The sequence below is a fragment of the Medicago sativa genome, chromosome 3 (genome assembly GCF_051527215.1).
Source record: "Medicago sativa cultivar Bolivia chromosome 3, Bolivia_mono, whole genome shotgun sequence".
Classification (NCBI taxonomy): Eukaryota; Viridiplantae; Streptophyta; class Magnoliopsida; order Fabales; family Fabaceae; genus Medicago; species Medicago sativa.
In genome coordinates, this window is record NC_140751.1 from 50,810,003 (window position 1) to 50,948,565 (window position 138,563).

A 138,563-nucleotide genomic window follows, 5' to 3' on the forward strand; every position below is an offset into this window, starting at 1 on the left:
AACTAAGTGAAAGGGATCTTTTCAGTGAGCCATACTCAATTTTGATCAAATTAAATTTTTGGTATTTTATCATATTTTTAGAACTCCAAGCTACTAACTCAGGCAGCCTAAACAAGATTAATAAGATCATGCATCTTAACTAATCTTTACAATTTTAATTTTACTTTTCATATTTAATTTTGATTTAAAATTAATTTGGGAGAAATTTAGGATCATAAGCTGGAACACACCCAAGATTGACAGGATATTACATCTAAGTCAATCTCCTCCACTATCTTTTTAAATTATTTTAAGGTCTTAAGCTCACAAAACTATGTCTTAACAAATCATTTTAGTAAAAAACAAACCCAAAAGTGCAAGAATAGTTATGAATTAGGGTGGAGGCCTACATAATGATCTTTTAAATTAACAACTCTGACATTTTTTTATAAACTAAAAGTATATTAAAATAAAGAAGGAAAAAAGTTTAGGGACATAGACCTAATTCATTAAATTAACAACTGCATGAATGAATTTAATTTATCTAAGGCTTTAATTTACCTTTAAAGTGATCAACTACAATTGTATAGTTTGCATGGAATTGGAAAAAGGAGGACATATTTTTCCTCACCAATTAATCTTTCATCTAACCTCGTCCCATTTTATTATTATTGTGAGTGATCTTGTGACCCTTGGTTTAACTATTCTAGTGATCATTTATTTATTATTTAAAAACTCACTAAGAATTATTTTTATTAGGTTAGTTAGATATAATGATTTTTTATATTAACAACCCAAACATTTTTGTTATAAACTAAAAGTATGGTAAAATAAAAAAGAAAAAAAGTTTAGGGACACATACCTAATTCATTAAATTAACAACTCCATAAATGAAATTTTTTATCTAAGGGTTTTTTTTGGGGTCAAGACCAAGGCTTTAATCTTTCCTCTAACCTGGTCCCATTTTATTATTATTGTGAATGATATTGTGACCATAGAATTATCTTAATTGCTTTTAATGATCAATAGCTAGGATTGTATGTGTTGTATGAAAATGGAAAAATGAGAGAAATATATGGTCTCATACCAGTGTGTCTTAAATAGTTTAATTTCTTTCTTTTGCTGGTTTGAAGTTGCTTGACATGCCCAATTGTTTTGAAAGAGCAAAGTATTATAGGTGACTTTTTTAATATATATATATATATATATATATATATATATATATATATATATATATATATATATATATATATATATATATAAAATTTGTGATTAGGTTTAACCATGTGGGGGTTAAAATAGAAAAGTAATTATAGATGGTTGAGGAGGGCATATTTATTAATTAATTAAATATGTTTGTGACTTTAGATCAACTCCCTCCCGCCCACTTATTCGATCCCTAGTCCCTACCTTGAATTGGTTATTTTCAAATATGAGCGAAAGACCAGTGATGTGTGCTCGATATAATCAATATAGTCCAATGCGATCTGTATACATATTTTGGTATCAAAAGTCCCATGAATTTTTTTTTAAAGAAAAAATTCCCTTTGATTATATTTTGTAAAGTTTTTTTTTTAAGGATATATTTTGTAAAGTAAACAATGTAGTTTAGAGGTTTCCCTAAAAAAAAATGTAGTTTAGAGGTTAAAGTGGTTAATTTTAATACATGATTCAAAAATCAACCGTTAATGTTACATTTATAAGCATGATAAATCATATTGATATTTTTTATTCATTTAATTATCTCACATGACAATGACAACAAAAAAAAAATCAACGGCAGTTAACTATAGCTCGCTTCAAAAGAGAAAATTAAGCATCGAACGGTAGTTAACACCCGTTGGGAGGAAAAGTGTCATTTCAATTTGTTTTTTAGCAACTTCTTTTGTGGGAAAGACAATCATCTCAATATAATCAATAGTCCAATGCGATCAGTTTACATATTTCGGTATCAAAAGTCCCTTGATGTTTTTTTGAAGGAAAAACTCCCTTGATTATAATTTGTAAAGTAAACAATGTAGTTTAGAGGTTAAAGTAATTAATTTTAATACATGATTAAAAAATCAATTGTTAATGTTACATTTATATGCATGATAAATCAGGTTGAAAAAAAAAATCATTTAATTTTCCCTTAAAATTAAGGGGATGTTTGAGTTCACTTTTGTGAGAAATAAAAATAATTCTTGAAATGTAAAATTAGGTTTAATATGTCTTGCACATTATGCATATGTCACTAAGATTCCAATCCAACGGGAACACACGTTGCGTGTAATAACAAACATGCATCTGGGATATACTTTAGTATAAATACCATATATAACATATAATGTTTCTTTTTATTTCCATTGGTTTAGACTTCACTGTTGAGTATAGATTGACATGCTCACTGGTGGATTTTCTTATTTGTCACTGCTTTTGTTCTTTCATTCTTCTTCTTGCTCCATAACAGAGTGACATATTCGATCTCAATCCCAACTAATTTTTTATCACAATCATCTGTTTTGTCAAGAAGATCATCACATTTGTCTCCCATAACTCTTTTCTTAAAGTATTATGATTTTACAATTTTGATATCCGAAAAATTTAGCCAAATTTTCCTGATAATTTATTTAATTCTGAAAGTTTCTACGCACCAGAAATATTTTGTAGGGGTGAAGTCAGATAACAAAGGTGTAAAATTGAAATTTTTTATGGTTTGTAAGAGTGAACATATAAATATAGGAGTATACGATCAAGTTTTCTAATATTTTAGGTTTTACAATATAGATTGCAAAATACAATTTTTTGGATCATCTACACTTCAAATTAGCAAAGGAGACGGTGTAAAATGTAAGAAATAGAGTGTGACTTAGACTTACAAACTAAATGTCCTTTATTAAAACAAAGTGGCTGATATATAGCATTTACAAATATCATTAACTACAAACTATAAATCAGCTCATGATAAATAACAAAAACAATAGTAATTTAAAAGCAACAAATTCCTAAAAATGTTCATCAAATGTTCACATCATCATGCTTCTCATTGTTGCGACCTTATTACTTATCTTGCAAAGGGTGTGAATCTTTGTGGTTTAGAATTGGGGGAATTTTAGGTGATTTCCTCATATCCGCCAATGATGATTTACATGTTTATAATATACATATCTAGTGCAAGGTACTTATAACCCAGCAAAGATGAACAATAGTTGTTGCACTGAGGAAGCCACCACTCTCCATTGCATGTTTACAGCTAGGGGTGTGCAAATTGAAAACCAGATCAAAACCAAAACCAATATTTGGTTTTGGTTTGGTTCTTGAAACCACTTCTCCAAAAACCAGTTTTTAAGTACAACCAGTTCGGATATGGTTCAGAACCAGTTTAGAACCGGTTTGAAACCAGTTTGTTGTAAAAACCAGTTATTTGAACTAAACCAGTTTTTTTTATTCAAAATCCGGTTTTAACCCAATTTCCAAAAAAAAAAAACTAGTTTTCCATTTATTTATTTATTTTTGCAAATGCTTTCCTTCAATAACATATATCTACTTCAAACCCTTATTTTTTCTAAATGCTATTTTCAGCTTATTTCTAAAAGCTCTTATATGAAAACACCTTATGAAAACTTTATAAGAAATTAAGAAAAATAGATGACAACTACTGATCATATCCACTATTAGTATTTTAAGAAATTAATGGAAGAAACTTTTATAAAAGCTTGAAAATTTTACGTGAGTATCTCATGATGATGATGATGATGATAGATGCATTTTTGTTTATGTTTTGTAGCTTTGCTTAGACACCTACAGCAGACAAAAATTTCACTGGTGGTTCATTACTTGCAAAAACTTATTGAATTCTCAATACTAATCAAAATTACAACACACAGTATAGAAAAATTGAACAATTACAAAGAAACCGAAAAGGCAGTAAACAAACAATACACAATACATCATAAAACTGAGAAAACAACAATCGAATCATGACATGGATTCCAAATTCATGAAGAAAACACATCATACAGAATCAAAATCCTCAAAATAACACAAACCCAATTGAAACAAAAGTCAAAAGATTCAATTTTTAGCTATAAATTTCAAGCGGGTCATTAACGAAGAAGAACAAGGCAACAAAATTCAAAAGGATAGAGATGAGAGAGATAGAGAGAGAGAGTTGAGAAAGAGAGTGTGTGTGCCATGAGAGAGAGATCGAGTTCTTGTGATGGAGAATTTGGGAAAAGAAGATCGCGATTTTGTGAATTGAAAATGGAAATCCGATAATGGTTAAAATCCGGATCCGAATTTTAATAGGTTTGGATATCCAACCCGTTTAAAATGGGTTGGTTGGTAACCATTTAAAAAAATCCGGATATTTTAAAGTGGATCTGGATATGGTTATGGGTTTGGGCCTCAAACTGGTTGTTATGCACACCCCTATTTACAGCATGCCGCCACCCGCTACGCTAGTGTTTGTGAAATAATAAGGGGGCGTTTGTTTGACGGTTTAAAATTTCATTCCTGGCAATAACCTTTCCTGGGAAATAATAATGGGCATCTTATTCCTGGGTATTTTTGAAAAATTGTGTTTGGTAAATAATTGTCAGATTCATGGGAATTTTTTGTGATAGTGGGTATATGGGTAGTTATTTCAATTTTTCTTTTATTCCCAGCCACTTTCTTTGGGAATAAAATCATGGGTAAGTGAAAGTTATTTTTTTCCTAGGAATTCTTTATTCCCGAGAGTTATTTTTTTAACTTTGTAACAAACATAGGAATCTATAATTCCAACCTCCACGTTCCTGGGAATAATTTTTTAAACCAGGAAACAAACACCCCGTAAGGATGTGAAGACAAGTTTTCAATGGAGCAATAATTGTCATAAACGTGTTTCCACCACCAATCTCCTTTATTTTTAATAATTGTAACGAATCTGCAGCTATATATATTCAATCTACAATTTCATATCATAACACAACTCAATCGAATTAAAAAAATACTTTTTTATTTATTAAAAAAATACTTTTTAAAAAAAATTTAATTAAAAAAAAATACTTTTTTAAAAAAAATTAATTAAAAAAATAAATAAAAAATAAAAAAATTACACATGTGGCGCCACGTCAGCATTGACTTGGTCAAAATTGGCCTAGGGGCCAAAAGTGCAAAGGGGGCAAAACATAGGGGGCCAAAATCGAATTATTTTAATTAGGGGGCCAAAATCGCAACTTCTTGAAACATAGGGGGTCAAAACTGCTATTAAACATTTTTTAAATTAACAACTCATAGACATCTTGTCAAAAAGAAAACTCATAGACATTTTTTTATAAACTAAAAATATATTAAAATAAAGAAGAAGAAAAAATTTAAGAGACATAGACCTAATTCATTAAATTAACAACTGCATAAATGAATTTTTTTTTTTTTATCTAAAGCTTTAATTTACCTTTAAAGTGATCAATTACAATTGTATGGTTTGCATGGAATTTGAAAAGGGAGGAAATATTTATCCGCACCAATTAATCTTTCTTCTAGCCTGGTCCCATGTTATTATTATTGTGAGTGATCTTGTGACCACAGGTTTGTATGTGTTGTATGAAAATGGAAAAAGGAGAGAAATGTGTGGTTTCATACCAGTGTGCCTTAAATAGTGTAAATTCTTTCTTTTGCTCGTTAAAAGTTGCTTGACATGTCCAATTGCTTTGTAAGGTTGTTCCACAAAAATATTTGTTCATTGAATATATCCATAATTTTGTTCGGACAGTAAGTAGAATTTGTTCATGTTTTGTTTTCAAGGGTAGTAGGACGTTTTTCTTTAATATAATTTGTGATTGGGTTTTACCATGTGGGGATCAAAATAGCAAAGTAATTATGGGTAGTTGAGGACCACATATTTCTTCTACTTATATATATAAGAAAGGAAATGTCCATTGAATTTACCAATTTGCCCCTATGAGGGGCATTTTGGTAATTCAATTATTGGAGGGTTTTTTTTTTTTTTAAGGTTTGACCTATGAATTTCCATTTTTGCCCCTAACCAATTTTTTTAATTATTTTCTTATTTTTATATTTTTAATAACATTTAATTATTTTCCAATTTTTATATTTTTAACTATTTTTTCAATTTTTCCTCCCAAATTCAATTGCTTCTACATTGCCGTTGTGGGAGATTAAGGTATCGTTTGACCCGACTTTTTTTTCAAACTTCTCTACATTTTTAAGGAGAAGTTAGGCCGAATACAATATCAATTAAGTACTTACTAAAAAAAGTACTTTTTTTGAACGCATAAAATTGAATGGAATGAGCTTTGACCAAAAGCTGTTGAATGTTACTTTAAAAAACTACTTCTCGACAATTTATTTCACAAGCACCTCTTTTCAACTCACGCCGGAAACTTTTTCTTTATTTTTTAATATTATATTTCAATATGTTTTTTTCTTCCATTTAACTTTATTTTTTTTTAACCGTTCCATTAATTTTTTAAGGAGATTCCATTTAATTTTATTACCTTTTTTCAAAGGAATTTTATTATCTTTTTATCACTTATATATTTAATTTCAATATCGTTTAATCATCACAATGTCACAAATATTTTTATTCACGCTGTCATTTAATGATCCCAAATATTTTTATCTCCTTTCTTCAACCTCGTGAATATATACACACATTAACGTTTAGAGTAATATTTTATGTCCGTCTGTCTGTTTTTTTGTTACGCTAATGCATATAATTTTTTTAGTGTTGCTTGGTTGAGTGCTACCTCACCAATTTTTTTAAATATTTTCCAATTTTTATATTTTTAAAAACTTTTAACTATTTTACAATTTTTTTATTTTTAACTATTTAAAACTAAGTTGATGGTTCATGGTTTTTAAGGTTTATATTTTGACATATTACAATGATTCACAATTATCCGTCATTTTACCATCTATCCTTTCAATGTAATCTTCCAGACTGAATATTACTAAGCATATGTGAAGAGACTGAATATTGCTCTGTTGATATTACTTTTTTGACGTCAAAGAGATTTTTTATTTTTTAACGGTCAAAATATTAATAACAAGTTCCTACACAAGACGCTAAAGAGTTTAATGTGTTTCTTTCGTTCATTTTGTGTCATATAAATATTGGTGTTAATCCCTTTTTGGTAACTCTATGACAGTAGCGCTCACTTTTATAATTTTAACTATTATGTAATTTATGATGTTTTCCTGCTCTTGATAAAGCTTTCATAAATATTTTGATAAAGTTTCTTAATTTTTGTGCAATATTCATTAATTTGTTCATTTTTCCTTCGGAACAATTTTTTTACAAAATACGTTACTGAACCCCATGCCTTAAACCATGCATCACAAATATTTGGATTATGCGAACTTCATTCTCAAATTTACTAAGAATGGTAATATTCCGTAATTTGAACATCTCTCCTTTAAAACAAGTTTTTAAAAGTGTGTATAATTCACATGAAAGGACTCGATACTAAATTGCAGTTAATATCTGCCTTTGCTGTAGATAATGTGAAATGATTTATATACGTTGAAACTGAAAGGCAAAATGATATAAATCAAGTAGAGAGGCATTCAACTATCTGTCTGATTCAGAAGTTTGTTCACCTGAAAGGAATGGATACTAAATTACAATTACTATCTACCTTTGTTGTAGATCATGTGAAAGGATTTATATACATGGTACTAAATTGCTTATTTTTCACTACATCCAGGCGGCGATGCAGCGGCCCTTGCTCATTTGACACTGTACTCGAGCCATACAGCGCGTTGCTTCCGGGCAACGACCTAGCATTCACACTATTTCGTATTTGGTCCATGTCATAGAGATTCGACAAAGTTTTACGTTGGCTGTCGAGGCCTAACACAACCCTCTCCATTTTACCCGGGCTTGGGACCGGCCTTGGCAGGATTGCTCTACCAACAAATTAACAATAATTTCCTAAAAAAAAAAAAAACTAATTAACGATAGAAAGCATAAAATTTTCTCCAATACTCCAACAATTATATCTCTACTCCTAAAAACAATAAAAGTTACCAATTATACATCCCGACATAGAAATGCAAGAAAAGAAAAGATTAAACTAATTCATCAATAATCATCTTATATCAGTTCCTTTTCATTCTACAAAATGTAAAGTATAATTAACTTGAGATCGATGTATATAATATCAAGTTGTATATGAAATTAATAAAAATAAAGTCAGACAACTTTGCGTTATAGTCCTATTATTGGCACTGGTTAGAATGGCCCTTTCAAAAATCATCACAAGCACACAAAAATAAACTTCATTACATGCTTACCTCAGCAAGCAAAATGTTGCAGGAGTTGAATGTTCTATATACAACAGAGTCTGCAGTTGTATGCAAGAAAGATAAACCTCTAGCAGCCCCTATCATTATCTTCAGCCTTATTTCCCAAGGCAGTGGTTGCGGCCTGGAAAACAACACACAATTCATTAATATAGATATGCATAAACACCATTTTCTTATACATATTGATTAATTAATTCATTAATTAATGGCGTACTTCTAAAGAGGTGGTTTTTCATGCTACCCTTTCGCATGAATTCATAAACCAACATGTATTCATCATCCTCTTTGCAGTAGCCAAGTAGTTTAAGCAGATTTGGATGATCGTATTTTCCTAGAAAGTCCACTTCACTCTGCACCCAAACCTATATTGTTATAAAACCAAACAAAATTTTCATTCAAACTAAAGCTAAAACTTTCTTTTACATTCAAATTAAACTTATTAGTTTAGAGAAAAATTATATATTTTTCTTGTATGATTACATGTATATATTGAGCATTTACCAGACTACTATTTATAAAGAACACTACTACATTGTGGACAGTGTGGCGGAGTCAGACAAAAAAGTTTGGAGTGACCGCTATCAAAATAAACTAAAATATATAAATAATATTGCATACAACAAATTTAAGTTGTAATAAATTTCGGCCTTCCTCTTGAAAAACGAATTGATTTTTCAACTCTTCATATTAACTATTATGTTGCAAAGAAACAAATTTATCAATTTCAACCGATTTTAATTTCAATTTAACAATGAACATGAATTAATGGTTGAAATTGACAAAAGAAGCAATATATTAAATTCCAGGATATTAAAACAATTATTTATTTTTAAATGGGGATGCCAAGGCTTCCCCGTGCCCCCCCCTCCCCAACCACCACCGAGTGATACGATCATTAACCCTAGATCCTTTGAAATTGTCATTTTTGATCCATCCTTTGTAGACCCTCCCAAAGCCACCTCCACTGATTACCATATCTGTACTGAAATTTCTTGGACCGATCTCAACTCTTGCAATGTGAAATTTTTTGGACTCACAATTTGTCCACCACATGCTATGCTTCTATCATCTACTGCTTCATTTCTCTCATCTTCCACACCACCATTTTTCTGAATCTTGAAGTGATAGTTTACCAAACAGTTACCCATATTCTGATGATGATGATGATAACAACAACAACAACAACAATCTTACTGAAGATGGATTGGAGAGTTGAGAGGGATTTTGTGTCTGAACGTTGAACCTAAATTTTGTATAAGATAGTGGCTTTTGTATATTCAAACTCTATCTAAGCGTGTAAACTAAATCCTTTCTTTCAAAAAAAGTAAACTAAATCCTATAATTTAGTAAGAAGTTACCAGGAGCCTGATTGAATTATAACTAGAAATGATATTTGAACATTAATTTTGAGACAACTTTCTTTTTCATATTCACGATATTTTATTTCTCTATTGTTTTGATTTTCATGCGAATATACATTTTTTCTTTATAAATTATGATTGTCTCATAAATTATCAACTAAATAGCTGTTCAAATAACACTCCTCCTATAACTAAGGGTTGTCCCTTATGGCCCGTAGGTAACTTTGGGTTGTCCCCACTTTATTTTGTTTCTCTACTCATTCACATCGCATGAATGCAGAGGATGGTTAAGTCATTGACTCATTTATGCTTTCATTATTTAGCTTAGGGTTCTATTTTTATGTAACTTTTTTTTCACATGTTTTTCTATGTTAAGGTATTTATAGTAAAGTATATCACAAATTCATGCTTGGTGCGTGCGATCCCATTTGAATTGGAATCAACGTGTGTTCTCATTTAAATCTTAGTGACAGCTGTATAATGTACAAGACTTATTTACTCAAAAAAAAAGGTACAAGACTTATATTAAAACTAATTTTACATTTCTAGAATTATTTTGATCCCTCATAAAAGTGAACTCAAACATCCCCTTAATTTTAAGAGAAAATTAAATAAAATATTTTTCAACATGATTTATCATGCTTATAAATGTAACATTAACGGTTGATTTTTTAATCATGTATTAAAATTAATTACTTTAACCTCTAAGCTACATTGTTTACTTTACAAATTATAATCAAGGGACTTTTTTGTTAAAAAAATAATAATAATCAAGGGACTTTTGATACCAAAATATGTATACAGCACATAGGTATCGATTAAGTGGGAGGGACAATACAATGCTTCAATTGATCTAGAGTCACAAACATTTAATTAATCAAGAAATATGTCCTCCTCAGCCACCCATAATTACTTTGCTCTTTTGACCCCACTTGGTTAAACCTAATAACAAATTATATATATATATATATATATATATATATATATATATATATATATATATATATATGGGTCTTGTTAACGAGTGCCCACGGGGCACTCTTTAAGCATGCTAAATTAGAAAGTTATTCTTTAAAAAAGTCAAACAGTTCAATCTCCAATGTATTAAATACACAAGTTTTCATAAAAAGTATATATATATATATATATATATATATATATATATATATATATATATATATATATATAAGTTTATGCTAACAAGTGTCTTAGAGCACTCACATCCATGCCACTCTACATGGGTGGTATAAATGGGTCTCACGTAATACTTTATATTACTTCACACTTTCCAATTATTTAAACCATTCAATTACATTTTCTACGTATTCATACCACTCTTACAAAACTTACGGTAGGTTCCACTAATCTTACAATATATATCAAATTATATTTTGCGTTAATATATAAAATGTATAATAATTATATATAAAATGCATCTCACATTATACTCAAAATGAATTAAAATATCCAAAATAAATAAATAAAATCAATTGAAAAATAAATAAAAAATTGAAAATAAAATCAATATGTGAATAACGGCTAGTTTCCACTATATTATATTTTGGGCTTAAATATGATTTTCGTCCCTGTAATATAAGCGCGTTTTGATTTTCGTCCCTGTCAAAAAAAAAAGTTTGAATTACGTCCCTGTAAAAAAAAATTTGTTTGAAAATGGTCCCTGGGCCCACTGTTCAGCTGAGTTGGCAAGGGTTTGGCCACGTGGCAGTTGTTGACTGTGCAACTTTTGCCACGTGGCGTGCCACATAATTAAAAAATAAAAAGTAAAAATAAAATTCTGAAAATAATTTATTTAAATTTAAAAAAATCTGAAAATAAATTTAAAAATCATAAAAAATCTAAAAATAATAAAAAAAATTCCGAAAAATCCCAAAATAAATTTAAAAATCATAAAAATTTTTGAAAAAAATCTGAAAATTATAAAAATTTTCCGAAAAATCTGAAAATAAATTTAAAAATCATAAAAATATTTCGAAAAATAATTTTTTAATTTGAAAATTATATATTAAATTTTTTTCGAAAAATATAATTTCAGAAAAATATAATATATATTCTGAAATTAATATATTATATTCAGTTTTTTCGAAAAATTTCAGAATATATATATTAATTACAGAAAAAAATCAGAAAATATATTTCATAATTTCAGAAAAAATTTATTTTAATATTTCAGAAAATAAAAATTTATGAAAAAATTTATTTTAATATTTTAGAAAAAAAATTTATTTTAATATTTCGGAAAAAAAATTATAATTTTTAAAAAATTTTTTGAAAATTTAAAAAAATTTCGAAAATTTATAATTTATTTTTTTCGGAATTTTTAATTTTTAAAAATTTTCGGAAAAAAATTAATTCTTAGCTACAACATTCTTCGAAAATTTTCACATTTTTTTAAATTTTTCGGAATTTTTTTTCACATTCTTCGAAAATTAATTTTCGAAATTTTCAAAAATTTAAAAATCTGAAAAATCCCGAAAATTTTCAATTTTTTTTTAAAAATTATAAATTTTTGAAATTTTTTAAAATTTTTAAGTTTTCGAAATTAAAAATTATAAATTTTTGAAATCTTTTCATGATTTTTAAATTTATTTTCAGATTTTTTGGAAAATTTTTATAATTTTCATATTTTTTCGGAAATTTTTTATGATTTTTAAATTTATTTTCAGTTTTTTCGGAAATTTTTTATAATTTTCAGAATTTTTTCGGTAATTTTTTATGACTTTTAAAATTATTTTCATATTTTTTAATTTTAAAAACAATTTTCAGAATTTTTAAAATATTTTTTAAAATTTAATATTATGTGGCACGCCACGTCAGTGCCACGTGGCAAATGCCATGCCACATCAGCGCTACAGTGGGCCCAGGGACCATTTTCAAACAAAAAAAATTTTACAGGGACGTAATTCAAACTTTTTTTTTTACAGGGACGAAAATCAAAACACGCCTATATTACAGGGACGAAATTCATATTTAAGCCTATATTTTGTGATAATAATGCATGTCGCATATTTTTGATAAGCCAAGAACAAATGACATAAAAAAGAGTAGCGTCCAACTAAGTTGGTGCCCTACTCTAATCTATTGTCAATTGCTCATATATATTATTAAAAAAAGGAAAAAATTACATAAAAACTGGGGGGACATGAAACCTGACCCAGTCGACAACCCAACGGGCAAAACATAAAATAAAAATTAAAAAATCCACAAAGTGGATTCAACCCTAAACAAATCTAACAAACCATTAATAGCAAGCGGGTCTAAAGTTTGGCGAATGAAACGAACAAAGCCTCTGATAGTGAGAGTGGAGTGGATTCGTCCGCCAACACGGAAATTAGCGAATCCACGCGCACCAACCGTTTACTGCGATGATTAACCATTTCTGGCCCACAACAAGCGATCATACAAACACAATCTAGGCAAGCACGAACAAGCACCAACATGAACCTTTAAGGATGGTAGTGAGCGCTACCGTCAACACGATAACAATCCCCTAAACCAACTACCAACTGTGACAAAGTACAGAAAGTTTAAAAAGCCATTTCGGGCTATACAATCCAAATTCAAGTCACGGTTGAATCAACCTGTTCAAAACAAGCTAACCCACCACTGAGAATGATGACTAAAATAAGATTATTCCACATCCCTTGGGGCGAGATTGTGCATCTTCCTCAAATAATGCCATATTTAGACAAACTGACATACCTTGAGTGGAATGGGTATCCCTTGAAGTCTCTTCCACAACCTTTTTGTGCTGAGCTGTTGATTCATATTTGTTTACCGCACAGCAACATTGAACATCTTTGGTGTAGGTGCGTGTGTGTAACAAACACCAAATGAGTCACCAAACATCTGCTGCCGCCATTAAGGAGACAGTACTATACCAGATCCTAAACAAGATCTGATCAAAAACCATAACCCATCCAAGTTGTGTCTCAACAAAACGTGAAACAGCAAACCCAGTTTTCATAACAACCAACGACCACCTCCTTAAGACCGGTGAAGCCATGTCGCCGCCGCGACAGTCCGAACGCCCGCAGTAACAAAGTGACGTTAAAGATGGTGGTTGAACCCACCAACATGTTTCAGAAACCACGCGCAAGATTACCGGAAAGCCGCCGGCAGATCTGGCGTTAAGAGGTGGTGCGGAGGCGAGGAGGCACTCATCACACCACCACTCACAACCCCCTACATCTTTGCAAGCGATTTCAACCGAAAAGGTCTCTATTTAGCCTTTCTACAAATGTAACCAAGTGCATGTCGCATATACATATATAATTTACATAATAATGTCAAATAATTCCAAAATACATAATACATAATAATTAAATCCAACGAACATCCCTAAAAAATTAAATAAGTTAAACATACATAATAATATCAAATAAGTTAAACATATATAATAATATCAATTAAGTCCATATTCATCTCTAATCACGCCACACAAAAATTCATAATCTTGTAGTTGTCTTGGATTCATATTTGATGTATCTTTTATGAGTATTTCTAAATCATTGATCTTCAATCTTTCCCTATCATTTTCAACTCTTCGCAACTCGGCATCAACCTTGTACTTGCAAAAAAGTACGGTAAGGAATGCTAGGATTCTAGGGTTTGGACTGATGATTAGATGCCTCGAGAATGATCTCAAGAGTAGTATTTATAGCCTGCTATGGGCTTGGGTTTCGGTTGCTTGGCTCCCAAGCAACGGGGGTATTTATGTATTTTGGGCGGTTTCTGGAAGCTTCTGGAAGCTAAGGAGGGCGGCATCCTTAGGAGGACGCGCCTGGGCCTTGGCAGCCTTTCTGGAGGGCGTCTGAGCCCTTCTAGAGGGCGTTTAAGCCCTTTAGGAATATTATGACGGTTCACAGCCCCCCAAGCACGAGTCTTGGAACAAGGCGAAGTGATGAATCTATAAGGTTGGTCGTATAGGATGCTTTTAGAGTGTTCTAGATGTTTCTAGAAGCCTTTAGAGGTGGCGCCCTTAAGGGGTCTTGCCTAAGGCCGTTTTTGGCCCTTTTGGAGGGCGTTTGAGCTCTTAATTGTACATTAACGGTCCACAGCCCCCCAAGTACGAGTCTTGGGACAAGGCGAAGTGGTTAATTATGAAGTCAATAGTCCACAACCCCCCAAGCACGAGACTTAGAACAAGGCGAAGTGGTTTGTTATAAAATTGCTTTAGAAATAGAGGGGCGGGCGACGTTTATCATTTAGGAATATTATGGCGAGCTTTGTCTGGCTTGGTCGCCCCTTTATATTTTTCTAAAGATTCATAAACCCCAAACACGAGGTTCATAAGAGCAAAGTGGTTAATTCACACTCAGATCATATTTAATCACAGATTGGCGCTTTCTTGCTTTTTAGCGAAATTGTCGAGTCTTTTTTCTCTCTTTTTTTGGCGATGTCTCTCATATGGGAGAGGTCCCCAAGTACTTTAGCTTCTTGTTTATTTTTGTTTCAATTCTTGCTAAAAAACAGATAGTTGTTTATTTTGGGAAGTCTTCATAACTTGTTGAATCGAGGTGCTCCCCCTTGGGGACTCTTCACTTGTTTAGGAATTTCAACCTTGTCGATTCTTCCTTCGTGGGAAGTCTTGCATATTTAGGAATTTCAACCATTATTATTTAGGAATTTCAACCTTGTTGATTCTTCCGTCGTGGGAAGTCTTCATATTTAGGGATTTCAACCTTTATTATTTAGGATTTTCAACCTTATTATTTAGGAATTTCAACCGTATTATTTAGGATTTTCAACCTTATTATTTAGGAATTTCAACCTTGTTGATTCTTCCGTCGTGGGAAGTCTTCATATTTAGGGATTTCAACCTTTATTATTTAGGATTTTCAACCCGTCAGAGCCTTTTTAAGGTTGACGTTTAGGGCGCTTAGTAGATTGCAGATTTTTTGATGTCGAACCCCGCCAGAGCCTTTTTAAGGTTGACGTTTAGGGCGCTTAGTAGATTGCATATTTTTTGATGTCGAACCCCGCCAGAGCCTTTTTAAGGTTGACTTTTAGGGCGCTTAGTTGATTCGTCGATTTCCGTGAATATTGTAGTAGCAGCACCTGGACAAAATAACAAACTGGAATGGCAAAGTATTTATAGAGATTAAGGTGGCTCATTAAAAACCTGCAAAACAATTCTCAAAGGTCGAAAAAGTTGTTTTAGAATATAATTTCGTGTTTCATCTTTATGTTTTCAATGGCGGGACTGTTGCTTCCATGCTCTTTTAATTATGGCGTGTTGTTTGGCGAGTTCTCTCCTTTCGTTCATCTAGCCCTTGGCGGGCTTGTTAGTATCCCATCCTTGATTTATCTGAAATATAACAATTCTTCCACGCTTCCAAAGTAATCAGTATCATGAATAAAGGAGTCGTTAATCAGATGCAATTATATTCAACGGGAACTAACTGTTCTTTGTCTTCTTTTATTTAGCTCGCCTATACTTTGTATTCCTCTTCCTTTTCCTCTTCATTCTTCTAATTAAATATCTCGCCTATTTAACTTATCATTCTCCATTACTCTCTATGTATATATTTCCTTCTATGAAGTTGGAACTAAGTTTTCTACTCAACTTTATTCTTCTATGTGTGCTTATTTACTCCATTATTTATGTTTTTACTAAACAGTTAGTCTAGTTCGCAAAGTAAATGGTACATGGAAAGGGTTCCCAGGAAAGAGAGGTGGGTCACTTGGACCTCTTAAATACCAGGGCTTTCCTCGCCAGAATCCCTCACATGTGACCTTTTAACAATACTACCCTTTACTTCTGCCATGGGGTACCTAGAGTAGTCTTTCTTTTAATAACTTGATTCTACCTCTTGTGTTTTACTCATCATTATTTCTTCATTACATCGTAATTAAATCGCCCAACGAAAATTAATATCAAGTGAAACAAATTAAGTTAAAGCTAATTTATCTATAAGACTTATTGTCCACATATGATGTATATGCACCAACAAATAATTGAAAAATAAACAAAATCGATAAGAGCCTTCAAAATTAAGGTTGTAAAATATATTTTCTCAAAATATATTGGGCTAGACATTTTCTTCAAAAACAAAAAGTGGAAATATAGTCTCCAAATATATTGAACATAACTTCAAATCAAAAAGTGTAGATATATTTTCTCGAAGTATATTGGAAACATAGAACCTGGTATTCTGAAAGAATAGAATTGCTTCATGGTGGGAGAATCACTTCGAGGAAGTATGTCGTCGCCAAGATTTTGAGACTTGAATTTGGTTTGGTCTTCGCCGGCCATCATCTCCTCGTCTCTTCGAGGTCGCCGCTAGGTCGAAGGGTGTGCAGCTCCAAATTCTTTGATGTCACATGCACTCATTCAAAATCTTCAAAACGACCTTGTAGCAAATTTTGTTAACGAGCAATACTATAACTTGCAAACTTCGTTGTGAAGCTCGCGCTGATATTCGCCTGCTGATATTCGCCTCATCTTTCTTGGTCTTCCTTCGGTATCCACTCCCCAACATAGAATTGGTAGGTATTGAAAATTAATGCAATAATTCAACAAACACAAAAGAATAGTTATCGATAATCTAGAAATAAGCTTTAAGGATGAAGTATAGCCACCGATTAATTTGCCAAAAGACTAGCCATCAATTGCTAGAAATAAGCTTTAATAATATATTCACATGAACAAAGTAATCATTGAAAACCCAATAGCATAAAAATAAATAGATATTATTGGATGCTTAGGCAAGCAAGGCATTATCGACGAAAATAAACTATAAGGTACAGCATCGGTTATTCACAAATAATTAAAGTCATCCATGAAAAAGTAAGGTAAGCAAGTAAAAAGGATAGGAAACTGAAGCCACCGATGACAAATTCATTCATATAGTTGGTTTCGATAGAAAAAACAAAGTCATCATCACTGAATAATTGATTGTAAATATATTAAGCATTGATGAAAACAGAAGTAACATAGCAGTTATCGAAAATTGTATGTCGAAAATAGTATATGATCCATCACAAAAGAAAATAACATGGTTTGAATAACCTGATATGATCTCCTGTGACGAGTTGTCCATGATGATTGGCCTTAGGGTTCTTTTGAGATCGCCGGTAGATTGTTAGGTCTTCTATTTCTTGGTCTCCGTCTTCTGTCAATTTGATTGATACTTTAAAGTAACCAGCAGCTGTGATTAAATTAGTGGAATAGCGTAGCCGTCACAAAATAGAAAAGCAAATCACCGAAGTTAATGATAGCAGCAAGTGAAAAAAGATGCATAACAATAACAACAGTAGTAGAATAAATGGAAGTGAAAAAGAGTCAAAATCAGTTGCATCAGTAAACTGAATTGAGTAGCAGCGAATATTTGTCGCATGCAGCCACAAGAATTGGAATTGAACATTATTATAGAAAAAAGCAACAATAAGGAAATCAAAACAAAAAACAACAATAAAGTGGCAGCCAAAGGAACTTAATTGGAATCTGATGAATAATAATAATATGGAAAACGGCACTTGAATTAAAAGGGTAATCCGCTATTAAAAATTGCAAGGAAACAAAGGTTTTCCAATCATAAAAATTTGTGCGGTAACTAAAGGTTGAAAAGAATTAAAAATCCAACTGATAATGAATATTCTATGGAAAACAAGGGTTCCAAAACTATCCTTTAAATTCTGGCGGCTAAGGTTCAAAATAAAAGAGTAAAACTGATATAGCGGCGAGGTAATGCTACGATGATGAGGATTTTGCCATATTGGACGGCGATTTTTGTATTGAGTGGCGGCGGTTCCGCCGCCGATGAGGTGTGGCCTAGGTTAGTTTTACCGAGGTTCCCACAGACGGCGCCAACTGTACTTGCAAAAAAGTACGGTAAGGAATGCTAGGATTCTAGGGTTTGGACTGATGATTAGATGCCTCGAGAATGATCTCAAGAGTAGTATTTATAGCCTGCTATGGGCTTGGGTTTCGGTTGCTTGGCTCCCAAGCAACGGGGGTATTTATGTATTTTGGGCGGTTTCTGGAAGCTTCTGGAAGCTAAGGAGGGCGGCATCCTTAGGAGGACGCGCCTGGGCCTTGGCAGCCTTTCTGGAGGGCGTCTGAGCCCTTCTAGAGGGCGTTTAAGCCCTTTAGGAATATTATGACGGTTCAAACCTTCTTTCTCTCTATCTTCATTTTTTCACTCTCAAAACGTGCATAATCACGTGCAAACTCTAACATTAATTCAAATTTTTTGTTGAAGTCATCTTTCAAAGCATCAAATTTGGCAGTAGAAATTTCCACAACCTCTTCTTTTCCCTTCATTTTTGCCGCATTTTGACCGATTGGACGTTTTGGTTGATTGTATTCACTTGTTGGTGTTGGTGAGTTAGAAGATGCCGAATATGCTCCAGAATGAATTCTTTGTTCTTTTTGTGGACGGTAACAATACACAACCTGCAAGCCATTTCGGTTCATCTCTCAATAATTTCCATGCATTCTCAAGTGTGAATTGTTCACGTACATCTTGGTAATAAATATATTTTGCAGCCGAAATGTTGTCGCTCTCGGAGGCACCACTTTTCTTTAGAGTGACAACATCTTTGTAGCACCCAACAAACTTTGAGATAGATGGATTGATTTTTTTGTGCCATCGACCTTTAAGTGCCTCTGGTTTTCTCTCTTGAAAATTCTTGTCGCGATGGTTGTTATAAGCTTCACCAATCCTCTTCCAAAAACTATCTCCTCTTTGATCACTCCCAACAATTGGATCCTTTGAAATATTGAGTATGGGAATGAGCAACCTCCTTTTTCCAATTCCATGCAAATCATACAATTGTAGTTAATCACTTTAAAGTAAATTAAAGCCTTAGATATCAAGTAACAAGTCATGCACGCCGTTTAATTCTTGGTCATGACTTGTTATTTTTAGTTTAATTATACTTTTAGTTTAATTTAATGAATTAGGTCTATGTCCCTAAACTTTTTTTATTCTTTATTTTAATATACTCTTAGTTTATAAAAAAATGTCTATGAGTTGTTAATTTAAAAATCCATTATATCTGACAAACCTAATAAAAACAGTTCTTAGTGAGAATATAAATAATAAATATACGATAACTATTCTTGCACTTTTGGATTTCCTTTTTACTATAATGATTTTTTTTAGGGAACTATAATGATTTGTTGATATGTTATATCTTGTCAAACTTATTTTATAAAAAATAGTTTTGTGAGCTTAAGACCTTAAAATAATTTAAAAAGATAGTGGAGGACATTAACTTAGATGTAACATCCTGTCAATCTTGAGTTGTACAGCTTATGATCCTAAGTTTCTCCCAAAATAATTTTAAATCAAGATTAAATATGAAATGTAATACAACATCTTATTAATCTTGTTTAGGCTGCCTGAGTTTTAGTGGCTTGGAGTTCCTAAATTTTCCTTAAAATAATTTTTAAAAAGAAAAACATCGCAAACTCGTGAATAAACTCTCCAATAAACGACCTTCATAACGCACGGAGAAAGCTGGAGCTACTTATGAAATCTTGATGGACAAAATTCTAAAAATATGATAAAATACCAACAATTTAATTTGATCAGAATTGAGTATAGCGCACTGAGAAATTTATGACGGTAAAAATTGACGATAATACAAGTTGTTTACAATTTAAATTTCAAAATTGGCCTTTCGTGGAATGTAAAAATTGACGATATTTCCAACTTTAATTTCCATTATAATGTCACCTTAAGGAGGACCCAATTGTTCTTATATTGGCTTTTTTCCTTTGTACACGGGTTTAGCTTGGAGGTTTCTTAGAACTCTCGGACCCATTTCAATTATAATGTACAAGTCTTATGAAGCACACAGACACGTACATCGGATATGACGCTGATACGTCGTTACCGATAAATTTTTAAAAAATGATATAACTGAATGTAATCAGAAGTATCGCCGTTGTGTCGATGATGGACCTTCAATTATAAGTGTTTGTGCAACAAAGTCTACAACCTAAACGGAATCATGCAGGAAAAAGACAATGAAGTAAAATAAATGGCCACCCTAAAAAACTTCCCAACACATAGGCAAGCCTAGCCCAACGTACTCCAACTCTAAAAGGTACGTAGAAAACATCATTATTTTTTATTTTTTTTAACAAAGTAGAAAGCATCATTAGTGGGTTCAAAAAAAATGTTTTCCTATTTGCATAAACTGATTAATGCTGGGTATCTGAATTTATATCAAATAAATTTAAGTCAAGTACTGAATTATATTGTTCTTGTTGGGGAAGCTAAAACATTACCATTTTCATTTTCTATAGTAAACTGTATTAATAGCATTGAAAGTGATTTTGAATTCATATCAATTATGTAAAATCTGTGAAATTATCATTAGCTTATTAGAACATATGAACGGTTAATTCACATTTTCTAAGTTTTGTTGTGACCTTTTTGTGGCTTGGCAGAATAGAGGGAAGGTAATGCAATGGCTGGTATGATTACCAAAACGTGTAATATGAAGTTTTATGATTGATCTTGTTGTTTAAAAACGTGTAATGCAAGTACTGAGTATTTTTAAAAATGATATAAAGAGATTTTTTAGGAGTATTTTGGATTGGTTCTAACAAAGAACTTGTGCATAAGAAACTATAGGGTTATTAACTGATTTGTTCAAGTTGCATTTCGTAAATTTTCAGCTACACCCCAAATTGATAAAAACACCCTTAATTTCTTTTCAATTTTTCAACCATTATCGTTTTCTAATTTCTCATCTTGTTCCTTTCATCCCCGAATTTCTTCCTCCACTTTCTCTTATTGTGTCTCCCTCTTTATTTCATTTTCCACTTCATCCATCAATTTTTTTTTTCTTTCCAAAGGCCCAATAGTTTATTGATTTGGCTTTCAGACAAAAAATTTCACACCTGATGCCCATGGCTATAAGAAGTTGGTCATTTCAATTTATATGTGAATTTAATTTAACTTACTTATATGTGATATCAAAAAGCGTAGGTTATTCTCTGTGAGCTTAACTCAATTAGTAGGGACATTGCATAATTTATACAGTGAAGGGGTTCGAACCCCTGACATCACACTTCTTCACATTTAAAATGTGTGAGCTCCAGCGACTAAGTTACTTGACCAAAAAGCGTATGTTAAATTTCCGCTTGTAAAAATATAAAACACAGGTTAAGTAATTTTTTTTTGAAAGAACATAGGTTACATAATTTTAAAATCACGTAACAATAAGTCGCGTACATTTTTTTTATAGGAAATTCACTTGCATCTTTGTTTTAGGGGAGAAATCAAATCGGGTCATTGATTGATTGTGGAAATCACCTGTTTCAATCTAACCTTTTATGAAATTTGTACGTTAAATATCTACTATGAATGTTTGTGAGAGGTGTAAATTTAGAATGAAGATGAAAACATAGTTTAAAGTAATTTATAACAAGGGAAATTTAGGTATTATAATTTAATTTTAAAGATTTTAAAGATTCTACTATGAACTTCTTCACGCAGTGGTCAATCTGAGCCATAAAACATTGATCCAACGGTTTAGATTTATTCTGCCAGTTTTCACATAGTTTAGTCTCAACCACATATCTTTGATCGGACGGCTCACACACCTTACAGCATCCTGCTGTAAAAGCAGGAAATCTGCTTCCAATAAAGAAGGTCAAATATTGCTAGAACATGAACATTTAAAGTACGGGTGTTCGCGGTGTGGTTTGGTTCGATTTTGAGCATAAAAGTCATCCAAACCGCGAGATAAAAAAGCATGCGGTATGGTTTGGTTCGGTTGATTTTTAGATAGTCATCCAAACCAAACCAAACCAATGCGGCTTGGATTGGTTCGGTTGGCGCGGTTTATCACGAGATAAAAAAAAAATATTACATTAACTCTATAATATTGCCAACTTGTTTCAAAATAAACATAGGACATTTTATTTTGTTGTTTACATGATAAAATATGACTATATATGAATTGCATAGATCCTAAAATTTTATTTTCAATACCAACAATATATTGTTCTGCCTTAATATAGTCATGTATTACATGTGTCATAAACTGGCAGAACATACTGCCAAAGTTATATAGTTGATCAAAATAGGTAAAATTATAACTAACCAGATAAAAATCAAACACAACTTATGTCAAAAATCAAATATGACTAATCGAAGTACGCTTAAACAAAAATATCATGGAATCATTATCACTCATTACTCATAAGAGGAAACAAAACAACTGCATAAAGTTTCATACAAATTATGTTGGAACAAAATGTGTTTAACAATAAACCTTGAGAGTTTTGATGATAACAAGGTATTAAAAATTGTCAATTGGACTAGCTAATATTTGTTCAAGTGTACATAACCATATACAAAAATTTACATCTTAAATAGGTTCTGAATGAACAAAAGAGAGCTAAGAAATGAACAAAAAAAGGAAGCTTAAAGCGTCTGAAGAGAAATCCTCCTGAAGTCCAAAAGTGCTCTTGAAGAAAGTGCTCTTGAAGTGGTGACGTCATCAGAAGCAAGATTATCAAAAGCAACCTCATCAGAAGCTGGAAATCACCAGAAGCTGAAATTCATCAAGATGGAAGAATTAAAGCTTCAAAAGCTGTTTAATGGATTCGAAAGCAATGCAGAAGACAGGGAATGCAAAGCAACGGTCATTTTGAATGGATTTGAAGGCATTGGATGCTTATCTTCAAAAAGCGTTGACAAAAGTACAATTGTACGAAGTGTACAACCACTACCTCCACTACTCAGTTGTGTCTCTGCTACAAGACAAGAAAAACAGCTCTGCCTGCAGAAATGTTCCTTCACAATGGGAATGGATTTGAAATTGATCCTTCATAGGACAACATCCATATCAGGCAAAGTTTCAATAAGCTACTCATACATAAGTTTTAACACATACCAAGTTTTAACATAATAAAATAATAACACTAACCTGTTATGGCCGCGGCGTAGCCTTGAGTATGAGAGTGTTAAACATCGACATAAAACCTCGACATTTTAGAAGGTCAGGCCACACCTTCCACAGAAGGTAAATAAATATTCCCTTTATATGACTGATGAAGTAGAATCTTTGTTCAATATTAATGTGACAGCAGAAGTTCAAGGAAAATCCGTCTCGGTTGTATTTGATGGAAGAACATCCATTGATCATATGATTCGACGTATATGTCTCGACCACCAAATTCCCCATGAATAACAGTGTTATCACGTTATTTGTAAGAAACTAAAACAAATTTTGTTATTATCGTTTTTGTTTTGTTTTGTTGTTGTTAGGGTTTTGATATGTTGTTGTTGTTTGTTGTTATTGCCGTGTGATTAAAATGCAGGTTCTCATCTCATTCCGATGCAAATTCTAAAACTGCATGATGCCAAGTTAGGTGCCTCATCCGATGCCGCACAATGCACCTTGATTTTAACAGAGGGTAATTCGGGGAATTCGTTTGTTATATGTTACTAATCATGCATAATGTCTCATTGTTTATTTTTCTTCAAACAACTCATCATCATTTTATCCCTACATTTTGTTTATTCTCTTGTGAGGTATTTTATTTATTTATCCATATATATGGTTAAATGTTAAACTATATACTATAATATTTCATCTTATGCAAAATTAGGCATTCCTCTTGACCACACAAAGTCTTCAAAAACAAAAACATTACTCTCATACCTTCATATCTCATCATTTTGATTCATTTAATTTAATTTTTTTTTTACTATTATATAAGATGGATGGACTTTTGGCACTCGATCCTTTGGAAAGAGACAAGTATGGTGTCTTCACGATCGACGAAATTTTTTTGAATGCATCAAAAGCCAAAAAAGAAATACTAAATAACATATTAATCAAGGATTTGATGATAATTTTGGGCTTGAAAGCTTACAAGAAATATACCGACACAAATTCATTGAGATATGGTCGTGTGTTGCTGATGACTGATCAAGATTGAGATGGCAGTCATATAAAGGAATATTTATTTACCTTCTGTGGAAGGTGTGGCCTGACCTTCTAAAATGTCGAGGTTTTATGTCGATGTTTAACACTCTCATACTCAAAGCTACCCCGCGGCCACAACAGGTTAGTGTTATTATTTTATTATGTTAAAACTTGGTATGTGTTAAAACTTATGTATGAGTAGCTTATTATATTACGCAAACCTTAGTATGTGTTTAGCTGATTGTGATGGTTCTCTATTTCTAAGAGGTTTTTGTTTATGTGTTGGGTCGTTGTTTCTGTTTTGGGGTATGATGCACCAAAACATAAATAATTTGGGTGTGAATAATTATGTTGTACAAATGTGACAGCAGAAGTTCAAGGAAAATCCGTCTCGGTTGTCTTTGATAGAAGAACATTCATTGATCATATGATTCGACGTATATGTCTCGACCACCAAATTTCCCTTGAAAAACAGTGTTATCAAGTTATTTGTAAGAAACTTAAACAAATTTTGTTATTATTGTTTTTGTTTTGTTTTGTTGTTGTTAGGGATTTGATATGGTGTTGTTTGTTGTTATTGCCGTGTGATTAAAATGCAGGTTCTCGTCTCATTCCGATGCAAATTCCAAAACTGCATGATGCCAAGTTAGGTGCCTGATCCGATGCCGCACAATGCACCTTGATTTTAACAGAGGGTGATTCAGGGAAGTCGTTTGTTATATGTTACTAATCATGCATAACGTCTCATTGTTTATTTTTCTTCAAACAAAGTGAGATGGAGGTGGGTGAGATGTACAATATAAGTATTCACACTCAAATTATTTATGTTTTGGTGCATCAGACCCCAAAACAGAAACAACGACCCAACACATAAACAAAAACCTCTTAGAAATAGAGAACCATCACAATCAGCTAAACACATACTAAGATTGACGTAATTCAATAAGCTACTCATACATAAGTTTTAACACATACCAAGTTTTAACATAATAAAATAATAACACTAACATGTTATGGCCGCGGCGTAGCCTTGAGTATGAGTGTTAAACATCGACATAAAACCTCGACATTTTAGAAGGTCAGGCCACACCTTCCACAGAAGGTAAATAAATATTCCCTTTATATGACTGATGAACTAGAATCTTCGTTCAATATTAATGTGACAGCAGTAGTTCAAGGAAAACCCGTCTCGGTTGTATTTGATGGAAGAACATCCATTGATCATATGATTCGACGTATATGTCTCAACCACCAAATTCCCCATGAATAACAGTGTTATCACGTTATTTGTAAGAAACTTAAACAAATTTTGTTATTATTGTTTGTTTCGTTTTGTTGTTGTTAGGGTTTTGATATGGTGTTGTTGTTTGTTGTTATTGCCGTGCGATTAAAATGCTGGTTCTCGTCTCATTTCGATGCAAATTCCAAAACTGCATGATGCCAAGTTAGGTACCTCATCCGATGCCGCACAATGCACCTTGATTTTCACAGAGGGTGATTCGGGGAAGTCGTTTATTATACGTTACTAATCATGCATAATGTCTCATTGTTTATTTTTCTTCAAACAACTCATCATTATTTTATCCCTATATTTTGTTTATTCCCTTGTGAGGTATTTTATTTATTTATCCATATATATGGTTAAATGTTAAACTATATACTATAATATTTCATCTTATGCAAAAATAGACAATCTTCTTGACCCCACAAAGTCTCCAAAAATGAACACATTGCTCTCATACCTTCATATCTCATCATTTTGATTTATTTAATTTAATTTTTTTCACTGTTATATAAGTTGGATGGACTATCGGCACTCGATCCTTTGGAAAGAGACAAGTATGGTGTCTTCCCGATCGGCGGAAATTTTTTGAATGCATCAAAAGCCAAAAAAGAAATACCAAATAACATATTCATCAAGGATTTGATGATAATTTTGGGCTTGAAAGCTTACAAGAAATATACCGACACAAATTTTTTGAAATATGGTCGTGTGTTACTGATGACTGATCAAGATTGAGATGACAGTCATATAAAGGAATATTTATTTACCTTCTGTGGAAGGTGTGGCCTGACCTTCTAAAATGTCGAGGTTTTATGTTGATGTTTAACACTCTCATACTCAAGGCTACCCCGCGGCCACAACAGGTTAGTGTTATTATTTTATTATGTTAAAACTTGGTATGTGTTGAAACTTATGTATGAGTAGCTTATTGTATTACGCTAACCTTAGTATGTGTTTAGCTGATTGTGATGGTTCTCTATTTCTAAGAGGTTTTTGTTTATGTGTTGGGTCGTTGTTTCTGTTTTGGGGTCTGATGCACCATAACATAAATAATTTGGGTGTGAATGATTATGTTGTATAAATGTGACAGCAAAAGTTTAAGGAAAATCTGTCTCGGTTGTCTTTGATGGAAGAACATCCATTGATCATATGATTCGACGTATATGTCTCGACCACCGAATTTCCCATGAATAACAGTGTTATCACGTTATTTGTAAGAAACTTAAACAAATTTTGTTATTATTGTTTTTGTTTTGTTTTGTTGTTGTTAGGGTTTTGATATGGTGTTGTTGTTTGTTGTTATTGCCGTGTGATTAAAATGCAGGTTCTCGTCTCATTCCAATGCAAATTCTAAAACTGCATGATGCCAAGTTAGGTGCCTCATTCGATGCCGCACAATGCACCTTGATTTTAACAGAGGGTGATTCGGGGAATTCGTTTGTTATATGTTACTAATCATGCATAATGTCTCATTGTTTATTTTTCTTCAAACAACTCATCATTATTTTATGAGAAATGATATTTTGACAACCACTTTTTGACAACTTTTTCTCTCACACTCACATGATGTTGTTATCCTCTCTCTTCCTTTTTCTCTCTCCATTGTTTTTGACCAATAAGAAGTGAGAAAACCAAGGTTGTCAACAAAGTTGTCATTAAATGGATATCAAAATATCATTACTCTTATTTTATCCCTACATTTTGTTTATTCCCTTGTGAGGTATTTTATTTATTTACCCATATATATGGTTAAATGTTAAACTATATACTATAATATTTCATCTTATGCAAAAATAGGCAATCCTCTTGACCACACAAAGTCTTCAAAAACAAACACATTACTCTCATACCTTCATATCTCATCATTTTGATTCATTTAATTTAATTTTTTTTTTTTTACTGTTATATAAGATGGATGGACTTTTGGCACTCGATCCTTTGGAAAGAGACAAGTATGGTGTCTTCTCGATCGAAGAAATTTTTTTGAATGCATCAAAAGCCAAAAAAGAAATACTAAATAACATATTCATCAAGGATTTGATGATAATTTTGGGCTTGAAAGCTTACAAGAAATATATCGACACAAATTTTTTGAGATATGGTCGTGTGTTGCTGATGACTGATCAAGATTGAGATGGCAGTCATATAAAGGAATATTTATTTACCTTCTGTGGAATGTGTGGCCTGACCTTCTAAAATGTCGAGGTTTTATGTCGATGTTTAACACTCTCATACTCAAGGCTACCCCGCGGCCACAACAGGTTAGTGTTATTATTTTATTATGTTAAAACTTGGTATGTGTTAAAACTTATGTATGAGTAGCTTATTGTATTACGCTAACCTTAGTATGTGTTTAGCTGATTGTAATGGTTCTCTATTTCTAAGAGGTTTTTGTTTATGTGTTCGGTCGTTGTTTCTGTTCTAGGGTCTGATGCACCAAAACATAAATAATTTGGGTGTGAATAATTATGTTGTAGAAAATTTGGTTTTAAAAAATAAAAACTATGATGTTGAAAATAAATTTTTATTTAAATACTGGATGTATTATTAAATGGATTTTTGTAACTTTAAGGGGCCTAGAGAGATATTGGGACTGAAAAGCAATCCTCAAAAAGAAATTTGAACCAGCCGTTTGAGACCCAGCCCAAAATATGGGCGGGCCATTTTTGACAGCCAGTTAGTAACAACAAAACACAAGGAAAACGCAATTATTCCAACAATCTTAGTAACAACGATCCTCCAAAACCCTACGTAACATATTCATCTCACAAACCTCCATCTCACTCTATCGATCTCTCGGCTGGGAAACGGATGATGATGAAGTAGAATCATCGTTCAATATTAGTGTGACAGCAGAAATTCAAGGAAAATCCGTCTCGGTTGTATTTGATGGAAGAACATTCATTGATCATATGATTCGACGTATATGTCCCGACCACCAAATTCCCCTTGAATAACAGTGTTATCACGTTATTTGTAAGAAACTTAAACAAATTTTGTTATTATTGTTTATGTTTTGTTTTGTTGTTGTTAGGGTTTTGATATGGTGTTGTTGTTTGTTGTTGTCGTGTGATGAAAATGCAGGTTCTCGTCTCCTTCCGATGCAAATTCCAAAACTGCATGATGCTAATTTAGGTGCCTCATCCTATGCCGCAGAATTCACCTTGATTTTAACGGAGGGTGATTCGGGGAAGTTGTTTGATGTAAGTTACTAATCAAGCATAATGTATCATTTTTTATTTCTTTAAACAACTCGTCATTATTGTATCACTACATTTTGTTTATTCCTTTGTGAGGTATTTCATTTATTTATTCCTATATATGCTTAAATGTTAAACTATGTACTATAATATTTCATCTTATGCAAAAATAGGCAATCCTCTTGACCACACAAAGTCTCCAAAAAAAAAAACACATTACTCTCATACCTTCATATCTCATCATTTTGATTTATTTAATTTAATTCTTTTTTTATTGTTTTATAAGATGGATGGACTTTCGGTCGATCCTTTGGAAAGACACAAGTATGGTGTCTTTCTGATTGGCAGAATATTTTTGAATGCATCAAAAGCCAAAAAAGAAATACTAAATAAAATATTCATCAAGGATTTGAAGATAATTTTGGGCTTGAAAGCTTACAAGAAATATACCGACCCAAATTCTTTGAGATATGGTCGTGTATTGCTGATGACAGATCAAGAATGAGATAACAGTCATATAAAGGGAATATTTATTTACCTTATGTGGAAGGTGTGGCCTGACCTTCTAAAATGTCGAGGTTTTATGTCGATGTTTAACACTCTCATACTCAAGGCTACACCGTGGCCACAACAGGTTAGTGTTATTATTTTATTATGTTAAAACTTGGTATGTGTTAAAACTTATGTATGAGTAGCTTGTTGTATTACGTTAACCTTAGTATGTGTTTAGCTGATTGTGATGGTTCTCTATTTCTAAGAGGATTTTGTTTATGTGTTGGGTCGTTGTTTCTGTTTTGGGGTCTGATGCACCAAAACATAAATAAGTTGAGTGTGAGAATACTTATGTTGTACAAAATTTGGTTTTAAAAAATGAAAATTATGATGTTGAAAATGAATTTTTATTTGAATAACAGTGCTATGACGTTCTTTGTAAGAAACTTAAACAAATTTTGTTTTTATTGTTTTTGTTTTGTTTTGTTGTTGTTAGGGTTTTGATATGGAGTTGTTGTTTGTTATTTGTTGTTGTTGTCGTGTGATTAAAATGTTGGTTCTCGTCTCCTTCCGATGCAAATTCCAAAACTGCATGATGCCAAGTTAGGTGCCTCATCCGATGCCGCACAATGCACCTTGATTTTAACGAAGGGTGATTCGGGGAAGTCGTTTGTTGTAAGTTACTTATCATGCATAATGTCTCATTGTTTATTTCTTTAAACAACTCGTCATTATTTTATCCCTACACTTTGTTTATTGCCTTGTGAGGTATTTCATTTATTTATCCCTATAAATGGTTAAATGTTAAACTATGTACTATAATATTTCATCTTATGCAAAAATAGGAAATCGTCTTGACCACACAAGGCCTCCAAAAAACACATTACTCTCATACTTTCATATCTCATCATTTTGATTTATTTATTTTAATTTTTTTTTTACTGTTTTATAAGATGGATGGACTTTCGGCACTCGATCCTTTGGAAAGAGTCAAGATTGGTGTCTTTCTGATCGGCGGAATATTTTTGAATGCATCAAAAGCCAAAAAAGAAATACTAAATAACATATTCATCAAGGATTTGATGATAATTTTGGGCCTGAAAGCTTACAAGAAATATACCGACACAAATTTTTTGAGATATGGTCGTGTGTTGCTGATGACTGATCAAGATTGAGATGACAGTCATATAAAGGAATATTTATTTACCTTCTGTCGAAGGTGTGGCCTGGCCTTCTAAAATGTCGAGGTTTTATGACGATGTTTAACACTCTCATACTCAAGGCTACGCCGCGGCCACAACAGGTTAGTGTTATTATTTTATTATGTTAAAACTTGGTATGTGTTAAAACTTATGTATGAGTAGCTTGTTGTATTACGCTAACCTTAGTATGTGTTTAGCTGATTGTGATAGTTCTCTATTTCTAAGAGGTTTTTGTATATGTGTTGGGTCGTTGTTTCTGTTTTGGGGTCTGATGCACCAAACATAAATAATTTGAGTGTGAGAATACTTATGTTGTACAAAATTTGGTTTTATAAAATGAAAACTATGATGTTGAAAATGAATTTTTATTTAAATACCGGATGTATTATTAAATGGATTTTTGTAACTTTAGGGGGCCTAAAGAGATATTGGGGGCTGAAAAGCAATCATCAAAAAGAAATTTGGACCATCCTTTTGAGACCCAGCCCAAAATATGGGCAGACCATTTTTGACAGCCTTTAGTAACAACAAAACACACGGAAAACACAATTCTTCCAACACTCTTAGTAACAACGATCTTCCAAAACCCTACGTAACGTACGTATTCATCTCACCCACCTACATCTCACTCTATCGATCTCTCGGCTGGAAAGGATGATGATGAAGTAGAATCTTCGTTCAATATTAATGTGACAACAGATGTTCAAGGAAAATCCGTCTCGGTTGTATTTGATGGAAGAACATCCATTGATCATATGATTCGACGTATATGTCTCGACCAACAAATTCCCCTTGAAGAACAGTGCTATCACATTATTCGTAAGAAACTTAAACAAATTTTGTTATTATTATTTTTGTTTTGTTTTGTTGGTGTTAGGGTTTTGATATGGTGTTATTGTTTATTGTTGTTGTCGTGTGATTAAAATGCAGGTTCTTGTCTCCTTCTGATGCTCAATTCTTCAGATCTTTGTGCGTGTTCCTTTGCACTTCTGTGGCATTCGCAACTAAATCACCAACACCATTCTGCACAATTTCCAACAAATCTTGTGCTCCAAACATATTCTTCATAACTGCATTCCATCTTTCCAAATTACGTGCTTCAAGAATTGGATGATGAGTGTTGAAACTACTGCTACCATTCATGGTGCTTCCTTCAGCGTTTCTCCCTTGAATTAGCGTGATTGAAGATCTTGATTACTCCTTAGAACTAAACCACAAGCTCTTGATGCCAATTTGTTAGCGCACCAACACTTACTTGTTCAACAAGTTAAGAATTAGGGTTTTGAGTTTATGTTGGTTTTAGAGAGAATTGAAGAATGAAAAAAGATTGAGAATAGAAGTATTGAACTTGTATTATTGAGATATGTAAAACTATACAAGGAATAAGCTTATATACAAGCATTTGCTATGTTACTTGAAGTACAAGTAAAGTAACAACCCTAACAACTATAAGCTAGATTCTAGGAATTTTAAAACAAATTTAGAACAAACTAAAATCCCTAATGTGATTAATCAGATGAGCTTGATTATATTATTTGTAACAACTTGAATTAAAACAAACTAACACAAATGTTTAGAAAAGTGCTTCTGCATAGAGACCATTGTTGATTATTGCTAGAATGCTCCTTTGATGTCTTTGATGCAAAGAGCTTCTGGATTTCTTCATTGATTGAGCCTTCTCCATATACTGTTTATTTTTAGGGTCAGATTCTAAACATAATTTGAGTATAAGTAAGGCTGTTTGAAATATTGTTGTTGATGAATACACCAAATTCTTTTTAAGTTCTTTTAATCACTTAGAGACCGACTTCTTTGTGAAATCCACCAAATTCTTCTCGATTGTTGAATCAAACCAGTTTCACCTAAGATCAAGATTGCTGAGAAACTCCCCCGAATTCTTTTCAACTGTTCCTTTTGTAAATTGGAATAAAATTGCAAGATCTTTTTAGTGGCATGCTGAAGACGTGCAATGGAGAATGGTGGTGAATAATAGAAGAAGCACAATAGAAGAAGAAATATGAGAACTAATAATACTATTCATGGTTTTATATCTCGGTGAATTTAAAGTAGGTTGATTGTGTTGAGTTATGATATGAAACTGGATTGAATTTATAATATCGATGTAGATTCATTTCAATATTAAAAATAGAGGAGACTGGTGGTGGAAATGTGCTTATGACAATTTGATGTAGGCAAACTGGCGGCATGTATCGAAGATGAAGTGGCGTGCAAGAAATGCTCACTTGGAATGGTGCAGATTTGACATCCGATGTCGGATTAATTCGAAATATACCTTTCGGCCCATTAGGGTTTGTTATTTCTCTAGTATTTAAAAAGAAGTTTCATAGCCTAAGAGGCAGCTAATTTATTTGATAGGTGGATCGCTTACAACTTGTCTATTTATCTTTTAGGTTTTACGCTTGCTAATCCTTCCGTTTTGCGTCACAATTATTGCTCCATAGGAAACTTGTCTTCATATCCTTATTTCACAAACACTAGTTTCTTTTGTAGAAAAAGAATAATTTAGAAAATGGCAAATCTACACATAACTAGAGACAACCCACTAATGATGCTTTCTACTTACCTTTTAGAGTTGGGGTACATTGGGCTAGGCTTGCCTATGTGTTGGAGAGTTTTTAGGGTGTTTTGGGTGGCCATTTATTTTGCTTCGTTGTCTTTAAAAATGATTTTAAGGAAACTTAGAACTCCAAGCCACTAAAACTCAGGCAGCCTAAACAAGATTAATAAGATGGTTCATCTTAGCTAATTCTCTTTACAGTTTTAATTTTACATTTCATATTTAATTTTGATTTAAAATTGATTTGGGAGAAATTTAGGATCATAAGCTGTAACAACTTAAGATCGACAGGATGTTACATCTAAGTCGATCTCCTCCACTATCTTTTTAAATTATTTTAAGCTCTTAAGCTCACAAAACTATTTGTCTTAAAATCAGTTTGACAAGATATAACATATCAAGGATCATTATAGTAAAAAAGAAACCCAAAAGTGCAAGAATAGTTATAGTAAAAAGGAAACCCAGATGTAAAATTTTAGACATTTAGTTGATTCGTTCAAACTTTTAAACGGACACAAATGAAAATACATATATACATTTTTTTTTATTATGAATTAGGGATAGGCCAACATAATGATTTTTTAAATTAACAACTCATAGACATCTTGTCAAAAAAAAAAAAAAACTCATAGACATTTTTTTATAAACTAAAAATATATTAAAATAAAGAAGAAAAAAAGTTTAGGAACATAGACCTAATTCATTAAATTAACAACTCCATAAATGAAATTAAATATCTAAGGCTTTAATTTACCTTTAAAGTGATCAATTACAATTGTATGGTTTGCATGAAATTGGAAATACTCAAGTCAATACTCAAGGAGGAAATATTTTTCCACATCAATTAATTTTTCCTCTACTCTGGTCCCATTTTATTATTATTGTGAGTGATCTTTTGACCATAGGATTCCCTCAACTGCTTTTAATGATCAATAGGTAGGTTTGTATGTGTTGTATGAAAATGGAAAAAGGAGATAAATGTATGGTCTCATACCAGTGTGTCTAAAATAGTTTAAATTCTTTCTTTTGCTGGTTTGAAGTTGCTTGACATGTCCAATTTTGCTTTGAAAGGTAGTTCCACTAGAATATTTGTTCATTAATTCTATCCATAATTTTGGACGAACAATGGGTAGCATTTGTTCATGTTTTGTTTTTAAGGGAAGTAGGACGTTTTTTTATATATAATTTGTGATTGGGTTTTACCATGTGGGGATCAAAATAGCAAAGTAATTATGGGTGGTTGAGGAGGACATATTTCTTAATTAATTAAACCTGTTTGTGACTCTAGATCAATTGAAGAATTTTATTGTCCCTCCCACTTATTCGATCCCTAGTCCCTACCTCCCCGTTATGCATGCTCAATATAATCAATAGTCTAATATGTCCTGGGTGTACATAAAAGTCCCTTGATTTTCTTTTTTTAAAGAAAAAAGTCCATTGATTATAATTTGTAAAGTTAACAATGTAGTTTAGAGGTTAAAGTAATTAATTTTACAATAATGCTAAACTTCCCGGCAATATATCCAGCGAGAGAATCACGATAGGAATGGCTTGCTATAACAAAAAAAAAAATAATAGCACCACTACCTCCATGAATTCCGCTAAAGCAGAATGTATAATGCTAAGTCTCGCGAATTTCTTCATCCCGAATGTCTCACGACAACATCAAGATGCTTGCCTGTTACTAATATATCCTCCACCTCTTTACTTTGTCACCCCCCATGTATTCCATCAAGTGCCAAATCTAATGGTCCAAAACAATTCGGGAAGCGCTCGGGATGGTTTCTTTCCCTTGAAATAGCATAGCTGAAGCAGAATTTTAATTGGCCAAAACTGTTTCGTGATCAATTCGGGATAACATCTTTCTAGATGTATAGCAGCGCTCTTAATTTTAATACTAGATTAAAAAAATCAATCATTAATGTTACATTTATATGTATGATAAATCATGTTGAAAAGTAATTCATTTAATTTTCTCTTAAAATTTAGGGGATTTTTTTTTTTTGGTTAAAAAATTTAGGGGATGTCTGAGTTCACTTTTGTGAGAGATAAAAATAATTGTAGAAGTGTAAAATTTGTTTTAATATATATAAGTCTTGCACATTATACGTACAGTTGTCACTAAGATTCCATTCAAATGGGAACACACGTTGATTGCAATCCAAATGGGAACACATGCACCAAGTATGAATTTGTGACTTTACTATAAATACCTTAACATAGAATGCAATCCAAATGGGAACACATGCACCAAGTATGAATTTGTGACTTTACTATAAATACCTTAACATAGAAAAACATGTGAAAAGAAAGTTACATGAAAATAGAACCCTAAGCTAAATAATGAAAGCATAAATGATTAAATGACTTAACCATCCTCCGCATTCATATGATATGAATGAGTAGAAAAATAAAATAAAGAGGGGACAGCCCTTAATTATAATTCAAGTAGGCTCCTGGTAACTTCCTACTAAATTATAGGATTTAGATGTACCAAATTTTTTTTTATAGGATTTAGTTTATTTGACGGAAAATGCTTCGTGGGACGAAACGAATGAGAACAAAAAAATTAATTTTGATTGTAATCATCCCATGAATTCCTTAAATGGAGTAGTAATGTTATTGGCTTTTCCATTTCCAACATGCAACTATTGCATCAGTTACGCTTGTTCGTCAATTTTCGCACTAAAATTTTCGTACCATATAGCATTGTCCATAGCATTACTTTTTTTTTTTAAAGAAGCATCCCTTACTTTTATTTGACACCTCTTTAAATACACACAAATGTAACACTGTGATATAGAGTTTGAATATACAAAAGCCACTAGGCATCCTCATAAACAACCCAAAAAGAATAGAATTTTTAGGTTCAACATTCAGACATAAATCCCTCTCAACTCTCCAATCCAAATTCAATAAAATTATTATTATCAGAATATGGGAAACTGTTTGGTAAATTATCACTTTAAGATTCAGAGAAATGGTGATGTAGAAGTTGAGAGGAATGAAGCAGTAGATGATAGAAGCGTAGCATGTGGTGGACAAATTGTGAGTCCAAAAAATTTCACATTGGAAGAGTTGAGATCGGTCACAAGGAACTTCAGTACAGATATGGTAATCGGTGAAGGTGGCTCTGGGAGGGTCTACAAAGGATGGATCAACAATGACAATTTCAAAGGATCTAGGGTTAATGATCGTATTTGTGTTGCTGTGAAGAGGTGTAACCCCAAAAGCCGACATGACTTTACAGAATGGAAGGTTTGTATTCCTCCACAATGTAGGAGTGTTCTTTATAAATAGTAGTCTGGTAAATGCGCAATATACACATATAATCATAATATGTTTGGGTGCAGAGTGAAGTGGACTTTTTGGGGAAATACGATCATCCAAATCTGCTGAAACTACTTGGCTATTGCAAAGAGGATGACGAATACCTGCTGGTTTATGAATACATGCGAAAGGGTAGCATGAAAAACCATCTCTTCAGAAGTACGCGACATTAATCAATCAATATGTATAAGAAAATTGTGTTTATGCATATATCTATATTAATGAATTGTGTGTGTGTTGTTTTCCAGGCCCGCAACCACTGCCTTGGGAAATAAGGCTGAAGATAATGATAGGGGCTGCTAGAGGTTTATCTTTCTTGCATACAACAACAAAGTCTGTTGTATATAGATACTTCAACTCCTCCAACATTTTGCTGGATGAGGTAAGCAGCATGTAATAAAGTTTAATTTTGTGATGATTTTTGAAATGTGGTGAATGCTTAACTCATCAATTATTGAGACAACAATGTTACATGTTTTCTTACAAATTTATTGTTGATATGCAACTTATTTTGAGGGTATAAGTTAACATTTTCCTTTTTTTAATAATAGGACTATAACGCAAAGTTGTCCGACTTTGGGTTGGGAAGACTTGGGCAACCCATAGTTAAAGAGTCAGGATGCTCTCCATTGGGCACCCTTGATTACGCAGCACCCGAGTATACAACTACAGGTAATTGCCACATTAATTATTTATATTAATTTTACCTGCAACTTGATATTATATACATCGATCTCAAGTTAATTATACTTTACATTTTGTAGAATGGTAACACTCGTTAAGTACTGGTAAATATATTTTTTGCATTACTTTATTTGTTTATATATATTTTTTAATTTATTTCAAAAATTGAAAAAGAAAGTACAAAGATAATATATATATATATATATATATATATCAAATCAACATTGACATCCATTAAATACTGGGTAGTTGAAAATCCATTTAATTTATCTATCAATATTCATTAAGCTATCCACCCCGTGGCCTGTGGAAGATTTTATAAGCAGATATTCGCAGGTGCATATATATATTTTTTTTCACGAAAATTTCATGAACAGTTTTATCCTCTCTCCTTGGATTTCTATCAAACTCCACCTTACAATGTGTCTTCTTTAAATAAATTAAGTTTGTTCATGTAACAAATGCTACATATATTCATTTGATTTTGATATGTTGTGCTGTGACATATAGACTCTTTAATACAAAATCAAATAAGTTTGTACACTTGACCAGACCAAAATAAAAAAATAAGTTTGTACAATTCTTGTCAAACACTTCTCTTTTTGATAATTTGTTAAACACCATGGTTTTACATCAAATATTTCATGAAAATATGTTGTTATATATGCCAAATTTTCATGAAAATATTCCTCCAAAACACAAGTAATAAAATAAGTAAGGCCTGCAACACAGCAAATTATTATATTTACATCAATAATTAACAGGTCATCTCTACGTGAAAAGCGATGTGTACAGTTTTGGAGTTGTTCTTCTAGAAGTCTTAACAGGTTTAATGGTGTACAACCAGAATAGGCTAAATGAGAAGAATTTCGTGGTGTTTGCAAAGAAGTCTCTAAGTGACGAAAAGAAACTTCAAAAGATAATGGATGGAAGGTTGGAAGGGCATTATTCATCAACATCAGCATTTCAAATAGCCCAACTTATATTCAAATGTTTAGAATATGACCCAAGAAATAGACCGGCTATGGAGCAGATCTTGAAAACTTTAGAAAAGGCTCAATGAATGAAGAAATCAAGATGCTCTTTGCATCAAGATACTATTAAGAATAATGATAGATAGTAGTTGGTGTAATTGTTACTTAACAGCCAAGTATGAAGTTAGTTAGAGCTAGTGATAAGAAGTGTTAGTTACTAGTTAGTGGATGTCTATAAATAGGCCTTGATGTACTCTTTTATTGCAACTTTCTCATTTTGTAATATTCATTTTCCATCAATACAAAAAACTTTGATCTATTTCTCTCATTCCTTCCATGGATGCCATGTTTCCTAACATGGTATCAGAGCCTGGTTGGTATCCACCTTGAATGACATTTTCTGCTGCACTTTCTAGAGAAAATTCAATTTTCTCATTCACCTTTTCTTTCGCATTCTAATTTCCTTTTTCATTTTTTCTTTTTCCTTCTTTTTCTCATACTTTCCCACGGTTTCCATTTTCTTTTCCATTTCTTGATCTTCGATTGATTTCATTTTCTACCTGTAATCATCATATGTGATTTCCAATTTTCGATCCTCTTTTGTGATTCCACTCTATCGCAATTCTGTTTTGCATCCATTTCCCCAAATCCTAGGGATTTCATTTATGTCAATTTCCCCAATTTCTAGGGTTTCAAATACGATCTGTTTTAGATCGATTCAATTGAGTATTTTGGGGTACAATTCAATCTTTCTCTGTGAGTTGTTGATTTCAACTCTGAGATTCCATTTAGCGATTCGGTTTTGTCATTATCTCGATTCCAGTTGCGATTTGTTTCCTCTTTTATTGCTCTGGTTGCCTTAAACCTTAACATCCACATCATCCCTGTAATTTCTAATATATTGAATTGGTTGAAACCATTCACGATCTTCAACTCAATTTGAGGATTTTCTAGTGATTTTAGTTGAAGGTTGGAGATATAGTTGGTTCGGATCTTGTGTCGCCTGGTCAACATTATCGCTGTGCAATTCTGGGTATAAGGTTCACTGGATGTTTGGTAAAGGTTCTATATGATGTGTTTGCTACTTCTTGCATATTGCTTCCAAGGTGTTTGTTGAAAGTCCTCAATGGAAGACAGATTGTTCAACTAGTACATGATGAAGCTTCTTGTACAAATCAGTTTGTCAGGTTTGAGTTCTGTGATATATACCTGTTGCCATAATTGTGTTAGTTTTGGCATATTGCTTCTTGTACTGTTGATTATTGGACTTGGTAGCTTCCTTTAGTGCATTGGTTTCTCAATTTGGTACATTGATCCTCCCTTTGGTTGTGTATATGATGATTTACGAGAGGTGTCTTCATATACTGTTCATAAATTGTGGATCATTGGTGTTTTTTTGCTGGTTCCCATGGGGATGAATCTATGGTCTGTGTCATTGAAGGCTTCAAGAAGTACTTGGCTTACTTCTTTCTGCATTGTGTAATGCAATTCAGCCATTTCATAAACTTTGTAGCTTCTTAGTTTGTCAATGATTTGGTGTTTGAAGCATGGATTGGGCTATTGTTTGCTTCTGGCTTTCTTCATCAGTAGTTTTGTGGATGCACAATTGTGCTAGTTTTTGGCAGATTGTCTTTAACACTTGGCTCCCTTCCTTTATGAGCTCTACATGCACTTTCATGCCCTTGGTTTGGTATTTGGTGAGGTTTATGATTCTGGCTCAGTTTTGGATTATTGGAAGATTCTTGGATTGATTACTTTTCCTCGGTTTCTTTGTCCTGGATCGTTGTTTGGAGTGCTTCATTATTGGAAGCATTGGTTTTGGCCTATGGCTTGAATGCATCAACATGGATTTGTTTTCTATGGTTTGAAGACATATCACATGGCTTTGCATCTCTATTGGCTTACTTTTGGTTTTTCTTGTCTCGGCTCGGTATTGGAGGGCATCACTTTTATCTTTGGAACCTTGGTCTTGTTGCTTCATGGTACCTTTGGTGTGAAGTTTGTTCAACATATGACCTCCTTCCATTGTAGACTTTGGCCCTTCCTTGCACTTCTTTTTTGGATATCATCATTGATTTTGGATATCCTTGTATTTCTTGTCTTGTGCTTCTGTTCATGATGGTTAAGACATGTTGATATGCTTCCGTCATGAATGGTTAAGCGTCGTTGTGCTTCTGTCCAAGGATGGTTAAGCATTTCTTGTTGGTGTGCTTCTGTCAAGTGGTTAAACTTTGAGTATAGTTTCTGCTTGGTGGTTAAGCCTTTTCCTTATGGCTTGTTGATGTTAGCTTATGCCCTATGGTGGTTAAGCATTTTGCCCTTTGTTGGCTTTATTGATGGTAGCTTCTGTTAAGTGGTTAAGCCTCCAGTTTTGGCTTCTGCTTAATGGTTAAGCATTTTGCTCTTTGATTAGTTCACTGCCTGAGTTCAGAAATTTTTTGGGTTTTAGTAGCACAAGGTTCTGCTAGTGATGTTGGTTTTTGTAGTTTGTGAGTGCTATATTTGCCTTGCCTACACCTGTGTATGGAGTGGTTCTTCATACTTGGCGGAAGTTTGTTTTTTGCTCCTTTACATTTGAAGTATTATTGAGGTTATACATCTGTTGGAAAGTTGTTTTGGTTAGTAGTTGGACTGCAGGTTGTTTGATGATATCTCTGTGTTACTGATTGTTTTGATTGCATTATGCAAGTGGCAACATCAATTGCATAGAATATTTGGTTGAAACTCACTATCCTTCAGCGTTCCTTGTATGAAGATTGAAGAGCAGCCTCTGTTTGGGCAGCTTTCTCTTATGGTTTGAAGATTTGTATTGATCACATTTTTATTTCTTCTGTTTGCTTTAGCTTTGTAATTCAAACTCAAGCTAAGAGTTCTCTTACCTTGAGTTTGAGGGAGGCTATTAAGAATAATGATAGTTAGTAGTTGGTGTAATTGTTACTTAACAGCCAAGTATGAAGTTAGTTAGAGCTAGTGATAAGAAGTGTTAGTTACTAGTTAGTGGATGTCTATAAATAGGCCTTGATGTACTCTTTTATTGCAACTTTCTCATTTTGTAATATTCATTTTCCATCAATACAAAGAACATTGATCCATTTCTCTCATTCCTTCCATGGATGCCATGTTTCCTAACAGATACCAAAGGAGCATTCTAGCAATAATAATTTTTTCCGGAATTTTCTTTTGAACACTTGTTAAAAAGGAGTAAATGGTGTAAGAATCTTTATAAAATTTAGTTTATAATAATGTAAGTTATGTAACACATAAATTTAAATGTAAGTTATATAAGGGGTGTACAGGGAGAATGGATGGAAAATCCCGTGCTTTTTAGAATCTTTTACCATATACCCGAACATTAATATACCGTACCCTAACAAACAATAAAAAAAGAGAAATGTTAACTGGTGCCTCGGACACTGGTTAAGGACCTTAAATAGTAACTTTTTATAAAATGTTGTGTAACTAGTGCATTGTGAATTGAAAACTTTTAAATTTTAAAAAAATAATTACTTTATTTATCATGTTTAAAGAGTGCCTCGGGGCACTCGTTGACAAAACCTAAAAAAAATACCAATTTGAACCTTTCCCATGTGATGGGTTGGCGTTGACAGTGGTGGAAGAGAGGGAGGTGTGGTTTGCGGGTTAGCCACGGTCAAACCGTGACAATATTACTTTGAGGAAGACATCAAATTGATAACTTTTATTGTTTGTAGGAGTAGAGATATAATTGTTGGAGTATTGGAGAAAATTTTTATGCTTTTAATCGTTAATTAGCTTTTTTTGCATGTGCAAGGATGTTTGTGTGAAGTTACATAAAGCATGCATGATACTGTGCCAAGTTGTTACACTGCCAAGGATATACCCTACCTGCAAAATTTGTTACAAAACAAAACTATGGTCTAAAGTAGCATAAACACAACTCTGAAGTTCACAGTACTATGTTAAACAACCATTTTTGAAAACAAAAAACTTGTTAGTTAAGTTTCAAGCATAGTCTCAAACCCATGATGAATATTATAGCTCATCATTTTCATTAAATGTTATAGTTTTATGCATCAACCTCGCCATTTTCATTCTATATTATAGCTTTTTCTTGCATAGTCTCATATCATGATGAATGAACAACCATTGAAAGGTACCATCATGGAGATGAGGGAAGATTTCATGATTTCACCAGCTGGTGACAGTAAACAAATTTTTAGAACTGCCCATTTTCTGAAACCTATTGCAAATTCCATCCATGAACTTAACTTTTACCCATCATCATCTTCGTCTTTTTCTTTTTCTTCTGTTTCTGAAGCGAAGGAGTGGCCTTTGAAAATCCATTTCAATGGCTGGCACTACCCACAAGAGAAATGGGTTAAGTGGGTTGATGAACTTAAGCCCAAATATGAATCAGTGTGGAAAAAAGCTGGCATCTTTGAACCTATAATGAATACTAAGAGCTGCATAATTGAAAATCAAGACTTGGTTTGTGGGGTTGTTGAGAAATGGTGTTGTGAAACAAACACCTTTGTGTTTCTATTTGGTGAAGCAACAATCACTTTGGAAGATGTCATTGTTTTGGGGGGATACTCTCTCTTTGGTTATCCTGTTTTCACCCAACTTGAAGATCAGGAGATGAGAGAGGTCGAACAGAAGCTCGTCAGCATTGAAAGCCAAGAGAGTATTATGGCGCCTTCCACATCAGTGTGGATGGATATTTTCATCGATAAAAGTAGTGAAATTGAACATGAAGCATTTCTTGCTACTTGGTTGTCAATTTTTGTTTTCCCTCATAAATAAAGTTCTTTGTTTCCAATTGCCGTTCATCTAGCTAGAGGGAATCCTATTTCTTTGGCACCTGCTGTTTTGGCTAGCTTATATAACGATTTGAGTTTGTTTAAGAAACAAATTGTTGATTTAAAAAAATGTCATGATAATTTTCCCTTGGTGTTGGACGTTAATGTACAATCACCCTTTTACCTGGTTCAAGTTTGGGTTTGGGAAAGGTTCAAAAATTTGCAGCCACAACCCAATTTGATCAATAATGGAGACGATGTATTTTTGAGGTGGCATAATGTTAAGGCCTTGAAAATTGACAATGTGAGGTTGGCATTAGATTCAGCTATCGATAATTTTATTTGGCGTCCTTATGTTGAATATGCTGATAAATGTGGAGTATTTTATCCAAATGATGAAACTTCGGTACCATTTAAGAAAGATTTGGTAGTAGAACAAATGCTCTCATTTGTTATATTCTTGAGAGTTGCTGAGCTAGTTGGATTTGACTCTATAGAGCAATATCTACCACATAGAGTTGCTATGCAATTCGGATTTGATCAAGATGTTCCTGGTCATGTGTCTAGATTCAATGAGACTAAAGCCATTGCTTGGAAGAATTACTCCAGACCCTTATCTGATACAAGTTTATATTTTCCATCTGAATTTTTTGAGGCTGGTATTACCACACGTTATGCAAAGTGGTGGACCAAATCCGTATTACGTCCTCAAGGTTTCGTTAAGAATTTTGAGCCGCGGAAGAGAAGTGCAAGTTCACCAAAATGTGAACCTCGTGCGAAGATTCTACATGAATTTCCTTCTCATAAACTAGTTGGCTGCACTCTTACTATTGGAAAATCTAGTGATGATGGTTCAAATACAAGCCAGGGTGATAAAATTGTTGATGATGATGTTCCTTCTGGTTCTATTCCTAAACTTTTGAGAACTATGTCCTTTGAAAAATCTGTTGAAGATAATTTGTTGTCTGAAAAAAATGTTGATGAGGGTGCTCCTTTACCTGCAAAAGATAACACTCCGACTCCTTTGGTATCTGTTGAAGATCGTACACATGTCTTGGAAGATGTTGATTTTAAAGATGGAAATGAGAGCGAAGAAGCAAGACTGTCAAATGACACAATCTGCCAATCTGAGAATCAAACTGAAAGCTTTAACTATTTATCTGAAGTAGAGGAACTGGAACAGAGAATTAACCGACTCGAGAAAGTGGTTACAGAGTTGAAGATGGCAAGGTTAGGCCTTAGTTGAAAACATTATATGCTTATCAAACTGAAACCTTATTGCATGTCTACTTATGTTATTTATTTCTTTACTAGCTACGCTACATGACAGAATGTTAAAAAACCAAGACCAAATGAAACATGGCCTTCTAAGGCATTTATGTTGGCACTTTGTTCTGTTTTTATTTGATTATTACACAGAAACATAGTTATCAATGTTTAACCTACTTGTGCTGTCAGACAAAATGTTTTCCTATCTGTATAAACTGATTAAGTTTTCATTTGCAATAGTAGTAAATTGATAGCATTGAAAGCGAGTATAAGTCCATATCAATTATGTAAAATCTGTGAAATTATCATTAGCACATTAGAACCTATGGACTGTTTTATTGGTTGGTTCTTCAAACTTCTCAACTAATATGCATTTTTTTTTTTCATTTTCATTGTTGATACAAAATAATGGTTTTCTTTGATTTATATCAATCTTCTAATCTTAAAAGGAAGGATTAAAAGCACAAGTCAAGTATTACTTCAACCAAATTCTCTTTCTAAAACTATGTTAGGGAAAAAGCCTGTTCAATGTTCAGTAAGATTGTGAATAACATCCTAACCAAGTGTTGTGTTATACTGTAGGATGTTGCCTTGAATTGCAACTTGACAGAAATGGATCTCAAGGGAACAAAGAGTTTCTTGCAGAGGTTTTGATTTGGAGTCTTTTACACCATTCTAACGTTGTAACCTTGGTAGTAGTAGATGGAAAAATGGTATGATTTGGTCACAGTTGAAAATATCATTATACTAGTTAAGCTATATGACAAGAATGTTAAAAATACAAGACCAAATGAAGTATGAACTTTTAGGATATCAAATTTGGTACTTTGTTCTCCTTTTACTTGATTTATTGTGTTGCTTTGGGGAACATATGAGATATGTTTATTTAATTCAAAATGATTTAGGGAACATATCTTCATGTTTTTTTTTTTTTTTTGTCAAGAACATATCTTCATATTTAATCTCTCTATAAATGGTTAAACAAATGGTATTGCTATGGTATTAGTCCATAGATTTTGTAACTGTTCTATAAATTATAAATGAATCTATCTACACTAATTTTCCAAATTTAACAGCCTACTATTGATTTAATCAATAATATTCTAGCACTAGTAGGGGTTGGGCTTAAGAGAGACTCTCTAACATGCAAATCAAGATTATTATTTTTTGACACAAACATGCAAATCAAGATTTGAATCGCAAATGAAGTAAATGTTTTTATATATTAGAGACTAAACTGATTTAACCCTTTAGGGTAACCATGATTTTCCATGACGCAATTGAGATTTAAACCTTGATTTATACATGATTTGGCTAGGGGGTGGTTAATGTTAGGTGAGAAATTAGAAGAGCTAGATGGAGAAGTAGTGGCATTGATTGTGCTTGGTTTGTTTAAACATAGCAGGTGTGCTATTAGTATAATGTTCATGACGTGATCATCATGAACATGTTGCGTTCTACGACATTTTGGGTAGGAGGCAATGGATGAGGGATATTTTTAGTTTTTTTTTATCCTTTTGTGTATGGGATAGGTTGAAAGAGACTCAAATGGTTTAATTGTGCAACAATGTTTTTAATGCATTAAAACTTGATTTTTCTCTTAGCAATTGTTAAACTTAAAACACTCCATGCAAAATATTTTCTCAATACTAGCCACTAGGAACATTATATTAGCTAACTTATGTTAATATTTTAGGTTTAATTTCCTATATGACATGCCAACGTTTTTATAAAAACAATGAAATAGCCGTAATATCAACTGCGTCACAAACTACACAATGAAATTAACCTCGAATAACATCTTTTTTTAACAAAAAAACCTCGAATAACATTTTCTTTCAAATAAAACTTCAAATAACATTATTATTAACAATTTTTTGAGGGTTAAATATGTTTTTAGTCCTTACATTTTGCGCCCCTTTGAAGAATAGTCCGCATTGCAATAAATGTTTTTAAAATCCCTAAAATAATAAGGACTATTCTTCAAAGTCACGCAAAATGTAGAGACCAAAAACATATTTAACCCTAAAATAATTTGGACCCACTAACTGCCACATCAACATTCCGTTAGAGAATTAACAGCAAGGACTAATTTTGATAACGGATAAAAAATAAGAGGATTTTAAAAACATTTAATGAAATGTAGGGACTATTCTTCAAATGGGTGCAAAATGTAAGGATTAGAAACATATTTAACCCTAAAATATATTAACACTATTAAATTAAACTTTTCTTTTTTGAAAAAGCGAATATCAATAAATTATTCACCGCACAAGGAGTGCCATGAATGGACACAAGATAAAAAAAAAAAAATCAAAGTCAATGAGATCAAAATGAGATCAAGTTTGCAACTCCAACAATGAGGGAAAATTGGACCAAAACCTCAAGCATTAACAACACCCAAGTATAATATAGGGTGTGTTCCAATGATGGAGATTAAAAGCAAATACCTGAGTTGTTCTCTTGTTGATGAAAAATAAGGTAGTTTATAAATTTTCAAAATGATCATATGTATACGCCAACCAAATTGCACTAATATCGTCCTTTACCACAATTTACATGAACTAAGCTATTGTTGTGCATTGAAGTATTAAACGCTAGCCACCCCATTACATCCACTCAAACTTTACTAAACAACGGACAATTAAAAAATAAATGATACCTTTTGAAGCATGTTTTCTTTAGTTGGTAATCTATCTTGAAACAATCTTCATGCAAGTTATGATACCTTTAAAGGTACCAATTTAGACATTACGATTTTGCTCAATGATAGCAAAAATGTCAACAAAAATATGGTAAAAGGCCAATATTAATAATTAGTTGTCAGGTTAGTATTTCTTTCCTTCACTCGAATTTGAACTCGTGACTTTCATCTCCATTATTCATTAAGTCTTTATTTATTTTTTTCATTTTTTAGTCATTCCTTAAAAAAGTGAGACCATGGTATTTGTATAACCGTCGAATATTAATTTTCCTAAAACTATATGTTCAAATTAAAATTTAAATCATATGTTCTGTGTGAATTCAGTATTGAGAATGTAATAATGTTAAATGTTAAATCTTGTGAGGGAGAGTTTTTTCATCCATTTCACTCCTACCCAGATTGAGAGATTAGTTCTGCAGTTCCGCTCAGAGGATACCTGACTCACAAGAATAAACATTCAAAGTTATTATAATTTTTATAATAATACAAATTATAAATCAACATCCATAATTTGGCATGTGCGGTTTTCAAATAAATTTAAATAGAAAGAAATAAATATTTAAAAAATATCTATATATTTTGTAAAATATATAAGAAAATGAACAAATATATCTAATTTATGGGTATATACTTTTTTGTTTCTAGCTTGTTATCGAAGAGAAGTAGTACGAAGATGAAAGGGTAATCTGGGTTTTCATACATTCCCCATTTTTCCTTCATTTACAAAGTAACCATTTTTTTACGATTGAAAGAACCAACCATGATGAAGAAAAAGGTTTCACCTGATGATGAACAAGCTTCAACCATGATGAAAGATGCCATAGTTGAGGTGAGGGAAGATCACATGCTTTTACTTTCTGGTGATAGTAAACCCATTTTCAGAACTGCCCATTTTCTTAAACCCATTTCAAATTCCATTGATGAACCACCTTTTAAGTTCAACACACTTTCATCATCATCATCATCTTCTGTTTTTGAACCAAAAGATTACCTTGTGAAACTCCATTTCAGTGGGTGGCGCTTAAACCCATTTGAGAAATGGGAATGTTGGGTTGATCAACTTAAACCAAAGTATGAATCTGTGTGGAAGAAAGCTGGAATCTTTGATGCTATTATGACTACTAAAAGCATAATACATAAAAATCATAACTTGCTATTTGGGTTTGTTGAGAAATGGTGTTCTGAGACAAATACATTTGTGTTTCCATTTGGTGAGGCAACTATCACCTTGGAGGATGTTATGGTTTTAGGGGGTTACCCTGTTCTTGGTGAACCTGTTTTCATTACACTTCAAGACGAAGAAATGAAAGAAGTGGAAAAGAAGTTGAACCATGCAAGACAACAACTTTCTAAGACTAAAACAGGTATGGCTAGAACATCATTATGGATGGATATTTTCATTGATAAAGATAGTGAAATCGAACATGAAGCATTCCTTGCTACTTGGTTGTCACTTTTTGTTTTTCCTAATAACAAATTGGTGAGAAGTTATTCGCTTCCTATTGCTATTCATCTTGCTAGAGGAAATCCTATTGCTTTGGCACCTGCTGTTTTAGCTAGCTTATATAATGATTTGAATTTGTTTAAGAAAACAATTGTTGATTTCTCAAAACATCCTGTTGGTTGTGATACATATCCTTTAGAACTTACTCTTCAATCACCCTTTTACTTGGTTCAAATTTGGGTCTTGGAGAGGTTCAAAAATTTACAACCACAACCCATGCCGATAAACCATGGAGACCCTTTATTGTTTAGGTGGCATAAGGTTAAGCCCTTGAGAATCAACGATGTTAGGTTAGCATTAGACGAAGCTATGGGTGATTTTATTTGGCGTCCATATGTTAGATATGCTGATAAGTGTGGAATGTTTTATCCGAATGAAGAAATTTTGGTGCCATTTAAGAAAGATTTGGTGGATCAACAAATGTTGTCATTTGTTATATGCTTGAGAGTTTCTGAGCTAGTTGGTATCGACTCTATAGAGCAATATCTTCCACATAGAGTTGCTATGCAATTTGGAATGGATCAAGATGTTCCGAGTTATGTGCCTAGGTTCAATAAAACTAAAGTGATTGCTTGGAAAAACTACTGCAGGCCCATATCTGATAAAAATTTGTATTTTCCATCAAAAATATTTGAGGCTAATGCTAGCATGCGCTATGCAAAGTGGTGGGAGCAATCAGTATTGGATTGCAGAAATTTTGTTAAGAATATTGTGCAGCAGAAAAGAAATGCAAGTCCAAGAAAAGATAGACCTCATGTAGGAAAAGCTAACATAAGTGGTAATGCTGTTGATGTTCCACCTGGATTTCCTACCAATTGTGTTGAAACTCTTATTTTTGGAAATTTTTGTGATGATGGTTCCAGAACTAAAACTAGGAAGGTTGATAATCATGATGCTGATGTTCCTAATGAAAATATTGTTGTTGATGATCCTTCAGCTTCAAACATACCTCTAAAACATAGCACTCAGGTTCCTTCCATATCTGTAGAGGATCATAGGCCTGTTTTGAAAGAGTACAGATGCTCAGGCTCTTCAGCAGATTATGAAAAGATATTACCACTTAAAAGGCCAGTTTCACAAGATAGCATTGAACTTTCCAGCGGGGATTTAAAGGAAGTTTTTAAAGATGCAAATGGGAGAAAAGAAGCAAAGATTTCTGGTGATAGAGTCTGTCTATTTGGTAATGAAGGTGAAATTCATAACTCTTCTGTCAGAAACAAAGTAATGGTTGAAGAAAGAGAAGAAAGGGATCATGAAGTTGTGGTTTTGTCAAAAGAGCAATACTTGAAGATTCAAGAAGAACTAGCGCGCCTGGCAAGACAACAGGAGGAGATCTTACGGTTAATGGCTTTGAGGGAGAAGAAGGATGAAGAGTTGAGGCTACATGAGGAGATGTTACGGTTAATGGCAAAACAACAGGAGGAGATCTTTCGGTTAATGGCTAGACAACAAGAAGAACTACTCACTACTGTTCTAAGGAATCAACAGCCGCCAGCACCACCAGATTCATCTTCTTAAAACTCTATTTGTTTTTAAACTAATTTTATTAAACTCATGACAGTGATGGATGCTCGTTTCATACCCTCTAATTTGTTTATAACAAATGAAGGAGAAATTAATGCTAGTTTTTATGAGTTATGATTTATGTTTTTATTATCTGCTATGCTTGTGTTGTTTATCTTTAGTAGTATTGGCATGACTGTCACATATTTTGATATCTTTTCGCCAGACACAAACACCATTTAGGGAGAATAAGTCTAGTGAGAAACTTGGTTAATAAGATAAAGAATTTTTACACTGAAATTCAGAAAAAAAATAATGATGTGAATCTAATGTTAGTAATTTTGGAATGAAAGCCAATCTGGTGTATATCAACACTTGAGCCTTCTAGCTGAATGAAAGCCAATCTAATTTAATGTAGCTTTCATTTCTCAAATCTTAAAATGGTTGGACAAAATCAGAATACAGTTCCAATATATAATCACTATGTATATGGTAGCTTTCATTGGTATTTGTTAAGTCATTAGTTGTAGTATGTGAATAAATGTGAAGGGACTTCTGAATTTGAGGCTATTATGTAGATCATGGCAATAATGATGATACTGATTTTGATATATGAAGAGTATAATATAGAGTAAGCATGTACTTGATGCTGAGAAAAATATTGATGCTGCTGCTCCTTCAAATTTCCTCCAAAACAGAACACTTTTACTCCTTTGATATCTTTTGAGGATTGTAAGCATGTACCTGTTCTCCGTGTCAATGTTATTTTTGGTAAATCTTGTGATGATGGTTCTAAGAATGAAAAACTATGAAGGGTGATAATATTGATGTTGTTGTTTCATATGATTTTATTCCTAAAGTTTTGAAAATTATTCCATCTGGAAATTCTGTTGAAGATGGTATGAATGCTGACAAAAATATTGATAGTGATGCTCCTCCAAGTTTACCGCCAAACCATAACACTCTTAACTCCTTTGGTAATTGTTGATAAGCATGTATTGTTTGTTTAGTTGATCTTTCTTCTTAAAAAGTTCAACTTCCTGATTCAGTAGAACTTTCAGTTTTCTTTGATAATCTATAATTCATAGTAATTGTGAACTCATTCAATTTGAAAGATGGATTTTTGAAAGGACAAAACATAGGTGTATTTTTTTAAGTGCTTTTCATATGGTTCTTAACTAAAAATGCACATTTTTTTTTTGTTATAACAAACTTTAAAAAAATAATTTGAGGAAATCATGGATATTTTAGTTAAAAACCATGCAAAAAGCACCTAAAGAAATGTACTTAAGTTTTTTCCTTTTTGAAATCAAGTTTTTGTATTATTTTTTATATCCAAATAACACAATTGTTCAATTAAACAACCATGATATTTCTCATCTATATGTTTGTTTCATATCTCTTTGAAATTCTACTCAATTGTATGGACTGAAACGGTTTCAGGTAACCAATAAGTGTTAATTACCTAGTTTTAGTTATAACCGATTAAGTAATAACATAGTCAAGGTAGCACCTAAATCCTATACGTCATGATAAGAAGATACTTTGTTTGTAGCATAATACTTGTCATGATCAAGGTTTTAGATAAGGATCGCAGTCAAGGTCGCTGTTGCGTATAGAATTTCACGATTTCGGCTGTTACATATGTTGCATTATAGATTGCGGTTGTCACAGTGTGAATTAATTACAACATTGTTCAACTCTTACATAATGATAGTAACGTAAATAACTTAAACTGGAGATAAATTTGGAGTTATAAATTAGATAAAGAGATAACATTATGTAATTTATGATCAAATATGTACTAAAAATATGATTTTCATCTATATCAATTGAAAAAAGGGTTAATTATGTTTCTAGTCCCTATAAAATAGCGACCTTGTAAGTTTAGTCCTTACTTAATTTTAATAGCATTTTTAGTCCCTAATTTTGTTTTTTTGCCCTGAGTATTAGTCCCTACTCAATTCAAATTTGTTTAATTTATGCTTAAGCTCTTAAATTTTTGAACAATTTTTTGCAGACATGTTTAGAACATTACTAAAAGTTCCTCCGCAAAAAATTATCGCAAAATTTGATTTCTACATCCAGATTTTATTACTTTTTATCTTTAACTTTTGTCGTTTTAAAAAATTCATATTTAATTCATTTCATGTCTGAAAATTCTAAATTTTAGTAAACGAACCTTTCATAGTGTTCTAATCTTGTCTCAAAAAAATCGTTCAAAAATTTAAGAGTTTAAGGATAATTAATCAAACTTTGTTTTACAGGGACTAAAATTATAAGTAAATTTTTTTTTATAGGGACTAAAAATGCTATTAAAATTAAGTAAGGACTAAACTTACAAGGTCGCTATGGACTAGAAACATAATTAACCCATATCCAGATTATGTGTTTATTGTCATAAATGGCATTTTTTTTAGGCCATAATGGTGTTTCATCACGTTGTAACAACGTTTCCTAGTGATTTTTGTTCACTTTGTAAAACCGGTGAAAAACGGTAACCTCCGCTACCTATAGCCTTTTGTCGCGGCCTTTTTCTCCTACGGTTTTTTAAAACCTTGGTCATGATAAAAAATTTCCTCATAATTTGTTTTATGATATGCTTTATCAACAAAAGCATCATTTAAAAAACTCAAAACAAATCTTGCTCTATGCAATAACCAACCATTCAAAAGCTTTTTTAATAAACTGTTGTCCACTTCTCCATTATCATCATCGATAAAAAAAAATACGACTTCAATTTTGATTCATCATGGGAGAACTCAATCTATTCAAAAAGTTCATCGCCATTTTAAGGTCGATCGTTTACATCTTCAAAGCTCCACAACCTTGTCTCATCTTTTTTACGATATGTATCTTGATGTATTGGTGAAAGTCTTAAACATGTTATGTAAAATATTTTTAAAAAAAAAAAGATTTTGATACTTCTAATATACATATATGGGTGTGTATGTAAAGTACCGGTATCCCATACACATATTTTTCCAATTTTTTAGTCTTTGGGTTTCATAGATGAAGAAAAATAACTTCAAATTACATTAGAAATTTAAATTGACATGTTTTTTATAATGAAAATTATTATAGAACAGAGCGAAGAATTAGAATTATCTTTATAAAAGTCTTCAAAAAAAATTATCTTTATAAAAGACAATTATATAACTAGTAATTTATAAATGATGTTAAAGAATCCGTTAAACCTACCACAATTGGCATTGTCAATATTATTAGAGTAGACATCTTCATCATAATTCAAATTTGGAACTTTGCAATTGCATGGAAAAGAAATTATTTCACTACAAATCAAAAAATATTTGATGTTAAAAACATTTTTTCAAATATATTATGTATTCGGGACAAGAGTAGTGGCCCTTTAACATACAAATGGCTCTTTGTCTTGTGAGAGAAAATTACCACATTAAGCAAAAAGGATAATTAGAGTTTTGTAGACAGAGGAAGTATCCTATATGTTCGTCGTATGCACATTACAACAACCAAGTTGTTTAGGAAGAGTTAAGTCTTTTGTTTTGTTGTTGAAACGGAATCACGAGGCTCGAAAAAAGTTTGTTAGCGTTGGGAAGCAATGGAGGAAGATTCTGGTTGGAATTCAACACTTTTTGGAAAGAGTCTGGAACAATGTCATAAGCATTTTTTGGACCTTCCACCTTAATGTTGAATAACACTTTTTTTAACAAAGTTAGATGAAAAAAAAAGATCAACTTTTTACAAAATATAATTAGTTAAAGGACCAACTTGTTTACTTTTACTAACAAAAAGGACCAATTTAAAATTAACCGGACTAATTCAATACAAACGGATCCCAAGATACATTTGGCATAAATTTGGTTAGAACTTTTATTTTCCAAACCATCATTATTTTTGTATGATGTATCTTACATACTTTACTCCTATTTTAATACTTGGTTTTAAACACTTTTTGTCATATTCGCCCTTATATTTTTGGCAAAATAATGAAAGAAAAGGAGAGAGAAATTAGCAAAATAAAGAAAGAAAAAGAGAGGGAGAATGTAATTCGGAGTTCAACTACATTGTGTATTTATAATATTTGCTACATTGTTCTTGCATGTTCCACTTCTCTATTTATTATAGTGCCGCAAACAGAAAATACGATAGGAGTGTGGTAGAAAAGTGATAGCAAAAGCTAGCTATTCGGCTTGCAAGATATTGTGATTCAAAGTTGAAGACACACAAAATATATCTTGACAGCTTAACCAATGGCAGCCTGCTACAAAAATTAACCAAGGGAGACTCTAGTACGCTGTTTTCCTTTCCATCAGATTTGCAGTAAAAGAAATCAATATTAAACACCTAAATGACGTTCTTAATTACTCAAAGCACTCCTAGTCTACTATAAACCATGTCAAATATTGGTGACCACAACGATTGGTAACATTCATCATAAATAAGAAACAAGTCATGCCTCATGCAGTCCTTTATGAACGACCATTACAGCACCGAATCTATAATTCTTCTGAGTAGAGCTGCCATAAAAGAACGAACCAGATCTCCACTAGAGTACTCCGCCTCCTGAGGATTCAAAATAAGTAAGGCTGTCAGCACATAAAGCAAAGAAACGGCATTGCAGCTCAAGAAAATCACAAAAGGATGAAGTGGAAAAGATACAAACAAGTTATAGCTTTTGAGTCGATAAAACCAGTCTTAGAATTATTTTCAAAATCAAGCAACATTTAGGAAATTAAAGTGGTCACAAGTTTATGCAGTATACACAAACATGCGTTTGTGTTATGACGATAATCCAACAGGATTGCATTTACTCTTATGTTCTTTTATACCATATAACTGTGGTTCATCTATAATTTACGCTAATATCAACCCAAATAAAAAAGATTTGTAAGCATTACTTTGCAATTAATGTTACCAATTGCATCTGAATAAAGCAAAACAGATGTATCAATAAGCATGCAATAGCCTCTAGCTTTTTCATAGAGGATTAATTCAACAATCTAAATACACAATTTTGTTTGTGTTCTAATTGAGGTACTGCCTTGCCTAAGCAGCGAGCAATGTACAATACTACCTCCAGAATGAATTATTACAGGGAAAACAAAGACAATATTTCCTCTGTGAAGCATAGACTTGACCCAATACGCAATCAATAGGCCCTTAGTACTTGTTACAATTAGAGGTTCAACTCTTTGTACTTGTAAACCTTAAATGTGTGTAAACTAAATTTGTAGATAGAAGTCCTCCAATACCCATCCAAATTGTAAACTATTTTGGTTGGGAACAACGTTAAATGTGGCTAATTAGTCCAATCAATGCATGCAGCTTAGGCAATCACAATCAGTTAGAGTTTCTACAGCTTAACTATCCTTGTTTTTCCATCTCAAAAAAAAAAAAAAAAAAAGCTTCTGCTTCTCTACTAAAAAAATAATCAAGAGTCCATATAACACCCAGAACAAGAGCATTGTATGGACAAAATAATAATAAAGAAACAAAACAGGTTCCAAGTTTCACAAATAATAAGAAATGACTAGACAACCACCAGTCTATTGAAACATCAGAGTAGTACTAGGTACTAAATCCTGCTACCTCTATGTGATGCATGTTCACGATTGTAAAGATTTAACACTTGTTTTAATCATAATCTATGAATACTAGCTACAATGTAACTACTAGCAATGTCAAATATCAACCTAACCCTTTTCCATATATCAAAGAAAAAGGACTTTTGCAGTGAATCTAATTACATAAAATAGAACACTTCTTCACCTCTATTTCCATTAATGGAGTTTCCTACAAAAAATTTGTTATAGTGTTGTACAAGTCATAATAATTACTAGTCATTGGACAGGGAAACTAATTTTTAAAGAGGCGACTGATAGGATACTTAAAATAAGGAGCGATGATGGATTATAATTAGGGATTGTTGGTTTTTTTAGCATAACACGTTATATTTAGTTTTAGAATAAATTAGGATGGATCAAGTCTAGGAGATTAGTTTAATTATGTTTTATCCTTTTATCTTTTAGTAGCAAGTTATTTAGGAATTCTAATATAACTATCCTTGCTATTTTATAGTTGTTATAGTTATCTCATTATGAGTATCAATGTGGTCAGGAATGAGTTCCTACGTAGGTTCGATTGGCTGGTGAAGGGACGTAAAGTCGGGGAACGTAACACGGTACATAAGAACCCACTCCAGGGCAAAGTTGTAACTTCACACACATATTAATTTATGACTATTTTTAATTAAGGTGCTTAAGAGTATTTAATCTCTCTAATTTCTGGAGTGTGATCCCTACTAGAATCGGGTCGTATCATTCTTTCTTGGGCTGTTCTATGATGAAAGAACATATTAATTTATGCACACTTGAGGTTTGTTCTGCCCCCTTAAAAGAATGATCTTGTAACATAGCAACATGTCATGTTGAAAATTTGAAAGCTAAAAAATGCTTCTGACAAAGAAAGGAGAGAGGAAAAAAGAAACGAATCAACTAACTCCCCAACAGACTTAACTAACAACATTCCTAATGTCAAATTCCAGTTTTCCTACATGAAGTAGTTTGGAAAAAGGTACCTCTTTGGTTTACCAATGTTTTCTATGATCAAGCATCACTAAATGTTGCTTTCCCCGTCCTGGACTTGGTCTAGCAATGATGTAGACAACTGCACACCAGAAAGCGACCACGGTTAGAACAAGCAAAATTAAAACTAGCTGATAGGGTTTTGATCTTGAAGGTTACCTGTTCAGCAGTTTTTAGAGGACTCCCACCAGAAATGAGTGTTGACCAGAGCCAAATGACATTGGCAGTGGAGGTGAGAGATGCACTAACTTTTGAAGGTGCAGAAAGAAGAATGTTATACCTCCTTCTTACAGAAAGATCATAAAGAGGTCTTGAGAAACTATCATCACTAGAAATCAACATAATACTTGCAGGGGCAGGATTTTCAGAAACCCACTTGAACATATCAAACATGATGTCTCTGTACACATCTGAAATAAAAACACCATTATAAATATGGAGAAGTTCTTAAAATGTGATTATGAATGAATAAGTAAATACCTCCAGTGGGGACGTGACATAGGGAGATGCCTGTGGTGGAAAGTGCATGTTGAACCTCAGTAGGGATGAGATTTGTGTTTCCATAAGCAAAAATGGATAGTTTGCCATGAAAGTTGGCGTTTGAGAGAGCTAAGTGAATATTTTTAACAATGCAGTCAATACTGTCAAAGTTTGTTGGAATTTGACAATTTCCAACGTCCCACCAAACTGAGATATTTGTATTTGCATTTTCCATAGTCATCTACAAGTCAAATTATAAAATGGTGAGAATTACAACTCCATTCAACTTGAAATTTGTTGAAAAGAGGATTCAAAAAATTTGAGAATTAGTTGTTTGGTTAGGGATCAAAAGGGTTTCAAGGGTTACACAACAAAGGGAACAAGGAAAAGTCAAGATTACAGGCCATATTTGTGATTTATAATAAGGACTAACGGTTTTTTTTACATCAAATATAAGGAATAAAGATTTTATATGATATTTATAAAAAAAAAATGCTTTGTATGAAGAATGTTATGATGATTTCCTTGTTCTTGTATTTATTTATATTTTTGGGAAGTGAGAAGAATAAATCATGGTCATGGCAGTTCTATATAAGTTAAAAGTTGTTTTTGTAGGGTTCAATTGTACTAATTTGGCAAGTGCACGCCAAAAAACAACAATTGTTAGAGCAAGCATAATCAAAACCAGTTGTTGAGTTGTGTTTGGGTTGATAAGTGAATTCCATAGGGTTTAGATTTTGAAGGTTACCTGTTCAATAGCGTTAAGGGGTGTGCCATGAGAAATGAGTTTGGGCCAATGCCAAAATGTATTGGCAGCGGCGATGAAGGATGCATCAACCGTTGAAGGCGCAGAAAGAATGGTGTTGAACCCTTGCATAGAAAGGTCATGAAGAAATCTTGAGAAACTATCATCACTGGAAATCAAGAGAATATTGGCAGGGGGGGGATTCTCAAACACCCATAATAACAAATCCTGCGTGATCCCATTGAAGACACCTGAAATAAAAACTGGGTTATGATTGTTCATAAAATAATGTGATACTGATATTATTATGAATAAAAAAAGTAAATACCTTTGGTGGGGACGTGACAGAGGGAGATTCCCATGATATTAAGTGCGTGTAGAACCTTACTAGGGATGAGATTGGAGTTTGCATAAACAAAAAAGGATAGTTTGCCATGAAGGTTGGCATTGGAGAGAGCTAAGGTAATATTCTTAGCAAAGTAGTAAATGTGATCAAAATTATTGGTTGGAAATGGACGGGTTTCAATGTCCCACCAAACTGAAATAATTGCCTTTGAATTTGCATTTTCCATAGTCATCAACTACAAATCAAACAAACTATAATAAAATTGGTGTGGTTGTGCACGAACACAATATAAAAATCTGTTTACATAGTTCAGAAAAACCGAACCATTGATGAATAGAGATAAACCGACCCCAAACTATTAAAAAATCCAAGCAAGTCGAAAATTAACATACCGATTGAGTAGTTCCGGGAAAGGAAAAGCACGCAAAAATCCTTTGAATCTGATTGCTACAAACCTACTACAAACAGAAAAAACAAATAAAGAAGAAATTATGCGTTGCATAGCGAGGAGGAAATCAAACGAACCCCAAGAGATAAGGGCTGGTTCCAATTTGAGATTTTATTCAAACAGCATTGAAAAAAAAAAAATTGAGATCTACCTGAGTACCAAAAGGGTTATGGTTTACACTATATCGATCCGGTCACGAGCAACACCAGGTAACGATTCAGCAACACGAGGGTCTATCCCGACTAACTTCTTTTATTTTTGTGTTAACTTCCAAATTTATACTCAATATTTTTATTATTTTTCTATTTTTTAAAACAAATATTATTATTAATATTTTATATAGCAAAAATATCTCAACAATCTAAGTATAATACTTTCAATCGTTCTTTCAATTTTAAATATATATATATATATATATATATATATATATATATATAAAATACTTTTAATCATATTCATTAATTACTTCACTTCTATACTCTAATTAGGAAACTTAATGACCATCAAAATTACAATATTTTTGTTCTAGACAGGTCAAACTTATATATATAATACACCCTCCGGTCACTAATATAAGCAAAAATCCACTTTTTAGATACATTCAATTAATGATGTATGTAGTCTTTATTATATGTCACATACATCATTAATTGAATGTATCTAAAAGGTGGATTTTTGCTTATATTAGTGACCGAAGGGTGTACTTTTAATCATATTTCATTAATTATGTTTATTCATTAATTATGAAAGATGATGCGGAAGAGACAGATGATGAAAGTTCTCAACATGTTGAAACTGTTAGAATAATTAATCAAGTACTTAGTGGAGATATTGAAAAGTTGTGACTATTTTGTTTTAACTCCACTGGTCATTGTATTGATTGTGTTTCCATTTGGTGAGGCAACTATCACCTTGAAGGATGTTATGGTTTTAGGGGGTTACCCTGTTCTTGGTGAACCTGTTTTCATTACACTTCAAGACGAAGAAATGAAAGAAGTGGAAAAGAAGTTGAACCATGCAAGACAACAACTTTCTAAGACTAAAACAGGTATGGCTAGAACATCATTATGGATGGATATTTTCATTGATAAAGATAGTGAAATCGAACATGAAGCATTCCTTGCTACTTGGTTGTCACATTTTGTTTTTCCTAATAACAAATTGGTGAGAAGTTATTTGCTTCCTATTGCTATTCATCTTGCTAGAGGAAATCCTATTGCTTTGGCACCTGCTGCCTGTTTTAGCTAGCTTATATGATGATTTGAATTTGTTTAAGAAAACAATTGTTGATTTCTCAAAACATCCTGTTGGTTGTGATACATATCCTTCAATCACCCTTTTACTTGGTTCAAATATGGGTGTGGGAGAGGTTCAAAAATTTACAACCACAACCCATGCCGATAAACCGTGGAGACCCTTTATTGTTTAGGTGGCATAAGGTTAAGCCCTTGAGAATCAACGATGTTAGGTTAGCATTAGACGCAGCTATGGGTGATTTTATTTGGCGTCCATATGTTAGATATGCTGATAAGTGTGGAATGTTTTATCCGAATGAAGAAATTTTGGTGCCATTTAAGAAAGATTTGGTGGATCAACAAATGCTGTCATTTGTTATATGCTTGAGAGTTTCTGAGCTAGTTGGTATCGACTCTATAGAGCAATATCTTCCACATAGAGTTGCTATGCAATTTGGAATGGATCAAGATGTTCCGAGTTATGTGCCTAGGTTCAATAAAACTAAAGTGATTGCATGGAAAAACTACTGCAGGCCCATATCTGATAAAAATTTGTATTTTCCATCAAGATTTTTTGAGGCTGATACTAGCATGCGTTATGCAAAGTGGTGGGAACAATCAGTATTGGATTGCAGAAATTTTGTTAAGAATATTGTGCAGCAGAAAAGAACTGCAAGTCCAAGGAATCATAGACCTGGGCACCTGGATTTCCAAGAATTTTGTTAAGAATGTAGGAAATGCTAACATAAGTGGTAATATTGTTGGTGTTCCACCTGGATTTCCTACCAATTGTGTTGAAGCTCTTATTTTTGGAAATTTTTGTGATGATGGTTCCAGAACTAAAACTAAGAAGGTTGATAATCATGATGCTGATGTTCCTAATGAAAATATTGTTGTTGATGCTCCTTCAGCTTCAAATTTACCTCCAAAACATAACACTCAGGTTCCTTTCATATCTGTGGAGGATGGTAGGCCTGTTTTGAAAGAGTACAGATGCTCAGGCTCTTCAGCAGATTATGAAAAGATATTACCACTGAAAAGGCCAGTTTCAAAAGATAGCATTGAACTTTCTAATGCGGGTTTAAAGGAAGTTTTTAAAGATGCAAATGGGAGAAAACAAGCAAAGATTTCTGGTGATAGAGTCTGTCTATTTGATAATGAAGGTGAAATTCATAACTCTTCTGTCAGAAACAAAGTAATGGTTGAAGAAAGAGAAGAAAGGGATCATGAAGTTGTGGTTTTGTCAAAAGAGCAATACTTGAAGATTCAAGAAGAACTAGCGCGCCTGGCAAGACAACAGGAGGAGATTTTACGGTTAATGGCTTTGAGGGAGAAGAAGGATGAAGAGTTGAGGCTACATGAGGAGATGTTACGGTTAATGGCAAAACAACAGGAGGAGATCTTTCGGTTAATGGCAAGACAACAAGAAGAACTACTCACTACTGTTCTAAGGAATCAACATCCGCCAGCACCACCAGATTCATCTTCTTAAAACTCTATTTGTTTTTAAACTAATTTTATTAAACTCTTGACAGTGATGGATGCTCGTTTCATACCCTCTAATTTGTTTATAACAAATGAAGGATAAATTAATGCTAGTTTTTGATATGCCTGTGTTATTTATCTTTAGTAGTATTGGCATGACTGTCACATATTTTGATGTTTTCGCCAGACACACACACCATTTAAGGAGAATAAGTCTGGTGAGAAACTTGGTTAATATGATAAAGAATTTATACACTGAAATTCAGAAAATAAAATCATGATGTGAGTCTAATGTTAGTAATTTTGGAATGAAAGCCAATCTGGTGTATATCAACACTTGAGCCTTCTAGATGAATGAAAGCCAATCTAATTTAATGTAGCTTTGATTTCTCAAATCTTAAAATGGTTGGACAAAATCAGAATACAGTTCCAATATATGATCACTATGTATATGGTAGCTTTCATTGGTATTTGTTAAGTCATTAGTAGTAGTATGTGAATAAATGCGAAGGGGCTTCTGAATTTGAGGCTATTATGTAGATCCTGGCAATAATGATAGATACTGATTTTGAGATATGAAGAGTTTAATATAGAGTAAGCATGTACTTGATGCTGAGAAAAATATTGATGCTGCTGATCCTTCAAATTTCCTCCAAAACAAAACACTTTGACTCCTCTGATATCTTATGAGGATTGTAAGCATGTACTTGTTCTCTGTGGCAATGTATTTTTGGTAAATCATGTGATGATGGTGCTAAGAATGAAAAACTAGGAAGGGTGATAATATTGATGATGTTGTTCCATATGATTTTATTCCTAAAGTTTTGAAAATTATTCCATCTGGAAATTCTGCTGAACATGGTATGAATGCTGACAAAAATATTGATAGTGATGCTCCTCCAAGTTTACCTCCAAACCATAACACTCTAACTACTCCTTTGGTAATTGTTGATAAGCATGTATTGTTTGTTTAGTTGATCTTTCTTCTTAAAAAGTTCAACTTCCTGATTCAGTTCAACTTTCAGTTTTCTTTGATCATCTATAATTCATAGTAATTGTGAACTCATTCAATTTGAAAGATGGATTTTTGAAAGGACAAAACATAGGTGTATTTCTTTAAGTGCTTTTCATATGGTTCTTTGCTAAAAATGCATATTTTTTTGTTGTAAAAAATTTTAAAAAAATAATTTGAGGAAATCATGGATATTTTAGTTAAAAACCATACAAAAAGCACCTAAAGAAATGTACTTAAGTTTTTTCTTTTTGAAATCAAGTTTTTGTATTATTTTTTATATCCAAATAACACAATTGTTCAATTCAGCAACCATGATATTTCTCATCTACATATGTTTGTTTCATATCTCTTTGAAATTCTACTCAATTGTATGGACTGAAACGGTTTCAGGTAACCAATAAGAAGCATATAAGTGTTAATTACCTAGTTTTAGTTATAACCAATTAAGTAATAACATAGTCAAGGTAGCACCTTTAACTTCACTCACGTCATGATAAGAAGATACTTTGTTTGTACCATAATACTTTTGTCGTTTTAAAGAAGATCGTGGTATGTCACGTATAGGAATTCATTTCGGTTGTTACGGATGTTTCGTTATAGATTGTGGTTATCGTCGTGTGAATTAATCACAACATTGCACATCTCTTAAAAAATGATAGTAACGTAAATACCTTAAACTATAGATAGATTTGGAGTTCTAAACTAGATAAAGAGATAACATTATATGTAATTTATGATCGAATATGCACTAAAAATATGATTTTCATCTATCTCATTTGAAAAAATATTTGAATTATGTGTTTATTGTCATGAACGGCATTTTTTTAGGCCGTAACGGTGTTTCGTCACGCTGTAACCGCGTTTTGTTGTGATTTTTGTTCACTTTGTAAAAACGGTAACGTCCGCTCATTTTTTAAAACCTTGGTCATGATAAGAAATTTCCTCATAATTTGTTTTATGATGCTTTATCAACAAAAGCATTATTTAAAAAACTCAAAACAACTCTTGCTCTATGAAATAACCAACCAACCATTCGAAAGCTTTTTTAATAAACTGTTGCCCACTTCTCCATTATCATCATAGATAAAAAAAAAAAAGAAAAAACATATGACTTCAATTATGATTCATCAAGGGAGAACTAAATCTATTCAAAAAAGTTCATCATCATTTTAAAGTCGATCATGTACATCTTCAAAGCTCCACAACCTTGTCTCATCTTTTTTACGATATGTATCTTGATGTATTGGTGAAAGTCTTAAACATTATATGTAAAATATTTATAAAATAAAAAGAAGAATTTGATACTTCTAATATATATATATGGGTTTGTATTTCTTTATTTGAGGGAATTATATATGGGTGTGTATGTAATGCACCGGTATCCCATACATATATTTTTCCAATTTTTTAGTCTTTGGGTTTCATAGGTGAAGAATAATAACTTCAAATTACATTAGAAATTTAAAATGACATTTATATTTATTTTTTTAGGATAATTATTATAGAACAAAGCGAAGAATTATAATTATCTTTATAAAAGACAATTAATATAACTAGTAATTTATAAAAAAGACAATTAATATAACTAGTAATTTATAAATGATGTTAAAGAATCCGTAAAACCTATCCCAATTGAGTGACATTGTCGATATCACTAGAGTAGACAACATCATCTTAATTCAAATTTGGAACTTTGCAATTGCATGTAAAAGACATTTTTTTAACTACAAATCCAAAAATATTTGATGGTAAAGACATTTTTTCAAATATATTATGTATTTAGGACAATAGTAGTGGCCCTTTAACATACAATGGCTCTTTGTCTTGTGTGGAAAAATTACCACATTAAGCAAAAAGGATAATCGGAGTTTTGTAGACATTAGCTTTTTTGGCTGTGCAAGAGTGCTTTTCTGAAATTGCAAAACGCATGCTATTATGCCAATTTTGGTGCTACACTGCAACATACATAGCTTACCTGTAAAATTTGTTACAAAACAATACAATGGTCAAAACCACCACAACAACACCTTTGAGACAAACTTATCTTCAAAAAAAAAAAAAACACCTTTGAGACAAACTTGGCTCAGAGGTAACTAAGCACTACATGTGTACACATCACTTATTTATTATTTTTTAATAAAAGTACATATCAAGGACTCAATGACTCCAATGACAATACACTAATAATGACTCTAATGAAAAGTACTTAAATAGGTTTTACTAACTTTACATCATTAAATAAAAATAATTTATTACTTCTTTTGCAAATGGGACCAAGTAGTACATATTTTATTACTTCTTTTAAATGTGAGACTCATTAGTTGTCGGAAGAGATAGGGTCTTTATATAGTGATATGTTGCTTAATATAGACTCATTTTTTTCTTCCTCCAATAGAGGGTCCTTAACAGGGAGTGATCCTTGTTAAGTAAGGACCCCTCATTGGAGATGTTCTTACAAGGCAATGCTACCAAGTCCTTTATTCTCCATTGACATCAGTTGTATGACTAAGTAGTGGCTCGAGTCCAACCAGGGAAGATGATCAGTTATTCAAAAGGTTTTGATGATTCTCGGTCGTCCATTGAAGTTGTGATATGAATTGATTCGAAAGGAAAAGTTTCTTGATTTTTTGTCGTCATCATATATATTAGGTGTGATGAGCCTAATCATAGGGAACACAATGTGATATTTATCTAACTGGTGGGGATCTCTCGATGAGACTACGCGAGTATGTCCTCGTGAGCTTAATTCGATTGGTATAAACAATGCATAATATATGTAAGGTTTGGGGTTTGAACCTCAGACACTACAATAAAAAAAGACTACTCGCGAGCAGTGGCGAAGCCAGGATTTATATAGAGACTGGGCGAAAATTTTATCGCAAATTTTACCTCGGATTATATAGAGCCAGTAACTAAGGTACCGTTTGGCCAGACTTTTTTTGGTCTAAAAGCTACTTTAAAACAAAGTTAAAATAAAATTCTTTAAGGAAAACAAAGTTAAAATAAAATTCTTTAAGGAAAAAGCTAAAGCTGTTTGGTTTCTTTATTTTTTTTTAGTTCTAAAGTTATGAATTTATTATTTTTTTGGTGGTGTCCGGGGTTTGAACCCGCGACCTTGCATATATTTATACATTGTCTATATCAACTGAGCTAAGCTAGGGAATATTTTTTTTTCCTTCCAATTATACTGTATAACATATTCTTCCATGTTTTTAATATTCTTACAATTATAATTAATTGATAGTATACATTCTTTTCAATGACGGTGTATATACATAAGTTAAATCATATACAACAATTTGGTCTATCGGTATAAATAGACAATGATAAATGGCCTGGAGCATCGTCCCCTCATCCTAAATTTATTATTATTTTTCTGGTTACACCTAAATTTATTATTATAAAAAAAAGAACAATAATATAATTATAATATTTGTCACATAATTTTTTTATAACCATATTTGTCACGTACTCAATTATATGTTTGATGCCTTATAATTTTTCAGTAACAAAATTGATAAAAAAAACCAGCTTAGAATGTTAACAAAATTGAGAGTGCTCATAGTGTGTTTAGGAGGCATGTGTATCAAAACTGACTCATACAAAAATATATGGGTCAGGCCCACAATAAGATACTAATAGATAACCCTATTACTTCTTCATAGAGAAGAGAAGCCGCCACTCCAACGTATTTATCAGTTTCATTTCATTTTCTTGTATGTGCCTCTCTCATCCTGATGCTTCTTGCTCTTGCTTCATCTTTTCACCTTTTTCTTGTCATCGGTTAGACCATAACATTCTTGAAAGATACTTACACTTTGCCCTTTCTATACCATAACCTTGAAAGATACTTAGCCCTTTCTATAGCCAGCAGTTTAACCATAACCTTGTACCATAACTATGAAACTGCTAAACAATGTAGAAGCAGAGCCCGAGCACTAGCCCAGGCTAGCTGGGTGGTGCTGTCGCCCCTGCTCGCGAGTATGCTGAGGGGAGAATATCTAAGTGACATTATTTCTTGTATTTATGTTTCAAATTTAAGAAGTAATTTTTTAGAAGAACTAAAATTTGAATACTAAGTGAAACAATTTTTTACAAAATTTTATTTACCACTCGACCGAACTTTGGATTTTTAGATACCACTACCTTGAAAATCAAAGTCTTAACAAATTGAAAATTTCCAAAATTTGATTTAATTCAATAAAAATAAAAGGTTCAAAACTTTGCAATTGAATATTTTTATGGAAAATGATAACTAGTATCACTAGTTAAGAAAACTATTATAGAAATTTTGTATTAAGAATCGATGAAAAATGGAATATTCCACTTTACGAAAGTCAAAAGATTATTGTTTTTAATAAAAAAAAATTCTATTTTTAACTTTCTTAATGACACCAGTTAGTAGGGGTGTTCGCGGTTTGGTTTGGATCGGTTTTGAGGTAAAAAATCAACTGATCCAAAATAAAAATAACGTGCGGTTCGGTTCGGTTTGGATGGTTATGTTAAAAAAATCCAAACCGATTCGATCCAAATATATGCGGTTTAATTTGGATCGGTTTTTGGATATCCAAAGTGTAACATGTAATTTTTTTTTATTAATATTAATATTACTCATACACAATAAAATAATAGGTTTGATACAAAATATGACACAAATTTATTAAAAAAGTTAACATTACACAATGAAAATGATTAATTATATTTGAAATAGATGAAGTAGTAATAATATAGATTAAATTAATGCAATATATAATATTAACTACCAATAAGCAATATATTAATGCAATATATAATACTAATAAAATAAAAAATAAGTATAGAAATTTACTTTTGCGGTTCGGTTTGGTTCGGCTCGGTTTTGAAAATTCAATCCGAAATCCGGTCCGATCATAGCGGTTTTTCCAAAACAACATCCAAACACATCCAAAAATATTCGGTTTTTTGCGATTTTCGGTTTTTTTGGATCAGTTTGCGGTTTTATTTTGGATCGATTTGGATTTGAACACCCCTACCAGTTAGGTAAGGAGAAGTAATGAACAGTAGTATGAAAGAGTAATTTGCTTTTTCATACCTTACCTTCCCTATTTTTGAAGCTTCAAAGCCATCATAGTATCTCTGTAGCTACAAAGACGTTACCTTTCGAAGAATAGTGTCTTACCATGATGAATGAACAACCATTGAATAGTATCATGGAAGTGAGGGATGATTTCATGATCTCGCCTGCTGGAGACAGTAAACCCATTTTCAGAACTGCCCATTTTCTTAAACCCATTTCAAACTCCATTGAACAACTACCTTTTGATTCTAACACATTTTCATCATCTTCTTCTGATTTTGAACCAAAGGAGTACCCTATGAAACTCCATTTCAGTGGGTGGCGCTTCAACCCATTTGAGAAATGGGAATGTTGGGTTGATCAGCTTAAACCAAAGTATGAATCTGTGTGGAAGAAAGCTGGAATCTTTGATGCTATTATCAGTACAAAGTGCGACATACTTAAAGATCAAAACTTGTTATTTGGGATTGTGGAAAAATGGTGCTGTGAAACAAATACATTTGTTTTTCCTTTTGGTGAAGCAACAATCACTTTGGAGGATGTTATGGTTTTGGGGGGTTACCCTGTCATTGGTGATCCTGTTTTCATTACACTTGAAGACCAAGAAATGAAAGAGGTGGAAAAGGAATTGATCCTTACAAGACAACAACTTTCTAAGAGTAACCATCACATGGCTAGAACATCAGCATGGATGGATATTTTCATCGATAAAGGTAGTGAAATTGAACACGAAGCATTCCTTGCTACTTGGTTGTCCAGTTTTGTTTTTCCTAATAATAGATTGGTGAAAAGTTATTCGTTTCCTATTGCTATTCATCTTGCTAGAGGAAATTCTATTGCTTTGGCACCAGCTATCTTAGCTAGCATATATAAGGATTTAACTTTGTTTAAGAAAACAATTGTTGATTTATCAAAATATCCTGATAGATATCCTTTAGAAGTTACTCTTGAATCACCGTTTTACTTGGTTCAAATTTGGGTGTGGGAGAGGTTCAAAAATTTACAACCACAACCCATGTCAATAAATCATGAAGACCCTTTATTGTTTAGGTGGCATAAGGTTAAGCCCTTGAAAACCAACCATGTTAGGTTGACATTAGACTCGGCTATGGATGATTTTCTTTGGCGTCCGTATGTTAGATATGCTGATAAGTCTGAGATGTTTTATCCAAATGATGAAATTTTGGTACCATTTAAGAAAGATTTTGTGGGTAAACAAATGCTCTCATTTGTTATATGCTTGAGAGTTTCTGAGCTTGTTGGATTTGACTCTATAGAGCAGTATCTGCCACATAGAGTTGCTATGCAATTTGGAATGGATCAAGATGTTCCAAGTTATGTTCCTAGGCTCAATGAGACTAAAGACATTGCTTGGAAAAACTACTGCAGGCACATATCTGATGAAAATGTGTATTTTCCATCAAGATTTTTTGAGGCTGATGTTAACTTGCGTTATGCAAAGTGGTGGGAACAATCAGTATTGGGTCGCGGCTATTTTAGCAAGAATAATGTGCAGCAGAATAGAAGTGTAAGTTTAAGAAAACAAAGACCTCGTGTAGGAAAAGCTAACATAAGTGGTAATGGTGTTGGTGTTCTACCTGGATTTCCTACCAACGGTGTTGAAAATCTTATATTTGAAAACTTTTGCGATCATGGTTCAAAAACTAAAACAAGGAAGGTTCCTGATCTTGATGCTGATGTTCCTAATGAAAATTATGTTCATGATTGTTTGATAGCTGATGAAAATATTGATGTTGATGCTCCTTCAGTTTCAAGTTTACCTCCAAAACATAACACTCAGGTTCCTTTCATATCTGTTGAGGATCATAGGCCTGTCTTGAAAGAGTACAGTCGCTCAAGCTCTTCAGCAGATTATGAAAAGATATTACCACTGAAAAGGCCAGTTTCAAAAGATAGCGTTGAACATTCAATAGGGGGTTTAAAGGAAGTTTTTGAAGATGCAAATGGGAGCAAAGAAGCAAGGATTTCTAGTGATAGAGTCTGTCTATTTGATAATCAAGGTGAAATTCATAGCTATTCTACCAGAAACAAAATAAGGGTTGAAGAAAGGGATCATGAAGTTGTGATTTTGTCAAAAGGGCAATACTTGAAGATTCAAGAAGAACTAGCGCGTCTGGCAAGACAACAGGAGGAGATCTTACGGTTAATGGCAAGACAACAGGAGGAGATCTTACGGTCAATGGCAAGACAACAGGAAGAGCTACTCACTACTGTTCTAAGGAATCAACCAACGCCGCCACCACCATAATTATTTTAAAACTCTATTTTGTTTTTAAACTGTTTTATTAAACTCATGAAAGTGATGGATGCTCGTTTAATACCGTCTGTTTTGTTGATAACAAATGGTGGAGAAAGTAATGCAAGTTTGAGTTATGATTTATGCATTATCTGCTATGCTTGTCTGTTATTTATCTATAGCAATATTGACACTACTATCACATAATTTGATTTATCACACACACCATATAGATAGAGCAAGTCTGGTGAGTACACTTGCTTAATCATGAAATGAATCTAATGTTACCAAATTTGGAATGAAAGCCAATCTGGTGTATATCAACACTTGAGCCTTCTAGCTGAAGTGAAGCATAACTAATTAGATATTTCATTACTACTAATTTAATGTAGCTTTCACTTCTCAAATCATAAAACTGTTGGACAAAATCAGAATACAACTCCAATATATAGTTACTATGTATATGGTAGCTTTCATTGGTAGTATTAGTATAATAATTAGTAGTAGTAGGTGAATAAATGTGAATGTGAAGGGAATGAATTTGAGACTATTATATAGATATTGATTTTAAAATATGAAGGTATAATCTAGAGTATCAATATCACTGGTTCTCTGATAGTAAAGGTTCGATGTCTAACTAGCCACAGACATGAAATGAAAAAAGAGACCCCCGAGACCACTCTCAAGTTGATCACTGTCTGAAAAAATCAGCAAAACAGAACAATTTGAAAGGTCCTGGTAGTAGATTGTCCACTTTCATAATCCGAATAATTATCCTAATAATACAATCCAATTCATTTAGTAATACACCTTAACATAATCTCAGTCAACATAAGTTTGTAAATCCAAAATAATGCCTTAGACCAGCAGCACAATTTGGGATGCAGGAAAAATAAATCAGCACCAGTAAATGCTGGCCTAGCATTATCAGATTTAGATGGGGAAGCACTTGGCATTTGACAAGCTCTGAAATGGATGAAGGATAACAATGTAAACCAAATACATCAACCTTTACCGACTCATCTCTTATAAAAAGGACCAGAGGGAGTATTATATTCGTGTCCGGTCCATGTTCGTGCGGTTATCCGCTAAAGGAGTAACTCATAGATTTTGAGGTATCCAAAGTTATATATAGATATTCATGGATAGTATTTTGTAGGCTTAATAGCAGTTTTGGTCCCCAAGTATTAGGAAGTTGCGATTTTGGCCCCCTAACAAAATAAAATACAATTCAGCCCTCTAAGTATTGACCCTTTTGCAGTTTTTGCCCCCCAGATCAATTTTGACCAAGTCAATGCTGACGTGTGTAATTTTTTTTTAATTATTAAAAAAAAATATTATTATTTTTATTTTTAATTAAAAAATAATAAAAAATATTAGAAAATAAATAAAAATAAGAAAGTAAAATCAAGTGGAATATTCATTATAAATATTGTTTTAAAAAGATAATTAATATATATGAATACCGTAAATGAATTCATTCAACAAAGGATAGTTTGGGTTTTCTACATATTTACCTTTTTCTGTCATGCAATACTCCTCTATCTGTGAAGTTGCAAAAAGCATGCTATAATAGTGAAAAACACCACCGAGTGTTGCAGAACAAAACAACCATTTTTTAAAGTGCAAAAAAAAAAAAAATTGGCTCCTCCTTGTTTGTTAAGTTTCAGACTTCAACTTCATCTATCACATTCTATGGAAGATACTTTGATGGAGGTGAAGGAAGATCACATGCTTTCACTTTCACATGCTGATGCTGGTGATTGTGAACCAACTCTCAGAATGGCCCATTTTCTTAAACCTATTGCAAAATCCTTTCATGAACTTACCCTCAATGAGTTTAGACTTAAATCTACTGTATCATCATCTTCTTGTTCTGTTTTTGAATCAAAGGAACAACCTTTGAAAATCAACTTCAATGGGTGGCGCTACCCACACACAAAATGGGTTAGGTGGGTTAATCAACTTAAACCCAAATATGAATCAGTTTGGAAGAAAGTTGGAATCTTTGATGCTATTATGAGTACTAAGAGCCGCATTAAGAAAGATCAAAACTTGTTACTTGGGGTTGTTGACAAATGGTGTTGTGAGACTAATACTTTTGTGTTTCCCTTTGGTGAAGCAACCATCACTTTGGAGGATGTTGTGGTTTTGGGGGGTTACTCTCTCTTTGGTCATCCTGTTCTCAAACCACTTCACGATCAAGAAATGAGAGAAGTGGAACAGAAGCTCATAAAGATTGAAAAAGAGGAAAGAATTATAGACAGCATAGCCCCTACCACATCAAAGTGGATGGATATTTTCATTGGTAAAGGTAATGAAATTGAGCATGAAGCATTTCTTGCTACTTGGTTGTCAGTTTTTGTTTTTCCTTATAAAAACATGTTGGTCAAAAGTTCTCTGTTTCCTATTGCTATTCATCTTGCTAGAGGGATTCCTATTGCTTTGGCACCAACTGTTTTAGCTAGCATATATAAGGATTTAAGGTTGTTTAAGGAAAAAATAATTGGTTTGTTAAAATATCCTGTTGGTGGTGGTAGATTTCCCTCGGTGTTGGAGGTTAATGTTCAATCACCCTTTTACTTGGTTCAAGTTTGGGTGTGGGAGAGGTTCAAAAATTTACAACCACGACCCAAGTTGATCAATAAAGAAGACCATGTATTGTTGAAGAGGCATTTGGTTAATCCTTTGAAAATTGACAATGTGAGGTTGGCGTTAGATTCAGCTGTTGATAATTTTATTTGGCGTCCTTATGTTAGATATGCTGATAAGTGTGGAGTGTTTTATCCAAATGATGAAATGTGTGTGCCATTTATGAAAGATTTGGTGGATAAACAAATGTTGTCATTTGTTATATGCTTGAGAGTTTCAGAGCTAATTGGATTTGAGTCTATAGAGCAATATCTACCACATAGAGTTGCTATGCAATTTGGATTTGATCAAGATGTTCCTGGTTATGTATCTAGATTCAGTGAGACTAATGCTGTTGCTTGGGAAATTTTTTGCAGACCTTTTTGTGATACAAGTTTATATTATTTTCCATCTAGATTTTTTAAGGCTGGTGTTACCACTTGTTATGCAAAGTGGTGGAAGAAATTGGTATTGGATCCTCAGGGTTTCGACAAGAATGTTGTGCCGCAGAAGAGAAGTAGAAATTCTTTAAGTAGACCTCGTGCTGAGATTCCACTTGAGTTTCCTCCTGAACTTGTTGGCTGTAGCACTGTTACTTTTGGAAAATCTAGCGATGATGTTTCAAGTACTAGCAAGGGTGATAATATCATTGACGATGGTGTTACTTTTGATTTTGTTCCTAAACTTTTGAAAACTATGCCCCCTAAAAATTCTGTTCAGGATGGTTTGATGACTGGGAGAAATCTTGATGCTGATGGTCCCTCAAATTTACCTCCGAAAAATAACTCTCTGACTCATTCAATATCTGCTGAGGAATGTAAGCATGTGTTGGAAGATGATGTTGAGTTTAAAGATGGAAATGAGAGCAAGGAAGCAAGGCTGTCAAGTGACAGAATCTGCCAATCTGAGACTCCAACAGAAAGCTATAGCTATTTATCTGAAGCAAGTGTAGCGAAACTTGAACAGAGAATTAGCCGACTCGAGAAATTGCATACAAATTTGAAGAAAGCAAGGTTAGGCCTAAGTTTCAAACATTATTAGCTCATAAAACTAAAACCTTATTGCTTGTTTACATGTTACTTATTTCTTATTTCATATACTAGCTAAGCTACATGACAAGAATGTTAAAAAACAAGACCAAATGAAACATGGCATTTTAGGACATTAATGTTGGTACATTGTTCTGCTCTTAATTATTACATAGAAACATAGTTATGATACTGTCCAATACTGTAAGTTAGAGTAGTTAACTTAAAATGATTTGGAAAACATAGTTTTCATTTTACATATTTGATCTTCACTTTGCTGCAATAACTTTGGTGCCTAAGTTGTTTGTTTAGCTGACTGGTGTGGTACTCACTAATTTGAGTCTCCATAATCTTTCTAGTTCACTTTCTGATTCAGTTCAACTTTCAGTCGTCTTTGATCATCTGTGATAACTGTGATTTACTTTCATTTAATTTACCAATCATATGTATGTTTCATTTTCTCTTTGAAATTCTACTAAACAGTTTCAGCTCACCAGTTTTGAAGCTTAAAAGTGTGAATTACCTCAATGTTTAGGTAGGTAGCACATCACTGATGTCATAAATAAGAAGTGATTTTCTGCCTCAGTGTTCATAGTTTCGTTTATCACATATACAAAGCGAAACTTTTTAAGAACGTATAATAAAAACAAAAATCTCTTTAACAACATGTCAAACTAAGTATCCATTTTAGAAGTTGATAAACAATGTGAGACACTTAAATGCTGTCTCGAGTGAAACTAGACCCAAATTTATCAAACATTGTCTCCGATTTGGATTTTGTTGATGAAATATGTATGGTTGGTGATTAATTTTCACAATATTACGAAGAAAAAAAAACTATAAATATGCAGTATAAGTTCGGGTGTGACATAATACAAAAACGCGGATACGTGAAATTTTAATATTCAAGATATGATACGATTTAAATATGTTAACAAAAATTTTACAATAAAAATTATATAAATTTAAAATACTTGTAAAAAAGATACATTGATAATTCTTTATTAATATACAATTTATAGAAATTTAGTCTAAATTATAATATATTTTACTGTATAAAAAATTCTATAATGCTAACTAGGTGGCGTTTAAACTAAGAGCATCCACAATGGTAGTTCCCTAACAAGGACTCCTTAAATGGACCCCACGTGACACATCACTTATTTATAATTTTTTAATAAAAGTACCTATTAAGGACTCAATGACTCCAATGGCAATACACTAATAAGGACTCCAATGAAAAGTACTTAAGGCCTGTTTGGTTTGGCTTATGAGAAGCAATTCTAGCCCAAAATCAATTCTCTACAGTGCCAAAAGCAATTCTAGCCAAAAACAACGTGTTTGGTTCAGCTTTTCAGAATTGCTTTTATCCTCCAAAAGCAATTCTCCATGAAGCTACAAATCCTAGCTTCTAGCTTTTCTAGAATCAATTCTCCTTGAACAACGTGTATAGGTTTGTATATTTTATTATTACAACATGTTATTTTACTTTATTGCCCTTTATCAATTCTCATTCTTTATCAATTCTCCTTTAGCTATGTCTATTTTAGTAATTATACATTCAAAAGCAATTCTACATAATTGCATCCAAACATAAATCATTTTGTTTAATCAATTCTACGTAATTGTATCCAAACATAAATCAATTCTCTCAGAATCAATTCTGTCAGAATCAATTCTATCAGAATAAATTCTCTCAGAATCAATTATATTCAAAGCTGAACCAAACGGGCACTTAAATATGTCCCACTATCTTTACATATTAAACAAAAATAATTTATCTATTACTCATTGTATTACTCATTTTTACAAGTGAGATCAAGTAGTACACATTTTATTACTTCTTTATGCAAGTGGGACCAAGTAGTACACATTTTATTACTTCTTTATGCAAGTGGGACCAAATAGTACACATTTTATTACTTTTTTAAACGTGGGACCCGTTAGTTACTCAGGAGAGATATGGTCCTTATATAATTGTCTGTTCCTTAACAGGGACTCAATTTTTCTTCCTCCAATGGAGGGTCCTTAATGGGGAGTGGTCCTTGTTAAGTAAAGACCCCCCAATTGCCATCATTCATGTGTACATAGCCAGTAATTTGTCATATGTATCCTAGACTATATATATATTTTGGTCAGGTAGCCTAGTGACTAGAATTCACCTTATAAGGTGAATAAGTGGGGTGTCCGGGATTCGAACCCCGTCCCCTGCATGGGTTCGAACCCCGTCCCCTGCATATAATAATGCATTGTCCTACCAACTGAGCTATGCTCACGGGACTATATATTCTAGATATACGAGCTTTCTTAAAATATATGATAAATATTTAATAAATCATTTTTAAAAAAAAAAATTATGTTCTACGAGTATCTACAAAGTATCGTTGTCCATATATCAGATACGTCTTCAAATTTTGAAGTATCTCGTCTTCATGGCAAAGAAATATATGCACAATTTACTTTCTACGCAAAGAAAGCCCTTTTTTTAGTCCTCCTGACCATTTTTATGTAAAAACGTTCTCCCGGATTTTTCGTATATTCTAGAAAGAATGTTGATTTTTCGAACTCGTAATTTATTTTCTCTCCTCGTGCAGGATCTTTTGGGTGGGGCTACAATACTTTTTTCTAATAAATGGGTGGGGTAAAATACACTAATACGGATGTATGTCTTTACCGGAGTTCGAATCTAGGTAAATTTCATTGGATCATATGTGTGCTTAAGACCTACAATACAATATTATTAAGCCGGACACTGACACATTCACTAGGTTTTGAACTCCAAACCTCACAACATAGTGTGTGAGTTTCATATAGGATTTGTCATTTCGTCTACATAAGAAAATGCATTAACACGGTTGTGGATTTTATTTCAATTCTCTAGTAAAATTTGTAATACAAAAGACAGAACAGTTAAGGGAGGATTATGATGTAATTTACTCCATTATAATGACTGCTATTTTGTTAAGGAGTATATTTATGATTTAATTTGTTTGCACCAACACCGATATAGTATAAATCTTTTTTTGCACGTACATCTTATTAAATCACACTATGGGATGGTTTGATTAACTGCATGTGTAAAAAAGTTTTACCCCGTCATAAAAATTAATCTTATATTTACTTCTTCTGGTCACTATTATAAATATTTTTTTTCAAATTCATTTAATAATAACTGATTTATCTGGTCCATATTATAATCTAGATAAATCAATTATTTAATGAATCTAAAAAAAATATTTGCTTATAACAATGACAAGAGGAGGAAGTAGATGGAAAGGACACAAATGTAAATATTCTCATGCTCAACCATGTAACATATCATTATTTTTTTTTCTTTGTTGGATTCATAAAGGACACCTCTTCTATATTAGGGGGAAGATTATGAGAGAGATAAGATAAAGTGTATAAAATCCTACATTAATTGTTGTGACAGATAATTATAGGTAATGAGAGCCATAGTTTAACAAAAATTACTCACTTAGGTTATTTCTGGTTTAGCAAATTTGACCAAGTCTTCATTTCCGTTTTTCCAAACTCAAAGAACCCTTTGAAGAAAAACAAAGCAAAAAACCATGTTGAGATGAAAAGATTCTCTGAATCTTGAATATCAACGTGGTTTTGATTAAAAACATCTAAATCAAATTATTTTAAAAGGTTTATAGAATAATTTGTACAAGGTTGTTCTAGCATTGGATTATAAGACAACATTTGCATGTTGTAGAAAAATTATGGATTTGAAAAGGTTAAAGTTTTGTCATTGTTGGGTTTGATTAGATTAAATTTTAAGGTGGAAAATGAGTTGTTTTCCATGTTGTACGTCTGAAGAGAGGATCAAGAAGAAGTCATTGAAGAAAAGCATTAAGCAATACCATGATGCAAAAGTTTTAACCTCATTTGCAAATATCTCTTTTAAAACTGGTAAATTAATCTCTAAATATCAATGTTTATGCTAATCTCTAAATATCTCTTTTATTTTTTATTTTTTTATTTAATGTATTATGCATTGAGCTTAATGTTGTTTGAATTACAAATTATGTGTCAGTTATATCCAAATCATCTAAAATGGATTTATATGTAATGTTAGCACAATCACATTAGGTTTCATCAACTCTTATTTTGTTAAGTTGGTTCATACGTTTTATAAACTTCATAAAATCTAATAACTTTAATGCAAAGAGAATGATGCAAAATGTTAAAGTTCATACACCTTTAGAATGTACTTCAATGGATGGATATTCCCTAAGTGATTATTATTTTCTCAATGATGAAAGCACCTTTGTTAAAAACTTGAACATATTTTATATTGTAGATAGTGGCAAGAGAAGGTTCATAGCAGAGGAGTTAGCAAAGCTTGGGAAAGGAAATGTTACCTCTAAGATTTTTACTTATCGGGAGCTATGCCTCGCAACTGAAAATTTTCAACCTATCAATATGATCGGAGAAGGAGGTTTTGGAAGGGTATACAAAGGAACGATTAAAAACACAAATCAAGTAATACTTCAACCAAATTCTCTTTACAATTAGGTTAAAAAAGACTATAGCATCCTAATCAAGTGCTTTGTTACATTGCAGATTGTTGCTGTGAAGGCACTTGATAGAAATGGATTTCAAGGGAACAGAGAATTTCTTGTAGAGGTTTTGATTTTGAGTCTTTTGCATCATCCTAACCTTGTTAACTTGGTAGGGTATTGTGCTGAAGGTGATCAGAGGATTTTGGTTTATGAATATATGGCCAATGGTTCCTTAGAAGATCACTTACTTGGTAAGTTATTGTACTTCTTAATTAACACAATGCCAATGTCCTGCAATGCATAACAGAATGACATCCAATTTGAATAAATACATGAAGACATGTCTAGTGTCTGACATGTCTCAATGTGTGATACCGACACATGTGATTACATTAAAATTTTCACATTCCCAAATCAATAATTGTGTTGACCTGTCAGTTTAAGTGTTATACCCGACACATGTATCAATGCTTCATAGGATTTAACTATGAGTAAGCAACAATATAATCATGTGATAACAATGGATCATCATCATATGGTGCTTTACATTTTTTGTTTAAAAATTCAGCTGTACAATAAACCAATTATATGTGTAATTTATAGCTGTTTCCTGTTAGAACAAACCACAGTTCTTGGATCCCACCATCCAGACTGAAAAACTGAAGGACACCAATGAACTTAAACTATGCATGAATTTCGCCTCATATGAACATGTTTGATTTCAGAAAACTTTTCTGTTTTCATGTTTTCAGTTTTAATTCTAAAATAAAATTGCCACATTTCTTTGTTTCTTGTTTCCAATGATTTGTAATGAAAACAGTAAATATATTCGTTAAAAACAAAAACAATTGGCTTAGTGGCATGCAGCCACAATAGAAATCCTACATTTTTCAAAATCATGACCCTATCATTATTTACTAATGAGAATTATCTAACCAACAATAAAATTATTATCAGATTTAGCTCCTGGTAAAAAGCCTTTGGACTGGAAAACAAGAATGAAAATTGCAGAAGGAGCAGCAAAAGGGCTTGAATATTTACACGAAGAAGCAAACCCTCCGGTGATATATCGCGATTTCAAAGCATCAAACATACTATTAGATGAAAACTACAATCCAAAGCTTTCTGATTTTGGACTTGCAAAGCTTGGCCCGACTGGTGAGAAAGAACATGTATCCACCAGAGTGATGGGAACTTATGGCTATTGTGCTCCTGAGTATGCATCAACAGGGCAGCTTAGTACAAAATCAGATGTGTATAGTTTTGGAGTTGTGTTTTTGGAGATTATCACAGGAAGAAGAGTCATTGACAATTCTAGACCGTCAGAAGAGCAAAATTTAGTCCTTTGGGTAAGTCTTCAAACCTTTCTTATGTACCAAAAATCATGAGACAGAAAAAATTCACATTATTCATTATGATGGATGTTTCTTCTTTTTTCAGGCACAACCTCTTCTAAGAGACAGAAAGAAATTCACACAAATGGCAGATCCATTGCTAGAAGATAAGTACCCTATAAAGGGTCTATATCAAGCTCTAGCAGTTGCAGCTATGTGTCTGCAAGAGGAAGCTGATACTAGGCCTTTAATCAGTGATGTAGTTACAGCTCTTGAGTTTTTAGCAAACAAGAAAGAAGAGGATGGAGAACAATATACAAAAGAGACTTTTGCTTCTCAGGGTGGAAATGATAATGGAAACGATGAAACTAATGTTGTACACGATGATGATGATGATGATGATGACGACAATGAAGAGGATGAGGATAGTGATGATGATGATGAGGATGCTGATAGTGATAATGATAATGATGACAAAGGTCATAGTGATAATGATAATAATGATAAAGGCCATAGAAGATAGTGAATGAATTTTGTTTTGGACCGAGCTCAGGCCCAATACAGATTGAAAGTGGTGGAAAAAAAATAGCAAACTCATAGTTTGAGCACCTAAATGGTTCACAAGGAAGTAGAAACTATACCTCATTTATAGCAAATTCAACTTTTCAATACCTACTTGTCAATCCTAATATAATGCCATTCAATTTTATGAGTTAGCTTATGGCTTGTGTTAGGATATCAAGCATGGCAACAGTTAGCTTATATCCGAGAATAAGAACTTGATGGCTGGGTTAAGATGCTTGTATTCATTCTTGCATCAAGTTCTGTAATCAAAAGATCATACTCAACACTTTTTTCAATATGTTAATAGAGTCTTCGTTAAGGAGCTTCTAGAGTATAGCTGATACATCACAAGGTTTCAAATTTCCATACAATTAAAGTGGCACATACAATTGTTTTTGTAAATAATAAAAAAATGAATTGATTTTAACTAGTGATTCAAATAACAGTTTACACCAACATAGTGTGACACAGTTAGTAGATAATTGGATCCCTAAGCAAGTGGCCATGGGTTTAATCGTTGGCCGGTGCATACATAATAACACTTCTGGAAATTATAACTATTTTATTGCAACAAAATCGAAGATTCAGTAGTAGTGATCAATTGCCATTATAGCTAGATGAGTAAACTTTAAAACTCATCAATCTCACATCAACTTAGAATTTGTCATCTCTACCAATCTATTTTTTCCCTAGAGATGCAACTTCTTCATCCAAGCTCTTTTTTCTCATTCTTGATCACAACCATCATCCTAAACAAATCCCAACATCTTCTTGTGCTAATAATAATTTATAGTCCAAAAAACACAGTTCTTTATTTGACTGCACAAATCTAAAAAACTTGAGATGTCCTTTATGGGGATCAAGTAGAGGCCAATATTTGGCCACCACAATTTTGAGCTACAATGCAAAGATGAATTTGCAAACATTACCATGATGTCATAGAATTATAGAATGCTTGAAGTCACCGACTCTGATCATAGACACAAAGTTGTAAGAACTGATTACTGGAACAATATTTGTCCCACCAACCTTAAGAACACTACTATAGGTTACACTTTCTAAGACCACGGTTCAGATTCTCCAAACTTTACACTCTACGGTTGCACTTTTTTCACAGATAGTGCTTATGCTCTTCATACCACAAAATCAATATATACCATTATCGATTTCAATATTCCAATGATCTGCATAATAGCCTCAACTTCAGCCACCTCACATATACTTACCTAGTTCTAATTACTGCCAGTGAAAGCTATTACATAGAACAGATTGTTCAAGAGAAAAAGCACAATACGGGAACAACATAGAGTTAGTTTAGGAACCAATTTCTCGAGGTTTCATCCATTTCCCTTTAATAGATTAAGGTTGTATTCTGATTTATTTTCCCCCCAGTCTTCCCCTAAATAGATTATACTTCATGATTTTTTTTCTTTCCTGCACTTCATTATTTATTTTTTACACATTGACCAAGTGTTATCACCATACTTGCTCTATCTATATGTATATATATAAATGAGTGTGTAAAAGCATAGTAACATATATGTCAGTCTGTCATGCCAATACCACTAAAGATAAATAACACAAGCATAGGAGATAATAAAAACATATTATATCATAAGTCATCTAAATTAGTTATACTTACTATTTCAATTGTTATCAACATAAAAGAGGGTATGAAAAGACTCACTATCACGAGTTTCATAAAGAGAGTTTAGAAACCAAATAGAGTTTTAAGAGTATGATGATGATAATTGTTGATTCCCTAGAACACTAGTGAGGACTGAGGAGCTGCTTGACACTTCTTCCCTCTTCTCCTTCGAATTTATTAACTGTAAGATCTCTTCCTGTTGTCTTGCCAGATGCTCCTGTTCTCTTGCCAGACGTGTGAGCTCCTCTTGATTCTTCAAGTATTTCTCTTTTAACAAAACTAACACATCATCATCGCTTTCTTTTCTTTCTCTTTCTATAAGAGTTTTTTTATCTCCTGCAGCCATATCAGATTGAAACTGAAGATTGTGCTGCGCAACAGTTGCATTGTTGGAAGAAGAGACTCTGTTTCTGAGAGCATAGCGACAACTTTCACCAACATCATTTCCACTTTCCTTAGCTTTTCCTCCACAAGGTTGATGTTTCCATGAACTTGCACTTCTCTTCTGCTGCACAGTTTCCTTAACAAAATTGTTGCAATTCGGTACAAATTTCTTCCACCACTCTGCATAACGTGTGGTAACATCTGCCTCAAACAATCTAGATGGAAAACACACATTTTCATCAGATATGGGCCTGTTGTAGTTTTCCCAAGCAATGTCTTTCGTCTCATTGAACCTAGGCACGTAACTTGGAATGTCTTGATCCATTCCAAATTGCAAAGCGACTCTATGTGGGAGATATTGAACCACAGAGTCAAATCCAACAAGCTCAGAAACTCTTATACATCTAACAAATGACAGCATTTTGTCATCCAAATCAGTCTTATATACCCAAATTCCATCATTTGGATAAAACAGTTCACACTTCTCAGCAAATCTAACATATGGACGCCAAAGAAAATGATTCTCTGCTGAGTTTAATTCCAACCTAACATTGTCAACAGTTAAGTTCTCACTCTCAGCCTTATGCCACCTAAACAAAAAAGGGTCGTCATGATCGATCAACATGGGCTGTGGTTGCAAATTTTTGAACCTCTCCCAAACCCAAACTTGAACTAAGTAAAAGGGTGATTGAAGAATAGCCTCCATGGGAAGTCTATCACCACCAACAGGAAGTTTTGACAAATTAACTAATATGTTCTTAAACAAACTCAAATCCTTATATAAGCTAGCTAAAACAGCAGGTGCTAATGCAATAGGATTTCCTCTAGCAAGATGAATAGCAACAGGAAACAAAGAACTATTCACGACACGGCTTTTATAAGGATGAACAAAAATTGACAACCAAGTAGCAAGGAATGCTTCATGTTCAAGTTCATTACCTTTATCAATGAAAACATCCATCCACATTGATGTTCTAGCATTAGCTGATTTAGTCTTATAAAGTTGTTGTCTTTCAAGGATCAATTCCTTTTCCACCTCTTTCATTTCTTCGTCTTCGAGTGTAATGAAAACAGGATCACCAATGACAGGGTAACCCCCCAAAACCATAACATCCTCCAAAGTGATAGTTGCCTCACCAAATGGAAACACAAAGGTATTTGTCTCACAACACCATTTCTCAACAACCCCAAATAACAAGTTATGATCTTTCTTTATGCAACACTTGGTACTCATAATAGCTTCAAAGATGCCAACTTTCTTCCACACAGATTCATATTTGGGTTTAAGTTGATCAACCCAATAAACCCATTTATCTGTTAAGGGGCGCCGCCATCCAATGAAGTTGATTTTCAAAGGCCACTCTTCTGGGTCAAAAAGGGAAGATGGGTTGAACCCAGAAGGTGGTTCTTCAATGGTGTTTGAAATGGGTTTGAGAAAATGGGCGATTCTGAGAATTGGTTCACTGTCACCAGCAGGTGAAAGCATGTGATCTTCCTTCACCTCCATGATAGTATCTTCTTCCAATGCTTGTTTTTGTTCTTCTTCTTCGTGGGTTTGGTTAACACCGTAGTTCAAAAAAGCTTAAATTTTGACTAAGAAACTTTAATGGGGTAATGTAACGGTTAAAAACGAGAAATTGATTAGGTTTGAAACAAAATTAAAATGGTGGCTTTAAGATTAGGTCAATTTCACAACGGTAGGGAGAGAAATTCACTGTAAAAAACCATTTTGTTCGTTGAGGGAGAGAAAAGAATGGGGAATTGTGTACGTAGAATACCCAAATTACCCTTATGGTCCTTGTAACTATTCTGAAACCAAACAAACCAGAAGTCATTTGAATTATGTTAGATTTTTTTTTAACATAAAATACCCAAATTATCCTTACCTTTTTTTTTATTTTCTTTTTATTTTTAATTGGGTAAAATATGTTTTTCATACCCTACAATTATAGGTCATTTGATTTTTCATCACTGAGCTTACTAATCCTCCCATTTGCCCCTGTAAAAGTTAATCGTTTGAAAATTCGTCTCTCATCAAAGTTAATCACTCATATGCACGCGAAATGACCAAAATGCCCTTAGTTGATGAAGGAGGGTATTTTGGTCTTTTTCTGTTGAACTGGAGCAACTAAGGGCATTTTGGTCATTTCGATTGATGTGGCAATGATTAACTCTGATGAGGGACGAATTTTCAAATGATTAACTTTTACAGAGGCAAAATGGGAGGATTAGTAAGCTCATGGATGAAAAATCAAATGACCTATAATTGCAGGGATGAAATGCATATTTTACCCCTTTTAATTTAACGGATTTGAAATGGAAGCTTTGTTTTGTTTTTTGAAGGATGAAATGGTAGCTTTGTTCGTTTCTTGTTATTCTCAACTATATTAATGTTTCTATATCATTTTTAATTATTTTCATGTAAAAAAATTAGAATGACTTTAGAAGAGTATATTCATAAAATGGAGACATCTATTTTTAGGTACTTAAGTGGATTTTATGCGTATACATTATTCATTAATAATTTTTTTTTATAGTTGTACTAAATAAGCACATCACACAAATATCTCAAATGAGACTCATTAATTATTTATCAATAACTATATATCTTAAACAAGACTCATTAATTATCTATCAATAATTCGTCAAGATGTTGGATTTTTGGCTTTTTCGGAAGTTGTGGTTTTACCTCGGATATTAATGTCAAGCTTTAGTCTATATTTAATGCTCTTGATCTAGCTTGGACTCATAACTACATAGTTAGACCATCCACAACAGAGCACCCTAAATTGAGTGTTTAAATTGAATTCATATGTTCTCATCACTCATTTTACCGTAATACTTAATAAGCACCAATTTTCTCCAACACAGCACCTTAAAAGAAATTATTAAATAGGTCCCACAAATAATTTTATATCATTATATTTCAACACAATCTATTTATTTTATTAAGATTTATTAAGTGGGACCCATGAAAAATGAAGAGAGAGAGAGAGAGAGAGAGAGAGAGAGAGAGAGAGAGAGAGAGAGAGAGGGTGCTTCCATAGTCACCCTTCTCCATAGCCACCCATGTATTATACTCCACAATGGAGTTGCCTATTTAATGTGGTGCTAAATAGGTGAAACACCCACCATTGCGGATGGTTATAGTTTGTGAATCTGAATCTTTCTATTCATTAAAATGCATCACAAAGGAAGTTCCGCATAGCCACCGATATTCTACGATGGTTGGTTACACTTGATCCCCGGTTACTAGGGACAAGAACATTAACATTGTTCTTATTCACACTATACGGGTGTCTTTCATTAGACCATAGTTTTCTATTTTGTTTTGTTTTTTCCATTGATAAAAAAAAAAAAAAAACATTTCTTAAACTCTATTCTATTACGCCGTTTTTTAATGATCTTAAAAATCGTGGTTGGGCCTAACACAACACCACTAAACCGGCTTGTGATGTGAGGATTGCCCCCACTTATAAATATATTGTCAGACCATCTCCTATCCGATGTGAGACTCTTTAACAAATGATTTAAATTAGTTAAAAAATGTTACCAACGAGAATGGTAAAGCAAAAGAGGTCACACTCATCGGTAAAATAAGGTTTGAGTCACATGTTAGAGAGCTATATTTAGAAAATTGTTGTTAACACATTTGATAAGGCTGTGACACACATGTAAAATACGATTTTGCCCCCTCGGTAGTTAACTACCGAGGAAAAATAAAACCGGCTGTAGTTAACTACCGAGGAAAACCTCGGTAGTTAACTACCGAAATCTAATGAAAATCACAAAAGCACAGTAACAGTTATTGGCTTCCTGATGTATCTTATTGTTTTATTTTAACAGAGACAAAGAACCCCAACCAAACCTTGCTTCTTCTTCTTCTTCTTCTTCCAACAACATGCTAATAGTCCCACTAAGCCCCATCAACACAATCAGGATCACCATCACAACAGCCTTCTTTCAAAATTCAGGGGAAAAGCAAATGGGGTTTCCTTAAATCAATCAAAGGTTGTTTCTTTGCAAGATTTTGGTTGTGAGGAAAATTGTGCGGGGATTTTAAATTTAAGTAGCCTCTAAAAAATTCTTCTCTCAGATCCTTTGTTCTCTTTGAGCAATTTTCCTATATTTAATGTCTTGGGGATTCGAATGAGAATATTTTAAATTGATGGAACATATAAAAAACAAAAAGGACAATAATTTATACTCCCTCTGGTCTCAAATATAAGAAAAAATTCATTTTTTAGATTCATTGAATAATTAATGTATCTGCTTTACAATGTAGACCAGATACATTAACTACTCAATGAACCTAAAAAAAGAATATTTTCTTATATTTGAGACCGGATGGAGTAAATGATAGTAAGTGTGTTAAAATTGAAGTTGTATCCAACTCAATTTGGGTTGTTTGGATAAGTGAGATTGAACGAGGTTATTTCCACATGTTTTTCCTCCACAGTGAAGAGAATATTTGACCCAGAATGGTGTTATGCTGACTTTGACCATTGTATTGTATTGTAACCAATTTTGTAGGTACTCATTAGGTACACGGTGGCAGTGTGGCACCAAAATGCATCGTATCATGATCTTTGCAACTGCACAAAAGTAGACTTGCGGCGCAGATAAATGTATAGAAAACTTTATTTTCATATTTAGTTCCTGCAGAATTGTGACCTTTTAAATTTAATATTTATTTAATTTTAATAGTTCTTTTAATCTTTTCAAAAAATTATCCACTCAGTATTAGTCCTGCTCAATTCAAACTTTTTTAATTTATGCTTAAACTCTTAAGTTGTTGAACAAATTTTTGTAGACATGTTAAGAGCAATACTAAAAGTTCCTCCGCAAAAAATTATCGCAAAATTTGATTTCTACGTCTAGATTTTATTATTTTTATCTTTAACTTTTGTCGTTTTAAAAAATTCATATTTAATTTATTTCATGTTAAAAAAATTCTAAATTTTAGTAAATGAACATTTCATAGTGTTCTAAATTTGTCTCAAAAAAATTGTTAAAAATTTTAAGAGTTCAAGGATAATTAAACAAACTCTGTTTTAACAGGGACTAAAATTAGAAGTAATTTTTTTGTAGGGACTAAAATAACTATTAAAATTAAGTAATGACTAAACTTAGAAGTTCCCAATTTTATAGAGACCAAAACCATATTTAACCTTTTTTTTTTATGTAATGTATAGAAAACTTAATGTAGTAATTTTTTCATATAAGACAAAACACCCTTGAATGTTGTCCTAAATATAGATTTTTTTTACGAATATAGAATTTATTTGAAATTTATTTGAAAGAATGTGTTTAATCTCATTTCTAAATTACTAGATATATATACTAACCGATGTCCTAAGGCAATGATTAAGGATGTTAAAAATAAAAATAAAATTCATTAAAAACAATAACTTTTTGACTTTCATGAATAAGTTAAATGAATCTAATATTTAAGTATGAAGATAATGCTATTTTTGTAACTATGGTGGTATCTAATACTCCCTCCGTTTCAAAATGAGTGTCGCTTTAGCCAAAAAAAATTGTTTCAAAATGAATGTCGCTTTCAGTTTCCAATGCAATAATAACTTTTTCTTTTCAATTGTACCCCCCAATTAATACTCTGCACACTACTTCCAAAGTATTACTTTTAAAACTAACCAATAGTTAATAAAGATAATTTGGTAAAATAATCATTCTCTTTCTTTTAATCATTGCATTTCTTAATATGTATGTAAACACCTAAAACGACACTCATTTTGAAACGGAGGGAGTATATAATAATGTTATTTTTTGACTAAAAAATGACCACTTCATTTCCAAATCAATAATCCTTTTGACTACAATGATAACAGACACTACAATGTTGAAATTCCATAAAAGGTTTGTGACTACCTTGTAAGGGAATGAGCTACCACATTAATTCATCTCGTATGGTCTAGTGTACTGGTTTTCTCTTCTGGTTGTGCTTGTTTTTTGAGGTTGTTTGGGGAGTGCTGCTTTTGAGAGTGGCCAGCACCTACTACTGCTGATTTATTTTTCCTATTAGAGTATGTTAATTCTGTTAGTATCAATTGGTTAGTTATAAATTAGTTAAGAGTTAGGAATTCAATTAGTTGGTGCAATTTTGCTGTATAAATAGGACAATTATGTACACTATTTACTAACGTTCATCAATTAATAATCAATATGATTTCTAATGAATTTTTCTCTCGATTGAGCTCTAAAGCTTATTTTTCTTATGAGATGAATCTTCATTCCTTTCATCTGTGGTTTCTAATACCAATTTGTGCTGCTGATCTATGAATAATTTGGATTTACTGATGTTGACTAATGTTCTAGTATTAGTGGTAAATTTGTAGTGCAGAAGTTAGTTAGTAGCTGTTGCTTCTGCTGCAAGTTATCGAGGCAGATTCGAACTAACTAGCTACTTGAGGTTGGTTTGCTGAAATTGTAATTATCTAGGAAGTTACAAATCAGTTGGATGTTGTTTGGAGTTAGTACTTAGTTAGAATCTAAAGTACAGCCGGTACTATGTAAGAATGTATTGTGCCTCATTTGAGTTGAATTGAATAAGATAATCATATAGGTTTCACTCATTTTCCTTCTCCTTCTCTGTTCATCAAAATTCATTTCCCTTGTTAACTAAGATTATGTTAAGGTATTATTAATCAGATTTTTTGAAAGTGACAAGGGTGTTGTCTGCCATGGAGTTTGAAGGTTGGTGATGGACCTTTCTAGTTGTTCTGTTTAGCTGATTTTTTGACAGGTAGCGTCTCTTCGTTCATTTCATGTTTGTGGCTAGACTTTTGACTATGTATTACTCAATTTGTGAATAATTCTGTATCTCTTGTTTCTCTAGATGCATTTTTTGTTCTGAGAGAGCTACCTGATTATTAATAATAAAAGCAGTTCATGTACTATCTTTCTAACTTCAATCTCAAAATCAATATATTCACTGACTTCAATATTGTCATGATTTGCATAATAGCCTCAACTTCAATCCCTTTACATTTATTCACCTACTGTGAATCTGTGATAGTAAATTACTACCAATGAAAGCTGTTATATATCACATGTTGAAAAAAAAAAAAAAACAAAGGCACTATTACTGAACAACATCCATAGTGATTTAGCATACAACTTCTTGAGGTTTCATCCATTTTCCTTAAATAGACTATATATTGGAGGTGTATTGTGACTTTTGTTTCACAGTTTTAGTATTTGATCATTTTCGTTTTGGTTGTACATGTGAAATAAATGTTCCACATCATCATGAAATCAGAAAAGAGTTATGCTTCACTTGATATATGTCTGTGTAATAAAAGCAAAGCATAGCAAAATATGTAGTAGTCATGCCAATATTACTAAAGATAAATAACACAATCATAGAATATAATAAAAACATATTATATGATAACTCATCTAAACCAGTGTTACTTTTTCTTTCACTTGTTATCCACAAAATTAAGGGTAGGAAAACATCATCCATCACTATCATGAGTTTGATAGAGAGTTCAAAGAAGATGATGATGTTTGTTGATTCCTTAGAACACTAGAGGATTTGCCTCAACTCTTCATCCCTCAAAGACAATAATCGCAAGATCTCTTCCTGTTGTCTTGCTACATGCCTGAGTTCCTCTTGATTCTTCAAGTATTGATCTTTTTGATTCCTTAGGACACTGGTAAGGAGTTGCCTCAACTCTTCATCTCTCTTCTCCCTCAAAGCCAATAACCGCAAGATCTCTTCCTGTTGGCGTATTACACATGCGAGTTCCCCTTGATTCTTCGAATGTTGCTCTTTTAACAACATCGTAACTTCATCTTCTGTTTCTTTTATTTCCTTTTCTTCAACCGTTTCTCTGTCTTCGGATTGGGCAGGTATATCAGAGTGACCAAGAAGATTGTACTGTGCAACAGTTACTTTGTTAGACGAAGAGACTTTGTTTCTGATAGCATAGCTTTTGTTTTCACCTTGCATCATCCTTGCTTCTTTTCTCCCATTTGCATCAATATTTTCACCAGCTTTCAAACAATTATGAACGGAATTTTCATAAGGAACATCAGTATAAAGATCATCAATCTTCCTAGTTTTACATTTTGAATCATCATCACAAAATTTTCCAAACATAAGAGTGTCAACAAGATTGGGAGGAAATCCAGGTGCAACACCATCATCATTACTACTTTTGTTAGCATTTCCTACACAAGGTCTACGTTTTCTTGAACTTGCACTTCTCTTATGCCGCATAATATTCTTCACAAAATTGTCACAGCCCACTACTGATTGCTTCCACCAGTTTGCATAACGCGTGGTAACATCTGCCTCAAATAATCTTGGTGGAAAATACAAATTTTCATCATAGATGGGCCTGCAGTAGTTTCTCCAAGCATTCTCTTTAGTCTCGTTGAACCTAGGCACATAACTTGGAACATCTTGATCCATTCCAAATTGCATAGCAACTCTATGTGGAAGATATTGCTCAATAGAGTCGATACCAACTAGCTCAGAAACTCTCAAGCATATAACAAATGACAGCATTTGTTGATCCACCAAATCATTCTTAAATGGTACCCAAATTTCATCCTTCGGATAAAACAGTCCACACTTATCAGCATATCTAACATAGGGACGCCAAAGAAAATCATCAATAGTTGAGTCCAGTGCCAACCTTACGTTGTCAGTTTTCAAGTCCTTAACCTTATGCCACCTAAACAAATAAGGGTCTCCATGGTTGATCAGCATGGTTTGTGGTTGTGGTTGCAAATTTTTGAACCTCTCCCAAATCCAAACTTGAACCAAATAAAAGGGTGATTGAAAAGTAACCTCCATGGGAATTATATCACCAGCAACAGGATGTTTTGACAAATCAACAATAGTTTTCTTAAACAAACTTAAATCCTTATATAAGCTAGCTAAAACAGTAGGCGCCAAAGCAATAGGATTTCCTCTAGCAAGATGAACAACAATTGGAAACAAAGAACTATTCACCATTCTGTTATGAGGAAAAACAAAAATTGACAACCAAGTAGCAAGGAAGGCTTCATGTTCAATTTCACTACCTTTATCAACGAACATATCCATCCACATTGATGTGTACGCGTGATGATATTTCCGATTAGTAAGTTGTTGTCTTGCAAGGATCAATTTGTTTTCCACCTCTCTCATTTCTTTATCTTCAAGTGAGATGAAAATAGGATCACCAATGACAGGGTAACCCCCCAAAACCATGACATCTTCCAAAGTGATTGTTGCCTCACCAAATCGAAACACAAACGTATTGGTCTCAGAACACCATTTCTCAACAACCCTGAATAACAAATTTTGATCTTTAGGTATGTAGCACTTAGTGGTCATTATAGCATCAAAGATTCCAGCTTTTTTCCAAACCGATTCATATTTGAGTTTAAGTTGATCAACCCACCTAAACCATTTCTCATATGGGTTGCGCCACCCACTGAAATGGATTTTCAAAGGGTACTCTTTTGGCTCAGAAAATGGGTTAAAATCAAATGGTGGTTCATGAATGGAGTTTGAAATGGGTTTGAGAAAATGGGTCATTCTGAGAGTTGGTTTACTTTCACCAGATGGTGAAAGCATGAGATCTTCCTTCACCTCCAGCATGGTATCTTCCAATGCTTGTTCATTCATCATTGGTAAGAATGAAACTATTCTTCAAAAAGCTCAAATCTTTCAAAGAAACTGTGATGGGTTTTAAGTAAAGTAACAAGGATGAGAACATTAATAATACACTAACTATAAAAAAAGAATAATTATAACATACTAATTATAATTTTTCATACTTAATATTTTAATTTTTTTTTTTGAATTAGTCGCTAAAGAAGTCGTTGAAACATTAAAATTCATACCTGAAACACATGTTTGTTTATAATTAATCAATTAGTTAAAGGTGGTGTTTTTAAGATTTTCTTCGTAAAAATAAGAATAACTATAATTTATTAATTTTAATTTATTATAAAAATTTATATTATTTTTTAGTTACATATAAAAAATTGATATGAGACAAATGTTTGTGATTAAAGAATTTATATTATTATAAGCTATTTGTTATTAAATAACATTGTTTTGCAGGATTCTGTTCATGACATCTGGCGGTGGAATCTCGACCCTATTCATGGTTACACAGTTCGGGGAGCATACCGTTTTTTCACTACTACAGGCGATATGGTGGACAGGTCTCTTGTTGATGACATTTGGCACAGAAAGGTTCCATCAAAGGTGTCTTTGTTGGTATGGCGTCTTCTCCGTAATCGCCTGCCAACTAGAGACAACTTGCTGCGTCGCGGTGTTCTCCCTTCCTCAGCAGTGTCGTGTGTTGCTGGTTGTGATTGTACTGAATCAGCAAATCATTTATTCCTTCAGTGTACGTTGACAGTAGATCTTTGGGCTCTTGTTTTGAGTTGGTTGGGCATTTCTTTTGTGCACGATGGTGAGCTTCGACATCATTTCATTCAGTTCACTAAAATGGTGGGTATGCCGGTCTCTACATAGGTATTTTTTAGGATTATTTGGTTTGCCACTATTTGGGTGCTTTGGAGGGAAAGGAACAACCGGGTATTCAAAAATACGGCTTCCTCTTCTATTATTCTCATTGAAAAAGTTAAACTCCATTCATTCCTTTGGTTGAAATCCAAACAGGTGGCTTTTGTTTATTCTTTTCAGGAGTGGTGGAGATATCCCACTCTGTGTATGAGTGTTCTCTTGTAATTTTTGTTTCGGGTGGTGCTGTATTTTGACACCTTAACTATGTAAATATTTCTCGGTGTTCCTGCGTTGCACACCTTGTGCGGTGGGAAACATCGTTGGTTTAGTAATATATATCATTTTGATTTCTTAAAAAAAAAAAAAGAATTGCTTAATATTGTCGAACTAAAAATGAGAACTAATATAATACACTCACTATAATTTTTTAGAATTCAATAATTTACTAAAATGTTAATGACACATACAATTCATACATGAGACAAATGTCTACTCCCTCCTGTCTCAAATGTAAGAAACTTTTCACTTTTTAGATTCATTCAATAAATGATGTATGTGGTCTATATTATAGACCATATACATCATTTATTGAATGAATCTAAAAAGTGAAAAGTTTCTTACATTTGAGACCGGAGGGAGTATTTGTCAATTGTCAATACGTTAAATTTTTTTTTTATATCTTTTAAATAAAAATAAGAACAATTCTTATTTACTAATTTGAGCATATTATTAAAAAAAGAATATAGTTTTAGAATATTGTATATTTTCCCTCTATGTTTAGATTCATTCTCACTCAGAGTGAGTCATGTTAAGAGTCCCACATCGGGTAGGAGATGGCCTGACAGTGTGTTTATAAGTGGGGGCAATCCTCACCTCACAAGCCGGTTTTGTGGGGTTGTGTTAGGCCCAACCACCATTTCTAAGATGGTATCAGAGCCTCTTCAAGATCCATTGGGCCATCTGCTATCAGGTTTCCGTTATCGGGCCACCCACCATTTGTGTTCACGAACCAAGCCCAATAGTGCTGGTCGTGAGGGGGTATGTTAAGAGTCCCACATCGGGTAGGAGATGGCCTGACAGTGTGTTTATAAGTGGGGGCAATCATCACCTCACAAGCCGGTTTTGTGGGGTTGTGTTTAATGCCTAATGAATATACAATAAACATAATTTATTCTAATAAATGCCTAATGAATATACAATATGTTAAATGCCTAATGAATATACAATAAACATAATTGATTCTAATAAGTCACTCTGCATAAAATCTTTAAGCATACATAAAGTCTTTTATGTCTTGTTGCATTTTTAGGTGATGTGCTTTTTAAATTCTGTTAGAAATGGATATTTTGTACTTGAATGGTTTCAATTGTCTTAACTGATTATATGAATCAAATCACACAAAATAGGGAGTTCTAGAATCATTTTGAATCGACTCAAAAGTCGCAATCGATTGTCTGAAGATTACACAAAACAGAGAGTTCTTTATTCATTTTGAACCAATTCACTCTTGCACTGAAGGAACATTGAATCAATTTAGTCTCCATGGAGTTCATCCAAATCGATTCAATCTTCATCTAAATCAATTCAGTCATCAAACGTTGTCCATATTTCGATCTAGTTATTTGAATCGATTCAGCCTATATTTGAATCTATTTAGACAGTGTATTTTTCAAAAAAATACAACAATTTTTTATACTATGCACTTTCACATATAAATACAAACATAACCTTATTTGACCATTTACACTTAATCCATTCATTAATTTTCTCTCTCCTCTGTTTCTCTCCAAAAGCATAAGAAAGCCGTTTCTTTCTAGTTGGTGAGAATTTGGATATAGATCTATAGGGGCAAATGTAGGTTGTGTGTAATGACTTGAATCTTTCAAGGAATCTTAGGTTCTCAAATTTCCAAAGGACACAAAAAACTTTCTTTTTTCCTCTACAAGCTAGGGTTTTTTAGCTCATCAAAAAAAAAACTACGAGGGAAATTGAAGGAATCCAAGACAAATAATGAGTCTTGACGAAGATTTTTGAAGGATCACTTGAGATATGAGATTCGAAGGATTGACGTGGTGAGTTCGTGGATTTCGAGCTCGGATCAAGTTGAAGGTGATATTTCTAAAAATGGTTTAGGGTCTTGGTGATCTTTAGGCTTAAAGAGTTGTTAATTACTTGTAATCAAACTTTGTAGCACTTGTGTGCAAACATTCAATCAGAGTGGAGGGCCGTATATTTTTCTACGAAGAGAGGACGTACCCCGGGGACGGTTGGGGGAACCTATATAATTGGTGTTTTCTCTTCCTTTATCTTTTATTTTCCGCATTTATTTTCATACAATTTGATGAATTATGATATGATAGGATTGAACATGTGTTAATCCAACCTATTTATACCCAGCAAATTTGAGTTTGTAACACAAATATTATTTGTGTACAATTTTCTTGTTTGAAAAGTTGGTGTATACTGATGCATATATTGTAACTTAAGCATTTGATCTTGTAAGAATATAATCCAAATTAACACTAAATGAATTGGAGGGAAAATGATTAAATTTGTGTACCTAGAACATCTCCCTTACTAATTTAAATTTAGCAACTACCTACAAAAAAATTTAGTTTTTTTTGTTTTTGTTTCAAAGAGTTTAACTGTGAAACTTACACTCACTAAGTGTGAAGAAGAGTGATATTGCAGGTTTCAACCCACACTCCATCATAGAAAAAGTGTGATCACAACCTTTGTAAATAGCTATTTTATGACAGAAGGACTAAACTAGTGGAGACCAGGAGCTACAATAAATAATGTTATTACATGAGGTATGGTCGCAAGTACTGGTTCTTTTATAGTTCACAGTCTGAAGAACACTAGTTTAACTTTAAGGCAGCAGTTAATTAGTAAAAGAAGACATGTATGTATGGTTCTTTACTATATAGACACACTACATACAACTATTCAAGTTGATTAATAAACGATTTCAAGACTGCGGCGCAGCTTCCATTGCATTTTCCTAGCATATATATGATCACCTGCATTTTTTAGATAGCACTCCATAAGGTTTACACTCACTAGCTAAAAAATCACTGTCATGCCAGCAGCTTAATCCAATATACAACTTCTGCACTATCATCTTCTTCAATTCTAAGACACCACATAACCCACAGCAAATAGTTGAGATGATTTACGGGAAATGAAACGATCATATAGAAGAGAAAGGTAATATGTCCATTGTTTTGACTGACAAGGATGTATGACGTGGCATAGAGACTAATGATGTGTCTTGCTGACTCTTATATTTCAATGATTTGTTGGATTTTTTTATGTCCATTTGGATTATTTTTTAAAATTAATTTAAGAAAAACATTATAAAACACACAAAAATAATAAATTCATAATGTTCTTTCTCCCTTTTCCCTTTACATCTCCCTTTCTTTGAATAAGCTTCCAAAGATCTTCGTATCAAAACTCAGTGAAAAAACAAAATAAAAAAATAGAATCTTTCACCAAAGGTAACAAGAAAGAACATAAAGAGAAAGAAAAACATTGGCCTTGGTGAAGGAAGAGAGATAATCAGCCATTGTTGCTAAGCTGAATCATGGGAATGAAATTGAGCAAATAGCGGTTATTGTGTTGAGTGTTGGGTTTGGAACTTTCATTTGGTCTCTGGTACACCATGCCTACTAGCCTCTTCTCTTGCCATATCAGCTGACAAATCATCAGTTTACATTTTAATTTAACGTTGAAAACTACTATGACTAACAAAATGCAAAATGAGAGATTATTTTGTCATTTTGGCTAAGTCAAGGACTATTATGATAGTGAGGTACACGTAGAGAGACCAAACTGTTTGTCCATAAATAGAACAATAGAAAGTTTAGCATGAAGCCTTGGAATTTCTTATGATACAGTGTCTTACACTTGTTTCTTCTTCTGCCATTGCTTGTTTCTTTTAAGGTTGAATCAGGTTTTGTTATTTTAGATATACTATAAAAATGAAAGCTTCATGAATTACTCATCATGAATAAATCAGAAAAGATTTATGCTTTTCTTCAAGTGTTGATACATGGAGAGTGGCATTAATTCCAAAATTGCCAAGAATATATTCAGTTCATGATCTTTTTTCTTGCATCTCATTATATATTCTTATATATCACATTAACAATGTTTTCACACCAAATTTCCTATTTTCATGTGTGTGAAAGCATAGCAAAATGTGCTAGTCATGCCAATACTACTAAAGATAACCAACACACATTATTAAACAGCTAGAATTTTTAACTCCCAACCCCTCCTTTGTCTTTAGGAAGACACCTGGTCCCATCCTACCAAACACATATTTTTCTCCACCAATCTTCCACCCCACAGAAAATTACATTGGATTTTAATTTGCTAATTTACAATTTTAATCGGGGCTTTGTAAAAAGAATATAAATAATGATCAAATATATATAGTTCTCTCAATGAATGGAAAATATAAATTGATGCAATCGGTATATGCCACTCAATATTTAAGTTATTAATTGTTATGGAATGTGATATGTTCTTCAAAAGAAACCCCCTAGTAGTTTTGAGTTACGAATTTCATTACATACATCAGTCACCATTGAGATATATCAAAATACATTTACCATAGCACAATGCAGCTTAAGTTGACCTTCATGATTATATGGTATGCCCCTAGCAGTTACATGACCCTTCACACTCGTAAGTTGCATATACAATAGTCTTCCATTTGATTCAAGCCATGCCCCAAAAAAGAACAGTCATGCTTATACATGATTCTTTCGTCTGCTCGAATACATTTTAAAATTAGTAACCAATAAAATCACCTTAGAAGTGTTGTCAACACTTGAGAATAGAAAAAATCAAAAGTATAAATGTCAAAATTAAATTGTCCCCACTACTTTTAAATGATTGATATATAGTATTTTGCCAAACTTGATACTTCATAATGGATGCTAAGTAAATAATTATACCATAGAATTAACATCCACCTGACATATAAATCTCTCAGAAGGATAGACACCAAGGTTGTGTATTAGTATCAGGACAAACATAAGATTTGCTTAAAGTGAAAAGAAGAGGAATGAACATGCATAGAAGGATAAATAATGAAATTTGATATTACAATGAGAAATGTATTTTCAAAATCAATAACAGAGAAGATTCAGAATTGAAGAAAAAGATGAGATGTAAGATAGGAGGACATAGCAAGAAAGGCAAGCAACAAAGCAACCTTTACATCATGCACAACCAATGTACAGTAAAAAATCATATAAAAGTAAAAAGATCCACATATTTATCTTGTCTGCGACCATGTAAGCATGCCTTGAGTATAATGGATGGAAAGGTAAAAATAATAAAGACAAGTATACAATAAATAGAAAATGGAAAAATATGTAAATACTTAATTTAGGTGCTGCATAAATATATCATCCAATTTTCAAATAATTACTCATATGATTCTTGTAAATCAGAGGGCATGAAAAGAGAAATACAAAATAGATTAATGCAGGTTATCTTTCTTAGCTTGCAAATCTTTATATATGTAACTTGTTATCAATCAAGTGTGACTTTCTGACTCTCTTCATTATGGGTTCGAGGATAGTCAAGAGATATGTGACATATGTAAATAAGCAGTAAGGTTTTAGTTTGACGAGACAATAATGTTTTCAAATGAGGCCTAACCTTTTTCTCTTTTGTTTTCTTTGCACTCTCTCAAGTCGGCTAATTCTTTTTTCAAGATCAGCTATGCTTACCTCAGATAAATAGCTGTAGCTTTCTCTTTGAGTCTCAGACTGGCCGATTATGTCTCTTGACAGCCTTGAATCATTGCTCTCATTCCCATCTTCCAATACATGCTCACCATCCTCAACAGATAACAAAGGAGTCAGAGTATTATCTTTTGGAGGTAAACTTGGAGCATCAGAATCAACATCTTTCTCACCAATCAAACCATCTTCAATAGAATTTTCAAAGGACATAGATTTCAAATGTTCAGGAATTGAACCAGAAGGGACCGCATCAGCAACAATATTTCCTCCGTCAACATCAATATTTCCCCCAATTTTCATACCATCTTGAACAGAAGGAATATCATCATCAATATTTCCCCCAGATTTCATAACATCTTGAACAGATAGAACATCAACTTCATCATGAACAATATCTTCTCCATCAGCATCATCAACAATATTTCCCCCGCCAGCATCAATATTTCCCCAAGCTTTCATACCATCTTGAACAGATGGAACATCAACAATATCACCCTGGCTAGTTTTTGAACCATGATCAGAAGAATTTCCAATTGTAATAGTGAAGCCAACATGTTTAGGACCAAAATCAGAAGGAACATCAACATCAACAATATTATCACCCTTGCTAGTTTTTGAACCATCATCACTAGATTTTCCAGAAGTAACAGTGCCACAGGCAACAAGTTTAGGAATCTCAGCATGAGGTCTATGTTTTGATGAACTTGCAATCCTGTTAGGGGGCACATCATTCATAACAAAAAATTGAGGACCCAATACTGATTTTTTCCACCACTTTGCATAACAAGTGGTAACACCAGCCTTAAAAAATCTAGATGGAAAATATAATCTTGTATCAGATAAGGGTCTGGTGTAATTTTGCCAGGCAATGGCTTGAGTCTTATTGAGTCTGGACACATAACCAGGAACATCTTGATCAAATCCAAATTGCATAGCAACTCTATGTGGTAGATATTGCTCTATAGACTCAAACCCAACAAGCTCAGAAACTCTCAAGCATGTAACAAATGACAACATTTCTTTATCCAAATCCTTCTTAAATGGTACAAACATTTCATCAATTGGATAAAACATTCCCCACTTATCAGAATATCTGACAACATAAGGGCGCCAAATAAAATCATCTATAGCTGAATCTAATGCCAACCTCACATTGTCAATTTTCAAGGGCTTAACCTTATGCCACCTCAACAATACATGGTCTTCATTATTGATCAACTTGGGTTGTGGCTGCAAATTTTTGAACCTTTCCCAAACCCAAACTTGAACCAAGTAAAAGGGTGATTCTACATTAACATGCAACACCAAGGGACATTTTTTGAAATCAACAATTTGTTTCTTAAACAAACTCAAATCGTTATATAAGCTAGCCAAAACAGCAGGTGCCAAAGCAATTGTATTACCTCTAGCAAGACGAATAGCAATAGGAAACAAAGAACTTTTGACCAAAGAGTATTTATGAGGGAAAACAAAAATGGACAACCAAGTAGCAAGAAATGCTTCATGCTCAATTTCACTACCTTTGTCAATGAAAACATCCATCCATGCTGTTGTGGAATGTGGCATGGTTTTGATAATCCTCTCCTGTGTTTCAATCTTGATGAGCTTCTGTTCCACCTCTCTCATATCTTGATCTTCAAGTGGTTTGAAAACAGGATCACCAGAGAGAGAGTAACTTCCCAAAACCGCAACATCCTCCAAAGTGATTGTTGCTTCACCAAATGAAACACAAATGTATTGGTCTCACAACACCATTTGTGAACAACCCCATAAACCAAGGTTGGATCTTTCATTATGCGGCATTTAGTACTCATAATAGCATCAAAGATTTCAGCTTTCTTCCAAACTGATTCATATTTGGGTTGAAGTTGATTAACCCAATAAACCCATTGTGTGTGTGGGTAACGCCAACCATTGAAACGGATATTGAAAGGAAGTTCCTTTGAATCATAAACAGAACAAGAAGAAGATGGGTTAAGATTAAGTGGATGAATGGAGTTTGAAATGGGTTTAAGAAAATAAGCAGTTCTGAGAGTTGATTGAGTTTGAGAAGAAGGTGAAACCATGAAATCTTGTTTCACCTCTATAATAGCATCTTCTTCCAATGTTGGTGTCTTCATATTCTTCTTCACCATGGCTTTGAGATTGTGAATGAAAATGTTTTAGCAAAATGGGTTGAAAGTTGAATACAAAATGGCACTGTACTGTAGCAGCTATAGCTAGCTAGGAAAATTGTAATCGTAGCATGTTTTGGATAAACTTTACTTTACAAAAACCATTCTTTCATATTAATGGTATGTTTCTGTTCAAAACCCAAATTACCTTTTTCCAATTTCTCAACATATATTAAAAGGTTATTTTTATATTTTCAGACATTAATTGCTTTTTCAACTTTCACAAGAGTAGTCTTACCTTGTTGCATTGCATAGACAAAAAAGTAAATGTTGAATTTTGCTGAATGTAGTAATTTTCTCATACAAGACAAATCACCTTGTATGTGAAGGGACCACACTGTTTTTATCCTAAATATATACTTTATTTTTAAAAAAAATTGTTACTGAATTACTAGATTTTAACCAAACAATTACTAGATGTATATTGATTATCTTTTTATAAAATAATTCTTGTTAACATATTACTGTTTTGATTTTATTGTTTATCTAAAAACTCTAATTGAGGGACAATATTAAAAAGTCAACACACATTGTTTATAAATATATTATACTACACCTCTCAAAAAAAAAATATATTATACTACATAATTTTCTTCGGGAACTCCTATGCTACACTCATAAATTGAGGTGTACCGGTACTCTTGTTTCCTAAATCTATAAATTAACGATTAATTTTATGAAATAAATAGTTATTTGTCAGCATTTATATTTTAGAAAATATGATTTCATAAGAAAAACACATCATTCATTGTTTATAAGAATCATAGTAATTTTTTTACATATTATCGTATAAAATAATAAAAGTTCTCTATTATGAGCGATAAAAAATTTTAAGAAATTAATTTTATTTCGTTGACGCTTTTGGTGAATAAGATTTAACCATTATAATTATAAATGATAAAAAATAATATTTTTTTTTCAAAAAACAACTCATTTAACTTTAAATTTAAGGGTTTAGTGTACCATTACACTCAAATATGTTGGGTGTACGGTAGAATTTGTCTTTTCTTAATTCATATAAGTAATTAGTCAACACACATTGTATATAAGGATATGAGTACTTGCTTGTTTGGATTCACGTTGGGAATAATTGAATGCCGGGAGAAACTATGCATAACCTTGTTGCTTGATTACTACACAACTGATTGCATTCATCATCAATTTTCCTTTTAATTGTGGAGTGAACATTATTTGGATTTTGTTGGATGAGTTAATTAGGTTGAGAGTTAAAAAAGTTAGTTGCTATAATTTAGAAAAGTTAGAGATTGATCGAAGACAATAGATTACACTCTCACGGTATGGTGAAATAAGATTGGAATCTCAGGTTAAAGAGGTACCTAATATTTAGTGTCCGTTACGTTGATGGAACATTAAAAAAAATCAAAAAGAAAAATAATTTATAAATGATAGTAAGTGTATTAAAATTGAAGTTGCATCCAACTCAATTTGGGTTGATAGGTGAGATTGAATGAGGTTATTTCCACGTGTTTTTCACCACATTGAAGAGAATATTTGACCCAGAATGGGTTATACTACGTTTGACCATTGTATTGTATTGTAACCAATTTGGTAAGTACGGTGGTAGTGTGCATCAAAATTTGCATCGAAGATGTAAGTTTTCTATACATTTTATCTGTGAAGTCTACTTTTTTTTTAGATAAATTTGAAAAATACACGTTCGATTTTACTTAATATAGTAATTATCTCATAGAAGACAAAACACCCTTGAATGTTAATGGACCACCTATTGTTGTCCTAAATTTAGAATTTATTTGAAACAATGTGTTTAGTCTCATTTCTAAATTACTAGATATATATTGCTAGTATCAATTGTTAGAGTATATGTTAATATTTATTGCTAGTATCAATCTATTATCTATATGAGAAAACAAATGCCTACCAAAATTATTTAACTGTCCTTTTCTCTAACTTTTTTTACTTCACATTTTTACAACTTACTAAGGTTAAAATTGGTAATTCAAGTTCCAAGAATGCCTCACAATTCTTTTGTCAATTTGGACTAACAATACCCCTATCACAAACACTAACATTATTAAAGCAAAACAACTTTCTAAGGCTATTTTGGGTATTTCGAAACTAAATTCAACTTTCCCTCTTCTACCTAATTCAATTTATAACTTTTGAAGGTTTGAATCTGAATTTCAAATTCAAACTTCACTTACTAAAAATTTCCCTCTCTTCTTTTTCTTTATAATTTCATCTTTCTATAACATTTTATCATGGCTAAAATATGGTTTTGATCCCTGCAAAATAGGCCAGTTTTGGTTTTAGTCCCTGCAAAAAAATTTTATAGCTTTTGGTCCCTGCAAAAATAGGTCAGTTTTGGTTTTAGTCCCTGCAAAAAAAAATTTATAGCTTTTGGTCCCTGCAAAAATAGGTCAGTTTTGGTTTTAGTCCCTGCAATTTTTTTTTATAGTTTTTGATCCCTACAAAATTATGCCAGATTTGCTTTTAGTCCCTGCAAATCTTTTATAATTTTTTTTATAAATTAAAAAATTATGGAAAATTGAAAAATTAATAAAAAAATTAAAAAAATTCTGGAAAAATTAAAAATTAATAAAAAATTGAAAAAAATATTAAAAAATTTTGGAAAATCGAAAAATAAATAAAAAAATTTAAAAAAAATCTGAAAAAAATTAAAAATTAATAAAAAAATATTAAAAAATTCTGGAAAAATGAAAAATCAATAAAAAAATTGAAAAAAAAATAATAAAAAATTCTGGAAAATTGAAAAATTAATAAAAATGAAAAATATTGAAAAAAACGGAAAAAATTAAAAAAATCTGGAAAAATTAATAAAAATAAAAAATGATTAAAAAAATAAAATAATCTATTTAAATGAAAAATAATGAAAAAATTCTGGAAAATAAAAAATATTCTGATTAGTATATATGTCGAGCTTAGGTTTTTTCAGTGTATTTTTCCCTTATTCTCGGTTTATAAATACCCAAAAGTTCCCGCTTTATAAATACACAAAAATTCCCGGAAAAAATACTAATGAAAATTTCGAAAATTTTTCATTAAAATTTCATTTTTCAAGAATTTCACTTTTATTTTCGAAAATTTAAAATTTCATTAAAATTTATTTTCCAGACTTTCATTAAAATTTAAAATTTCGAAAATTTCATTTTTCCAGAATTTTAATATTTTTAGAAAATTTTTGAAATTTTATTTTTTCCAGAATTTTTTAATCTTTTTTATTTTTTCCAGATTTTTTTAATTTTTTCCTTTTTTTTCATTTTTATTAATTTTTCAATTTTCCAGAATTTTTTTATATTTTTTTCAATTTTTTATTATTTTTTTCAGATTTTTTATTGATTTTTCATTTTTCCAGAATTTTTTAATATTTATTTTCAATTTTTTATTAATTTTTAGTTTTTCCAGAATTTTTAAATTTTTTTATTAATTTTTCGATTTTTCAGAATTTTTTTAATATTTTTTTCAATTTTTTAATAATTTTTAATTTTTCCATAATTTTTTTATTAATTTTTCAATTTTCCAGAATTTTTTAATTTATAAAAAAAATTATAAAAGATTTGCAGGGACTAAAAGCAAAACTAGCATAATTTTGCAGGGACCAAAAACTATAAAAAAAAAATTGCAGAGACTAAAACCAAAACTGACCTATTTTTGCAAGGACCAAAAGCTATAAAAAAATTATGCAGGGACTAAAACCAAAACTGACTTATTTTTGCAGGGACCAAAAACTATAAAAAAAATTTGCAGGGACTAAAACCAAAACTGGCCTATTTTGCAGGGATCAAAACCATATTTTAGCCTTTTATCATTAACTCATTTTCAAAAGTCTCAACTATGCTCTTTCTCATTCATTTCTTTCCTGCATATTTCTTTACTAGAACATAATTCATTTTTATTGTTCAAAACTCATATATGCTAACATCACTTTTCCTGCATATTTCTTTTTGCAGATTTAACAGGTTACAAAAGATCTACGGTGACATTCTATCTTCAAATAAATGGTAATGGTAGTGTTACTAACTTTATTTATTTCTTCAGATTTTGTTTATTTTCCGTAGGAATACATGAGTAAAAACTATGAGATAACTCTCCAAGAAAAAATATATTGGTAATGGTAAGTGTATGAAATTCATCTCATTCTCAGCTATCAACTATGTTACTTTCCTTTTCCTTACACAACTCTATTTTGATCAAAAGTGTTTTCTAACATTTCATTGATTTATTTTGCAGAAAACTTGAAAGTTGTTCATTCTTCAACTAAACAAGTAGCTAGAGTCCTATAAAAACAAGTTGTTCATTCTTCAACTACAATTTTTTGCAAAAAAGTATGTTGCTAATATAATTGAAAAATATTATATTTTGCAGGAAAAGATGAATGATGTTCTTTTCACTTCAACAATCTACCAAAAAGACATGCTTCAATACAAGATGAAGAAAAGCCAGGAGAGTTTGATTAGTATATTCTTTTGAGTGATTATATATTGTTAAGAAGAAAATAAATACATAAGAAAGAAGTTTAGTTTTTTTTTTAGGGAGAAAGAAGTTTAGTTGTGATGTATGTATATACACAGTTTTGTATTCAGTGCACAAAGGACACTTAGTTTTTTTAGAAGACTTCCTAAAAAAATAAAAATAAAAAATTTGGTAGATGAGGAACACTATATTTAGTTAGCATTATATATTAAATGTCTGGCTCATATGTTTACTATAACAAAATAAATTATTTTCTGCTTGTAAATAAAATTATTATATATTCATTGTTTTTAGAATGAAAAAATATTACCTTTTTTTTTGGTGAAAAAAATTACTTTGTTATTTAAATAAATTAATTTTTGCTTGAAAATAAAAATATTATATATTCATTGTTTTTAGAATAAAAATATTACATTGATATTTAAAGAAATTAATACTTTTCAGAACTGAATAAACGAATGACTTTTCAAACCATATACAACATCTCATACAACTTAAAATAAAATCAGAAAGATGCATCGATAGAAAAACAAAACTATGTGGATTAATGAAAAAAAATGGCTAAAATTATCAACAATGTAATTTTACTAACAACACAAACGAATAAACAGATGAGAGAAGAATCCATCAAACATATCTGAGATTGTAGATTAACTAAAATATTGGGAGAAATTTAAACATTTCAAAAAATAAATGATAGATCTACAGTTTCAGATATTTGTGAAACATAAAAAAAATCTCGAATCCAAACCAGATCTGATACGTATATAGTTGAAGAAAGTATAAAGTTGAGAAGAAATTGCAGATATTTGTTGTTGCATGTATAAAGTTGAGAAGAAATTGCTCAGATCTGATACTTATCTTTTAATGTCTCTTATGTTGTTTTTGTTGTTCATGTATATCAGTTAGCAGAATCAATGAAAAATCTGGTCAAAACACTAAAACATCTTGAAACAATTGGGGTTTGTACTGAGTGATGGTGTCAGATGTGGTAAAAATTTACAAGGAAGCAATGAAAGTGGTATTAATGGGCCGAAAGTTTAAGACGTGGGAGAGAGAAGAGAGCGCTTCTGGTTTGTTGTGTTAAGGGAAGAGAGATAAAAAAAAATTATAAATGAAATGAGTGTTTTGGAAGAAGCAAGAAGAGAAGGAAAGAGGAATCTGTAAAAGTGAATCACGTGACAATTGAAAGAAAAGAGGAATGTGTGTGGGTACTAATTTTTACAATAAAATAAAGTTTTAAATGTGTCTTAAAGGCACAAGTTAACATGACCCTAAATTTTTTTACTTTGTGTTGTATCTTTGTTTCCGTAGGTTTAGCTCAGTTGGTAAGATAAATACATAATATATGTAAGGTTCTTCGGGGTTCGAACCTCAAGAACCTCATACACCACCAATTTTTTTTGTCTCTTTAGTATTTTTTTTTTCTTTCAAAATAATTGTCATTTTAAAATATTAATTCAATATTCATTATTATTTTCACTATTATACTCTTATTTATTAAATTTCATCTAACTTAACTATGTCCTTAAAAAAAATATGGACTGAAATTTGTGAATGATAAATATAAAAAAAACACTGGACCATGACTTGTGAGTGATAAATAAAAAAAAAACAGGGGACCAAACTCTATTAATGATAAATATAAAAAACACGGGAATAGTATTCTTGACGGAGAAATTTAAAAATGCACGGGACCAAGATTTATGAATGATAAATATAACGATTCACGGGAAGATTTGTGAATGATAAATGTAAAAAACACGAGACCAAAAATTGTGATTGATAATTTAAAAAAAAAAAACACGGGACCAAGATTTGTGAATGATAAACATAAAAAACACAGGATTTATATTTATCATTCGTAAATGATAAAAAAACACAAGATTTGTAAAAGATAAATATAAAAAGGAAAATGCTCATTATCGCAACAAAACACTTCACAAAATCGTCCCGAATGATCTGACACCCTCAACTACTCTATTTTATTTCTTTTGAGCTGTCCTCAGCTACTATATTTTCATCCACTTCCATGCTTTATATAATATTATTTAATTTAATAATTCAGTTTCAATCACATCCTCCTTTCATCTTCCACTTCAACAACAACACTTCCTCTTAGGTAGTTTAATGTCATGGCTTCAAACTCACTGTCATGGCTTTCAAGTTGTTCACTCATAATCAGTTTATTACTTTAATTTGGATTTTGTTTGTTTTGCTGGAAACAGATGCTTCTAAGTTGCCAAGAAATTGATGGTTCTTAATCTTACTCTTCTTTTGTACACTGTTTGTAAGTTGACAATATATCTCATTATATTTTTTTTACAGAAATATGTTAGTATATATTTCTTTATAAATTCAAATGGAGCTTACGATTATAACACAAGACCCATTTTAGTAACTACAACGAGTGATCGGTTTTAATTAGTATTTTTTAATATCTTTATTTAAACACCGTGACTACCTAAGTTTTATTAATATCTTCAAAAAATATATGTGGGTGTATGAACTATATATTAATAAAAATATATATGTGAGTATATATTTGTTTTACGGGAATATATTAATATATTCTTATTTCTGAAATCTAATAGGAACTATATATTGATAAATATATGGGAGTGTATGGACTATATATTTATAAAATTATATCTCATTATATGTTTTTATATAGAAATATGTTAGTACATGTTTATTTGTGAAATCTATTTTCATTTTTTTTTAATATCGTCAATACTAAAACAAACAAAAAAATTATAATATACTATGATTAATCATACTTCAATTTTTTCCATTTTTTTAAATGTATCAATAAAAAACCCTTTGGAGTGTACAATTGTAACACGGGACCCATTTTAGTAATTATAACGAGTGATCAGTTTTAATAAGTATTTTTAATCTTTTAAAAAAAATTAGTATTTTTTTAATATCTCTATTTAAACACCGCGACTGCCTAAGTTATTTTTTTTAAAAGAACTGCCTAAGTTTTATTAATATATTAATAAAGTATATGTTTGTGTATGGACTATATATTAATAAAAATATATATGAGTATATGTTTGTTTTATGGGAATATATTAGTATATTCTTATTTATGAAATCTAATGAGAACTATATATATTGATAAAATATATATTAGTATTTTTTTACGGGATGCTTATTAGTATTTTTCACACTAAAACATATTAGTAAATAAAAACTATGATTATTTTTATTTATTAGCTTTTTTAACATCTTCAATACTAAAATTTAATATATATTTGTTCATATTAACATTTAATTATTTTACAATTTTTCATTACTACCGATCAATATATACATTATTATGCTTTAAATACTTTACATATTTTCACTATGGACAAAAAAATACTATGACAAGCACAGCCAAGACAAGACACGCGGCGAAGCCGCGGCCATACAGCGTGGCGAAGCCGCGCTACCCGTGCTCAGCACGGGTATCTCGACTAGTTGGTTAGTTAGAAATTTGTTAGGCGTTAGTTACCCAATTAGTTGGTGTTCTATAAATTAGAAAACTAGGTACACAATTTAGTATCTTTGGATTTTTTGATGTTTACTATGATTATGTTAAGGTTTATGAAAGTGGCAAGGGCTGTCTCTCTTGAAGGTTGAAGGTTGGTGAGGATCTGTCGAGTTGGTCTGTTTTGCTGAACTTTTGACAGATAGTTGTTCTCTTTGTTCATTTGAAGTTGTTCTGATTATATACTCTTTGTATTCATTCATAAAATAAGGTTGAATACAAAGAGGATCAAACTCAAACATGACGACTAGCATAGGAAATGACTGCCTTCGCTAAAGAATGGGCTATATTCTGCATCCACTGAATTGCATTCGACATAGAAACGTCACACTGTTCAATCTCATTTGCTGCATCCACTGAATTGCATTCGACAACCCAACAGCCAAAGCTTTAAGAACACACATCTCTGGAATTGTCCAACCCGTAGTCGCCTTAACAATGCTCCGGAACTGTTTTTAATGCAACAGCCATAAGTAGTCACACTCAATGCACTTTATCTACACTATATTGTAACCTTCCCTGATCAGAATTCTGCCACTGTGTGGTGTTATTTTTGCTAACATCAGGATGAATCCTTACTCTAAGGCTTTGTGCAGCAATCCATTCAATTCCCAACATATGCACAGAGTTAACAATCTTGACTTGAACTAAGATGCTGCTGGTTCCAAATCAAATCATTTATATTTGGCCAAATCCCCCATAACAGCACTAATGCACGACTAACAGCAGCTTCCGTCTCTCTAGTACAAATGTCAAGAATCACTTGATCAGACAAAGAAAATCTCCGCGTGCAATTCTGCAGAAGGTGCGCCAATCCTGCAATATCCCAGCTTTCTGCACTAGTTCTGCAATGAAATTATATGTGACAATCGTCCTCTACTTGAACCTCACACACTGCACAGTTTAATGGACACTGTACTCGACACTCATAGCACATGTTGTACAAGAAACAAAGGCACTGTTAGTGAAGGACAGACTTCCATATGCAGTGAGTTAGCATACAGTTTCTTGAGGTTACATCCCTTTCCCTTAAGTAGACTATATATTCTGATTTTTTACCCCCACAATTTTAAGATTTGAGAATTTTTGTTTTGGATGCATCCCTGCACTTCATTATATATGTTTTATCACACTAAGTTTTCTCACCAGATTTACTCTCTCACTCTCTCTGTGTGGAAAAATATAGTAAAGTATGTGTTAGTCATGGCAATACTACCAAAGATAAGTAACACAAGCATAGTAGATACTAATAAAAACATATATATCATAACTCATAAAAGCTAGTATTACTTTCTCTTTCATTTGTTATCAACAAAATATAGGGTATGAAAAGACCATCTATCACTGTCATGAGTTTGATAAAGAGAGTTTAAAAAGAAAATAGAGTTTTAAGAAGATGATGGTGGTGGTTGTTGTTGATTCCTTAGAACACTGGTGAGTAGTTGCCTCAACTCTTCATCCCTCTTCTCCCTCAAATCCATTAACCGTAAGATCTCTTCTTGTTGTCTTGCTACACGCGCTAGTTCCTCTTTTAACAAACCCGTAGCTTCATCTTCTCTTTCTTCAACCGTTTCTCTAGCTTCTGCTTGAGCAGCCATATCAGAGTGATGCTGAAGATCATGCTGCACAACAGTATTACTTTCGCTAATAGCAGAGCTTTGGTTTTTACCTTGTGTCTTTGATGACTTCACCTTTGCTGCTTTTCTCGCATTTGCATCAATAATTTCAACAACTTTCAAACAATTATGAACAGAAATTTCATAAGGAGCATCAGTATAAAGATCATCAATCTTCCTAGTTTTACATTTTGAACCAAAGTCACAATTTTTTCCAAGACTGGGAGGAAATCGAGGTGGAACACCAACATCCTTATCACTGTTGTTAGCTATTCTTACACAAGGTCTATGTTTTCTTGAGCTTGCACTTCTCTTCTGCCGCACAGCATTCTTCACAAAATTGTCGCAACACAATACCGATTGCTTCCACCACCTGACATAACGCATGGTAACATCTGCCTCAAATAATCTTGGTGGAAAATACAAATTTTTATCAGATATGGGCCTGCAGTAGTTTTCCCAAGCGATTGACTTAGTCTCATTGAACCTAGGCACATAACATGGAACATCTTGATCCATTCCAAATTGCATAGCAACTCTATGTGGTAGATACTGTTCAATAGAGTCAAATCCAACAAGCTCGGAAACTCTCAAGCATGTAACAAATGACAGAATTTTTTTATCCAAATCCTCATTAAATGGTACACAAATTTCATCATTTGGATAAAACATTCCACAATTATCAGCATATCTAACATAAGGACGCCAAAGAAAATCATCGACAGCCGAGTCTAAGGCCAACTTAACACTGTCAAGTTTCAAGGCCTTAACCTTATGCCACCTAAACAAGAAAGGGTCTCCATAGTTGATCAACATGGTTTGTGGGTGTGGTTGTAAATTTTTGAACCTCTCCCACACCCAAATTTGAACCAAATAAAAGGGTGATTGAAGAGTAAGTTCTAAAGGATATCTATCACCACCAACAGGATGTTTTGATAAATCAACAATTGTTTTCTTAAACAAAGCTAAATCCTTATATAAGCTAGCTAAAACAGCAGGTGCCAAAGCAATAGGATTCCCTCTAGCAAGATGAATAGCAATAGGAAACAAATAACTTTTCACTAAGTTGCTAGGAAAAACAAAAGTTGACAACCAAGTAACAAGGAATGTTTCATGCTCAATTTCACTTCCATTATTAAAGAAAATATCCATCCATGTTGATGGTCTAGGCTTACCTTTTTTACTCTTCCAAGGTTCTTGTCTTGCAAGTATCAATTTCTTCTCCACCTCAATCATTTCATGGTCTTTAACTGGTGTAAAAACAGGATCACCAAGGACAGGGTAACCCCCCAAAACCATAACATCCTCCAAAGTGATTGTTGCTTCACCAAATGGAAATACAAAGGTATTTGTCTCAGAACACCATTTCTCAACAACCCCATATAGCAAGTTATGATTTTTATGAATGTAGCATTTAGTACTCATAATAGCATCAAAGATTCCAGCTTTCTTCCACACAGATTCATACTTTTGTTGAAGTTTATCAACCCAACAAACCCATTTCTCTTGTTTGTAGCTCCACCCATCAAAATGAACTGTCAAAGGCCACTCTTTTGGTTCAAAAACAGAAGATGATGATGATGATGAAAATGGGTTACGGTTAAAATCATTGAGGGTAAGTTCAAGAATGGAGTTTGCAATAGGGTTGAGAAAATGGGCTGTTCTGAACTTTGGATCACTATCACCAGCAGGTGAAAGCATGTGATCTTCCTTCACCTCCATGATGGTATCTTCCCACAGGTTTTTGTTCTTCTTCTTCATCATGGGTTTGAGACTATTGTTCAAAAAGCTCAAATCTTTAAACTTGAAAACTACACTACCAAGAAAAAGAATGGTCGCTTTCAAATGTTTAAATAGTAAAGTAGCATGTTTTGGGAAATTTCAGTTCACAAAAGCATTTTTGCACATAAAGAAGGAAAAGAATGGGAAATGTGTGAGAAAACCCAAATTACCTTTTTTATGCTTGTAACTGATCTCTGAGACCAAACATTGAATGGAGGAGGCATTAGAATTTTGTGAAGTGTGTATACTTTGTTTTGTCTTTTCCTTAGGATTCCTGTACTTTGTTTTAACTATATTTTGTTATAAAAAATCCACTGCTAGAAAGCTAGTTCAACTCATACTACTGTTAGTATCACTATTGTTAGATTGAACGCAGGGACAAACCCACCTTGTGGTTGTGGGATCAGTTGAGATATGGCCTACACATATTTTGAAAAACAATTTTTTCAGGTTTAATTACTCTTTTGGTCCTTAATTTATTTTTTGGTTTTGTTTTGGTCCCTTAACTATTAAAGTTTCGTTTTGGTTCCTTAACTTATTTTTTGGTTTCGTTTTGGTCCCTTAACTATTAAAAGTTTCGTTTTGGTCCCTTAACTTATTTTTTGGTTTCGTTTTGGTCCCTTAACTCTTCATTCGTCAACCACTTTGGCCCTTTACGTTAGGATGAATGTATTAGAGTTAAGGGACCAAAACGAAACCAAAACATAAGTTAAGGGACCAAAACGAGACCAAAAAATAAGTTAAGGGACCAAAACGAAACTTTTAATAGAGGGACCAAAAAGTAAGTTAAGGGACCAAAACGAAACTTTTAATAGTTAAGGGACCAAAACGAAACCAAAAAATAAGTTAAGGGATCAAAAGAGTAATTAAGCCATTTTTTTAGTACTTAATACACAAAAATATAAATAGTATGATAAAATTAAAATTCAAAAGACATATGTCTCCATTATATTTTGATTTTTTTTAATGGGTCGTAGGCCTAGCTTGACTGATATTGTTAGGTTTAACGTCATCATCTAAATTCGAACACGAGACCTTCCAATGTGAGTAAGTTTTAGGTATGTGGTCACTTCATGACAAAAACAAAGCGTAATAGTTTGACTATGTTGATGGAAGCTAAAATTTGTCGAGTTCGCATGAGTTTTCTGAACTATGAGTTCCTTTACTTTAAGCAATAGACGCAGATGGAGGAACTATGTCCCTCAGGTGTGGGTTCCCTAACTACTCCATTAGAGCATTAACTATTGTTTTTTATTTTTTTGGTTTTGACCTACACTAAGAAATGCATAAAGAAAAAAAGAAAGATAAATGAATTTTTTTTTTAATATAAGAATGATTGCCTGTCTTAATTACAATGTATGACCAAAGTATTTATAGTATAAATATTACCTATTAGACAAACATTGTGGCCTAAAATGTGTAAGCCCTATTCAATTAATTTTTACGGGTGTTGCGTGATAACTCTCACGGTAGTGGGAACGTGGCGTCCCATGTCCGGCTTCAGTTTCCTCTCCTCGCCATGATCCATTGACAAGGTATTTAATTTGCAGCTGCATGGTTGATCACGTCATGTTCCCCCATTCTTCGAAAACAATTGTTGGTGTTGAGAGCAGAACGTGGGCAGTGGCGGAGCCAGGAAATTTATGGAGTTCGGGCAAAAAATTTATTTCAAATTCACATGTGACACAATATATAAACAGTCATAAACAGGGTCCTCATTTTGTCAACAAAAGTACAATTTAAAATAGGGTTATTAATTGAAATTGGTCATGTAATATACGTGAAGTCTGAAAACAAAACAAAACATGAATTATGAATTATGAATTTAAGTGTCAAAAACTCAAAAAACAAAACAACGGAAATCTCAACCTATAAATCGAATTTTGAGCTCATTATTTGCAGAGACATCTATAAAAATACATAAAAAGGAACTGTAAAGTTTCATAGCATTTCGAAGTCATTTAAATTTATTTTTATTTTTCAACCAAAACATGCAAAATTGAAATTTTGTTCCGCGTAAGCGTATACTCACAAGTCAAATTTAGTTCCCTAATTTTGTTGACATGACTAGAACATGATTAGAACCTTCACAATGAAATTTTGTAGTTTTTAAACAAGATACAAATTAATTATAAACTGTTTAAGAAATTCATAATTATGATGGAATAAAAATTCATAATTAATTTATCCCTGGTCGAAGAATTGTGTAAAGCTATATTTTAATGTGCTAAACATGTATGAAAAAATAGTGAAAAAATTCAACATGTATGTCACATTTTTAGACTACGCGTATATTATAGGGTGGTCAGAAATAAGAAGAAATTCAAGTTACAATGCTAGAATATATGTTTTGTATTTTATAAGGTCATTTTTCAGACATAATGTATATTACATGGTCAATTTGAACAATTAACCCGTTAAAATAAGAGTTGAATCCGTCAATAGTGTGCTAAATAAAATTAGGAGGTAAATGTCTTTTCCGAGCCTATTTGCGTGTGAGAATTTTCAGATTTTACCCAAATTTTTCTTTTTGTCAGTGTGTTAATGGGCTTTTGGGTTGGGTCTAATGTGCAAAAATTATCGATCGAGCACGGGCGACCGCCCGGGGTCGCCGGGCGGTGAAACCTCCCCTGAACGTGGGTAATGCGTATTGTCGAGTCCCACTATGTCTTTGACTTATTTTTTAGCCTTAGACACCCACACTCTGAGTTAATTAATGACCTTGAAAAAGGATCTTCGTCCTCGCTCGGCAGCTCTAGCATTGCCTATCCTTCACTCGGCATAGGAGCCTCCTCTCTTGATTGCTCAATCATCTATTTTCCAAAATTGGTTAACATGGTAATTATTTTTACGCGTAAACAGACTAATATCATTTATTGGTAGATTTTTTTATTTTTAGATTTCATCCTTTTAAATTAGAATATGTGTTTTACTATATCGAAAGTATATACATTTTTTTTACTTCAAAACACTTGGATGAGATGGTAAGAAATTTATTTCTAGCTTAATAGAGGTCATGAATTTCAATCCAGCTCTTGGTCGGAGGATACCAAGTTAAAGAAAAGTGTCATCAATTTTTTATTTTATTTTATTTAGAGATATATATTTTCTATAAATCAAATAAGATAATGTGGAAAAAGAAAATTAACAAATAATATCATTAAAATTACCAGTATATCATTATAACTGAGTAATGGTTTTTCGTAAAAACGGTTTCTTTGTTGGCACCAAACATTGCGGACAGTAGCATGTTTTAGGCAACCTGACAACAGCATATTAAATATTGAAACCCCGAAATTACCCTTTTCTGCTTGTTATTTGAAAATCTCAAACCAAACAAGTATGTTCATCTCCTTTAATTAATATAAGAAAATCTTATGTTGTGGAAAACCCTTTAATGCCCTAATCCCTTTTTAATGCAAAGGTCACAATTATTGGGGTAATTATGGTCTTTTTCCATACATGTGCTTTTGAATATTGTGGAAATTCCACTTCTGTCCCTAATCCCTTCTTCTGCCCTGCCATCAATTTAAGGGTAAACTGTGTCTAAAAAGCTTACCCATGCTATGTTTAAAGGATTTTCCATTTTTCAATGTCACCAAATGTGCCAGCACTATACAATTCAAATTTCGAAACTCCCCCCTAAATTTTAAAACACCAACCTTTTGAAATCATATATTCAAAAGCACTTTCAACAATGGTGGATCATTCTCACTTTTCTGTTTCCAAATACAACCAAGTGAGAGAAGAGAAATAATGAGAAAGGTCAAGTTCTATATTTTATTTTGTATGTTTTCAAACTTTCTAATCTTCATCTTCTCCTCTTTAATTTTATTTTGCAGGAAACGTGAAAGTTCTTTACTCATCATAACAAGTAGTTCAAGTACTGCAAAAACATGATATTCAAAGTGTCTACAAGTTCAAATCTACAAGTTCATTTGATGTTTAAAGTGTCTAAAATTTCCTTTTTTCTTTATCTAACATATACCTTTCATTATTTGTATTTATATTTATATTCAACTACAATTTTTTGGTCTATAAATGATATTGCAGGAAAGTTGAAAGAAGTATTTGTCTCTTCATCAATCTACAAACAAAGAAAAGAGACACAAGTAAGTGTTTTTGTTCTTTATATTATTGTTCTTTAAGTTCCATTTCTGTTCTTCCACCTTTTTTTCAGATGATTTAAAAGTTGCTCTCCTACTGGGGACACGATGTTCTGCAAAACAAACAAAAAATGTCCACAAAATCTGGGTATACATACTTAAATGAAAGGAACAAAAATTAAACAGAATAATAAATATCAAAATTTAAGATGAATTATTAAATAGTTTTATTGATTTTATTATATATCTTTTTGTTGGTTTCAGATTTTTGTTGTTATGACATGGTACATCACATGAGAGTAGTTGAGAACTCTGATGTGCCATGACAAAATTTCCTCTATCATTTTTCATATATTAAATATAAAAAAAAGGTTGGATTTATGACCCCAAAAATTGACTGGTGATAGTTTGCAGCAAAGTCAAATGATGTTCATGGCTCTTCAACAAACTACAAAGAAATACATTATTATGAAGAAATAAACTGAATATCTTTATTTTATTTTGTATGTTCTTATTTTATATCTACTGGTACGAAAATAAAACAATTTTTTAAACAATACAAATTTTTTTTTGAAAGAAATTTAATCTCAAGACAGTATTTTATTTGACATATTTTTATTTAGTGTAGTTTTTTTTTTTTGAAGGAATTGATTAGTGTAGTTAGTAGTGGATTACTACTACTTGGATTGCTAGGCTCGACCAAAAGATTCTTTTCAACAAATGAATACCAAAAGAGTTCTTATTTTATTCCATAATTTTTATAACAAACTCTGTTTGTCAAAAGGTCCGAAAAAAGGAATGATATTATTCTTTAAATTAAGAAGATGATGAAGAGACATAGATCCAACAACATATTCAACAAGAAAAATAAAATAAAAATTCTTTGACAATAAACCGATTATTGATAGTAAACCGATTTACTATCAAAAATAAAATAAAAATCTTTCAAAATTATTATTTTTCCTAACCAGCAACAAAAAATACCACATAAAATATTTTCTACATGCTTTGTTGACTCATAAGAACCACAGATACAAATCAAATTAGAGATGGAAAAATTACTTTCATATGATTAAGTATAGAGTATCTCTTAAGTATATGAGTATAAAACCTGACTTTAAAACCCTTTAATTTGTTTTATCTGTTGTTGTTGTTGTTGTTGCATGTCTGAAAAAAGAAGTCCGACGGTTTGATGCCCAAATCATGATGAAATAGGTCCAAAAGAGAGCTTACATGATGAAGGTTCCAGATCGGCTGCAAAATTCCATGAATGAGGTCGAACATGGTGCTTTTGAAAATGGTGCTTTTGAAAATCTAATTTCATAGAAAGAAAGAGGAGAATGAGGTGATGAATAATATGTATTTTTTTTTTAATAAAGGTCGCCGGAAAGATGTAGATCTGGTCGGATTTGTTGGTCGTGGGAAAGATGTTTATGGATGGTCTCAGACGAGAGAGAGAGAGACAAAAGCAAAAGAAAGGAAATGAGTATGTTAGAGATGGGAGATGGGATAAGTGTGAGGATTTTGTTAAAATTTAACAAATTATTAAATATCATTAAATATATCATTCAAAAAAAATATTAAATAAAAAAAATTTGGTGGGACGTGTGAGGATTTTTTTTTTATAATGAGACGTGTGAGGATTTTTTTTTTGGTTACACGTGTGAGGATTTGAGAGTGAACATAAAGTGTTTTATTTTTTAATGGCAAACATAATTATAATTAAACATAGAGAGAGTGATGACTGATGATGGTAGTATGTATATGTGGTGTGGCAAATAATTTGTTGTGCTTATAATAATAAAAAAACATTTTATTTTTAGCAGATACTTTATAGGAACATAGAAGTGTGGCAGAACATAGAAGTAAGAGTTTATATAGATGACAGTGGAGCATGGGTTGTTTTTGGACCAAATAAAAAAATTGATTCTTTGTGGACAAAATAATAAATAACAATAATAATAATAATAAAAAAAAAATAAACTCAATAAATAGAGAACGAAAATAAAAAATAAATATAAAATTGATGAACAGCGTATTGATAAAATGGGACTCAACAAAAACCCATAATTAAAAACAAACCAGGAAAAAAAACAGAATTAAAGTAACCTAATTAAAAATGTCATAATGTGAGTGGGTTGTTGGATTACAATTGGATGAGTCATCAATGAAGATGAGGAGATAAGGAAGAAGATATGGCTTGTGAGAGAGAAAAAGGAGATGACAGGAAAAGAGGACAAATTACATTGGAAAGTAAAACAGAATAAAATAAAATGGACATGTGTTATTGTTTCTGGGTCTCAATGTGTACTTTGTCTGGCTAATTAAATGAAAATAATTAAATGACTAACACTGCTATTTTCTTTATCAACTGCTGCGCCATACATTTTTATTCAGCAGGGGCTTGCTTTGCTCATGTGCAGCTACCGTTTGCTTTTGTGTTTTTTGTTTTGGGAGAACTTCTTTTGTTTTGTTTACTTTCAAGCCTATTAGTGCTTTTTGTACAGGTGTTAATAATATTTGCCGTTAAAAAAGTGATAAGTTATCGCTTACTAAACTAAGTTTGATACACGAAAATTATATTTTTTCACGGGACGCATATTAATATACGTTAATTATGTTTTTTCACGGGACGCATATTAATATTTTTCACACTCAAACATATTATTAAAACAAAACATTATTATAATATAATATGTGGGTGTATTGACTATATATTAATAAAAATATATATGACTTTTTATGTTCATATAATAATTAATATATCTTATTGTAAATATAGACTAGATACATCACTTATACAATGAACCAAAAAAGTCAAATGTTATCATTGATACGAAATTTATAATAATTATAATACACGGACCATGTTGTTATCGATATAAATTTTACTATTATACTTGAGACAAAATTATCATGCACTTGAAAAGTTTTTCGTGATCCTATTTCATAATTAACTTAAATGCACGGGTTAAGTTGTCAATGACTAAACTAATACTGATATACGAGACATGTTATCATTGATACGAAATTTATAATAATTATAATACACGGACCATGTTGTTATCGATATAAATTTTACTATTATACTTGAGACAAGCCGTCGTTAATAAAATGCACTAAAACGTTGACATTGATTAAACAAAATTATCATACACTTGAAAAGTTTTTCGTGATCCTATTTCATAATTAACTTAAATGCATTGGTTAAGTTGTCAATGACTAAACTAATACTGATATATGGGACACGTTATCATTGATACGAAATTTATAATAATTATAATACACGGACCATGTTGTTATCGATATAAATTTTAGAATAATTTAAGGGTAAAATCAATTGTAGAAGCTAAGAACTATAAATTGTAGTTTCAAGTAGAATCAATTGTATTCTTCAACAAAAAAAAGTAGAATCAATTGTACAAGTAAAATCGATTCTACTTTAAATCATCCAAACATCATATAATCAATTATACAACCTCTAGAATCACTTTTGACCCTCTAGAATTGAAACCAAACACATGCTTCTAAATATAAAAAACACACGGGATCAAGATTTTTAAATGGTAAATATAAAAAACACGGGACAAAAATTTGTGAATGATAAATATAAAAAATACTGGCAGGAAGATTTATTAATGATAAATATAAAATATACGGACCAAAATTTGTGAATGATAAATATAAAAAAATGGAACCAAAATTTCTGAATGATAAATTTACAAAAAGCATGAGACCAAAATTTGTGACTTATAAATAAAAAAAACACGGGACCAAGATTTGTGAATGATAAATATAAAAAACACGAGACCATGTTATTTTAAAACAATTCAATTTATATAAAATAGTTTGAAAAAGAATTACATTTAATTGAATATCATATATAAAATTGATTAAATCTAATTTAATTAAATATTTTGAAATTAAAGACAATATTTATATAAAAATATCATATAGTTTACTTTTAAATAAATAAATAATCAATATCCAAACTATCATTAGTAAAATTATTTATAAAAAATACCATATATTCAAGTTTTAACTGTAAAAATCGTCCACCGCGACAGGTACCCGTGCGTTAGCACGGGTATACTTACTAGTTTGAATAATGTTGAGAGGCAGTTTTGTCCTTTTCTGATTGGTATTCATGTCCTTTATTTTTCTTTTCTTTTTTATTTTAACTAATTTATTATAAATTTGGTCAAAAAAAAAAAACTAATTTATCATAAAAATATCCAGAATATCTTCAATGATAAGCAAAAATATATATACATATCTATTAAGAATATTATTTTATCCTTTTAAAAAAAAAAGAATACTATTTTATAATTTTAAAAAAAATTGCATTTCTTCATTTAATTTATGTCAAAAAAAATATATTTTCTTAAACTATCACCTCCTCTTATTTAATTTTATTTAAATAGTTGTTTCTTAAAATATTAAGTACATGTATTTTAAAATTATGACAATGTTTTTCTTAAAATTATTTAAATGTAAAACGTGAGTGTGATGATGACATAACAAGAAACTCTACATGTTTGAGTAATATTAAATGACCTTCTGTAATGTTTTTCTTTTTGACAAATTTTAATGTTTCTGTTAATAAGCAAAAATAAATAATACCATATGAAATTTAGTTAAACTTAATTAATCTTTTATTTCATAAAAAATATTAGTGTATTCTTAAAAATGTCCTCCATAGGAACTTGTTCTTGTCATCGAATAGAAGAGCACCGAAGGTGGTGCGAAACAACAACTGCAATGGTTCATGATAGTTGGAGCAGACCCTTCATCAGCGTAAAAGGATGTAACCTCAAATACAATTCAACAGTCAAGTCAATTAGATTTCAATAAGTTTTGACTAGATTTCTTGCAACAAGAGTGTGCACCTTGTTTTCGGTGTGACACACCCTATTTATAGACCTCGGGTCTGGATAAGTTGGATTTACGCTTGTGGCATAGTAACCGAGAGATTGATGGGTTAAACGAAGGGCTATTGTGAGCATATGATTTTGTGCGACATATCTCTTCACCGATGGATGTAGATTATTGTAGCGTGTAGACGCGTTATTAGACCTTAGCTGCAATAGTGGCTCTTCACCGATGGGACAACGGTTAAACTATCTTATCACTCCCTACGATGATCACACTCATAGCATTAGCGTTTCAATAACTTCCATTTTTGTTGTTAAAAGTTAACATCAGTCTTTATTTTTTACTATATTTGTACAATGTAGTCCGATGCTTAAGGATTTCCATTTGTGAGCTATTCCCTTCACAATATTTTTTACTCATTCACTCTCTTCAAATGATATATGAGTAAAAAAGTATATGTATTTGGTCGATATTTATACACAAGTTTAAAATACACAAGTTCTATGATGCATAAGTGAAGTTGTTGGGTGGCGTTTACAATGCACAATGCACAAATTTGTGCATCATACACAAGTTAAGGAAAGTTTCTTTTTAACTATTAGATTAAAAGGAGCATGGATCCTTATTATAGTCTCTCCACACTATATCATTTTCACTTATCTTCAACCGCTTCACCTACCACAAGACTGCAACTCAATTCCTTCTTCACCATGTTCTGGAAAAATGTAGCAACTCATAACATCACCATGTTCTGGAAAGTTTGTGCATTGTGTAACGCTAAATGCCACTTCTCTGTAAAATAATTGAATGTATTCATATTTCAACTAACCCAGAAAATAAACAAACAACCATCTTCTTCAAAATCTCATCCTCTTCAAGCTTAGCATCTTGTTTCACATTTTCACATAAAATCCACATATGGTTTTCACATAATTGTACAAATTCGTTTTTGCTACAAAATTTTCCAGATCCATTCCAATTATCCATTACCTTGTTTAGATTTTTGCAATTACAGTATGATTTCCGTTGTTGACACAGATAACAAAATTTTCCTTTTTTATTAGAAGATAACAAAATTTACTTTCCACTAAAATATCTAAAGGAAATTTCACCCAGCAAATATCCACTTACGAAATTCCAAAATCATATGAAGCCAGCAAATATGTCACACCACTGTTAAAATCCACTTACTGTTTTTATACTGATATGAGATCTAATGAAAATTGGTGTCCCTCAAAAAAAGATTTTTATGAAAATGGATTAGAAATAACTTTACACCCAAATGGGAGACTTAGTTACAAGGTTGTTTGATGAGCTAGTTGTATAATTTTTCTGGAATTAACTAAAATCCGCTACTGTAACAAATCCAACTTTGTTTATCGAAGGCAGCAGCATGGTTATCTCATGGATATCCTCAAATTCGATTTATTAGAGGCAACAGCATAATCTAAGTCATGAATAACATGTAAATGTCATGTTGGGATTTTATCAGTGGTGTATGAATGTAAAATTCTAAGATATGAAAAAAATATTACTCATGATGGTTGAAGACAACATGAAAAAGAATGAAAAAAATATAGTACAACTAGACCATGATAAAATCAGCACTCCTCATTGATCCAATGGTGTACAAAAAACTTGTGCATTGAAAAAGCAACTTTGTACATGTGCACAAATTTGTGTTGTGTGTATGCTAAATGCCACCAAGTTGTTGTTGTATGATACACAAATTATTTTTTTTCAATAAGGCTCACTCTTGATTAAGCAAAATATGGCGGGATTTATTGATCTAATAGTGGTATAAAATTTATGCATATGGTACAACATTATTTTACTTGTGGGCATTGCTATTTTCAGCGAAAACACAACTCACGAACCATTCACGAAAGCGTTGAAGCCGTTGGATTTTGAACTGTAAAGCCCAGATACGAGTAGAGGTGTCAATAGAGCCCCAAAATGCAAAGCCCCACTTAAAAAGCCCACATTAAGCCCCATTTTTGTTGGCCCCCTTCTTAAAATAAATTTGTTTGGCCCCAGCCCACTAAAATTAATTTTTTTTGTGGGCTTAGTGACAAAGGCTTCAAGGCCCATTAACTATAAACTTTATCTTTGCAAAAAAAAAAAAAAACTACTATGATAAAAATATTTATAAAAAAACAAATAATATATATACAGATTTTATTTTTTTTTATTAATTTAAAAATCAACCACCGCCGGAGCTCCGGCAACCACCGCACCGACCACCACCGTGGGTCGCCGGAGCTCCGCCGCCGGAACCACCGCGGTCAGCCGGAGCTCCGGCGTTGACCTTTGTTGTTGACCGAACAGCATTTTCCAAAAAAAAAAAACTGAAAAAAGAAGGGGCTTGTGGGCCTTGTGGGCTGATGTATATTTTTTAGGGCTTAACACTATTGTGGCCTATGTAAAAGGGGGCCAATTTTCTGTTGTTCTTTTTAAACCCCCTTTACATGTGGGCTGGGGCTGAAAATTCCAAGCCATACCAAATTGACAGCTCTAGATACGAGATACGATACGGATACGATACTGCATCGATACGTCGATACGAAAAAATTTCAAAAATTAAGATACGATACGATGTGATACGTTAATAAAAAAATATATAATTAAATATACAATATGATTATAACTATTTTTTTAATATGCAAATATATTAACAAACAAAAGAAACTATTCATAGGCTCGTAGCACATCAACATAAATAAAAATAATATTGATGATTAAGAGAGTGATGATTAGTCAATTACATACACAATACATCCTAAAAAGAGCACCATCAGTGTTATACTATATCCAAAAGGAACATTGTTAGTGTTATACTATATCGATCCAAAAAAGAAGCATTGTATCCAAACAATAACACATCAGTACTCAAGAGTTAAGTTATTTTTGTTAACATTAATTAGGAAATATTGGGGATGGTATCGGTGTAGGATAATTATCAGATACTCTCCTGATACGTATCAGATAATTATTTTAATAAAAAAAAATTTAATCTTCGGATACTCTCCTAATACATATCAGAAAGTATCAGGCAGGTATCGGTGCAGGATATGCAGGGGATACGATACGTCAACCATTTTGAAGTATGGGGCTTCATAGATCTTGAATTGAATTGAATACATGGGTGGTTCATGGTAAAAAAGAGGTCCCACAACAAATACACGTGTGTGTCGGGATGATCTCGTGAGAGATTATGTCGCGACATGAAGCATTATCCTTTACTTGTACATCATAGAATTAACATATAAATTGTTTATATTTTGTTCGATCTATCATGTTTCAGTGATGTAATAAATATAATAGTTGTCCAAAACATGAAAGGACCTGGATCATCTTTGAAGGACTCACATTTATACTACTGATTTATTTTTCTTGCTTTCCAATATGTGCTGCTGGTCTAAGGCATTAATTGGATTTACTTGTGATGACTAAGATTATGTTAAGGTATTATTAAGGCATTGAATTGTATTAGGGAAGTTATTCGGATTATACATAACTTGTGAAAGTGGCAAGGGTACTGTCATGGAGTGAGGATCTACTGCCATGGACCTTTCAAGTTGTTATGTTTTTGTTGATTTTTTGACAGATAGTGGTGAACTTAGGGGGTGATTTCATAGAACAAGTTCATGTAGTATCTTTCTGGTAACTTCCACATTGTAAGGATTACTCGTATTGAGAACAGGTGATGATATGATACTCTAGATTATACTCTTCGTATCTCAAAATCAAAATAACCATTGACTTCAATATTGCCATGATCTGCATAACTGCCTCAAAGCAGCGAAATATTTATATTCTAGCCGACTCGATTTAGTGAGAGCCATTCAACTAAACAAAGAAATAACTTATAAGGTACGAAAGTTATGGCAGAAAAATGAAGATCCAATAGTGATCAATATAAATTCACATATCACGCTTTAATATTAAAAAAAATTGATATGAAGGAAATATCCACTGTTGATGTCAACACCACGCAACTGCACTGCTGTCAACTGTGTCAACAACTCTGCAACTCGCAAGTTTTCGTTTCAGGCTTCCACACCCGACCCAGATCCGATTCTGCAGGCAAGCCGACTGTGTAACTTTCTGTACTAACCGTTATGTCGCTGTCTGATGCTAAACTGAACAAATGCAGGAACCTTTGACATAGAGGATGATTCCCCCAATCATAAATCCTTCCAAAACAGTGTGTTTTCGCTATTTCCGAGCTGCCTACCAACAGCTTTAACAAACCAGTTTGCTTCTATGTCACATTCCGTTCACATGTCTTGCTTCAATTCCTTTCTAACCACCAACCTATCTTTCTTTTCTTGAGTCAATCAGAAAACTATCTTATCACTCCTTATTTCATGTGTATGATATTAATGTTTCATAAGCTTACTTCGTTTTTTCCTTATTTGGTATAAGCTTACTTTAATATTTCTTTAAGATATTCGTATAATGTATTCTGACACTTGTGGATTTCATCAGCATATTATAGACGGATTAAATAATAGTTCTTAATTTTAACAATCTCTGATTACTAGTACTTCATTTCGTTTTTTCCTTATTTGGTATAAGCTTACTTTAATATTTCTTTAAGATATTCGTATAATGTATTCTGACACTTGTGGATTTCATCAGCATATTATAGACGGATTAAATAATAGTTCTTAATTTTAACAATCTCTGATTACTAGTACTTCATAAGAAAGTAAAATTTAACTTTTTATTTTTGCTTATTGAGATCCCACAAACTTTTCCTTCAAGAAACTACACACTTTGTTACCTCTCATAATTTTCTGTGGCAAAAAACGTAAATATGCAATAGGAAATTCAATAGTTCCAAATTTCAAGAATTGCTTGAATAAATAATCAATTTCAACCTTTTGGCAAAATCTTGCTTCTTTAAGCTTAGAAGAAAATACTCTTTCAAGTCTCTTAACCCTCTCTTCAAGATCAAATGCCATATCTAATGTAAAAGGGCTAACACCTTCCCCGTTGATGGCGTCATTTCTATCACAAAATGAACTTTTGATTTCATATTCATTCCCACATCTAGTTATTTCACCACCAACATTTGATCATATGAAATCACCAAATTCAGGACTGGACGAAGAGACTCTACCAGTACATATCCTTGCTCTATAGCATCTTTAAACCCATCCTCCAAATCCCTTATTGAAAATTCAATGTTATCTTTTGAAATTGGCCTTTTCAGTGGTAACATCTTTTCATAATCTGCTGAAGAGGCTGAACAATCCTCAACAGCTATGGAAGGAACAAGAGCGATATGTTTTGAACGAAGACTTGAAGGAGCATCAGCATCGATACTTTCATCAGCTATCAGACTATCATGAAAATAATTTTAACAAGGAACATCGGCTTTAAAATCATCAGCCTTCATAGTTTTTGTTTTTGAACCATCATAAAAAAAAAATTCCAAAAATAAGAGTGCCAACAAGATTGGGAGGAAATCCATGTGGAACACCAACATCAATACCACTTCTATTCAATTTTTCTGCATGAAACTGACATATATTTTCCGACGCACAATATTGTTTACAAAATCATTGTGACCCAATGTCTATTCTCTCTCTCTCTCTCTCTCTCTCTCTCTATGTGTGTGTACAAACATAGCAAAATATGTATTATCATGCCAATACTACTAAAGGTAAGTAACACAAGCATAGCAGATCATAAAACATATTAATATATCATAACTCATAAAAAACTAGTACTTCTTTCTCCATCATTAAGTAATTAAAGATAAATAACACAAGCATAGCAGATAATAAAAACATATATCATAACTTATCTAAACTAGTATTACTCTTTCCATAAATGGGGAATATGAAGAGAGTATCACTGTCATGATTTTGAAAGAGATTAAAAGCAAAATAGAGTCTCAAGAAGACGATGATGGTGGCAGCTGATTCCTTAGAACACTAGTAAGGAGTTGTCTCAACTCTTCATCCCTCTTCTCCCACAAAGCCATTACCTGTAACATCTCCTCTTGCTGTCTTGCCAGATGCACGAATTCCTCTTGATTCTTCAAGTATTGCTCTTTTAACAAAACCATAAGTTCATCTTCTCTTTCTTTTTCTTTTTCTTCAACCGTTTCTTTAGCTTCTGCTTGAGCAGCCATATCAGAGTGAAACTGAAGGTCTTGCCGCACAACCTTTTCCTTGCTCGACGAATGGACTTTTTTTCTGATAGAAAACCTTTTGAAGCTTTGGATTTCACCTGGAGTCTCAGATAAACAGAAACTGTCACTAGACATTCTTGCTTCTTCGCTCCCATTTGCATCTTCATAATCTTCTTCAAAACTCCCCATTGAAAGTTCAAAATCTTCTAAAGAGGATGAAGAACAATGGTTGGTTAAATGCTTAGATTTCAACACAGGCTTACAGTCCTCAAAAGATACGGCCGGAGCATCAATATTTCCTTCAGCTTCCACACAATCATGAGCAGAATTTTCAGCAGGAACATCATCACAAAATTTTCCAAAAACAAGAGCATCAACAAGATTGGGAGGAAATCCAGGTGGAACATTAAGATCAATACAACTTCTGTTAGATTGTCCTACATGAGATCTATGTCTCCTTGAAATTGCACTTCTCTTCCGCTTCACAACGTTCTTAACAAAATCGCCACGACCCAATAACAGTTGCTTCCACCACTTTGCATATCGTGTGCTTACAGCTGCTTCAAAATATCTTGGTGGAAAATACAAATTTTTATCAGATATAAGCCTACAATAGTTTTTCCAAGCAATGAATTTAGTCTCATTGAACCTAGGCACATTACTTGGAACATCTTGGTCCATTCCAAATTGCATAGCAACTCTATGTGGCAGATACTGCTCTATAGAGTCAAATCCAACAAGCTCAGAAACTCTCAAGCATATAACAAATGAGAGCATTTGTTTATCCACCAAATCTTTGTTAAATGGTACAAGAGTTTCATCATTTGGATAAAACAGCTCACACTTATCAGCATATCGAACATATGGACGCCAAAGAAAATCATTGATAGTTGAGTCTAATGCCAACTTAACATTGTCAATTTCCAAGGCCTGAACTTTATGCCACCTAAACAAAAAAGGGTCTCCATGGTTTATCAACATGGGTTGTGGTTGTAAATTTTTGAACCTCTCCCAAACCCAAATTTGAACCAAGTAAAAGGGTGATTCAAGAGTAACCTCTAAGGGATATCTATCACGACCAACAGATAATTTTGACAAATCAACAATTGTTTTCTTAAACACACTTAAATCCTTATATAAGCTAGCTAAAACAGCGGGTGCCAAAGCAATAGGATTTCCTCTAGCAAGATGAATAGCAATAGAAAACAAAGAACTTTTCAACAAATTATTATGCGGAAAAACAAAAATTGATAACCAAGTAGCAAGGAATGCTTCATGTTCAATTTCATTACCTTTATCAATGAAAATATCCATCCATTTTGATGTGGTAGCCTTAGCTTGACTAGTCTGCCAAGGTTTCTGTCTTGCAATGATGAGCTTCTTTTCCACCTCTCTCATTTCTTGGTCTTGAAGTTTGGTGAAAATAGGATCACCAATGACAGGGTAACCCCCCAAAACCATAACATCCTCCAAAGTGATAGTTGCCTCACCAAATGGAAAAACAAAGGTATTTGTTTCACAACACCATTTGTCAACAACCCCAAATAGCAAGTTTTGATTTTTGAGTATGTGACACTTGGTGCTCATAATAGCATTAAAGATTCCAACTTTCTTCCACACAGATTCATACTTTGGTTGAAGCTGATCAACCCAATAGACCCATCTCTCTTGTTGTGGACGCCACCCACTGAAATGAAATTTCAAAGGCCACTCATTTGGGTCAAAAACAGAAGAAGATGATGAAAATGAGTTAAAACTAAAAGGTGGTTCATCAATGGAGTTTGCAATGGGTTTAAGAAAATGGGCTGTTCTTAGTGTTGGGTCACTATGACCAACAGCAGTTGAAACCATGAAATCTTTCCTCACCTCAAAGATGGCATTCATCATTGGTATGTATGAAACTATTCTTCAAAAAAGTTAAAATCTTTACAGAGAAACAGTGATGAGGTTGAAGCTAAAGTAACAAGGATGAGCTATTTTTTCCAAGTTTGGAAATTTTGGAGGAAAAGTATTTTGTACTCGTAGCATATTTTAGGCAAATTCACAAAAGCATTCATGTACTGTAATGATGGTGAATATGTGTAGAAACCCCAAATTACCCTTTTCATCTAATTGTAATTTATGAATCCAGGGGCATTTATTTGAATGTTAGGCTGCAATTTTGTTATATATGTCCTTTATTTCTCTTTTTTTTTTTTATAATTATTTTGTTAGAAAAAATCCAGAATATCTTTCGAGGAACAAATGATAACTTCAATAACCTTTTTTTATTTTTAAGACTTAAATATAAGCTAAAGGTCAAATACATTTTGGAGTCTTTAAATTTAATATTTGTATCAAATTAGTTTTTAAGTTTTTTAGTTTTTAAATTGTATTTATGTTATTAAAATTGTGCACTTAGTCCTTCTAGCTCCGTTTAAAAGTATTTAAATAGACGTTTCTTGTTAAGTTAATAGGTTCAAGTTTACTACTCTTAAAACCTAGAATTTGTAAGAGTATTATTCGGTCTTATTTTAAAACAAAATCAATAGATTACTTGATTTTTAATGTAATTGAAGACATATTTATAGATAAAATTAGGATTGGATTGTGAAAGAATAAGAAGATAATGTATATAAGTAATCATGTTTAATGTCATAAACATTTTTTTGGACCTTTCACTTCAATGTAAATCATTTTGGAATCATTTTAAACAAAATTGGATGAAAATAAAAAGATCAATTTGTTGACAAAATAACGGATCAATTTGTTACAAAAACAAATTAAAGGATTATCTTATTCACTTTTACGGATATAAAAGACAAATTTTAAATAAAAAAAAACCTAAAAGGACTAATCTTATATGAACGTTAAACTTAAAGGACCTCGTAATTGTAGTTTTAGCCCCATTAGTTTTTCAATTCTATGATTTTGTCCATCTTTTTTGTGGTGGTCGGGGTTTGAACCCGAACTTTGCATATTTTATGCATTGTCCTCACCAACTGAGTTAAGCTCATGAGGACATGATTTTGTCCATCTAATATAAAACAAACGATTTTGACCAGTTTACCTCATTTGGTATCTCATAACCCCGTATTCAGATTTTGACCAAAAGTTGACGAAGTGGTGTTGACGTGGCATTCTCAATTGATGTGTCTTATTTCTATTGGGCAAGTTGGTTAGAGTTGGTATTTAAAATAAAAACTTGGATGTAAATAAACTGGTCAGGTGATTCTTTCACAAACAATTAAAAATCAAAAAATCATCTCTAATCCTAAACACACAAAAAGCATAAAAAGTAAAAACTTGTTTCTATTGAAGTTTGAATCGATATTCATGATTTGCATATGCACCTTTTGTTGAATGTTGAAGTTTGAATGAATATTATAGATTTTGAAGCTGAAGTAAAGCTGTTTAAATTCTAGTAGCCTTTGAACCATGTTTGGTTTTTGGATTCTTGAATTTCCTAATGAATGTATTGTATAAAATTTTCACAATTTGAAGGTCTTTCTAATGTCTCATAACCATATCTTTCTAAGGTCTTTCTAGTTTTCACAATCATTTTACACTAACCGTGGGATTTCTACACAAATTATTCTGATCAAACTTGTCATTGTTCATCATTGTTATTGTTTGTTGTCGAATATTATTGACTCATAATTATCATCTAAAACTGCAAAAGGTCAAATGTGTACACAATACATTCATGAGTACACCACAAGAAATCATTATTATTATTATTAGTAAAACAAATTGAGAGCAAACATTTCCTCATTAATTTGGTGAGATAAAGGTTTATTGTAAGCTTTGGTTGAATGAAAAAATTCTGAAATTACACAACATTGATATTACGCTGCATTGAGCTTTAAATGGAAAAACTCTTAACTATTAAATTATACTACATTGAAATTACTCCTGGATTACATAACACCCGATGCTGATTTGAAAGAAAGAGAAGCACAAAAGAAGGCTCGTGCCAAGGTAACAGAAAAACCAGGCCAAAATTGGGATACAACTACATATGAAAGTCACAAGGAGGAAGAAGTGTCTCAAGATTATTCAATTACAAGGACTTCAAGTGATAAAGAAAACAAATCTGAAGCTCAATTTCAAGAACAAAAGATTGATAGAGTTGAGTCCACTGACAGAGATCAAACAATGTTTGATGAAAGTAATAAATCTAAAGCGCAAGTTTGTCAGGAAACTCGGTGTTTAACAGAAACACCTCCAAGGCCACCACCACATAATCCCTCTACTACAGTTCAGCCGTCTCCGGTGCAGTCGAAATCACCGGATCGATCATCGAAGCTATGCTCATCATGATTGCCGTCAATTACGGAATTAAATAATTAAAACTGTTTTGGCACAATTACTCATTAAGGGCTTCGTGAGACAGTCGTTATAAGTGATAAATTATTTTGCTGCATATAGCAGCACTGTTTCCTGAAAGCACTATTACCACACCCAACCATTTGAAAATTTGATACCATATTTTGTCTGATAAAGTTTGAAGGCTACTAATAGTCTACTACAAGTGTTGTGAGAAAAATACCAAATCCAAAATTGTAAGCATGCAGATGTGGGGTGCCAATAATTTTCCCTGAATTCATTGTTTGTTATTCTAAAACCTGCACTAATCTGAGCTTAAAGAACCGGTGATGCTGTGTTACAGTCCATAGTTAGAGCTACAATAAGTAGTTTGAAGGATATTATTGCAAGTGTTGTAAACATTCTTGCTAGAACATGAGTGTCCCTAGCTCTATTCTAATGGCTACTAATATAATTCTCAAGAATCTTTATTAAGACCAGATTCCATTTAGTAAATTAGGATGTATTTGCATCCAAACTTATGAACAAATATATGTTTCTTCACCAAGAATAAGAAACAATGTTGGAAAGTTTCGTGATTAGCACCTCGCTAAATAATATCTCCCGAAGTCCCACCTAATTAATAAAGAGAAAATGTGTATAAGAAACCATAAGGTTCTTATTTCTTTAGACATACACAATCAGTGTTGTCAAATTTCTGCCATAGCTGTATGGCATGACAAGTTTGTGCCACCATAGTCCACCTTAGGCCACAATGCCTTGTTTATATGGCGGATTTTTGGTTGGCTCTTAATGATAACATTGTATACAACTGAAGAGGAATGGCTAAAATCATATGATATAGCTTTGTTCATCATCTGTTTAAAAGATATAGGCAGCAAATAATTTAGCCACCAAGGGAAAATTATTGTTATCAAACATAAACTGATAGATGTTAGAAACAAAAGTATAAATCATGCATCTTAACAGTTTCGTCCATTAAATCTGCAATATCATCAAGGAACTACTAAATGTGAAATATGTTACTTTCATAAGTTAATCCATCATGATAACCAAAATAAATTGAGGTCCAAAATAATCAAAATATCTATTTTAGATAAAAATAAAGATGTTAAGGATTATATCCACATAATTGAAATACTTTCTAATGCACAAGATCTTCATTAAAAGGAATCCATAATTTGCCATACATAAAATATTTGAATCAGTAGATAAAGTGATAAGCGCAACAAAATCAGTAGCCTAATTCACTTTGATATTTCCTCCCAAGTTCGGTACCAGTTTATATTAATTACTACCAATTGAAAGGGGACTACTAGCAACAAACTGATATAAACTATTACACATAATTAGGTACTATGGCTTAGCTTTGGCTCCAGCAATTTCAACCTTAGAGCCAAATCTTGCTTGTTTGAGCTTAGCAACCTCTCTTTCGAGTTTCTGGATCCTGTTTTCAACATCAAATGCAATGTCTAATATTAAAGGACCAACACTTTCCTCTTCCTCACCATTTCTATCACAAAATAGACTCTTGATTTCATCTTCATCAAGCACATCTGATGATGTAAAATCACCAAACTCAGGACCACACAAAGCCTTACCATTTCCAACTACTTCATCATCAGAACTTGATAGTTCATAAACTACGTGATCCTCTTCATCAGAAGCTTCCCTTCGATAATTCTCAAACTTTGAAGTAAAACCAGGTGGAGTTAGGCCATCAGATTTTTCAACCTTGATTCTATTATTATCTCCTTCCTCACTTGATTTCGATTGCTGCCACCAATCATAGTATCTAGAAGTAACATTTGGTTGTCTAGAACACAATTGAATGAGCAAATCTATATCTATTGGGATTGGCTCGTCATAAATCATCCAAGGATCCTTCTTACAAAGAAAAACCTCACCAGGAATATCTTGATCCATACCAAATTGCATTGCGACACGATGAGGGAAGTACTTCTCTTTACATCCCATACCAACCAACTCACAAACCCTCAAACATCGAGAAAACGACTCTAACTCTTTATCTAAACAAGGATTACCACATCTCCACATATCCTTTTCATTATAGACCTCAATGCATGGTGAATTCTCATATGGTTGCCACAAAAATCCATCTCCAAAACCTGCACAATCCATGATCTTTTTCAAGATTTTAGTTTTCATCATTTCTATTCCACCCCATCTAGCCACCCTTGGTAAACCGTGATGCCCTTTTCCATAAGGGCGTGGCTTCAATGCCTGAAATCTCTCTAAAGCCCAAATTTGAACCAATTGAAAAGGGGCCCAAATAGTTTCTCTAAAACTCTTAATGGTTGCTATGCCATTTTCATTAATGGTGCTATTAAGCAAAGTTAAGTCTCTATAAATACTAGCTAAAACAGCAGGTGCTAGAGCTATCTTATTTCCATGAGCTAAACGTATTGCAATAGGAAAAACAGCTTTGGAAATGGTATCATAAGAATCTGAAGGAAATACAAACCTTGATAACCAATAAACCAAAAATGCTTCATGCTCCACTTTGCTTTCAGTCTCCATGAAATGCATCATCCATGGCCTCTGAGCAACTTTTCTTGCTTTAGATTTATTAAACATTCTCCTTGCTTCAATCAATTCTTCTTCTGCTTCTTCTTGCTCACTGTTCACAAGAGGGGTTGAAATAGAATCACCCAAAAGTGAATAACCAAGACAAACCTTTGTGTCTTCCAATGTAATTGTTGATTCTCCCCAAGGGAACACAAAAGTGTTGGACTTGGAACACCATCTATCAGCAAGTTGAAGGATCAAATCATCATCCCTTTTGATTTCGTAAGTAGAAGCTTTGATTGCATGGTCTATCCCAGTTTTGATCCATAAAAATTCAAACCTTGGTCTTAGTTTGTTGACCCATTTCTTCCATTCTTCTTGTGGAGTTCTCCATCCATTGTACTTTACTTCTAAAGGCAAATTTGTGGTGTTTTGAGAGGAAATAGAGAAAGGGGGTGGAAGAGAATAAGAGTGTTGTTTGATGCATGGTTTAAGGAAATAGGCAGTTCTGACAGTTTGGTTTTCACCTGATGATGGTGAAACCATGAGTTCCTGTCTAGCTTCTATGATGTTGATGTTTTCATCCATTTTCGGAAAATGACAGAAAAAAAATTGGTTTTTTTTAGTGAAATGAAAGAAGGAACGTAGACACTTCTGGCTTAAGGGTGGGGTTTACTTGGGATGACAGAGAGACAGGGAGAGTTACTGTAACTCAACTATCTTACACACTTTTCAAAAAAAAAAAAATAAACAAAGAATAAACATTATAAATATGCATTTGCACACTACACTAGTACTCACTCTCTAGGAAAATTCTTAATGGTCATGGGACCAACAAATTGCCATTTGGTCACACTCACAAAAAAGAGAAAAGTAAGACAATTTAATAGTTAAATAATGAATGGTTTTTAATTAATTATATGATATGCAATTTTATGAGTGTGTGACCAAATCATGGGTCTAAATCTTTAGGTCCACACAAGAATTGCTCCACTCTCTATTCGATCAAGTGTACTTGGGATGATATCACATATAATACTCCCTCTAATACTATTTATAAGAGAAATTTTGATCAATAAAAATTGATGTATTTGGTTAACAATTCAATCTAAATTCATCAATTTTTGTAGATTCAACTTTCTCTTATAAATCATACCGGAGAAAGTATTTTCGTTAGTATATTCTCTAAAAAAAAATATTTAAAATAGAAATTGACATTATAAATAAAAATTATAAATACGTTCACATGTCGATGATTTTAATTTTATTGATTTTATCCTATAAATTAGGTATGTAATCAAATCCTAATTTTTTTTTCATTGAATATATTTAATTGGTATAAAATGTATGTTTATAAATTACTGCATATATTTAGTAAATTATAAATATGTTCACATGTCAATGATTATAATTTTTTTGATTTTATCCTCTAAATTAGGTATGTAATCAAATCCTATTTTTTTATCGAACATATATTTTTTTTAAAGATTTTATCGAACATATTAATTAGTATAAAATTTATGTTTATAACTTACTATTTATATATATAGTAAATTTTAAATATGTTCACATGTCCCATTTTAAAAGAAGAAAAAATATGTTCACATGTCGATGATTATAATTTTTTTTTTATTTTATCCTCTAAACTAGATACGTAATTAAATTTTAATATTTTATCAAACATATTTAATTTGTATAAATTTTTTTTTGAAAGAATTAATTTGTATAAAATTTATGTTTATAATTTACTGCATATATCTAGCAAAAATATAACAATTATTTAAAATTTAATACTTACAAATATTAAAAAAGATACACCATAAATGATAATTTACATAACAAAAATGTCACTATGATAGTCGGCCTTAGTTTTTTAGTACGAAAAACTTCAACTTCTCTCTAAGTTCTCAGTCTCTATCACTTATCGAGTAAGGGTTGTTTTAAGTCATTTTTTTTGACCTAAAATTAGGGGTGGGAATAGGCAAGGCCGAACTAGGCTGGCCTGCCAAATTTTGTGAAGGCCTAAGCCTGGCCTGCGGCATGTCTTAGGCTTACTTTTTGAGCCTGAGTCTGACCTTCTGAAAGTCTGATACGGCCTGTTAGTCTGTTTAAAAGTCTATTTCATATGAACATCTTTAAATAAGCAATATGATCTAAGTTTAAATTGACTAGCGAACTAATATATCAATTAGATTAAACTCTCTTTTGATAATCAACACGAGTCTTTTGGGAATTTGACTATATATTGTATCATATTTCAATTCCAATTTATAATACATTTAAATAAGCAAAAAATTAATGTATACTAATAACCTTAAATTACTGAAAAAGTTAACAAATTTTTATTTTAATTCAAAGTACAAAATATAATATAATAATAGAAAATATTATTCATGTTTACTTAAATAGGCCGACCTAATAGGTCTAAGAAGCTTTATGAATGGCATGTGGCCTGACCCTTTAAGCTAAATAGGCTTCTATAAACGCCTAGGCCTTCTCTATTTAAGAACAAAGTCTGGTCTGGCCTGACCTATCGTAGGCTAGGCCGTAGGCCGGCTTGGCCTATTCCCATCCCTACCTAAAATCACTATTCTGCATCTTTTTCCTCCTTTTATTTGGATATAAATAAGTGATTCTCACACCTATCAAGTTTTTTCTTTCGTGATTTTTTGTGATTTCGTCGTCTAAGTGTGGCGTTGTGTTGTTTGTCGTCTTGTGTGGCGTGGTTTGATTTCGCGTCTTGTTGCAGTGTTCGTTTGGTTCATATTACAAGACAATTGTTAGTATTAATGTTTCACAAATCGACTGTTAAAACAAATCGTGTAAACTCAGACGTAAACTCATTCTTTTGGTAAAATCAAATAGTTGACCGAGTTAACACGGCTTAATATCGGTAAAATCGGGTAAACTCGTACGAGTTTGCGAGTTTACCTTTTAAAAAACAGTTTTTTTTTGGGCCGGTTTTCAATTAAAATTAAATTCATTTTTAAAGTACAACCCAATATCACACAATGCTATGAATGCGCGACACTTCTTTTTTGGATGGTTTTATGGATGGCTTAGATCTAGAGACTTATGAAACTTATGATTTTGTGCATTAATATTTGTATTTTGATGCAAAGTTGAGCATAACATTTTATTAGTTTGGTATAACTTGTCTTTGTAATTAAGTCATATTTTGCATTATTGGCTTATTTACCATATTATATTAGTTGAGGTAAACTCTCGAGTTGCAAAACCTTGATTAGTATTAATAACGGGTATAATTAAAAAATGTAATAAATGCATCTAAAAATTTGTTGATAGTCTTATATTTAGTGATGTTTTTTTTTGTTTTGGAAATAGTCTTACAATTAGGGACGGGGGTGTATTAATTTGTCTTGAAACAAGAAAAGTTAGTAAAATCCATTTATAAACAAAGGTAATTAGTAATAATCATTCATATTTGTTATAAAAAAATAATCATACATATTTCAGACAAATTGATCAATTTAACGATTTTTCATAATATTTATAATTTATATGTTCTTATAAAGAAGAGAAATGATATTTGTAAAACCACTTTTTGACAACTTTTGTGACAATTTTCTCTCTCATACTCACATTATGTTTTTAGTTTCTCTCTCTCTTGCTTTGATTTTTGTGCACATACCCCTTTTCCTTTGTAAAATCATGGTTGTCAAAAAAGTTGTCTATCAAATAGTTGTTCAAATAACACAACTCTATAAAAAAGGGTCGCGGAGAGTACTCCATCAATCCCTCATTATAAACATAGTAAATATAAGACCATATACGAATTACTAGATACATTAATTATTATTTTTTCAACCTACTAGCTTCTCTCGCACCTTCCGTTTTGAAAATTTTGTCTTCGTTCGAATTTATAATTCGAAGAGTATTTGGATTATAAAATCCAAAATGGTTATATCTTCATTTCCAAACGCTCTTCTTTCAATGCATCCTACTTTTTCTATAAAAATAAAAAAAAAACCATTCAAATTATATAATATCAACCCTAAAACTTGAATAATATCCTCTGGAATAATATCCTCCAGAGCCTAGAACACCACCCCCCCTCATGGTGAGCATTATGCAACTCAAACAACAAAGATTATACACTAACCACAAGTGAAAGACTGCTGCACGTGGTGAACATTAGAGACAAGTTAGGAAAATTAGTGGCAGAGCTAATTGGAGTTCAAAGCATCATGGAAAACACTCAACACCTTGCTAACTTCAGCAGTTTGGGGAAGAAGCTCATGCAAGTGATTCAATGCATCACTAATTGGAACAGATGCTTTGACCAATCGACAACCCTGGTTCTGAATATAAATTAGGAGGGTTTTCCATCCAAGATTCAAGGAGGGTTTTGTAACAAGATGAGCTATTAGATAAAGTCAATCATCTCACTATTGAATTGATTCTTAACTCTTTGTTGCAGATTATGTGCAGACCTCATGGTGAGCATTATAAAAATCAAACAAAGTTTATACATTAACCACAAGTGAGAGACTATTCCACATAGTGAGCATTTGAATATGGGAGATTTTGGCAACTGACCCCTATCCCACGAGACAAGTTAGGAAAATCAGTGGCAGAATTAAAGGGACTATCACAGGGTACCAATAATTTTGGTTGAATTCATTTTTTCTTCTTCTAAAACTTGTATTATTTAGCAGATTGTTGATGACCGTAGTTTGAAGCAATTTTTATTCATTATTGTACCTTTCATTTTGAAAGGAATCAAGATACTAGGAAGAAGCAAATAGTAAAAAGTGATAACTAATCAATAAAACTACAGCCACCAAAACAGAATACTCATTGCATATCATTAGAAAGAACATTTGTAATATAAGAAAACTTCAACCTTATAGACTCTACTATATCTTAATAATAAAAATAAAGTTGGTTCTATAACAGAAAATGGATCCAAGTTCAACAGCAGCACCATACAG

At 32.3% G+C, this 138,563-nt stretch overlaps 11 protein-coding genes, 2 long non-coding RNA genes and 3 pseudogenes across 21 annotated transcripts; 8 read left to right on the top strand and 8 right to left on the bottom strand.

The window, feature by feature from the left end:
• Window positions 1-14,055: 14,055 nt before the first annotated feature.
• On the bottom strand, window positions 14,056-21,524 carry LOC146938071 (glutathione S-transferase T2-like; annotated as a pseudogene).
• Window positions 15,078-16,155, bottom strand: LOC146938072 (uncharacterized). Its single transcript, XR_015033349.1, has 2 exons — window positions 15,402-16,155; window positions 15,078-15,357 (listed from the first exon to the last, which is right to left on the bottom strand). It is a non-coding gene; the product is annotated as an uncharacterized LOC146938072 (long non-coding RNA).
• Window positions 21,525-36,143: 14,619 nt separating the features above from the next.
• On the top strand, window positions 36,144-38,626 carry LOC146938073 (putative serine/threonine-protein kinase PIX13). 2 transcript variants are annotated; one of them, XM_085752101.1, is made up of 5 exons: window positions 36,144-36,569; window positions 36,665-36,800; window positions 36,890-37,023; window positions 37,193-37,313; window positions 38,090-38,626. In XM_085752101.1, exons 1-5 carry the CDS (start codon window positions 36,249-36,251, stop codon window positions 38,386-38,388), a joined length of 1,011 nt encoding a protein of 336 aa, XP_085608227.1. In that variant the 5' UTR covers window positions 36,144-36,248; the 3' UTR covers window positions 38,389-38,626. The 2 variants fall into 2 exon arrangements, with proteins under 2 accessions (XP_085608227.1, XP_085608228.1); XM_085752102.1 differs by having other exon boundaries at window positions 38,173-38,302.
• A 3,780-nt stretch (window positions 38,627-42,406) lies between these two features.
• LOC146938074 (uncharacterized) lies at window positions 42,407-45,286 on the top strand (annotated as a pseudogene). The gene is made up of 2 exons (XR_015033350.1): window positions 42,407-44,307; window positions 44,929-45,286. The product of XR_015033350.1 is annotated as an uncharacterized LOC146938074 (transcript).
• Window positions 45,287-47,771: 2,485 nt separating this feature from the next.
• On the top strand, window positions 47,772-50,195 carry LOC146938075 (uncharacterized). Its single transcript, XM_085752103.1, has one exon. The coding sequence runs from the start codon at window positions 47,811-47,813 to the stop codon at window positions 50,070-50,072; it is 2,262 nt and encodes a 753-aa protein (XP_085608229.1). The 5' UTR covers window positions 47,772-47,810; the 3' UTR covers window positions 50,073-50,195.
• A 4,114-nt stretch (window positions 50,196-54,309) lies between these two features.
• On the bottom strand, window positions 54,310-58,902 carry LOC146938076 (uncharacterized). 5 transcript variants are annotated; one of them, XM_085752108.1, is made up of 8 exons: window positions 58,794-58,902; window positions 58,587-58,641; window positions 58,177-58,429; window positions 57,852-58,099; window positions 57,104-57,344; window positions 56,783-57,033; window positions 56,617-56,705; window positions 54,310-54,602 (listed from the first exon to the last, which is right to left on the bottom strand). In XM_085752108.1, exons 3-7 carry the CDS (start codon window positions 58,424-58,426, stop codon window positions 56,655-56,657), a joined length of 1,041 nt encoding a protein of 346 aa, XP_085608234.1. In that variant the 5' UTR covers window positions 58,427-58,429; window positions 58,587-58,641; window positions 58,794-58,902; the 3' UTR covers window positions 54,310-54,602; window positions 56,617-56,654. The 5 variants fall into 5 exon arrangements, with proteins under 5 accessions (XP_085608234.1, XP_085608233.1, XP_085608230.1 ...); XM_085752107.1 differs by having other exon boundaries at window positions 56,630-56,705; window positions 58,587-58,649; window positions 58,794-58,891; XM_085752104.1 differs by having other exon boundaries at window positions 58,587-58,649; window positions 58,794-58,891.
• A 1,134-nt stretch (window positions 58,903-60,036) lies between these two features.
• LOC146938077 (uncharacterized) lies at window positions 60,037-61,485 on the top strand. The gene is made up of 2 exons (XM_085749578.1): window positions 60,037-60,431; window positions 60,541-61,485. The coding sequence occupies exons 1-2, from the start codon at window positions 60,037-60,039 to the stop codon at window positions 61,367-61,369; spliced, it is 1,224 nt and encodes a 407-aa protein (XP_085605704.1). The 3' UTR covers window positions 61,370-61,485.
• Window positions 61,486-67,443: 5,958 nt separating this feature from the next.
• On the top strand, window positions 67,444-69,841 carry LOC146938078 (uncharacterized). Its single transcript, XM_085752109.1, has one exon. It carries the CDS (start codon window positions 67,537-67,539, stop codon window positions 69,700-69,702), a length of 2,166 nt encoding a protein of 721 aa, XP_085608235.1. The 5' UTR covers window positions 67,444-67,536; the 3' UTR covers window positions 69,703-69,841.
• A 1,471-nt stretch (window positions 69,842-71,312) lies between these two features.
• Window positions 71,313-73,362, top strand: LOC146938079 (uncharacterized). Its single transcript, XM_085749579.1, has one exon. The coding sequence runs from the start codon at window positions 71,386-71,388 to the stop codon at window positions 73,360-73,362; it is 1,977 nt and encodes a 658-aa protein (XP_085605705.1). The 5' UTR covers window positions 71,313-71,385.
• Window positions 73,363-76,904: 3,542 nt separating this feature from the next.
• LOC146938080 (putative serine/threonine-protein kinase PBL23) lies at window positions 76,905-80,101 on the top strand. Its single transcript, XM_085752111.1, has 5 exons — window positions 76,905-77,267; window positions 77,659-77,840; window positions 77,922-78,111; window positions 78,818-79,209; window positions 79,301-80,101. The coding sequence occupies exons 1-5, from the start codon at window positions 77,144-77,146 to the stop codon at window positions 79,715-79,717; spliced, it is 1,305 nt and encodes a 434-aa protein (XP_085608237.1). The 5' UTR covers window positions 76,905-77,143; the 3' UTR covers window positions 79,718-80,101.
• Window positions 80,102-89,342: 9,241 nt separating this feature from the next.
• On the bottom strand, window positions 89,343-91,442 carry LOC146938081 (uncharacterized). Its single transcript, XM_085749580.1, has one exon. The coding sequence runs from the start codon at window positions 91,440-91,442 to the stop codon at window positions 89,343-89,345; it is 2,100 nt and encodes a 699-aa protein (XP_085605706.1).
• A 531-nt stretch (window positions 91,443-91,973) lies between these two features.
• Window positions 91,974-92,300, top strand: LOC146938082 (uncharacterized). The gene has a single exon (XM_085749581.1). It carries the CDS (start codon window positions 91,974-91,976, stop codon window positions 92,298-92,300), a length of 327 nt encoding a protein of 108 aa, XP_085605707.1.
• A 4,465-nt stretch (window positions 92,301-96,765) lies between these two features.
• LOC146938083 (uncharacterized) lies at window positions 96,766-100,183 on the bottom strand (annotated as a pseudogene). The gene is made up of 2 exons (XR_015031116.1): window positions 98,045-100,183; window positions 96,766-97,073 (listed from the first exon to the last, which is right to left on the bottom strand). The product of XR_015031116.1 is annotated as an uncharacterized LOC146938083 (transcript).
• Window positions 100,184-109,511: 9,328 nt separating this feature from the next.
• LOC146938084 (uncharacterized) lies at window positions 109,512-111,838 on the bottom strand. The gene has a single exon (XM_085752112.1). It carries the CDS (start codon window positions 111,622-111,624, stop codon window positions 109,633-109,635), a length of 1,992 nt encoding a protein of 663 aa, XP_085608238.1. The 5' UTR covers window positions 111,625-111,838; the 3' UTR covers window positions 109,512-109,632.
• Window positions 111,839-115,551: 3,713 nt separating this feature from the next.
• Window positions 115,552-118,083, bottom strand: LOC146938085 (uncharacterized). Of its 2 annotated transcripts, none has more exons than XR_015031118.1 (2): window positions 116,865-118,083; window positions 115,552-115,861 (listed from the first exon to the last, which is right to left on the bottom strand). It is a non-coding gene; the product is annotated as an uncharacterized LOC146938085 (long non-coding RNA). The 2 variants fall into 2 exon arrangements; XR_015031117.1 differs by having other exon boundaries at window positions 116,860-118,083.
• Window positions 118,084-126,320: 8,237 nt separating this feature from the next.
• Window positions 126,321-128,774, bottom strand: LOC146938086 (uncharacterized). Its single transcript, XM_085752110.1, has one exon. It carries the CDS (start codon window positions 128,656-128,658, stop codon window positions 126,532-126,534), a length of 2,127 nt encoding a protein of 708 aa, XP_085608236.1. The 5' UTR covers window positions 128,659-128,774; the 3' UTR covers window positions 126,321-126,531.
• Window positions 128,775-138,563: the final 9,789 nt, after the last annotated feature.

Bases quoted from the DNA above. Each gene is read 5' to 3' on its own strand.
- LOC146938084 (XM_085752112.1), bottom strand. From the start codon at position 111,624: ATGATGAAGAAGAAGAACAAAAACCTGTGGGAAGATACCATCATGGAG.
- LOC146938078 (XM_085752109.1), top strand. From the start codon at position 67,537: ATGATGAATGAACAACCATTGAATAGTATCATGGAAGTGAGGGATGAT.
- LOC146938076 (XM_085752108.1), bottom strand. From the start codon at position 58,426: ATGACTATGGAAAATGCAAATTCAAAGGCAATTATTTCAGTTTGGTGG. The intron at 58,100-58,176 runs GTATTTACTTTT...TTTTTATTTCAG, and splicing joins CTGTCACGTCCCCACCAAAG to GTGTCTTCAATGGGATCACG. The intron at 56,706-56,782 runs GTAACCTTCAAG...TCTGGTGTGCAG, and splicing joins CTCTAAAAACTGCTGAACAG to TTGTCTACATCATTGCTAGA.
- LOC146938081 (XM_085749580.1), bottom strand. From the start codon at position 91,442: ATGATGAATGAACAAGCATTGGAAGATACCATGCTGGAGGTGAAGGAA.
- LOC146938073 (XM_085752101.1), top strand. From the start codon at position 36,249: ATGGGAAACTGTTTGGTAAATTATCACTTTAAGATTCAGAGAAATGGT. The intron at 37,024-37,192 runs GTAAGCAGCATG...TTTTAATAATAG, and splicing joins CCAACATTTTGCTGGATGAG to GACTATAACGCAAAGTTGTC. The intron at 37,314-38,089 runs GTAATTGCCACA...AATAATTAACAG, and splicing joins ACCCGAGTATACAACTACAG to GTCATCTCTACGTGAAAAGC.
- LOC146938080 (XM_085752111.1), top strand. From the start codon at position 77,144: ATGAGTTGTTTTCCATGTTGTACGTCTGAAGAGAGGATCAAGAAGAAG. The intron at 77,841-77,921 runs GTAATACTTCAA...GTTACATTGCAG, and splicing joins CGATTAAAAACACAAATCAA to ATTGTTGCTGTGAAGGCACT. The intron at 78,112-78,817 runs GTAAGTTATTGT...AATTATTATCAG, and splicing joins CTTAGAAGATCACTTACTTG to ATTTAGCTCCTGGTAAAAAG.
- LOC146938075 (XM_085752103.1), top strand. From the start codon at position 47,811: ATGATGAAGAAAAAGGTTTCACCTGATGATGAACAAGCTTCAACCATG.
- LOC146938086 (XM_085752110.1), bottom strand. From the start codon at position 128,658: ATGATGAATGCCATCTTTGAGGTGAGGAAAGATTTCATGGTTTCAACT.
- LOC146938077 (XM_085749578.1), top strand. From the start codon at position 60,037: ATGCCGATAAACCGTGGAGACCCTTTATTGTTTAGGTGGCATAAGGTT. The intron at 60,432-60,540 runs GTATTTTCCATC...ATTGTGCAGCAG, and splicing joins CCCATATCTGATAAAAATTT to AAAAGAACTGCAAGTCCAAG.
- LOC146938082 (XM_085749581.1), top strand. From the start codon at position 91,974: ATGGTGGACAGGTCTCTTGTTGATGACATTTGGCACAGAAAGGTTCCA.
- LOC146938079 (XM_085749579.1), top strand. From the start codon at position 71,386: ATGGAAGATACTTTGATGGAGGTGAAGGAAGATCACATGCTTTCACTT.